Source organism: Rana temporaria, chromosome 2 (assembly GCF_905171775.1).
Source record: "Rana temporaria chromosome 2, aRanTem1.1, whole genome shotgun sequence".
Lineage (NCBI taxonomy): Eukaryota > Metazoa > Chordata > Amphibia > Anura > Ranidae > Rana > Rana temporaria.
The window spans coordinates 103,237,839-103,355,919 of NC_053490.1; the positions used below are offsets into that span (position 1 = coordinate 103,237,839).

A 118,081-nucleotide genomic window follows, 5' to 3' on the forward strand; every position below is an offset into this window, starting at 1 on the left:
AACCTTGGCACGCCTGATGTTTTGCAACTCTATTTCCCATGATGTTCATGCACTCTGCAGTGTACTGGAGCATCATGGGAAATGGAGTTCCAAAACATCTGGGGTGCCAAGGTTCGCCATCACTGGTCTAGGGTGGTGGTGGGGAAAGGGCTTCTTTTTTACTGACCATTTTAATTCTGTTTAATGGTTAATTGTATCAAAACTATTGTGTTGAGTAAATAAATGATTCAGTTATTAAAGTTCTGATAAATGTATTACAATCCAACAGGCTGCCTGGGGAGGTAGTGCCCTTTTATCCAACCGCCATAGGCAGCTCCTTAACGGAATTGAAAGGTAAGTAGAGAGATTAATATTGCAACCTTCATGCAGACTGTTACTAAAATCTTTTTATTAAACAAACGGATGGACTGTGCAAAAACTGCTTATGGCGAGTCCACAAAGGAACTCTAATAAAGAAGTATTTGTAAATAGACAACATGTGTATATACTGTAGTTAAATAAATTGGGTTTGCAAAATGTCTGGTATTTTAGGGTCACAGGCATTGGGAGGCCTGTAAGCTTGACCAGGGTGAGAAAGGCAATGTGGAGCCTTTACAAAGTGCCAATAACAGGTTTCTGATAGCATTGGTTACTAATGAGGTATGTTTGTATGTGTTTTGTCTGTGCAGAGTGCATTATTATTTTCTAATACTACTGTACAGATTATCCATTTTTATAAGTAAAAGAACTATAGTTCATGGCTACAGATTTGTTGAAGACAATGCAATCATGAAGAATACCTTCTTTGAATGGATTGTTTAATCCCCGATAACGCTTACTATATTAATGGTAATGATTTTACTTTAAATGATTTTTAATTTTGTTACAGAGCAAATTCTGTAACCTGGAATCCTCATAAACTGCTAGGTGCTGGTTTGCAGTGTTCTGCTTTTCTGCTCCGAGACACAACGGTAAGTTGTCAGAAGAGAACATTGCTTTTTTTTGGCCCCTTTATTTATATAATGGGTGTCCAACTTGCGGCCCATCGGCCGCACGCGGGACATAACAGCTATGACTGAGGTCTAATACAAAATCGTAAACTTACTTATAAATGTAATTTTTTGTTTTCAGAATTTGTTGTAAAAATTAGTTTACACTTAGTGTTAAAAATACCAAGTATGTTATACTTACCTGCTCTGTGCAGTGGTTTTACACAAAGCAGCCCATATCCTCTTCTCGGGTGCCTCTTAAGTGCACATGGCTCCTCCCTTCCTTTTAGTGCCTTCACATCAAACAGCTTGCTATGGGGGCACCCAAGCCGAGCCATGGTTCCCTTTGTCCATTCAGACATGGAGCCTCAGCCTGGCTCTGCCCACTTTTTATCCTTATTGGCTGACTGACTTTGATTGACAGCAGAAGGAGCCAATGGTGCTGCATTGCTGTCTCAGCCAATGAGGAGGGGAGTCCTGGGCAGCTAGAATGCATTAAAATAAAAAAACCTTCTGCCTTTACAACCACTTTAACGAACACATGCGACAAAAGAAAGATTTTTACTAGACTTTTCTAAGTTTCATCTTCCCAAATTTAAATATCCCACACTTCACAATCACGCCTTATTCATGTCATCACGTTTCGGCAGCACCTATATTTGTGAGCAACTGTTTTCAAGAATGAAGCACACAAAGGGAAAAATTTGAACTAAAATATCTGATCAGCATCTGGTGCTCATCTGCACAAAAGAGCGAGAGTGCTGTTTGGAGAAGTGTGCAGGTGAGCGTATTGGATTGCTGGAGACCCAGGGTGCTGTGTTGTGTGTGAGGGCAGATTTCCAACTCTCACATGTGCTGCTGGCAAATTATATTTTATATGCATTACTGCAGTACATAGCTATAAGAGCGGCACATTTACTAGGGATGAGCCGAACAACCCCCCCCCCCCCTTGTTCGGTTCGCACCAGAACCTTCGACACAGACCGAATGTTCGCGCGAACATTTAGAGCCCCACTAACGTCTATGGGACTCGAACGTTCGAATTCAAAATTGCTAATTTTAAAGCCTAATATGCAAGTTATTGTCGGAAAACGGGTTTGAGAACCCGGGTCTTGTCCCAGGGAACATGTATCAATGGAAAAAAAGTTTTAAAAACAGTCGTTTTTACTGGAGCAGTGATTTTAATGATGCTTAACCACTTAAGGACCGCCTCCTGCACATATACGTCGGCAGAATGGCACGGCTGGGCACAAGCACGTATATATACGTCCTGTACTTGTACCCAGCCGTGGGTCGCGGCTGGGTCCGGGACTGCGGGTCCCGTGGACCCGATCGCCGCTCGAGTGCGGCGATCGGTCCCCGGAGCTGAAGAACGGGGAGAGCCGTGTGTAAACACGGCTTCCCCGTGCTTCACTGTGGCGGCGTATCGATCACGTCATCCCCTTTATAGGGGAGACACGATCGATGACGTCACACCTACAGCCACACCCCCCTACAGTTGTAAACACTCACAAAGTGAAGCCTAACTCCTTCAGCGCCCCCTGTGGTTAACTCCCAAACTGCAACTGTCATTTTCACAATAAAGAATGCAATTTAAATGCATTTTTTGCTGTGAAAATGACAATGGTCCCAAAAATGTGTCAAAATTGTCCGAAGTGTCCTCCATAATGTCGCAGTCATGAAAAAAATCGCTGATCGCTGCCATTAGTAGTAAAAAAAATAAAAAAAATAAAAATGCAATAAAACTATCCCCTATTTTGTAAACGCTATAAATTTTGCGCAAACCAACCGATAAACGATTATTGCGATTTTTTTTTACCAAAAATAGGTAGAAGAATACGTATCGGCCTAAACTGAGGGGAAAAAAATTATATATGTTTTTGGGGGATATTTATTATAGCAAAAAGTAAAAAATATTGCATTTTTTTCAAAATTGTCGCTCTATTTTTGTTTATAGCGCAAAAACTAAAAACCGCAGATGTGATCAAATACCACCAAAAGAAAGCTCTATTTGTGGGGAAAAAAGGACGCCAATTTTGTTTGGGAGCCACGTCGCACGACCGCGCAATTGTCTGTTAAAGCGACGCAGTCCCGAACTGTAAAAACACCTTGGGTCTTTAGCCAGCATATTGGTCCGGGGCTTAAGTGGTTAAAGTGAAAAAAAATGACAAATTCCTTTAAATACCGTACCTGCTGGGTGTCTATAGTATGCCTGTGAAGTGGCACATGTTTTGAACTGTCCATATACAAAATTAGATTACTATAAGAAAAAAGTAATTTAAAACTGCTTGCGGCCTAAATGTAATGTCTGGTCCCTGCAATATGGATGAAAATCATTGAGAAAAATAGCATGGGTTTCCCCCAACTCCCCCCAGGTCATTACAAGCCCCTTTGGCCCTATATACTTTGAACAGCAGTATATAGGCGGTGCAAACAAGACAGGGGCTGTAGGTTTGTTGTTAAGTAGAATCTGTTTGTAATTGTGAACTAGTACTTTTTTAAAGTGTAGCTCCAGCCATAAAATCTATTTTTAAGCTTTTCTGAAAACATAGAGAAGGGTTATCACCCCTGTAACATTTGTTTTGCTGTCTGTGTGCATCTGTTCAGAAGATTGCAATTCACTTTCTGTCCCAATGACAAAAGATTTTTTGAAAATGTGGGTTTTTTAGTGAAACAAGGATTGGTAATAAAGCATCAGTGGACAGGAGACACCTCTTATAGAAGAGAATTTCCCTTCCTAGGGGTAGATTTCCTCTAACTTCCTGTTGTCTCCTTCCATTTGCAAGTAGGAGTCGTTTGTAAGTTGTATGTTTGAAAGTAGGTGCCTGCCGTATATACTCTGCATAAATTTGGGCCCTGGGTGTTGGTGTTGCCACAACACTGTAAGCCCTCACAGTTAGTCTTGGTGGGCGCTGGAACGCCCTGCTGTGTGAACTATTATATTAAGAACTGTAATTACATGCCATTGTTGAACAGTGGTAGAAAAATTGGGCCTTTGGTGCTGGTGCCACAACACTGTAAGTCCACACAGTTACTCTTGGTGGGCGCAGGAATGGGCCTGCTGTGAAATATTAGATCAAGAATTGTAATTACATGCCCCTGTTGAACAGCGGCTGAAAAATTGGGCCTTTGTTGGTGGTGGTGGTGGTGGTGCTGGTGCCACAACTCTGTAAGCCCTCACAGTTACTCTTGGTGGACACAGGAATGGGCCCTGCTTTGAAATATTAGATCAAGAATTGCAATTACATGCCCCTGTTGAACAGGGGCAAGAAAATTGGGCCTTTGTTGGTGGTTGCAACCCCTCACAGATACTCTAGTTGGAGCGCAGGAATGAGCCCGCTGCAAAGTATTGCATCAAAAATTGTAATTACACGCCCCTTTTAAACAGGGGCAGAAAAATTGTGCCTTAGGCACTGGTGCTGGTGCCCAGAACCAAAAATGTTCTTACAAGCTATCAGCATGATCATTGAGGAGGAAAAGGATAGTCACTCAGCATAACAGGATAGTCACTCAGCATCAGCATAGGCAGTATTGAAGAGATCTGACATTTCAAAAAAAATGATTCAGTTACATCAGCATCAGGTGCTTGGTGCTTTTAAGAAGGTCAGTCGATCGACCGAGTCGGTGGAGAGGCGCACCCTGTGATCAGTTACAAATCCTCCAGCAGCACTGAATGTGCGTTCTGAAAGAACGCTGGATGCAGGACAAGCCAGTAGCTCAATTGCGTACTGTGCAAGCCCTGGCCAGTGATCCATCCTCAAGACCCAGTAAGCCAGAGGATTTTCGGTGGGAAAGGTGTCCAAGTCTGATCTTGCCCCTAGGTATTCCTGCACCATATAAAACAGATGCTGGTGATGGTTGCTGGAACCGGTCATACCTTGGGGCTGCGGACTAAAAAATTGTCAGATGCCCACCTTCTCCACCGCTCCTTCTGTGACTGACCGAAGCCTCAGCAACACGTTGTCCAGGACCAGGATTTTGTAACCTCCCAGTATCTGGGAACGCGTTGCACAGACCTTTCTGCAAGGCCTCCCGAAGATGTTTCATCTTCTGCTCCCTCTGTGCCGGCAAGATAAGGTTGCCAGCCAGTAATGATCCCTCTCCTTGATAGCACGAATACGAGAATCCTACCGCAGGCTTTGCAGGATCAGGGAGGCCATACAACGTAGGTTTGCTGAGGCATTCGGTACGGAGTCCTCTGGGTCACATGATCCGCAGCCACCTTGTCCCAGCCACATACAAGTCCATGGGTTCCTTGGGACTGTAATTGATCCCTTGAAGACTGCTGCTGATGCTGAGTGCTAGGCTCCACCTCCATGCTAACACAATCCTCCTCCTCCTCCTCGTCCTCTTCCTGTGTGATAGGCGGGCAAGCAGGAACACTGTCTAGATAAAGGGGGCCTTGAGAGGTAAGGAAGTCCTCCTCTTCCTCCCTCTGTTCTGCCTCAAGGGCCCTGTCAATTATTCCATGCAGCATGTGCTCCAACAGGTGAATAAGAGAGACAGTCTCACTGATGCATGCACTGTCACTGCTCACCATCCTCGTGGCCTCCTCAAATGGTGACAAGACAGTGCATGCATCCCTGATCATGGCCCAATGGCGTGGGGGAAAAAACTAAGCTCCCCTGACCCTGTCCTGCTGCAATATTGGCACAGATACTCATTGATGGTCCTCTGCCGCATGTGCAGCCACTGCAGCATGGCCAACGTAGAGTTCCACCAGGTCATGGCATGTCACAGATTAGACGGTTCTTGGGCAGGTTGTATTCCCTTTGGAGGTCTGCCAGCCGAGCACTGGCATTATATGACCGTCGGAAATGCACACAGACTTTACTGGCCTGCTTCAGGACATCCTGTAAGCCCGGGTACCTGCCCAAGAACCGCTGAACCACCAAGTTAAGGACATGAGCAAAACAGAGCACATGGGTCAGTTGTCCCTGTCGCAGGGCAAAGAGGAGGTTGGTGCCATTGTCGCAAACCACCATTCCTGGCTTAAGCTGGCGTGGTGTCAACCACCTCTGAGCCTGCCCCTGCAGAGCTGACAGAACCTCTGCCCCAGTGTGGCTTCTGTCCCCCAAGCACAAAAGCTCAAGCACCGCATGGCATCTCTTTGCCTGCATTCCTGCGTAGCCCCTTGAACGCCTATGGAGCACCGCTGGTTCCGAGGACACATCAGCACAGGAAGAGGCCACAGAGGAAGAAGAAGAGGAGGTGGTGGAGGAGAGAGGTGTGTCACAACCAGTAGTAGCATTTTGGAGGCGTGGTGGCGGAACAACCTCCAACACTACTGTACCTTGTCCTGCGTCCTTCCCAGCTGCCAGAGTCACCCAATGCGCCGTGAAAGATAGGTAACGTCCCTGTCCATGCCTGCTGGACCATAAGTCAGCGGTAATATGCACCTTACCACTGACCGCCCTGTCCAGTGAGGCATGGACATTGCCTTCCACATGGCGGTAGAGAGCCGGAATCGCCTTCCATGAGAAAAAGTGGCGTTTGGGAACTTGCCACTGAGGTTCCGCACATTCCACAAACTCACGGAAGGAGGCAGAATCTACCAACTGAAAAGGCAGCAATTGAAGTGCTAGCAATTTAGCTAAGCTAACATTCAACCGCTGGGCATGTGGATGGCTGGGAGAGAACTTCGGCGCTGCAGAAGCTGGGGCTGGGAAATTTGCCTGGTACAATCTGCCATCGGTGTACCGATAGTAGATTGCCCGCAAGTACTTGGCTGTGACACACCTAATTCTACAACTTCAGTCCTATGAGTGCAAGCTTCAGAGAGGACTGAGGGTATAGTGGGGTTGGAGATCCCAGCTGATGACGAGCAAGGAGAGGTCCGCTTTGTTCTTTGGTGTGGGTCTTTGAGGTACGCTTGCCAACAAACTGCATGGCAGGTCGACATATATCTGGTCAAGCATGTGGTGCCCAAGCAGGTGATGTTTTGGCCACGCGAGAAAGGCTTGAGACATATGTTGCAAATAGAAGCGGTGCGATCTGATGCACTCGTCTCAAAAAAGGCCCACACCAAAGAACTTTTGGAATAACGCTGAGAGACAGCAGCGCCCTGCACATGCGTAGCTCTGCGTTGTGATGCAGTCGATGTGCTGCCCTTAAGCTGGCCCCTGGAGGGCATCCTGCCTTGTTGGAGATGTGCCTGTGCCTCCTCCTCCTCCTCTCTCCTATCAGGCACCCACGTAGAGTCAGTTACCTTATCATCCCCTCCCTCCTCATCACTGTAGAAAACCCGGCAGTATGCTGCAGCTGGGGGAACATGACTGCCAGATTGCTGTCCTTCTTGGGCACCCCCTTTCTCTGGGCTCACGTTACTGCCTTCCTCTAGCTGTGTACCATCGTCGGAGCCTTCAAAACGCTGCGCATCCTCATGCAGCATGTACCCAACACTGTGGTCAAACAGTTCGGGGGACTCCTCAGGAGGACATGGTGGGGCTAGTGAAGGAGTGACTGATGCCATAGAGCAGAGGGAAGAGGCTGCCTTGGCAGCTGCTTTGCCAGACAAAGTAGCCTGAGCCTGGGTGAGAGAGGATAAGGAGGATGAAGACGGCTTGGTCATCCACTCTACCAAGTCTTTGGCATGTTGCGGCTCAACGCGGCCAGCTGCCGAAAAAAGGACGAGTGTGTCCCACGGCCACGTGCTGATGAGGATGCACCGTGTCCATGACCAGCACTGTTGCCTCTAGACGCAGAGCCTGCTTGCCCTCTTATCGTCTCGTGACTCTCTGCCTCTCTGTGTTGTCCTTCCAGACATACTAATGGCCTGCACACTGCAGAGGACCACTTAGCTTTAGGTACACACTGCAGAGACACACAGGCAGTACACACACCTCGTAGCTTTAGGTGCAAACTGCAGAGGACACAGGCAGTACACACCATGTAGCTTTAGGTGCACACTGCAGAGAACACAGGCAGTACACACACCACGTAGCTGTAGGTGCAAACTGCAGAGGACACGGGCAGTACACACCATGTAGCTTTAGGTGCAAATTGCAGAGATCACGGGCAGTACACACCACGTAGCTTTAGGTGCAAACTGCAGAGGACACAGGCAGTACACACCACGTAGCTTTAGGTGCAAACTGCAGCGGACAGAGGCAGTACACACCACGTAGCTTTAGGTGCAAACTGCAGAGGACACGGGCAGTACACACCACGTAGCTTTAGGTGCAAACTGCAGAGGACACAGGCAGTACACACCACGTAGCTTTAGGTGCAAACTGCAGAGGACACGGGCAGTACACACCACGTAGCTTTAGGTGCAAACTGCAGAGGACACGGGCAGTACACACCAGGTAGCTTTAGGTACAAACTGCAGAGGACACGGGCAGTACACACCACGTAGCTTTAGGTACAAACTGCAGAGGACACGGGCAGTACACACCACGTAGCTTTAGGTACAAACTGCAGAGGACACGGGCAGTATACACCATGTAGCTTTAGGTGCAAACTGCAGAGGACACAGGCAGTACACACCACGTAGCTTTAGGTGCACACTGCAGAGGACACAGGCAGTACACACACCACTTAGCATTAGGTGCAAACTGCAGAGGAGACAGGCAGTACACAGCACGTAGCTTTAGGTGCAAACTGCAGAGGACATGGGCAGTACACACCACGTAGCTTTAGGTGCACACTGCAGAGGACACAGGCAGTACACACCACGTAGCTTTAAGTGCAAACTGCAGAGGACACGGGCAGTACACACACCACGTAGCTTTAGGTGCACACTGCAGAGGACACAGGCAGTACACCACGTGAGAATACTGCAGCTAGCACAATCACCTGCCTGCCAGTAAATTAGGAAGAGCGGATCTAGCTATACTACACAGTGTATAAATATATATACAACACCTGGGATGCATATATATCCTCTACACACTGTAACTTTAACTGACTAGCCTGCCTGCTCTATCTACCCACAAAAAATTACACTCTCTCTCTCTCTCTCTCTCTCTCTCTCTCTCTATCTCTCTCTTAACCTCCGCAACACACTACACAAGGCCGACCTGCCGACCTGCAGGCCTGCAGGCCTTTTATAGTGTGGGGCGTGTACTAAACCCCCTGAGCCATAATTTGCCAAAGCTTCGGCCAATTATGGCTCTCCGTTGTTTGCAAGCTGTGATTGGCCAAGCATGCGGGTCATAGTGCATGCTTGGCCAATCATCAGCCAGCAATGCACTCCAATGCCCACTCGAGTTTGGCGCGAACGGCCCATAACGTTCGTTATTCAATGAACGATCGAACATACGATGTTCGAGTCGAATACGAAGCTCATCCCTAATATTTACTACTGTTTACTTAAACACTGCAGCTTTACTGACATACAGTAATGAATTAGGAGGGTTCATTTTGACTTTAAAGTGGATTTTTGTTCTTAATTAAATGGCAGCCCAGATATTATTTAAAGAGAACCTTTGGTCATTAAAAAATAGTTAAAAGTCAGCAGCTACAAATACTCTAAAAGGAACCTTACCTGTACAGGGATCCAGCGCTGTCCTCACCCGAGCCAGATCTTAGCTGGTACTCCCTAGTGTCGCCATGTGGATTTGGGGACGCCAGCTGTATCTCATTGTGACTTCACGGACGGTTTTCCATTACGTATGCACGAACTGCGCTGCGCACTTTGAATGCTCCAGCAGCCTTCTGGGACCAGTGAAGTGTCCCAGGAGGCTGCTGGTGGGAAGGGGGGGCCTAGGCAATCCAAGTTGAAGTGGGAGCCGGTACCTGTCAAAACTAGAGGGGGTATAAAAAACGGAAAATTGTATACTCACCTTTCCGTAATTTTCCTTTCCTGACGCATCTTCATGGCAGCACACACACTGGGTTGTGACTCCGCCCCCACAACCTGACAGGATTGGTTAGCTATAAAATCCAAAGGGGAGACACCCGGCACTATTCTCCGTATATATCATCATTTGAACAATCGGGTGGGCAGCTGTGTGCTGCCATGAAGATGCGTCAGGAAAGGAAAATTACGGAAAGGTGAGTATACAATTTTCAGTTTTCCTGACGCATTCATGGCAGCACACACTGGGAAATAACTCGCCAGTCGGGAGGGTTCAATGCAAAAGAATTGGCTCTAATGATAGATCGGCCAAATTCGGCTGTAGCCAAGAGAGCGGCGTCTACCCTGTAGTGGGAGATAAAGGTATGCCTGGAAGACCAGGTTGCTGCTCTACAGATAGTCTCTGAAGAAACGCCACAATATGCTGCCCAGGAGGTTGCCACTGCCCTGGTTGAGTGTGCCCTGATGCCTTCCGGAATCTCCAGTTGCTGAGTGGAATACGCTTTTCCGATAGCCTTAACTAGCCAAGAGGCGATGGTACGGGAAGTGGCTGCCTGGCCTCGTCTGGCTCCGTGAGGTATAATTAGGAGGGCGTCTGTTGACCGAAGATGGTTAGTAGCCGACAGATATCTGGAAATTGTAGACTTAATGTCCAAGGCATGAGGCTCGCCACTCTCGTTAGAAAGGCATGGCAAGACGATGTCCTGGCCGTAGTGGAAGGCCGAAGTGACTTTTGGAAGGAAACGATCTGAAGGCCTCAGTATCACCCTGTCGGACAAAAAGACTAGGTAAGGTTCCTTATACATGAGAGCTTGTAACTCCGATACTCTCCTTGCGGAGGCAATGGCAATGAGGAAGGACAACTTTATGGTTAGGTCCCATAGGGAAATTGAGTTAAGAGGGAAGAATGGTGGTTTGGAGAGTGCTTCGAGAACCACCGAAAGATCCCAAGCCGGAAAGGATGGTTTCCTGGGAGGTCTGATTTTAATGCATGCCTTCATAAACTGGATAATTAAAGGATGCAAAGCCCATCTGGTGCCAGTCTTGGCGGACAGAGCGGAGACCTGTACCTTTAGGGTGCTCAAATTTAGGCCTTTGTCAACTCCTGTTTGAAGGAACTCCAGGATCTGGTAAGGATCAGGCGAGATGGGATCCCAACCTTTAAGTTGCGCCAACTGGGCGAATCTTTCCCAAATCCTGGCGTAGATGGTGTTTGTGGTGATCTTCCTGGCTTGCATTAAAGTTGTTATAACCGCCTGGGAACACCCCTGTTCTCTTAGTCTAGTCCTCTCAACCTCCAGGCTGTCAGATGGAGCCTGTCTGGAGCCGGATGGAGGAACCGACCTTGGTGTAGGAGGTCTGCTGATACTGATAGGTGTATAGGAGGTCGGGTATTGAGCTGTAGGAGCGTCGTAAACCACGGCCTCCTTGGCCAGAAGGGTACCACTGTGATTACTGTGGCCGATGATCTCCGGAGACGGGACAGGAACCTCGCTATTAGAGGAGTTGGGGGGAAGATGTACCCCAAATTGAAGTCCCATGGGTGCAGAAGGCAATCTGTCCCCTCTGCTGTCGGAAAGGGTACTCTGGAAAGAAATCTTGAGCATTTGGCATTTGCTGGTGTTGCTGCCAGGTCGATCTCCGGAACCCCCCATGCCTTCGTCAGAATGGAGAACTCCTGAGGGTTCAGAGACCACTCGTTGTTCGATAGAAGTTCCCTGCTCAGGAAGTCGGCTAGCGTGTTCTGTGCTGCTGGAACATAAACTGCTCTTAGGTTCAGAAGATGTACCTGAGACCACTCTATTATGGGGTGAACTTCCGCTAGAAGTGTGTGGCTTCGGGTACCGCCCTGCCTCTGGATGTAGGCCACCGCCACCTTGTTGTCCATCCGGATTAGGACGCTCCTTCCTTGAAGCAGAGGTGCAAAGGCCAAGAGGGCCTGAAATGCCGCTCGGAGTTCCAGTATGTTTGATACTGTGCCCCGAGCAGGGAAGTGCCACTGTCCCTGGGCTGTCTGATCCAGGTAGTGAGCCCCCCAACCTCTCTCGCTGGCATCCGATGTCACTATCTCCGGATCTGGAGGAACTATGGGCTTGAATCTTCTGAGGTTGGGAGGGTGAGTCCACCACCAAAGAGAGTGCCTGACTTGGCTGGAGATTCTGATGGGTTGGTGCATTGAGGCTCCGTCCCATTGTTTGAGAAAAGCGTTCTGTAAGGTTCTCATGTGCCATTGGGACCATTTTATCATGGGTATGGTTGATGACATAGAGCCCAGCATGCTGAGGCAGGTTCTGGATGACGTGCGTCTGGAGGATAGTAGATTCCGCACTTTCCGTGCTAAAGGTTCCACCTTTTCCAAGGGCAGCTGTACCATGTTCTGTTTCGTGTCTAATTCTGCCCCCAGAAATATCATAACCTGTGAGGGCTGAAGGCTGCTCTTCCGCCAGTTGATTAACCAGCCAAATTTCTGGAGGGTCGAGATTAGGATCTCCCGCTGGAGGAGTAAAGTCTCCCGATCTCCTGCTAAGAGCAGGATATCGTCCAAGTAGTGATGTACTCGCAACCCTCTCTCCCTGAGAAGTGCTATGAGAGGGAGAAGGACCTTTGTGAATGTCCTGGGAGCCGAAGAGATGCCGAATGGTAGGCATCGAAACTGGAAGTGATGTTGGCCAATGGCGAAACGTAGAAATTTCTGGAATGCGGGATGAATTGGCACATGGAGGTAGGCGTCTGATAAATCGATTGACAGCATCCAATCTCCCAGATTCACTGCCAGAAGAATGGACTGGAGACTCTCCATTTTGAAAGCTTCTATTTGAACTCTCTTGTTGAGCCGTTTGAGGTCCAGCACGGGCCGTAGATCCCCAGATTTTTTTCGCACCAAAAATAGAGGGGAATAAAATCCCCTGCCCCTTTGGTGCGAAGGAACCTCCACGACAGCTTCTTTCTGAATTAATTCTGAGACATATTGAGTGAGTAGCTTCCTCTTGTCTAGGGAAGACGGTATCTTGGTGGGTTGGAAGATAGCGTGAGGCAATGCCCCCATAAAGTTCCACTTGTGGCCATGTTTTATGGTGGAGAGAGTCCATGGGTCCTTTATGTGCTCTGACCATACTTGGGCGAAACTCCTGAGCCTGGCGCCCACCTGAGCTGGGTGGGCAGGCAAGACTTCAAAAGGATTTCTGCTGGTCCCCTGTGGTAACGGCCTTGGTCTTCTGACCCCTTGCAAAGGGAGGGCGAGTAGGTCTCCAATCCTCCTGAACTCCCTGCCGGGGCGATAGGATCTGGCATCTCTGTACCTCTCAGGCAGATTACGCCTGAAGGTTTAGGGCCCTTCTGAGGTTTGGGTCTCCTGTCGGAGGGGATAAGCCCCGACTTTCCCCCAGTGACCTCCTTGGAGATCGCCGAGTCCAGTTTCGCGCCGAACAGGTTCGTGCCATCGTACGGTATCTAGCACCAGTTAGATTTGGAAGCTGTGTCGGCGACCCAGGGCTTCAGCCATAAGGCTCTGCGGGGCCATCACTGAGGCTAACATAGACCTAGCCGAGGAGGAGAGAATGCCATCTACTGCAGCCCCTGCCACAAAGTCGCCTGCTAGCCTGATCTCTTGTAAAGTGGATAACACGTCCCCCTGGTCAGTACCTTCTAGGAGGGTCTTCTCAGCGTTGGCTGCCCATGAGGAAATGGCCTTGGCAGACAGCCGCTGTGGCAATAGCTGGTCTACATGCTCCCCCTGCCGTAGAGTATGACTTCTCTCAGCTCCAGGTCGATCTTACGGTCGAGGACATCTCGGAATGAGACTGCGTCCTCTATCGGCAAGTGACGTGCCTGCAAGCCGCATCAATTAGAGACGAATCTACAACGGGAGCGTTGATGAGGGAAGAGACCTTAGACTCCTTCAGAGGGTACAACTTAGAGAGCTTATTGGACAGACCAGGCCGCTTATCCGGCTTCTCCATTCCTCCTTAATAAGGTCCTCCAACTCTTCGATTGAAGGGAAACAATTCGGGATCCCTCCTTAACTCGGGGAAGTATTTCCCAACCTTCAGTGGTTCCGCTGCGGGTTCTTCCCAGCCTATAGCCTCCTTGACAGAGCGAGCAAAAGGTTCGATCAACCCAAAGTCAATTCCAGACACCAGCTCACGTTCCTCGTGATCGGAATGGGTCTCTGCTGGCTGGGCATACAACCCGGAAGCGGATGACGTGCCTGGGATGGGGTCATCACAGGCCAGAGGAGCCGTGGTCCAGATTGATTCCCGCACTGACTCCCTTATGAGATCTGTAGCCACTCTGGCATCCGCCTCCTTCTCTCTGGTTGCTTCATTGAAGCAGGTGCGACAAGCGAGTTTTCCTGGCAATGCAGTAGCACCGCACACCCAGCAAGCGTTTGCTGCAGGACGGGTATGGTAATGCTTGCGGTTCGGTGAGGGTGACCGTCTGCGGTGAGACCGGCTATGACGGGAGCGGCTGCGTCGTGATCGGCTATGTCTCGATCGGTGATAGCGGGAGGATGATCTTGATCGACTTCTGCGGGACCTCCTGCTTGATGCATGTCTGGATCTCTCCCTGCGCCGCGGGCTTGCGTCTTTAGGCCTGATGGGACTGCAAAAAAAGCAGTGTTTAGTGGTCGGCTCTCTTTTGTCTCTTCACTACTTACCTAATTTCTTATGTCGGCCTCCATACCTTGTCTGTTGGTAGTGGTCTGCGAGGGCAGTGGACTCCATGAAGTAGCAGAACAGCAGCAGATGGTAAAGCTGAAGGAAAGTAAAAATATAGTTTAAAAACAGAATCAGTGAAAAATTCAGGAAGGCCCTGAAGGAGGAAGAAGTTAGGTTACCTGGGAAAAAATCCCCACGAAATTGGGGCAAAGCAGCAGCCTAGAAAGGAAAAAGAAAAATTTGTCCTTTTTAAATTTGGCGCCGCCGTCGCGGCGCTGATGACGTATACGCGCATGCGCAGTAGCGCCGCGCGCCTCCCGACGCCATCTTGGAAGAGGGCGAAGGAGACCGCTGGCGTCATCACACTGCTGCGCGCATGCGCAGAACGGACAGGGGGACGCGGGGGAGCGGAGGGACATGGAACAACACTGCCCAGCAAGCCCAGAGCGTCACAAAGGTATGATAACACGGAACAAGGGACATACACTGCGATCACCTGCTAAGAGGGAAATAAAGGCATATAGGGATAGCTGTACAGTTTTGGAGAAAAATAAAAAGTGGAGCCACTGCCTAAATAAGCTCATTTAGAGCCTGTATAAAATGCCAGGTACCTGCCGGGATTTAACCCCTGAGACCACTAGAGCGGGGTTCCCCCCATAAAGCTCTATTAGAGACTGCACAGGGGGGACTTCCAAACAGGAGAGGCTGAACCTGCTGGGGCGAAAGCGGTAGGAGGCAAGCTGTACGACCAACGTCTTGTCAGGTGAGGATAAAAAAAGAGAATAGTGCCGGGTGTCTCCCCTTTGGATTTTATAGCTAACCAATCCTGTCAGGTTGTGGGGGCGGAGTCACAACCCAGTGTGTGTGCTGCCATGAATGCGTCAGGAAATGGTGGAACTTCCGTTTTTAACAGAAGTTCTACTTTAATTCGGGTGGAACTAGGAAGAATTTTGTAGAATTATATTGATTGCGTAGACAGGGCACAATATATATATCTTTTTAGAAAATATGGGATACCTATTAGTTTATATACTGTATGTTACCATTTTATTGTAATGAGTGCTTGTTTATCTATGACAAATATACAGGGAGTGCAGAATTATTAGGCAAGTTGTATTTTTGAGGATTAATTTTATTATTGAACAACAACCATGTTCTCAATGAACCCTAAAAACTCAATATCAAAGCTGAATATTTTTGGAAGTAGTTTTTAGTTTGTTTTTAGTTTTAGCTATTTTAGGGGGATATCTGTGTGTGCAGGTGACTATTACTGTGCATAATTATTAGGCAACTTAACAAAAAACAAATATATACCCATTTCAATTATTTATTTTTACCAGTGAAACCAATATAACATCTCAACATTCACAAATATACATTTCTGACATTCAAAAACAAAACAAAAACAAATCAGTGACCAATATAGCCACCTTTCTTTGCAAGGACACTCAAAAGCCTGCGATCCATGGATTCTGTCAGTGTTTTGATCTGTTCACCATCAACATTGCGTGCAGCAGCAACCGCAGCCTCCCAGACACTGTTCAGAGAGGTGTACTGTTTTCCCTCCTTGTAAATCTCACATTTGATGATGGACCACAGGTTCTCAATGGGGTTTAGATCAGATGAACAAGGAGGCCATGTCATTAGTTTTTCTTCTTTTATACCCTTTCTTGCCAGCCACGCTGTGGAGTACTTGGACGCCTGTGATGGAGCATTGTCCTGCATGATCATGTTTTTCTTGAAGGATGGTGACTTCTTCCTGTACCACTGCTTGAAGAAGGTGTCTTCCAGAAACTGGCAGTAGGACTGGGAGTTGAGCTTGACTCCATCCTCAACCCGAAAAGGCCCCACAAGCTCATCTTTGATGATACCAGCCCAAACCAGTAATCCACCTCCACCTTGCTGGCGTCTGAGTCGGACTGGAGCTCTCTGCCCTTTACCAATCCAGCCACGGGCCCATCCATCTGGCCCATCAAGACTCACTCTCATTTCATCAGTCCATAAAACCTTAGAAAAATCAGTCTTGAGATATTTATTGGCCCAGTCTTGACGTTTCAGCTTGTGTGTCTTGTTCAGTGGTGGTCGTCTTTCAGCCTTTCTTACCTTGGCCATGTCTCTGAGTATTGCACACCTTGTGCTTTTTGGCACTCCATTGATGTTGCAGCTCTGAAAATATGGCCAAACTGGTGGCAAGTGGCATCTTGGCAGCTGCACGCTTGACTTTTCTCAGTTCATGGGCAGTTATTTTGCACCTTGGTTTTTCCACACGCTTCTTGCGACCTTGTTGACTATTTTGAATGAAACGCTTGATTGTTCGATGATCACGCTTCAGAAGCTTGCAATTTTAAGAGTGCTGCATCCCTCTGCAAGATATCTCACTATTTTTGACTTTTCAGAGCCTGTCAAGTCCTTCTTTTGACCCATTTTGCCAAAGGAAAGGAAGTTGCCTAATAATTATGCACACCTGATATAGGGTGTTGATGTCATTAGACCACACCCCTTCTCATTACAGAGATGCACATCACCTAATATGCCTAATTGGTAGTAGGCTTTCGAGGCCTATACAGCTTGGAGTAAGACAACATGCATAAAGAGATGATGTGGTCAAAATACTCATTTGCCTAATAATTCTGCACTCCCTGTAGGTACAGGCACCATATGCTCAATAAGCCATACAAATTTTTAACCCTACAAATTGTACACATTACCTTTAACAAAAGAAGTCAGCCTTAAAAGGGGGTTGTAAAGGTTCGTCTTTTATTTCTAAATAGGTTCCTTTAAGCTAGTACATTGTTGGTTCACTAACCTTTTCTTTCGATTTCCCTTCTAAATGGTTTTTTTTTTTCTTTGTTTGAATTTCTCACTTCCTGTTTCTCCTCAGTAAGCTTTCCACCATCATCCGAGCGTTGGAAAGTCATTTAGAACAGCTTACTGAACACCTTACTGGAGGAGGAACAGGAAGTGAGAAATTCAGACAAAGAAAACAAAGACAAAAAACATTTAGAAGGTAAATTGAAGGAATAGGTAAGTGAACCACAATGCACAAGCTTAAAGGAACCTATTTAGAAAATAAAAACAAACCTTTACAACCCCTTTAATATAGACAGAGCTTCTTTTATTTTTTTCGCAGGGGTTGCTGGAGAGATGCCATGCAGCCAATGCCACCTATTTGTTTTCAAACTGACTAAGTTTTAACAGCCTGAAATTGACACTGAGATAAGTCAATTCAATGTGGCCGCAGAGTGGACTGCCTGAAGCTCTGGCTGATGTGGAAGGCACTTGGGACCAAGGGGCTGGAGCAACGGGTGGATACGATCCTGGAGAATGCCAGGTAAAAATGACCATAGAGAAAAGCTATAAAAAAATTATTCCAAAACGTATTATTGAAGTGACTGTAATGGTTTGCTATCTATTCTATTAAATAACAAACATGTCATACTTACCTGCTCTGTGCAATGGTTTTGCACAGAGCAGCCCCAATCCTCCTCTTCTCGGGTACCCTATCAGTGCTTCTAGCTTCTTTTCTCTCACTAAGTGCTTCCACAGCAATCTGCTTGCTACATGGGAACTCATGCATGCTCACCCCAAACCCATGCTCGGCCCTGCCCCCCCCCCCCCCCCCCCCCTTACTCCTGTCACTGGCTCTGATGACAATAGCGGGAGCCAGTGGTTTGTTCTGCTGTATCTGAGCAAATGAGGAGAAGAGAACCTAGAGAGCCTTGACTCTTGTGTACATCGCTGGATCAAGATTGAGCTCCGGTAAGTATTTTGGTGGACCTGGGGGAAAGATGCATGCAGAAGGTAAGAAAAATCCATTAACCAAGTTAAATATGGAAAAAAGCATGAACAATCTACTATAGTTAAAGATATAGTTAAAAGATATTTTTAAAGGTGTGTTTAAACATGTCAGAGGTGTTACTGTAATAGGCAGGCAGAAAAAAATAGTTAAAAGAGAAGTATGGCCAAAGCGTGTCATATTTATCTTGGGGATCACAAGAGTGCACCTATTTTTCTCTCCTGTGAACCAGATCAGCCAACTGTGGGCTTAAATCCACTGTCAGTTTACATCACATAGCCTCTCCAGGCTCTGAAAGGATTCCACAATATTGTTTGGAACCACCCAGATGTCTGATAAGCAGCTGGGGACATCCTCTAAATGTGTAGCTAAGAGCAGAAGGCCAGACACTCTTTGCCCCCTCCCCAGTCTTGTGCTGCAGTGACAGCTGTAGGGCAGAGTCAGTCACCACTCTCTGAGAGCAGACTGAGAACTGAGTGATTAGCAGTCATGTGATTGCTCAGTTCTCAGGAAACAGCTGCAGAAGCAGACCAATGCTGCAGTATGGAGGTATGGATGATTGTTTTTGCTTCTGCAGAGCCTTCTGCAACGCACAGTGTCCCCAGCCTCCAACAGGTTCCCAAAGAACCCCAACCTACAGAATCTCAAGTGGTCTTATGTGCAGAATCGGATAGCGGCAACAAAAAAAAAAATGCTCTGGAACTTTAGGGGGTTTATGGAGAAAAAGGCTCTGGGAGTCTATTGGTTAATACACACAGCCTTCTCTTACACCCAAAAGGTAAATCATACATTTTTTTGTAATAGATAAGACTGTTAAGATATAACTATATCCAGAACATTAGCCCATACCTCACATGGTCTATCTTGGGTTTCAGATACTTAGCAGAGGAAATAAAACAAAGGGAGGGATTCATTCTGCTGATGGAGGTAGGTTGGGTATAGGTTTTATTTTACATGTTACATAATGTAAAGCAGGGGTATAATAATTCATGGAGGTCTGATCAGAAAATGTTCTGCCAGCAGAGGTGCTAATCGCATTTTTGTGCGAAGACTCAGGTCCTTCACATTATAGCCCTGTTCCTCTTATATCACATTTACCTTCTTACATCAATGTCAGTCCCCCTTAACATTGGTATGCTCTGTTCCCCCATAGTAGTGTCCTTTGTTCTCCCTCACATCACCCCCCCCCATAGTGGTGTCATCTGCCCCCCCCCCATATATCATCTCCCACTGTAGTGTCCTTCGACCCCCCACAGCGGTGTCCTCTGCCCCCTCACATCACCCCCCACAGCAGTGTCCTCTGCCCCCTCACATCACCCCCACAGGTGTGTCCTCTGCCTCCCTTTATATCATCCCCCACAGTGGTGTCCTCTGGCCCCCCTTCACAGCACCCCCTCCAATAGTGGTGTCACAGGCCCCCACGGCTCTGTTTCCCATTCACACCAGAGCCCCCACAGTTATGACCCCCATTCCCATCATGGCTTCTGCAGCTCTACCCCACCCCCCCCCCCCCCCATTCACACTACAGCTCCCCACCTTCAATGGAGCAAAAACAGAAATCATTCAACTCCATGCAAACAGGAGGAAACTGGCCAGGTCTACCTGGACCCCTCCACCCATTTTAGGACAAACCATCACCCCTAGCACCAAGGTCAAAAGTCTAGGAGTCATCTTTGACTCGGACATGACAATGGATGCACAAATAGGATCAGTAATTAGCGGATCGCACCATCTTCTATGGCTCCTACGAAGAGTGGTTCCCTTCATCCCTAAAGAAGACACAGCGGTAGTGGTAGGGACAATCATTAACTCCAGATTGGATTATGCAAATGCCCTTTACCTCGGACTCCCAGAGTATCAACTCACCCGGCTCCAAATCATCCAAAACATGGCAGCTCGACTGGTAACAGGGAAAAAACCCTGGGAACCAATCACCCCGTCCCTGAGATCCCTCCCATTGGCTGCCCATAAAGGACCGAGTCACTTTCAAGGCCCTATGCATAACGCACAAATGTGTACACGGAAGCGCTCCCCTATATTTAAGTGAGAAAATAAAACAACAAAACACAAATCGAGTTCTTAGATCAACTAACCAAAATGATTACACATTCCCAAAAGCCCGATATAAGACCAAAGAAGAACGTTAGTTTTTCAGTTCAAGGACCTCGACAATGGAATGCTTTACCAACTAAAATCCGAATGGAAATTGATCACCTTGCCTTCAGAAAAAAACTAAAGACCCATCTATTCTGAGGGTTAAACTGAAGAAAATGGATGCCAAGCGCCTTGAGGCGATTCAGTCGCATTTGTAGCGCTATATAAGTATTCACTCACTCACTCATTCACTCACTCACAGCTCTGGCTCCCTATTCACATTGCAGCTCCCTGCAGTTCTGGCCACCCCATTCACATTAGAGCCCCTCGCATTTATGCCGAAAATTCACATCACAGCCCCCGCACCTCTGCTCCCTATTCACATTGCAGTCTCCCTGCAGCTCTGCCCCTTCACACTCCTACCTTACTCAAGTGTATAAAGCAGAGAGCAGGAGGCAGGGCAGCTCTAGAAGGATGGCCAAAGCGAGAGCTGCTGGAGTTAACTTTTTAAAGGAGAAGTACAGCCAAAGCTAGTTTGGCTGTACTTCTCTTGTGGATCACAGGAATGCTGTTTGTTCTGCACCCCTGTGACCCATTTTCAGCAGACAGCGGGCAGAAGTCCACTGTCTGCTGATGTCACAGAGCCGGTCCAGGTTCAGGCAAGATCGCGACAATAGAGTCGGGCTCCACCCCCATGCCTGGATCAGCACCCAGCTCAGCCTCTTAGCGAGCCGCTGAGAGGCTGAGCTGGCCGCTCCCTCCACAGCCTAGCACTCCAGTGAGCGAAGTTGGGGGGGGGGGGCAGAGAAGAAAGCTGTGAGAACCGAGCGTTCAGCGGTGTTAGATTGCTCGGTTCTCAGTCTTAGAGGCCCAGGGGACAGGTGCGGCATCAGATTGATGCTGCATCCACCTAGGTAAGTATGATTATAAAATAAAAAACATTCCCATACTTCTCCTTTAACTCTGGAAGCTCCCACTCCCACCCTCCATCCAAAGCTCCTGTGCCTCCCACGAGCTGTCTAGAACTGTTCTGCCTCCCTCTTCGCTCTGCTGTGATAATGACAGCAGGTGAAGAACTGGCTCCTAAATGGTGCGACCTTGGTGGTCCAGATGGGACAGTGACTCGGTCCTGATCCGGACCACGTTCCACCATTTAGACTCTGTTCACATCTAGGCGTTGTTATTTTACAGAAGTTTTTTCAGAAGTTTTTTCAGGCATTTTTTTCAGGCATTTTTTCAGGTATTTTTGCAGAGTTTTGCAGCGCTTTTGTATAGGCGTTTTCAAGGTCAAAATGTCACCAATGTAAAAGCAGTAAAACGAATGTAATCTGCCAAAAAAGAAGCTCATGTACTTTTGTAAGCGATAGACATTTTGCTTTAGGCGACAAAATGCTCAGATGTGAACAGGGGCCATAGAAATGAATGGGATTTGTCTTGTTGGGCGTTTTTAGAGCTGAGACTTATGCCGCATACACACACGCCGCCCGTTTTTCCTGTCCTGAAAAAAAAAAGTTTTTCTTGACGTGATCCGTCGTGATTCCTCTCAAGTCTGCCTTACATACATACGTTCATGAAAAAAAACACTTGAGCAAAGCGCGGTGACGTACAACACGTACGACGGCACTATAAAGGGGAAGTTCCATTTGAATGGCGCCACCCTTTGGGATACTTTTGCTAATTTCCGAGCATGTGCGTTTTTTCTCCCCTCGGAAAAGCATACACACGAGTGATTTTCGTGACGAGAAATAGAGCGACGAGAAAAACAACGAGAAAAAATAGAGCCGGTTTTGAGGGCAGTTTTCTCGTCGAGAAAACTGCTATGGAGCATACACAGGACCAGTTTTCACGACCAATCTAAAAAATGGCAGTTTTCTCGTCATGAAAAACAGTCGTGTGTAAGCGGCATTAGAGCAGAAAAATGACCAAAACACTAGATGTGAACCGAGCCTCATGCCGCGTACACACAATCTTTTTTCGGGTTCTAAAAAACTACGTTTTTCAGGCTTTAGAAAAACAATGTTTTTTTCAACTTGATCATTAAAACGGCCTTGCCTACACACGATCGTGAACAAAAAAATGCTCTAGCAAAGCACGGTGACGTACAACACATACGACGGAACTATAAAGGGGAAGTTCCATGCGGATAGCGCCACCCTTGGGGCTGCTTTAGCTGATTTCATGTAAGTAAAAGACGATTTGCGCTTTTCTGTCTGTTACAGCGTCATGAATGTGCTTACTCCATTATGAATGGTAGTTTTACCAGAACGAGCGCTCCTGTCTCATAACTTGCTTCTGAACATGCACGGATTTTTCACGTCGTTAAAGCCCACACACAACTATTTTTTACAACCCGAAAAATGACAACATTAAAAACATCGTTAAAAAATAGAGCATGTTCTATTTTTTTTTTGCCCATTTTTTAGAACGCGAAAAATGCTCTGAAGCCCACACACGATCGTTTTAATGACAATAATTTTTTAAAACCCGGTCGTTTTTTGTGATGAAAAAAAATGACATTTTTAAAAACGTCATTTTAAATGACATTTTTAAAAACGTCATTTAAAATGACCGTGTGTGGGGAAAACGTCGTTTTATGTCTTCTGAAAAACGACCAAAAAAAATTTGAGCATGCTTCAATTTTTTATTTCGTTTTTTTAAAACGTTGTTTTTTGTGTCATAAAAAATCACTGTGTGTAGCTAAAACGACGTTTAAAACAACGTTTTTAAACCCGCGCATGCTCAGAAGCAAGTTATGAAGCAAGCTTGAATGGGACAGACTGCCGCCGTACGTGCTGAACGTAACCGCGCTTTGCTAGAGCATTTTGAAAAAACGATGGTGTGTAGGCAACGTCGTTTTTTAAAATGAAGTTTGAAAAACGTTGTTTTTTTCATGTGAAAAAATTACGTTTTTTTTCAGTACAAAAAACGACCGTGTGTACGCGGCATTACAGGAGCATGCTTGAATTTTTTTTTTTGTCGTTTTTCAGAAGACCTAAAACGACGTTTTCCCCACACACGGTCATTTAAAATGACGTTTTTAAAAATGACGTTTTTTTTTCATCACATAAAGTGATGGTGTGTACTTGTAAACAATACTATATATTGTCTGATAATAAAATTACAATTTTTGTTTTCCATTGGCCTCTTGAAAATGCATTTTCTGATTACTTGATGTTTTTTTTATTTTTTTTATTTAGCCAGAGTTTGTAAATGTATGTTTTTGGTATGTGCCACCAAGCCTCCGAAACCAAGAAGATTCCCCAAACTTCTGGGATAAACTGGGAAAGGTATAAACATGTTCCAAAGATGTTTTTGTTAAGTTTACATTTTTTATGTAATAAATGTAACTAGCAACAGAATACAGATGAATATCCCTGTTTGTGGGCTACAACATTTTTAAGAAAGATATGAATTGGAAAAAATGTCCTAAAGTATTTCTGAAGGTTTTTTAGTTTGGATAGAGATGGGGGAGCAAAGATACTGTTGCCATTTTGTGTCTCATTAATGAGATTTTCCTTCACTTCCTTTCCTGTAGACACAATAGGAAGTTGGAGAGTATCTGAAAGGCCCCTTTCACACTGGGGCGGGAGGTGCGTCGGTGGTAAAGCGCCGCTATTTTTAGCGCCGCTTTACCGCCAATCTCGCGGCACTATTCGGCCGCTAGTGGGGCAGTTTTACCCCCGCCAGCGGCTGAGAAATTGTTAAAACCACGGTGTTCCATTGATTTCAATTGGTGGGAGCGGTGGAGGAGCGGTATACACACCGCTCCAAAGATGCGGCTAGCAGGACTTTTTTTACCGTCATGCTAGCGCAGTGCTCCAGTGTGAAAGCCCTCTGGGCATTCACACTGATTACTCAGCAGTGGCTGTTTAGGGTCGGTTTGCAGGCGCTATTTTTAGCGCAATAGCGCCTGCAAACCGCTCCAGTGTGAAAGGTGTTCTCATTGGAAGACATTGGGGATCAGGAAGATTTGATAGAGTGAATCTCCCTATTGGGGACACAGGCAGCAATAGAAACTTGAGTTGTTCTACCCCCTCGACACTCTTTCCAATTCCAACAAACATTTTTATAAAGTGGAAGAGGGTTAAAATAGGTTTTTAAAGCGGTGGTTCACCCTCCATAGCAACATTTTAGCATAAAATTAGGCATAGTAGCGCGAGTACTCACAGTGCAATCGTACATTGAAGATTCCGACTCCCCGCGGGGAATGGGCGTTCCTATCCAGACGGAGAATGATTGACGGCCAGGTCTGGCACGTCACGCTCCCCGAAGACAGCCGGAGTAGGTCTCGGCTCTTCACGGCGCTATACGGCGCCTGCGCACAGACTATGCGCAGGCGCCGTGAAGAGCCAAGCCTATTTCGGCTATTTCCGGAGAAGCGTGACGTGCCAGAGCCGGCCGTCAATCATCCTCCGTCTGGATAGGAACGCCCATTCCCCGCGGGGAGTCGGTATCTTCAATGTACGATTGCACTGTGAGTACCGGGCTAAAAAAATCAAGACAGGCATACTGTAGCTCGCGCTACTATGCCTAATTTTATGCTAGAAGAAAAAAAAACATTTTTTTTTTTGTTTATAGGGTGAACCCCCGCTTTAATTATATCTGTGCTCTGTTGCATGACACCAATAAGTGGAACATGAGTCATGGGGACAGAATAATTGCAAGAAAAGACTTTCAAAGTGTTTATATTCTGGTAAGAAACTTGTTTTTGCATTGTCTTTGTCTTCATTCAGCGATTTGCAATTACTTGCTTCTCTTCAGACTTAATTTCTACACTCTATCCAAAAGTTAGGAAAAATGTTTTGGATAAAGTTAGACTTTAACCACTTGCCTACTGGGCACATATACCCCCTTCCTAACCAGACACATTTTCAGCTTTCAGTGCTCTCACATTTTGAATGACAATTACTCATGCAACACAGTGTTGCCATATGAAATTTTTGTCCTTTTTTTCACAAAAAAATAGAGCTTTCTTTTGGTGGTATTCAATCACCACTGGGTTTTTTTATTTTTGTTAGCTATAAATGAGAAAAGACCGAAAATGTGGTAAAAATAAAGCATTTTTCGGTTATAAAATGTTGCAAACCTAGTAGTTTTTCATATGTTTTAGCAAAAATGTATATATACTGCTACATATCTTTGATAAAAAAAATAACCAAAATCTGTGTATATTATTTGGTCTTTGTGAAAGTTAGGCCCCGTACAGACGAGCGGACAGTCCGATGAAAACGGTCCGCCGGACCGTTTTCATCGGACATGTCCGCTCGGAGATTTCGGTCTGATGGTTGTACACACCATCAAACCGAAATCCGCGCGGACAGACAGCGCAGTGACGTGGCCGCGCGACCCTGGAAGGTCAATGCTTCCACGCATGCGTCGAATCACTTCGACGCATGCGAGGGATGGCGGCCCAGCGGACATGTCCGGTAAGTCGTACAAACAACCTAACATGTCCGACGGACAGGCTTCCAGCGGACATGTTTCTTAGCATGCTAAGAAACATTTGTCCGCTGGAAACCTGTCCGATCCGCCGGACATTTGTCCGGTCGTCCGTACACATGACCGAACATGTCTGTTTCAGCAGACATGTTCGGTCGTGTGTACGAGGCCTTAGAGTCTACAATCTATGGTGCCAATCACTGAAAAAAAGATCACACCTGATCTAATTTCTTGAGACGCTAACAAGTTAGGACAGTACAAATATCCCCAAAATTACCCCTTTTAGGAAAGCAGACATTGCAAGGTATTTAGTAAGAGGCATGGTGAGTTTTTTGAAGTTGTAGTTTTTTCCCACAATTCTTTGAAAAATTAAGATTTTTATTTATTTTTTAACAAAATTTCCATATTAACAAGTTTATTTCTCCCACATGTCATATGCATACTTGCAACTGCACCCCAGAACATATTCTGCTACTCCTCCTGAGTATGGCAATACCACATGTGTTGGACATTTTCACAGCCTAGCCACATGCAGAGGCCCAACATGCAGGGAGCACCATCAGGTGTTCTAGGGACAGAAATTACATTTCTTGACTTCCTCTTATGCCCTGTACACACGATTGGTTCGTCTGATGAAAACGAACCAATGAATTTTTTCATCATATCCGATGAAGCTGACATTCATCAGTCTTGCCAACACACCATTGGTTAAAAATCCGATCGTGTCCAACGCGGTGACGTAAAACACAACGACGTGCAGAGAAAAATGAAGTTCAATGCTTCCGAGCATGCGTTGACTTGATTCTGAGCATGCATGGATTTTTGACCGATGGATTTCCCCACAGACGATCGTTTTTTTCTATCGGTTTTTTAACCATACAAAAAATTTAAAACGGGTTCTATTTTTTTTCCCCGATCGGAAAAAAAACTGATGGGGCCCACACACGATCGGTTTGTGCGATGAAAACGGTCTGTATAAGATTTTTCTAACACATAGCATGTACATAGCAAAAATTACGCCCCTAAAAGCATTTTTCTACTCCTCCTGAGTATAGCAATACCACATGTGTGAGACTTTTACACAGCCTGGCCACATACCAAGGCCCAACATGCAGGGAGCACTATCGGCTGTTCTAGGGACATAAATTTCATGAATGAGGCATGGATGAGCATGAATGAACATGAATGAGGCATGGATAAGCTTGAATGAGGCAAGGATGAGCCAGAGCATCGATGAGCCGTGGATGAGCATGAATGAGGCATGTATGAGCATGAATGAGCCATGAATGGGCATTGATGAGCATAAATGAGGCATAGATAAGCATGGATGTGGCTAGAATGGACATGGTGCGCATGGATGGGCATAAATGAGGAATGGATGAGCCTGAATGGGCACAGATCAGCGCTGTGGGCACTTCAGATACAGCCCACAAGCGCTTCTGCACTGACTTCCTCCTCTCCTCACACACTGTACCGATCAGTGTGAGGAGAGAGATGAACCAGGCATGTGTCAGGATGTTGACAAATGCTTGTCATTAGACGGAGCGATCACAAGGTAAAGGGCTGCTGGCATTGGCCCTTTACCCCGATACGTGATGCAATTGGTCCAGAGGTAGTGGGAAGCACGAGTTTGGGAAGATGTCCCTGTACGGCATCCCAGAACTAGCTGACCGCGCTGTAGCCATCATTTGGCTATGGCCCGCAGGTGGTTAAAAAGCAACATCAAGAAAGACTTAAAATGTATTATATACAGCTAAGTCTAACCAGGAAACACTGCATCTTTACTAAAGTTTACTCAGTTTACTTTACTCTCAGGTCCGCATGTGTTTTTGGGTAGGTCAGTAGTCTTCCATCACATGATTCTGTGGAAATCTGCATAGCTGTTCATCCATCTAAACTGCATGTAAATCTGTTCTATGCGAATGGGGCAAAATGTTATGTTCTCAGGCTATAGTCTCTGCAGACTGAAAGTGTGAATGCAGAAAATATATCACAATGACCACTAGATGGAACAGAGAAGCATACAGTACTTATTTTCTCTGAGGCCCCATACTCACGAGCAAACATGTCTGCTGAAACTGGCCCGCAGGCCAGTTTCAGCAGACATGTTTGGTCGTGTGTGGGCGCGAGCGGGCCGAATTCCAGCAAACATTTGCCCGCCGGGCCTTTTCCCAGCAGACAAATATTCCTGGACTTGTTTTAAAACAGCCCGCTGGAATTCTGCCCGCTCGGACATGTACGGTCGTCAGTACAGACCTACCGTACATGTCCAGCCGCCCGCCGTGCCTTGCATGCGTCGAATGACTTCGACGCATGCGTGGAAGCATTTTAAAGGCGGGCCGCCCACGTCGCCGCGTCATTGTCGCGGCGACACCGCGTCATCGACGCGGCGACACCGCGGACACGCCCCGCGTATTGTTTACGCGCGGACTTCTGTACGATGGTGTGTACAACCATCGTACAGAAGCCCTCTGGCAGACATGTATGGTGAAAACGGTCCGACGGACCGCTTTCACCATACATGTTTGTCCGTGTGTACCCGGCCTGAGGGTCAGCATCATCTAGTGGCCAGAATGCAGTATTTTCCCAATTCAGGCATTCACAATCTGCAGAGAATATTGACCAAAAACATTGTATAGGACACAATTTACATGCAGCTTCAATGGACGAAAAGCTATCCATTTGTTTTGTTTTTTTAAATATGCACCTCTTAAAGGGGAGTTCCAGGCATTTTTAATGTTTATTAAAAGTCAGCAGCTACAAAAAGTGTAGCTGCTGGCTTTTAATAAACATGCACTCACCTGCTCCACGGTCCAGTGATGTGCCGGCAGGAGCTCCGCTCCTCTCCCCCCTCTCCTCTCCCCCCCTCTCTGGCCGGCGTCCTCATTGTTACTGTGGGCACCCGGCCGTGACAGCTTTCGGCTTCACGGCCGGGCACTCACTGCGCATGCGCGAGCTGCACTGCGCTATCTGATTGGACAGGCGATAGCAGTTGTAGCAGTGTCATTGATCGTCTGTTCCCTGATATATGGAAAGACGATTAATGACGTCACACGTCCAGCGCTGCCCCCCCCACCGTTAGAAACACATATGAGGTCACACTTAACCCCTACAGCGCCCCCTAGTGGTTAACTCCTAAACTGCAATTATTATTTTCACAGTAATCAGTGCATTTTTATAGCACTTTTTTCTGTGAAAATGACAATGGTCCCAAAAATGTGTCAAAATTGTCCGATGTCTCCGCCATAATGTCGCAGTCACGAAAAAAATCGCTGATCGCTGCCATTAGTAGTAAAAAAAAAAATATTAATAAAAATGCAATAAAACTATCCCCTATTTTGTAAACGCTATACATTTTTTACCAAAAATAGGTAGAAGAACACGTATCGACCTAAACTGAGGAAAAAAACGATTTTTTATATATTTTTGGGGGATGTTTATTATAGCAAAAAGTTAAAAATATTGAATTTTTTTCAAAATTGTCGCTCTATTTTTGTTTATAGCGCAAAAAATAAAAACTGCAGAGGTAATCAAATACCACCAAAAGAAAGCTCTATTTGTGGGGATAAAAAGGACGCCAATTTTGTTTGTGAGCCACGTCGCACGACCGCGCAATTGTCAGTTAAAGCGGCGGAGTGCCGAATCGTATAAAGGGGCAAGGTCCTTAACCTGCATAATGGTTCGGGTCTTAAAGCGGGAGTTCACCCATAAAACATTTTTTACCCTTAGATTGATGCTCATTTTGTCTAGGGGAATCGGCTAGTTGTTTTAAAATCAAAGCTGTACTTACCGTTTTAGAGAGCGATCTTCTCCGCCGCTTCCGGGTATGGTCTTCGGGACTGGGCGTTCCTATTTTGATTGACAGTGTTCCGACAGGATTCCGACGGTCGCATTCATCGCGTCACGAGTAGCCGAAAGAAGCCGAACGTCGGCGCGGCTCTATACGGCGCCTGCGCACCGACGTTCGGAGACTTTCGGAAAATCGTGACATGATAGATGCGACCGTCGGAAGCCTGTCAATCAAGAAGGAATGCCCAGTGCCGAAGACCATACCCGGAAGCGGCGGAGAAGATGTATCTCTAAAACGGTAAGTACTGCTTCGTTTTTTAAAAAAACACCCGATTCCCCTTCACAAAATGAGCATGAATCTAATCTTAAATTTTTTTTTGAGGGGGAACTACCGCTTTAAGTGGTTAAATTATTGTTTAGCTTATTAGTGAAGTTTCTTTTTGTTAAGTGTTACAATGTATGAAGACATTATTACAATTCCAACATATCCTTTCTCTGTAGGTATCCCCAATAGTAAAGGAAAGGATGATGAAGAAAGGATCAATGATGGTTGGATACCAGCCCCATGGAAACAGGGTTAACTTTTTCAGACAGATTGTGGTCAATCCTGAAGTGACAAAAGAAGATCTAGACTTTTTCCTGGATGAAATAGAACGATTGGCAGAAGACTTGTAATTCGTTTTTTTTTTTTAATATCAGATGTGATGTGGACATACCCAAAGTAAGCTAAACAATTTTTAGGGGCATTTTACGATCTCAGGAAATGCTATAAGCAGTCAGAACATCAGTTTTTCTTTCAAAACAATTAGTCTTTTTTTTCTTATAAAAAAAAAAAAAAAAAGTGGTTATTAAATGCCTTCAAAATAAAACTGCCTCTGTCCTATAGAAACATCAAATTCATTTGGGTACAGTGTTGTATGGCCAAGTAATTGTCAGTCAAACTATCACATCAATGAAGAATGGCTTGGTAATGAAGGGATGATATACTGTATGCAGGCTGGTAGTAAAGTGGTTAATTTTGGATAGAACAGAGAATGTTAAAACTTCTGTTTTTGTTTTCTGTGTTACTATTCAAGAGCTCAACAGGAATTGAGATTTCACCTCTACAAAGTAAGGGAACTCCCCCTCTACAAAGTAAGGGAACTCCCCCTCTACAAAGTAAGGGAACTCCACCTCTACAAAGTAAGGGAACTCCCCCTCTCAGTTGTCACCAGAGCAGATGTCCACTTTCCAACAAGCATGGATATTTTGAATTGTTCATCATTTTCAGCCCAGCTGGTGACAAATTTGAAAACGACAAATGGAGTTAATCTCCCAAATGGGATATAAACTGCAACTAAAACCGGACAAAGTTATTATTATTACTCTTCCTACTCTATTCAAAACTACAAAAAATGTGGCTAGAGATACATTTTATTGCACATTAAATCTCAGATATTGGAGATTCTTGTAGCTCTCTTTTGGAAGAGAGTTATGAAAAATGTCCCTCCTCAAACAGGATGTTGCGTTAAACCTGTAGGGAAATACATGGCGGACAGACCACCACAAAAGAAAAGAGCGCACTGTTTTATTTTGTGGCGGTCGGTCCGCCATGCGACTGTCCTTTTACTTTTATGATGCGTTCACAACAGGTTCTCAGATATTTCCTATATATTTTGGCCTTGTTTTGGTGAATCGCCTGGTATGGCCTCCAGCTGGCGGCCCGTCCCATATAAAGCTCTACTGGTGAATTTTTTGGTCCCTGGCATTTCAGGCTCCTTTTTGGTGTTTACATTTGGATGCTATTACAGTATCTCTTGAAAAAGCGAACACTGTTCACAAAACACATTGAGATCAATATTAGTATCTATTTACCTTCAAGATCAATATTAGTATCTACTTACCTGTTTGTTGTGAGAATTCTGTTTTTATGTGGAACATTTATCAGTTTTATCTTTATGTGTGATTACATGTGTTATGCACCATGCTTTTAGTTTGAATATTAAATAAAACAGGTATAATTTTAAATATTATGGAGTAATACTTTTTTGGTGCGGCTTTTAAAAAGTTCCATGGGGATTTTCTATATCTTTAGTAATTATTGGTTTTAGGGACTGAGTTCTGCCTACATCCTTGCACTCTGGCCACTTATATACATTAAAGTAAACTTTGGTCAAAGTAGAATAATGCCCCTGCTATAGGTGTAGGCTACTTACACAGCTCCTGAAGATTGAGTGGAAAAAAAAACTCCCAGAGCACTGACCTATCCGATTCCTACATTGGCCACTACACACTACCCTGCACACTGACCACTACACTACAATCTGACCACTACATTACACTCTGACCACTACACTACACACTGACCACTACACTACACTCTGACCACTACACCCTGACCACTACACTCTGACCACTACACTACACTACACACTGACCACTACACACTGACACATACACACTGACCACTACACTAAACACTGACCACTACACACTGACCACTACACTACACTACACACTGACCACTACACTGCACACTGACCACTACACTGCACACTGAGCACTAAACACTGAACACTACACTACACACTGAGTGACCACTACACTACACACTGACCACTACTTTGACCACTACAAACTGACCACTACACTGACCACTACACTACACACTGACCACTGCACAATGACCACTACACTACACACTGACCACTACACACTGACCACTACAGTACACAATACACTATCCACTGACTTTCTGGCTGCTGGTTTGTTTTTATTTGCAGATGCCACTTATCTGCATAGGCAGTTTTTGGTAAAGGTGATCTATACCTTTACAGCGGGAAAAAAAAAATTTTAGGGAAAAAAAGCCAAGACTCTCCTATGACAGACTCGGCTTTGACAACAGTGATGAAAGTTGCCAACTGTCCTGAATTGTCTGGGACACTCACTGATTTTCAAAAGCTGCCCCATTATGTCCTTGTCCCGGTCTGCTTACTGGAAATCAATGACGGTCAGGGACAGTTGTAATGCGCAGACATTGGGGCAAGCTCTGTGTGCTGCCAGGCTGGTTTATAGTACTCAGCTGAAAGTCGTCGGGATCTGGAGAAACTGGCTTTCAGCTACTGCAGAGAGCTACACAGGGCATCCTTCGGTAATTGCCCCTCTGCCTGACTGCACCAATTCCCCCTGCTGTTCAGGCCCCACTGTGTGCCCGGTCCCCCTACAGGAGGACTGGTGGTCCCCCCCTATCAGCGGCCCTGGGCACACGGGGGACAGAGATCCTGGAGGAGTAAGGGAGAACCTGCTTTGCTCTTTGCTTGCACAAGCCAGGACTGACTTTCTGCTAGGATTGTCAGAACTTCACGTCATTGATTTGCACTGGCAGGCTTTGACGAAGCAACAGAAAATGCAGACTTTAGGAGTTGGGTACTTGCCACTGTCCTTTCAATTGCCACAGAATCCTCACTATCCTTGTCTTGAGGTGAAGCTGCTATCAATACAGTGTCTAAATACCACTGAGAAATGGACAAACGTATAAAGGACTGCGCTTTCACCAATGAAATAAAAATAAGTACAAAAATAAGATTAAAGCGGAGTTCCCCCCAAAAATTAAACTTCCATTTTAAGTGACCGTGACCCCCTGACATGCCACATTTGGAATGTCTTTTTTTTGGGGGGGGAGCGGATACCCTCTTTTTAGGTCCATCCAGCTCCCACTTCCTCCCAGGGCTCTGCGGCGCCAAAAGGAAGTTCACCTCTCCCTCCGTACAATCTTCTGGGTCAGGTCACAGGTCCCAGAAGTTTGCCCAGCCAATCGCAGCGCAGTGCAGCTCACGCATGCACAGTGCGTGCCTGGCTGGACGCTGGACCGTGGGAGAGGTGAGTGTCCAATTATTAAAAGTCAGCAGCTACACTTTTTGTAGCTGCTGACTTTTATATGGGTGGAACTCTGCTTTAATTAAGTCTTCCAAAATATATGTGGTGTCAATTCATTTCCAAAACTATACCACGGTCAGTCCATCTCATATAAATTATCAATTAATACTTAATAAATATGAAGTGCCCTGTGCATAAGCTTACAAAGTCCCATAAACGTGTAGAGCTACCCCTCAGGAGCTGCTGGTTAGATTTGGGATCGGCAGGGCTTTTTTTCAGGGGGAACTTGGGGGAACTCAGTTCCACCACCTTTGGCTCAGACCCTTTGGTGCCTGCTCACCACAATCACTTGTAAACACAGAAGTCTGGTTTCTGTGTTTACAAGTGACAGCTCTGCACTCTGTGTGTAACCCCCCTGAACTTTGCACTCTGTATGTAATGCAATCCTGGTATTTAATGCCCCTTTAATACCCTTCTACTGTTTGTGAAATCTGAACGGGGCCGTGGTTGAGTTCCTGCACCTATTTTCTGAGAAAAAAAGCTCTGGGGATCGGCATAATTGTGTTACCTCTGTGATGTGTCTAGGGGTAATGACGATGACGAGGCAATGACAGAATGTCCAGATGATTGGTTGTTGTTTTCTGTGCCTTTATTTTGGGTCAAACATGACCAACAGTCTACTTGAGATAGATAGGATAGGTTGGTGAAAAGGAGAGAACTTTGCAGATTCAGGCTATGGATAAGAGAAGCAGTCCTGCCTCCAATGATTGATCTTGCTTCGTCGCCACCCCAGCCGGAGTGGGTGTAGTGCCCCTGGACTGGTCCCTCTCACAGGCCTGGCAGCCAGGGTGTCACTTGGAACTGCTGGGAAAGGAACAAGTCTCTGCCACCGACTTGGCTCTGGTTAAATTAAGATTAGTAAAGGGCCTCTGCCACAGGCCCAATACTCATGGACATGGATGTTAGAGCGAATCCTCCCAGTAAACACTCTTTTGCCTGAATCTTCCTCAGGTAGACTTGTTATATTTGGGGTCACCGACTGACAGTTTGCAGCATACAACCTGTCAGTGTCCGGTCACCCAGATCCCTGATGGTTCATCTAAGCCCTATTGGATCACCTGCCTCCGGGTTTACCTCAGACCGACTCCCCGCCGAACAGCACAACTCGCTTGGGATCTTCTTAAAGGAACACTAAAGGTACAATTTTTTTTTTTTTTAAATAACATACATGTTCTACTTACCTCCACTGTGCAGATCGTTTTGCACAGAGTGACCCGGATCCGTGTCTTCTGGGGTCCCTCGGCGGCTGTCTCGGCTCCTCCTCGCAAAAGCTTTCCACGTTCATGCGAGCTCCCTCGCATGGTGGAAAGCTTTTGCGAGCGCGCTCCCGTGATACAGCAGCGGCCATAGCCGCCGACTGTATCACTCGGCCCCGCCCCCCGGCGCGCCGCGTCATCCGCTGTGATTGACAGCAGCGCCAGCCAATGGCTGCGCTGCTATCAATCCGCCCAGCCTAGCCAATCAACGGCCAGGCTGGGAACCGAGCAGGATGACAAGCACGCGCCCGGGACTTTCGAATGGTGAGGTAAGTAAAACGGGGGCTCGGGGGGGGGGGGCGGTGCTGTCAGATGTTTTTTTACCTTAATGCATAGGATGCATTAAGGTAAAAAAACTTTTACCTTTACAAACCCTTTAATAGAGGTGGGGGACCCAGTAAGTCACTGGGGCCCCTTGGCAGCATCAGTTGCTCCGGGCCATGAGGGCCCAGAGTCAGGAACTCCGCGTAGCATGTGCGCCCCGGCCTGGTAGGCCATATCAGGAACAAAAATTGTTTCTGGACAGCCGCACTCTGAACAAGTTGTAGCCGTTATTTAAAAAAGGACAGCACTACAATTCACAGCAACATAAAATAAAACCCGACCTCTGATGCGTTTCGCACTGAAACTAGTGCTTAGTCATAGAGCTATGACTAAACACTAGTTTTAGTGCGAAACGCGTCAGCAGTCTGGTTTTATTTTATGTTGCTGTGACTTGTAGTGCTGTCCTTTTTTTAATAAAGGCTACAACTTGTTCAGAGTGCGGCTGTCCAGAAATAATTTTTGTTCCTGCTTTGCTAAGTGCATTGCCTGCACCTGAGTTGTATGCAAAGGAGGATATTCACCTGGGTTCCCACCTGGAGCGTCTACTCCCTTTTCCCCTGGTAGGCCATATCGCCGGGGCCCATGATGTGCGCACACCCTAAAGGTGGGTGCCGCACCTGGAACCAGGAACCCGCGAAGAACCCCCGAAAAATGGCGTCTGCCACAGAAATACCCTCCCCCAGCATGCCCCGCGAGGGAAACACTCCTCTAATTGGCTGCTGGAGAAAGGGTGCCTCCGCCTGGACCCCTCTGGCGCCACCTGCCATCCAGAGATGGAACTACATCTCTGGAGCACAGAATGACCCACAGGACAGTTCAGGGCTGGCAACAGCCCAATTTAAACAAGTCAACATGGATGAGAGCAAATAATTCTCTCATCCCACTAAATTTGACATTTGAAAAGTACACAGGCGCTACAAACACATGCAAAAATCTTCTGTACACCGATCCTTCTTTTCAAACACTGTCTCTTGCCTGGTGGGGGTGAGATCTGGAGGTGTGTTTAGCAGGTCTAGCACTGGGAAACACTTTTTGAAAGATAAAAAGTCATCAGACCAAAATAAGGAGAAAAGAGGGACAGAGGGACTTTGTTTGAAAACAGGGACAGTGGGGAGCTATGATATGTCTGCAACAAATAAATGAATATGTAAATGATATGCTTCCAGTAGAACCATGCCTATATTAAATGAATGCCCCGCCCCTAGTTAACCACTTTCCACCCGCCATATAGCGGACTGACGGCCGGAAAGTGGTTTCATTATCCTGCCTGGACGTCGTATAACGTCTAGCAGGATGAGCTGCAATTGAGCGCCAGTGCGGCAATCGTTGGTGTGGTGTGTCAGTCTGACACACCGCATCACCGATCTCGGTAAAGACCCTCTGACGTAGGCTCTTTACCATGTGATGAGCTGTGTCCGATCACAACTGATCACAATGTAAACAGTAAAAGCCCTTTATCGGCTTTCCTCCACTCGCACTGACAGACATGAGTAGAGGACAGCCGATCGGCTGCTCTCCTGACAGGTGGGACTGCACTCATTGATTATCAGTGCAGCCCCCCTGAGTATGCCCACCAGGGTTGCCAATCAGTGCCTATTAGAGGTGCCAATCGGTGCCCATCATTAATGCCTGCCAGTGCCTCCTCAGTAGTGCCCATCAGTGCCACCTATAAGTGCCCATGAGTGCGGCCTTTCAGTACCCATCAGAGTCACCTATCGGTGCCACCTATGAGTACCCATAAGTTCCGCCTATCAATGCCCAACAGTGCTACATATCAGTGCCCATCCGTACATACTCTGCCTACAGTGGCTTTCTGGACACAGAAAAAAAAGGTGTCCCTAAAAGTGTTGGCAACTGTGGGTGATATAATCTCACACTGCACATAGCTCCCATAGTTTGCTGATGCGAAAAATGATCCAATCCGTGACTCCTGATCCGAGGATCGATCCGATCTGTGAGTTTTTCGATCCGTTGCACCCCTAATCAAAAAGTATACCCCAGTGCTAAACCTTTCATCCCATTTCTACATTTGTACATTTTAAAAGCCAATATAAAGGAAGAGTAGCAGTAAAAAAAAATCCTTGTGGATTTATTAACCTTTTTTTTGGTTAATTCTCCTTTAAGGGGGTGTGGCAGGGGCGTGTCCTATGCCTACATACATTTGCTAGTAGGTGTCCCTCATTCCCATCTCAAAATATTGGGAGGTATGACACTGCAATATACACATACATCCCAACTTTTTGAGATAGGAATACGGTTGCCACCTGTACACGATTCACCCAGACAGTTTGGGTTTTGAATACTGTGTCCGGGTTTCAGGTGGACTGAAACCCGGACACATTATTCAGACCTGACTGTGGCTCCCCGAATATATAAGATAGTCACACGCAAATCTGTTGCCATCGGAGAGCTGCAGCAGCCATCTGGTGGCAGATTTGGCAATCCCTGGGGGGCAGGGAGATGATGTCAGGAAGAGTAATCTGGCCACACCCACCATTCGCTGCATTACTACTCTCCTTCGGGCACCCAAAAATGTAGTGTTCGGGTTTGGCTTGAAGAAAAGATGGAAATGATGGACACCTATACGCAAAAGTATGCATACCTCCCAACATTTTGAGATGGGAATGAGGGACACCTACTAGCAAACATATGTAGGCATAAGACACGCCTCTTGCCACACCCCCTTAAAGGAGAATTAACAAAAAAAAGGTTAATTAACCACTTCCATACCGGGCACTTACGCCCCTTCCTGCCCAAGCCAATTTTCAGCTTTCAGCACTGTCGCACTTTGAATGACAATTGCGCGGTCGTGCTACACTATACCCAAACAATTTTTTTATCATTTTGTTCCCACAAATAGAGCTTTCTTTTGGTGGTATTTGATCACCTCTGCGGTTTTTATTTTTTGCGCTATAAACAAAAGAAGAGTGACAATTTAAAAAAAAAACACTATTTTTTACTTTTTTATTTAATAAATATCACAATTTTTTTAAAAAAAAACTTTTTTTTTCCTCAGTTTAGGCCGATATGTATTCTTCTACATATTTTTGGTAAAAAAAATCGCAATGATCATATATTGATTGGTTTGCGCAAAAGTTATAGCGTTTACAAAATAGCTGATAGATTTATGGCATTTTTATTTTATTAATTTTTTTACTAGTATTGGCGGCGATTTGCGATTTTTTTACTGTCACCGTGACATTGCGGCGAACACATCGGACACTTTTGACACGTTTTTGGCGCCATTCACATTTATACAGCGATTAATGCGATAAATATGCACTAATTACTGTATAAATGTGACTGGCATTCAAGGGGTTAACACTAGGGGGTGAGGGAGGGGTTAATATGTATACCTGAATTGTGTTCTAACTGTGGGGGAAGGGGGGTGACTGGGGGAGGTGACCGATCTATGTCCCTATGTACAAGGGACACAGATCGGTCTCCTCTCTCCCCTGACAGGACGTGGAGCTCTGTGTTTACACACAGAGCTCCACGTCTTGTCCCTGTAGCCGCCGATTCCGAGTGCCTGGCGGACATCGCCAGGCACGCGCATCGGCATCTCGGGGACGCGTCGGCGCGCTCGCGCGCCCCCCAGTGGCCGCAAGAATACAGGATGTCAAATGACGTCCTGTTGAATATTCAGAGTCACCGTGGAGCCGTCATTTGACGATGGCCCGGTACTCTAGTGGTTAAATCCACAAGGGCTTTTTTTTTTACCACTACTATTCCTTTATATTAGCTGTTAAAATTTACAAATGCAGCAATTTAGAATTTGGATGAAAGATTTAGCACTGGGGAACACTTTTTAAAAGATAAAAAGTGCATTTTATATACAACTATACAGATCATATCAAATGAGGGACAAATGAGGAGGAAAGGAGGACGGAGTGACATTGCTCCAAATCGGGGACAGTCCCTCGAAATCAGGGACAGTTGGGAGCTTTGAGTATGTAGGCATAGGACACACTCCCCCCCCCCTTAAAGGAGAAGTATCAAAACAAATATTAGTTAAACCAGAAGTGCTTTTTTCTTTCCACCACTATTCCTTTATACTGGTTCTTGAAATTTACAAATGCAGATTTAGAAATTGGATAAAAGGTTAAGCACTTGGAAACACTTTTTGAAAGATGCATTTTATATACAACTATATAGATCTGACCAAAATAAGGGACAAATGAGGAGGAAAGAGGGACATTGTTCCAGATCAGGGACAGCCCCTCGAAATCAGGGACAGTTGGGAGCTATGATAAACATAGTGTTAATAAAGTCACATTGACTAATGAGTACACTTTAGATGTGACGTGACTTTATGTTCTGGATGTAACACACAATGTTTTATAGTCCAGCGCTCTCACACTCAAGCTGCCTCCAGTAAGATGGCGGCTGTGTGCAGACAGGTAAGGAGTGCGCATGCTCCGCCGTACCGGAAGTCCCGTGGGGAAGGTTCCGGAGCAGCGGGAGAAGTAGGATCCGAGGCAAGTCGCGGAGGGACAGAGAGCTATGGTGTAGGCCTGGAGTGTGTAGACTTCTTGTCGGAGTTGTGTGCATGCACACAGGTACCTACCGCCGCTGGTAACATACGAGGGGGGATAGAGAGGGTGGGCGCAGCCTGTGAGCTCTGCTGGGAGTACAATGGGCAACACGGTGATACCGTCCGATTCTCACCATTATAGATAAGGGGGCTATTATGTGTAGTGTGTATATGTGTAGAGTATGTCTGTGTGCGCGCCTCTTTCTTATTGTACATGTAGAGCTGTGTGTGAGATGTATAGACCTGGTGGAGACCCCCCTTCCCCCCCATAGAAAGCTGGGGGGGGGGGGGGAGGGGGTGCTGCTCCCCCCACCCCCACCTCACACTGCCCGCTCTGTCCTCCCCCATATCCCACACATCTCTCATCTTTGTTGCTGCACAGGTCCCTCTCACTCTCCACAATCCATTCTGTGTAAACAAAAAACTTCTGAATGCAATCACCCAAAAGCAAACCTTTATTATATTACAGCTTACCATATCCTAGATGTGATGGCTGCATTTGTTTTCTTTGTTTAGCCATTATTTCTTCTATTATCTGGTGATCCAGCCAGTAAGTTTATTGTTTTTTTTTCAAAAGAACAAGCTCTTTTGCAAGATGCCTCATTTACAGGGATTAGACAAACCATTTACCACCAACCCAAAGGATTGCTTACAATGATCAGTTGGCCCTGGTTCACGCTGACGGCTGGAATTAAATTGTGCGAGTAATGGTGAACTCTCACAATTTCGTTCCCGCATGTCAGTCACGATTTCGGGGGGCGGTTTCCCAGACATCTGTGTGGTTTTCTGCCTGGATGTCTATTGAAGTCGCACCCTGAAGTCGCCAAAAGTAGTACAGAAACGACTTTTGGAAATCAGTGTGGCGTTGCACCGATTCGGATGGTGCTGTTGCCGGCAATAGCCGCCGATTTGGCAAGTCAAATCGCATGCCGTATTGCTGCAATGTGAACCAGGGCTAAAGCATTTATCCCAAAAGGGGGGGAGGGACTGTTACTGCTTATAAAGTGTGACATGGAAATTTATAGATAGGAAACTCCCATCCTCATATTGATTGGTGGTTCCAAATAATAACTGCTGCAGTAGGGAACAGACACAAAAAGATACACTTAACATCTTTCTAAATAACTGTTCTGCTTTATTATGACGCAATTGAGGGTTTTTATACACGTGATTATGTAGGTATATCATTAATATTACAATTGTACATTTATGGTAACAAGGGGCGTAACATAGGCAGGCTAATTCTAATCAGGGCTCGAAAGAATGAAAATATTATTAGTGCCGTGTGCACAGTGAGGGCAGTCTGCAATACATACAAAATAGAATACAACAGGGCTTGACAAATTTGCTTTGGAATCTAGGAGCCAGCTAAAAAAGTTAGGAGCCAGGAACGCGCCCCGTCCCGCCGAGCTTGCATGCAGAAGCGAATGCATACGTCAGTAGCGCCCGCATATGAAAGCGGTGTATAAGCCACACGTTGGGTATCGCCGCAATTGGTAGAACGAGAGCAATAAATCTCCTCTGTAACTCAAAACATGCAACCTGTAGAAGTTTTTTAACGACACCTATGGAGATTTTAAAGGGTAAAAGTTTGTCGCCATTAACCTTTTTAAAGCGGGGGTTCACCCTTAGAGGGCACTTTTCCCCCTTAGATTCCTGCTCGTTATTACTAGGGGAATCGGCTATTTATTTTAAAATATGTGCAGTACTTACCCGTTTACGAGACGCATCCTCTCCGTCGCTTCCGGGTATGGGCTTCGGGAATGGGCGGTCCTTCTTGATTGACAGGTTTCCGAGAGGCTTCCGACGGTCGCATCCATCGCGTCACGATTTTCCGAAAGAAGCCGAACGTCGGTGCGCAGGCGCAGTATAGAGGCGCACCGACGTTCGGCTTCTTTCGGCTACGAGTGACGCGATGGATGCGACCGTCGGAAGCCTCTCGGAAGAATGTCAATCAAGAAGGAACGCCCGCTCCCGAAGACCCATACCCGGAAGCGACGGAAGAAGATGCAGCTCGAAAACGGGTAAGTACGGCTCATATTTTAATATAAATAGCCGATTCCCCTAGACCGAACGAGCAGGAAGCTAAGGGGAGATTTTTTTTTTTTTTAAATGGGTGAACTCCCGCTTTAATTTATCGTTTGGCAGAAAATTTCCAAACTTGTCCTTCGTTTTTTCGGCTCAAAAACGTCCCAACAATTAATGATTTTTGTGCCCATTAACTGTCCGAAAAACGAACGAACTGTCTCAGGGTTTGACAAATTTGCTTGGAATCTAGGAGCCAGCTAAAAAAGTTAGGAGCCAGAAAATGCGCCCCGTCGAGCTTGCGCGCAGGAGCGAACACATACGTGAGCAGCGCCCGCATATGTAAACGGTGTTTAAACCACACATGTGAGGTATTGCCGCGATTGGTAGAGCGAGAGCAATAATTCTAGCCCTAGACCTCCTCTGTAACTCAAGACATGCAACCTGTAGATTTTTTTAAACGTCGCCTAAGAAGATTTTAAAGGGTAAAAGTTTGTCGGCATTCCACGAGCGGACGCGATTTTAAAGCGTGACATGTTGGGTATGAATTTACTCGGCGTAACATTATCTTTCATAATATTAAAAAAAATGGGGATAACCTTACTGTTTTTTTATTTTATTCTCTAGGGTGTTAGGATAAAAAATATATATAAAAATGTTTGGGGGTTCTAATTAGAGGGAAGAAGATGGCAGTGAAAAATAGTGAAAAATTACATTAGAATTGCTGTTTAACTTGTAATGCTTAACTTGTAATACCAACGGCCACCACCAGATGGAGCCAGCTCACACTTTTTTTTTGTTGCCCCCCTTCCAAGCCAAGTCGCCAGGTCCCTATTTCTAGTCGCCATTGCGACCTGGCGCCCGGGATTTGTCGAGCCCTGGTCTAAATGACTGAATTTCGGCTTTTTTTTTTTTTTTTATACTGTATGGCCAGCAAAAGACAGGAGGTGTGTTACTGGAGAGATGACCAATTGAAATCAGAGGGGGCAAGAAAACTAATGCAGCTGCAACTGATGTGAATGTACAATATATGTATGTAAAGATTGACAATAGAAGTACATGTAATAAATAAAATTACAATTTTTGTTTTGGGTTTAATACTGGGCCAATTGCAGTTTTCTACTTCTAAATGTAAAATTCATATTTTATTTTTTGCTAGAAAATTACTCGTCACACCCAAATATATATATATTTTTAGCAGAGTCCCTAGAAAATAAAATGGCAGTAATTGCATTTTTTTTTTATTTTCAAAAATGTTTTATTGGGATTCTTAACCACCTAAGACATGGACCAATATGCAGGTTAAGGACCTTGCCCCTATTTTGCGATTCGGCACTGCTTCGCTTTAATTGACAATTGCGCAGTTGTGCGACGTGGCTCCCAAACAAAATTTGGGTCCTTTTTTCCCCCACAATAGAGCTTTCTTTTGGTGGTATTTGATCACCTCTGCGGTTATTTTTTGCGCTATAAACAAAATAAGAGCAACAATTTTGGAAAAAATTCAATATTTTTTACTTTTTGCTATAATAAATATCCCCAAAAAAGATATTAAAAAAAAAAAAAAATTTCCTCAGTTTAGGCCGATACGTATTCTTCTACTTTTTTTGATAAACAAAAATGCAATAAGCGTTTAACGATTGGTTTGCGCAACATTTATAGCGTTTACAAAATAGGGGATAGTTTTATGGCATTTTTATTGATAATTTTTTTTTTTTTACTACTAATGGCGGTGATCAGCTATTTTTTTTTTTTTTTCGTGACTGCAACATGGCGGACACATCTGACAATTTTGACACATTTTTGGGACCATTGTCATTTTCACAGCAAAAAGTGCTATAAAAATGCATTGATTACTGTGAAAATGACAATTGCAGTTTAGGAGTTAACCACTAAGGGGCGCTGTAGGGCTTAAGTGTGACCTCATATGTGTTTCTAACTGTAGGGGGCGGGGCTGGACGTGTGACGTCATTGATCGTCTTTCCCTATATCAGGGAACACACGATCAGTAACACTGCCACTGTGAAGGTGTGTTTACACACACCTCTCCCCGTTCTTCAGCTCCTGTGACTGATCGCGGGACACTGGCAGGAATCGGGTGCCGCGGTCGCGCGCCGGCGGCTGGGCTCTTAAAGGCGATGTACGTGCCTGTGCCATTCTGCCGACGTATATCGGTGTTAGGCGGTCCTTAAGTGGTTAAAAGACAAATAACCGAAGTACAAATGCAGAAACAGCATGTCCAATACAAATATGGGCTGAACATTAAACGGGAATATTTACCAGGATACATCTAGCGGGCCAAAATTCAAATATATCAATGGTAATAGCCAAAAAAATGGGATGTACCCCATCCATAATACTTAGAAACAAACTCAACTGTACGAGGGGCATTAAGCCCAATAAAAAAGAGGTGGGCATGTGAGCCTATGGCAGCAGGGAGGTCTAGATGGGCTCACCACGAGCATGCAGTTGGTAGACTTGGCTACCCTAGACCAAGCCCTCGGGTCCCCTTGAATAAAGCCAAAGTCAGGAAGAAAAACCCCCTCACTAAAATATTAAGTTCCCCCTGATTCAAAGCCAGGGTAAGAGAAATAACATTAGAAACTAGAATTGCAAGTTCAAATCCCGCCTGGGGGACAAAAATAGCTATCAGAAAATGTATGGGGGAAACCAAAACGCAGAGCCCCAAAAGGTGTCATTGCAATTTTTGTGTGTCACACGGTATTATCGCAGCAATTTTTGAAACAATATAAAAAAAAACACTTTCATGTACAACACAAAGTAGTTTCTCAATTTTTTTTGTATAATGTGAAAGATGATGTTGCGCCGAGCAAATAGATACCCAGCATGTCATGCTTTGAAATTGCGCACACTCGTGGAATGGCACCAAACTTCAGTACCTAAAATTCTAAATAGACTACGCTTTTAAATGTTTTACAGGTTACGGGTTTAGAGTTGCAGAGGCGGTCTTGTGTTAGAATTCTTGACCGAACGTTTATGGCGATACCGCACGTGTGGTTTGAACACCATTTACATATGCGGGCGCAACCTATGTATACGTACGCTTCTGCGTGCAAACAAGAGGGGGCGGGCGCTTTAATATATTCTTCTTTTTATTTTTTTTATACATTTTCCCTTTGATCACTTTTATTCCTATTACAAGGAATGTAAGCATCCCTTTTACAACTGCTGGGGACTGACATGACGTCATAGCGTGTAAACAGAAGTGATGGGGGAAAAGGAGAGGTTTGGGATCTTACAGAGGATGTTAAAAGGAGACAAACACATTATGAAAAATAGTTTACGGGTCCTTATTATTTATATAAAAAAAAGGATGTTTAGTGTCCCTGTAAGATGTGAAAGTAGTTGTACTACCCACCCAGCTGTCAGATTGGAAGCAGCAGCTGTGTCTCCGTTGACATGAAAGGGATTGCCTACAGGGGGATGTATGGAATACCTGTGCACCCCCCATGCAGGCAAACGCGGCCCTCGCTCAAATGTACGCTGTAGCTCTACAAAACTATAAAAGCACAATAAGGAATATTCTAACTCACAATAATTTAGTATAGGAACAAAACTGGGCTGCAGCACAAATTCTTCAGTCATATAGCTCTATAAATCCTGTATAATAATATAGTGGTTACCTCTATAGATGCATGTGGCTTTTACTCAATGTATAGTACAAAAATCGAATTCTTAAAGCGGAGTTCCGCCGGAAAAACAAAAAAAAAATTAAAGTCAGCAGCTATAAATACTGCAGCTGCTGACTTTTACTATATAGACACTTACCTGTCCTGGGCGCCCACGATGTCGGCACCCGAAGCCAGTCTGTCTCTCGGGTGGAGGCGCCGCCATCTTCGGTGAGGGAATCAGGAGCTGAAGCCTTGCGGCTTCACTGCTTGGGTTCCCTACTGTGCATGCGCGAGTCGCGCTGCACGATTTTACTGGTCACTGCTGTCTTCTGGGATGTGTCTCCCAGAAGACAGCAAGGGGGGGTGGAGGAGGGGCCGGACATGGTGTAGATCGCTGCAGATACTGCCTGTGTTCTATTCCCGGAAGTGGGAGCAAATTCCTGTATTACACAGTTATTTGTCCCCCCCTGAAAGGTGCCAAATGTGACACCGGAGGGGGGGGAGGGGGAAATCAAAAAAGGGAATTTCCATTTATAATAATATCAAATAATTCTCAAAATTACTGACTAATATCCTGCACCACACGCCAGTAAAAAAAATTGTCTAAAATAAACACACTAGCATTCGGACATTACACAAGTAACTCATGATCACATGCTAGCGGCTGTACTGTAGTACACCGCTGTGAATGAGGCATTGCATATGGGGGCTGCATTCAGTTTGAAAGCTTTAAGTTCTACTTCTGATCCTGCCAGTAATACACTTCCTGTGCTAGGGTGGCAATACTCGCCTACTGAACAGCATTGTCACAGTAAGTGTGTTCGCACTACAAAACACCATCCCCTCTCCTCATTTGCACAACATGGTAAGGGTTTGTTTTGTAGTCCTTACTAGGTGTAGTGTTGATGAGACCGCTTAAAGTGGTTGTAAACTTACATATACCTAGTGAAGTAACCAGCCTCAGGTGATACAGAGGTGACATAGATCCAGAAGGTGTGGGTGGGGATCTGATGTCACACACTGCCCACCAAAGAGCAGGGAGCTGAGTGTAATCTGAGACCTAAGGGAAAGCCCCCCCCCCCCTCCTTTTAAACAGTCTCATTAGGGAAACAGGCTGAGGCTTTCAATCATCTACTGTATGGTGGAGGGGGTGGGGCTTTCTCCCAGAACTGTCAGGCACAACTCATGCTGATAGGAGGTGATGGAGGTGAGTGGACAGAAGTCACACTCTGTGCTTTGGATTGAGACTAGTACACACTATAGAAGGACATGCTTATTTGTTTTTTCATTTCAGAGCTTCAACCACATTGCAAAGTGCGGACAAGAAAAACACTGGATTTCTGACAGGATCCACAGGTATTATTTCATTAAAAAAAAAAAATGTTTGCACTTATCAATTCACTGGCAAAATGTTCTCATTGGTATAACTAACAGATCAATTTGGAGAAATGTATTGTTGGGGTTTTGTTTGCTTCCTTCCTTTTTTTTTTTTTTTTTTAATAGAAAACTTAAAAAAAGTGTCTTTGTTACGCAGGTTAAGTTACAGTATAGCTGTGAAGTGCTGTTCTGTCGTTCCCCCTGCAAATAATAAATTGCTTCCTACTATCCCTGTCTGTTCTGAAACAAATACAGCCGACAGGGACGCTTGGTCTCAAACAAGTAAAAAAAGTGTTTTGATTTAACGTTGATAAGTGTGATAAAAGTATGTTGGCCTGCCGGAAATCCCTGCCCACCTTGCCTCTATAAACTACAGAACCCCTTCCACCTATATTATGAAGATGAGGAGGGGTTGTTCTGTAGTTCTTACACGCTAGGTGTAGTGTTGATGAGACCGCTTAAAGTGGTTGTAAACCCTTTCATATGCCTAGTGAAGTAACCAGCCTCAGGTGATACACAGAGGTGACGTAGATCCAGAAGGTGTGGGTGGGGATCTGATGTCACACACTGCACACCATAGAGCAGGGAGCTGAGTGTAATATGAGACCTAAGGGAAAGGCCCCCCCCCCCCTTTTTTAACCACTTCAGGCCCAGGCCAATTCTGACACTTCGCTCCTACATGTAAAAATCATGTTTTTTTTTTTTTTTTGCTAGAAAATTACATAGAACCACCAAACACTGTTTTTTTTAGCAGAGACCCTAAAGAATACAATGGCGGTCATTGCAACTTTTTATCTCGCACTGTATTTGTACAGCAATTTTTCAAACTTTTTTTTTTTTTGGGGGGGGAAACAAAACGGTAGAGTTAGCCTTTTGTTTTGCATAATGTGAAAGATGAAGTTATGCTGATTTAAATAGATACCTAACATGTCACGCTTAAATTGCACACGCTCGTGGAATGGCGCCAAACTTCGTTACTTAAAAAATCCCCCATAGGCAACACTTACATTTTTTTTACTGGTTACATGTTTTGAGTTGCAGAGGTGGTCCAGGGCTAGAATTATTGCTCTCGCTCTAATGTTCGCAGCGACACCTCACATGTGTGGTTTGAACACAGTTTTCATATGTGGGCGGGACTTATGGGGCACTTTAAAAACATATATATATATATTATTATTGTTAATTTTACTTAAAGCGGAGTTCCGGCCACAATTTCACTTTTTAAATATAAATACCCCTGTAATACACAAGCTTAATGTATTCTAGTAAAGTTAGTCTGTAAACTAAGGTCCGTTTTGTTAGGTTGTTACAGCATTTAGACACTTTATAAAATAGAAATTGACTGGGGCCATCTTAAGTGTGGGCATCATGAAGCCAGACTGTATGACTTCCTGGATTTCAGCCTTGCAGATCTCGCACATAAGCAGTGTAATAGGTTTCAGATCAGGTTTCAGCACCTGTACTGTCCAAGTGACATGATTCTTCGAGACTGGGGAGTGCACAGACTCCTGGAAAGTTACACCCACTACATTCCCAGGAGTCTGTGCGGTGTAGGTTAGGAAGCTTAAGCACCTAGGTGCAGGAAGTGGGAAGATTAACTATTCTGCCTAGCAACAACACTTTGAGGGCATCTAAAAAAAAAAAATTTTTTTCTTAAAGGACTAATGACTAATGAGATATGGTGTCAATAAGACTCCAAATCTCACCTCCTAGGCTGGGAAAGTAAAAAAAGATCACCGCTTCACAGTCAAGGCGGCGCCGTTCTTTTGAATGCATAGGCCGGGTGTGACGTCATAACATCGCGCTCGACCTCCTGCGACCATCTGGTCTGCCATAAATCTCTATGATTAGCATCTGGGGCGGCGGATCTGTTCTCTGACTCACCAATCGCATCGATGAGTCGGGAGAAGCGCCGGCGGGTGGGGGGGGGGGGGTGGTTGTCATCTACTGTATGGTGGAGGGGGTGGGGCTTTCTCCCAGAACTGTCGGGCACAACTCATGCAGATAGGTGATGGAGGTGAGCGGATAGAAGTCACACTCTGTGCTTTGAATTGAGACTAGTACACGCTATAGGACATGCTTCTTCATTTTTTCATTTCAGAGCTTTAACCACATTGCGGACAAGAAAAATACTGGATTTCTGACAGGATCCACAGGTATTTCATTTTTTTTTTTTTTTACACTTCTCCACTGGCAAAATGTTCTCATTGGGATAACTAACAGATCAATATGGAGCAATTTGGAGAAATGTATTGTTGGGGTTTTGTTTGCTTCCTTTAACTTAAAGTGTCTTTGTTACACAGGTTAAGTTACAGTATAGCTGTGAAGTGCTGTTCTGTCGTTCCCCCTGCAAATAATAAATTGCTTCCTACTATCCCTGTCTGTTCTGAAACAAATACAGCCGACAGGGACGCTTGGTCTCAAACAGGTTGAAAAAAAAAAGTGTTTTGATTTATCGTTGAGTGTCATAAAAGTATGTTGGCCTGCCGGAGATCCCTGCCCACTTTACCTCTGTAAACTACAGAATCCCTTCCACCTATATTATGAAGATGAGGAGGGGTTGTTCTTGCACGCTAGGTCTAGTGTTGATGAGACCGCTTAAAGTGGTTGTAAACCCTTTCATATGCCTAGTGAAGTAACCAGCCTCAGGTGATACACAGAGGTGACATAGATCCAGAAGGTGTGGGTGGGGATCTGATGTCACACACTGCACACCATAGAGCAGTGAGCTGAGTGTAATCTGAGACCTAAGGCCCCTTTCACATTGGACCCGTAGCTGCGTTGGCGGTATATCGCCGCTAAAAATAGCGGCGCTTTACCGCCGGGATTGCCGCGGGAATCAGCCGCTAGCGGTGCGGTATTAACCCCCGCTAGCGGCCAAAAAAAGGGTTAATACCGCCCGCAATGCGCCTCTGTAGAGGCGCATTGCGGGCGGTATTGCCGCGGTTCCCATTGTTTTCAATGGGAAGGAGCGGTGAAGGAGCAGTATACATGCCGCTCCTCTCACCGCTCCAAAGATGCTGCTGACAGGAGATTTTTTTGTCTCCCGCCAGCGCATCGCCTCAGTGTGAAAGCCCTCCGGCTTTCACATTGAGTCTGCAGCGCAGGAGTTTTTCAGGCGGGATAGCAGCGCTATTTTTAGCGCTTTACCGCCTGAAAAACTCCTCAATGTGAAAGGGGCCTAAGGGAAAGCCCCCCCCTTTAAACAGTCTCATTAGGGAAACCTAAGCTGAGGTTTTAAGTCATCTATTGTATGGTGGAGGGGGGGGGCTTTCTCCCAGAACTGTCAGGCACGAGTCATGCAGATAGGTGATGGAGGTGAGCGGACAGAAGTCACACTCTGTGCTTTGGATTGAGACTAGTAACCACTATAGAGGACATGCTTGTTCATTTTTTTATTTCAGAGCTTTAACCACATTGCAGAGTGCGGACAAGGAAAACACTGGATTTTTGACAGGATCCACAGGTATTATCTTTTTCTTTTTTGCATATATATGTTCTCATTGGTATAACTAACAGATCAATATGGAGCAATTTGGAGAAATGTATTGTTGGGGTTTTGTTTGCTTCCTTTTTTTTTTTATAGAAAACTTAAAAAAAAAAAAAGTGTCTTTGTTATGCAGGTTAAGTTACAGTATAGCTGTGAAGTGCTGTTCTGTCGTTCCCCCTGCAAATAATAAATTGCTTCCTACTATCCCTGTCTGTTCTGAAACAAATACAGCCGACAGGGACGCTTGGTCTCAAACAAGTAAAAAAAGTGTTTTGATTTATCGTTGATAAGTGTGATAAAAGTATGTTGGCTTGCCAGAAATCCCTGCCCACTTTACCTCTGTAAACTACAGAACCCCCTCCTCCTATATTATGAAGATGAGGAGGGTTTGTTCTGTAGGCCTACCACTTCCTGTCCTTAGGGGACAATGCTGCTCTTTCATAGATACAGTATCATTGCTCATGCGTAAATATAGGCACATAATGTTTCTCCAAATATAGTAATACACAAATGTCATGCCATTTGGCAATATAATGTCCGTATTGTCACCAGAATCCTCGGCCCTTTGTGTACAGGCAGATGTGAGGCTGGGAATACTCTGCCTACAGCGTATGTTCGGCCAAACCCAAGCTCACCCCAAGTGGGGAACTGTTTTTGGATGCACCTGTTCTAGAAGCTGCTGCCATCAATAAACTGACTGGCTGACAATGACCAGATTGAGATACAAAGTACAGCAACTTCTATCGCTACACGTTCCATTCATTTGTAAATCAAAGGAATGAGCTTCCCGCTGCATATGATGCTAGTTAAAGCTGAGCTCCACCCAAAAAGGGAAGCTCCGCTTGTTCGCATATCCAACCCCCCCCCCCCCCCCACTGCCACATTTGGCACTTTTTGAGGTGAAGGGGAGACCGCTCCCACTTCCTGGTAAGATCGCTGCACGACTATCTCAGTCATGTTCTGCCCCTTTCCCCTGCTACTTTCTGGGACCTGTGTGTGTGTCCCAGAAGACAGCGGGACCACTCAGAAAGCACAGCTCGACTCGCCCATGCACAGTAGGAAACAGACTGTGAAGCTTCATTGCCAGTTTCCCTTAGACCTGCTTTAGAGGCGCTATAGAGCTAAAAATAGTGCCTGTAAAGTGCCTTTCCTTTTCACTGCAGTGTGAATGCTCGAGAGCTTTCACACTGGAGCGGTGCGCTGAGGGGGACCCTCAAAGTCCTGCAAGCAGCATCTTTAATACACTGCTCCTAAAGCACCCCTGCCCATTGTAAACTATGGACAGCGCCGGCAAAGCACATCTTTGCGGGTGCTTTTTAACCCTTTTTCGGACGTTAGCGGCGTTAAAAGTGCCGCAAAAATAACGGTAAAGCTTTACCGCCGACACCCGGGCACTGCCAGTGTGAAGGTGCCCTTATTTGTAAATTCGGCACCTGCACTCGAAGCTGATGGACAGATCGGCTTGGGATGCTGACATCAAAGGATTCATGGACAGGAAAGTGTCCTTATATTAAACATCAGCAGCTACAGTATTTGTAGCTGCTGACTGTTATTACTTTTTTCCCCCACTCTGCTTTAAAACGTTGGTTCACCTTTTTAAAAAAAAACTACCTGTGCAGGTAGAGGGTTGTTTGTAGATGAAAACAAACTGTCCACCGCTGACTTAAATTGAGTAATGCCCCTGCTATAGGTGTAAGCTGTTTACATACCTTCTGGAGCCTGACTGGAATACTCCCAGGATGTTACTGAGTGAGGCCTAGTCATTACTTCTCACCACCTTCATCGCAGGAGTGAGCATTTTCTCTGATTAAAACCCTCTTTCTTTAAAGAAATCTGACAAGTGTTATTAAAATGAACCTCTTCTTAAACCTTAAAGGGGTTGTAAAGGTACTTTTTTTCCCCCTAAGGGAAAGGCCCCCCTTTTAAACAGTCTCATTAGGGAAACATAAGCTGAGGCTTTCAATCTTCTACTGTTTGCTGGAGGGGGTGGGGCCTTCTTTTAGAACTGTCAGGCATGACTTGTGCAGAAGTCACACTCTGTGCTTTGGATTGAGACTAGTACACACTATAGAAGGACATGCTTCTTCATTTTTTCATTTCAGAGCTTCAACCAAATTGCAGAGTGCAGACAAGGAAAACACTGCATTTCTGACAGGATCCACAGGTATTTCATTTTTTTATTAATATTTTTATTTATTTTTTTGCATTTATCCGCTGGAAAACATTGTATTAATAAGCGGATTAATATGGAGCAATTTGGAGAAATGTATTTTTGGGGTTTTGTTTGCTTCCTTTTAAAAAAATAAATAGAAAACTTAAAAAAGTGTCTGTTACGCAGGTTAAGTTACAGTATAGCTGTGAAGTGCTGTTCTGTCGTTCCCCCTGCAAATAATAAATTGCTTCCTACTATCCCTGTCTGTTCTGAAACAAATACAGCCGACAGGGACGCTTGGTCTCAAACAAGTAAAAAAAGTGTTTTGATTTATCGTTGATAAGTGTGATAAAAGTATGTTGGCCTGCCAGAGATCCCTGCCCACTTTACCTCTGTAAACTACAGAATCCCTTCCACCTATATTATGAAGATGAGGGGTTGTTCTGTAGTTCTTACACGCTAGGTGTAGTGTTGATGAGACCGCTTAAAGTGGTTGTAAACCCTTACATATGCCTAGTGAAGTAACCAGCCTCAGGTGATACACAGAGATGAAGTACATCCAGAAGGAGTGGGTGGGGATCTGATGTCACACACTGCACACCATAGAGCAGGGAGCTGAGTGTAATCTGAGACAAAAGGGAAAGCCCCCCCCTTTAACCACTTCAGGCCAATTCTGACACTTTGCTCCTACATGTAAAAAATCATAATTTTTTTGCTAGAAAATTACATAGAACCCCCAAACACTATATGCTTTTATTTTTTTAGCAGAGACCCTAGAGAATATAATGGCGGTCAATGCAACTTTTTATCTCGCACTGTATTTGCACAGCAATTTTTCAAACGTGTTTTTTTTTTTTTTTGGAAAAAAACAAAACGGTAAATTTGGCCTAATTCTTTTGCATAATGTGAAAGATGAAGTTATGCCGAGTAAATAGATACCTAACATGTCACGCTTAAAAATTGCACACGCTCGTGGAATGGCGCCAATCTTCGGTACTACATTTTTTTCCATAGGCGATGCTTTTAATTTTTTTACTGCTTACATGTTTTGAGTTGCAGAAAAGGTCAAGGGCTAGAATTATTGCTCTCTCTGTTTGCTGCGACATCTCACATGTGTGGTTTGAACACCGTTTTCATATGTGGGTTTGCTTCTGCGTGCGAGCACACGGGGACAGGGGCACTTTAAAAATGTTTTTTATTATTATTTTATTTAAATATTTTTATTTTGACACTTAAAAAAATTAAATTAAATTTTGATCACTTTTATTCCTATTACGAGGAATGTAAACATCCCTTGTAATCAGAATATGTCATGACAGGACCTCTTTACAGTGAGATATGGTGTCATTAAGACCCCACATCTCACCTCTAGGCTGGAAAGCCTAAAAAGAAAAAAAGCAGAGGCAGCGCCGTTCTTTTGAATGCAGAGGCTGGGAGTGACGTCATAACATCGCGCCCGACCTTCGACGATCATAGAGACTCCGGCAACCATCTAGTCTGCCGGAAATCTCTGATTAGCATCCAGGCCCGCGGATCCGTTCTCCGACTCACTGATCGCATCGATGAGTCGGGAGAAGCACCGGAGGGCAGCAGGAGGGGGGGTTGTCACTTTCCGCCACCCGTAAGGACGATCAAGCGGCGGAACAGCTGTAGGGAATCGCCGACTGAAAACAGCAATATCTGAATGATGCCTGTAGCTGCACCCATCATTCAGATATACCACCACAAAGCCCAGGACGTCATATGATGTCCTCTGGGCGCCAAGTGGTTAAACAGTCTCATTAGGGAAACATGAGCTGATGCTTTCAATCATCTACTTTATGGTGGAGGGGGTGGGGCTTTCTCCCAGAACTGTCTGGTGTTGGCAAAGACTGTCAGGCACGACTCTTGCAGATAGGTGATGGAGGTGAGCGGATAGAAGTCACACTCTGTGCTTTGGATTGAGACTAGTAACCACTATAGAGGACATGCTTGTTCATTTTTTCATTTCAGAGCTTTAACCACATTGCAGAGTGCGGACAAGAAAAATACTGGATTTCTGACAGGATCCACAGGTATTATTTAATTTTTAATTTTTTTACACTTATCCACTGGAAAAATGTTCTCATTGGTATAACTAACAGATCAATATGGAGCAATTTGCATAAATGTATTGTTGGGGTTTTGTTTTCTTCCTTTTAAAAAAATAAATGGAAAACTTAAAAGTGTCTTTGTTACGCAGGTTAAGTTACAGTATAGCTGTGAAGTGCTGTTCTGTCGTTCCCCCTGCAAATAATAAATTGCTTCCTACTATCCCTGTCTGTCCTGAAACAAATACAGCTGACAGGGACGCTTGGTCTCAAACAGGTTGAAAAAAAAAGTGTTTTGTTTTATCGTTGATAAGTGTGATAAAAGTATGTTGGCCTGCCAGAGATCCCTGCCCACTTTACCTCTGTAAACTACAGAACCCCTTCCACCTATTTATTGAAGATGAGGAGGGGTTGTTCTGTAGTTCTTACACACTACAGTGCCTTGCGAAAGTATTCGGCCCCCTTAAACTTTGCGATCTTTTGCCACATTTCAGGCTTCAAATATAATCATATAAAACTATTTTTTTTGAAGAATCAACAAGTGGGACACAATCATGAAGTGGAACGAAATTTATTGGATATTTCAAACTTTAACAAATAAAAAACTGAAAAATTGGGCGTGCAAAATTATTCAGCCCCTTTACTTTCAGTGCAGCAAACTCTCTCCAGAAGTTCAGTGAGGATCTCTGAATGATCCAATGTTGACCTAAATGACTAATGATGATAAATAGAATCCACCTGTGTGTAATCAAGTCTCCGTATAAATGCACCTGCACTGTGATAGTCTCAGAGGTCCGTTTAAAGCGCAGAGAGCATCATGAAGAACAAGGAACACACCAGGCAGGTCCGAGATACTGTTGTGGAGAAGTTTAAAGCCGGATTTGGATACAAAAAGATTTCCCAAGCTTTAAACAAGGAGCACTGTGCAAGCGATAATATTGAAATGGAAGGAGTATCAGACCACTGCAAATCTACGAAGACCTGGCCGTCCCTCTAAACTTTCAGCTCATACAAGGAGAAGACTGATCAGAGATGCAGCCAAGAGGCCCATGATCACTCTGGAGGAACTGCAGAGATCTACAGCTGAGGTGGGAGACCCATAGGACAACAATCAGTCCCTGTATACTGCACAAATCTGGCCTTTATGGAAGAGTGGCAAGAAGAAAGCCATTTCTTAAAGATATCCATAAAAAGTGTTGTTTAAAGTTTGCCACAAGCCACCTGGGAGACACACCAAACATGTGGAAGAAGGTGCTCTGGTCAGATGAAACCAAAATCGAACTTTTTGGCAACAATGCAAAACGTTATGTTTGGCGTAAAAGCAACACAGCTCATCACCCTGAACACACCATCCCCACTGTCAAACATGGTGGCAGCATCATGGTTTGGGCCTGCTTTTCTTCAGCAGGGACAGGGAAGATGGTAAAAATGTATGGGAAGATGGATGGAGCCAAATACAGGACCATTCTGGAAGAAAACCTGATGGAGTTTGCAAAAGACCTGAGACTGGGACGGAGATTTGTCTTCCAACAAGACAATGATCCAAAACATAAAGCAAAATCTACAATGGAATGGTGCACAAATAAACATATCCAGGTGTTAGAATGGCCAAGTCAAAGTCCAGACCTGAATCCAATCGAGAATCTGTGGAAAGAACTGAAAACTGCTGTTCACAAACGCTCTCCATCCAACCTCACTGAACTCAAGCTGTTTTGCAAGGAGGAATGGGCAAAAATGTCAGTCTCTCGATGTGCAAAACTGATAGAGACATACCCCAAGCGACTTACAGCTGTAATCGCAGCAAAAGGTGGCGCTACAAAGTATTAACTTAAGGGGGCTGAATAATTTTGCACGCCCAATTTTTCAGTTTTTTATTTGTTAAAGTTTGAAATATCCAATAAATTCCGTTCCACTTCATGATTGTGTACCACTTGTTGATTCTTCAAAAAAAATTACAGTTTTATATCTTTATATTTGAAGCCTGAAATGTGGCAAAAGGTCGCAAAGTTCAAGGGGGCCGAATACTTTCGCAAGGCACTGAAGGTGTAGTGTTGATGAGAGCGCTTAAAGTGGTTGTAAACTCTTACTTATGCCTAGTGAAGTAACCAGCCTCAGGTGACACAGAGGTGACATAGATCCAGAAGGTGTGGGTGGGGATCTGATGTCACAAACTGCACACCATAGAGCAGGGAGCTGAGTGTAATATGAGACCTAAGGGAAAGCCCCCCCCCCCTCCTTTTAAACCGTCTCATTAGGGAAACATAAGCTGAGGCTTACAATCTATTGTATGGTGGGGCTTTCTCCCAGAACTGTCTTGTGTTGGCAAAGACTATCAGGCACAACTCATGCAGATAGGTGATGAGAGCGGACAGAAGTCACACTCTGTGCTTTGGATTGAGACTAGTAAACGCTATAGAAGGATATGCTTCATTTTTTTCATTTCAGAGCTTCAACCACATTGCAGAGTGCGGACAAGGAAACCACTGGATTTCTGACGGGATCCACAGGTATTATCTTTTTCTTTTTTGCACTTATCAATCCACTGGCAAAATGTTCTCATTGGTATAACTAACAGATCAATATGGAGCAATTTGGACAAATGTATTGTTGGGGTTTTGTTTGCTTCTTCTTTTTTTTTTTCAAATAGAAAACTTAAAAAAAAAAAAGAAAAAAAAAGTGTCTTTGTTACGCAGGTTAAGTTACAGTATAGCTGTGAAGTGCTGTTCTGTCGTTCCCCCTGCAAATAATAAATTGCTTCCTACTATCCCTGTCTGTTCTGAAACAAATACAGCCGACAGGGACGCTTGGTCTCAAACAGGTTGAAAAAATAAAGTGTTTTGTTTTATCGTTGATAAGTGTGATAAAAGTATGTTGGCCTGCCAGAAATCTCTGCCCACTTTACCTCTGTAAACTACAGAACCCCTTCTATCTATTGTATGAAGACGAGGAGGGGTTGTTCTGTAGTTCTTACACGCTAGGTGTAGTGTTGATGAGACCGCTTAAAGTGGTTGTAAACCCTTACATATGCCTAGTGAAGTAACCAGCCTCAGGTGACACAGAGGTGACATAGATCCAGAAGGTGTGGGTGGGGATCTGATGTCACACACTGCACACCATAGAGCAGGGAGCTGAGTGTAATCTGAGACCTAAGGGAAACCCCCCCCCCCCCCCCCCCTCCTTTTAAACCGTCTCATTAGGGAAACATAAGCTGAGGCTTACAATCTGTTGTATGGTGGGGCTTTCTCCCAGAACTGTCTGGTGTTGGCAAAGACTGTCAGGCACGACTCATGCAGATAGGTGATGAGAGCGGACAGAAGTCACACTCTGTGCTTTGGATTGAGACTAGTAACCACTATAGAAGAACATGCTTGTTCATTTTTTCATTTCAGAGCTTTAACCACATTGCAGAGTGCGGACAAGACAAATACTGGATTTCTGACAGGTCCACAGGTATTATCTTTTTCTTTTTTGCACATATATGTTCTCATTGGTATAACTAACAGATCAATATGGAGCAATTTGGACAAATGTATTGTTGGGGTTTTGTTTGCTTCCTTTTTTTTTTTTTTTAAATAGAAAACTTAAAAAAAAAAAAGAAAACAAAAGTGTCTTTGTTACGCAGGTTAAGTTACAGTATAGCTGTGAAGTGCTGTTCTGTCGTTCCCCCTGCAAATAATAAATTGCTTCCTACTATCCCTGTCTGTTCTGAAACAAATACAGCCGACAGGGACGCTTGGTCTCAAACAAGTAAAAAAAAGTGTTTTGATTTCTCTTATCGTCCATGGACAGACACAGCTCCTTAAATCTTGACAAGTGGGTTATGTTCCCTGTTTACAGGAGAGGACTAGGCAGAAACATGTTAAATAGTTAAATACATGTTACATTAACAGAGTTGAACAGCCCCGCCCAGGGGGCGGTCCCTCCAGACATAACCCTCCTCACTGCAGCTTGCAGCCTCAGTTTCGTTCTGCCTAGCAAAGGAGAAGGACGTATGGCTCCCTTTGGGCCCAGCGCCCTGAGGAGAAATTTTATTTTATTTTACTTTACTTTTTCTTGAAGAATCTTCTTTCAACTGTTGGCTGAGAGACAGGCTGGATAATATAGATCCTTGTAGTCTACTCAGTCCGACCAGCGAGCGTGGGCACACCTTTGCAAAGAGGCTTGGTCTGCCACGCCATACCCCATGACTCCTGAGGTGGCCGGTGAGCTTTGCTCCGAGGTCCACATATGACTGGGCTGTGGTGTTGTCTCACTCACAGTGGACCGGGCCGACAGCTACCTCCATTTCGGTTGTAGTTCTGTCAGGAATGCGTCAGCGAGTCCTCGCTTGGACGGGTAAGTACAGTCCCTCCTGCTTCGGTGGGTTGGTACAGCTGGGCATTCCTGGGGTTTGGGGGTCCCTTCTCCCTTCCCTGCTCCTTTCCCTTGCTGCATTGCTAACATTGCTGCTGTCAGGGGGGAGGGGGCCTTCCTGAGGGGACTGTGTTATCTGGCCTGTGTTTTTTCTTTTTTGTATTGGGCTTTCCTGTGAGGTAAAAAGCCCTGTGATGAGCACAGATGTTTATGATTATAATTCAGCAGACGCTGACTGATTGGCGACACCTGTAATGGTTTTGCCTTTTATGCTGTATCTGTGACTTGTCCTTAAATAAAACAGCCCTATGAGGCTTTTCCTGTTTAAACACAGGTCCCTGCAAAAGTTACCTCACGGTTCTTTTCCTCACAGGCAGCTCTGGGCAGTCTCCTCCTGAGGGAGTCCCCTGGTTACCCCTGGTCAGCGCAGCAAGTGGGTGAGAGGCCCTGAATAGGGCTCTAGGAGCTTTTGTCTATTTCTATGGACAGGTGTGCATATTATAATACACACTATGTAAATATTGGAGTCAGTATCTGGGTCCTTCCCCACATGCTGCTGGTGGCAGCAGGTGTTAGCACCTGGGATTCCCACAGAGTTTTTATTGTTAGTCCTGGACACAGTTTGTGCCAGGGTGGGGGTGGACTGCGGGCAGGCGGTAAGAGTGCCCCCTTCCCCCGTTATCCCCTGGGGAATGCTCTGTTATGGAGCCATGGACCAGGTACCTAGTTAAAAAAAAAAGGCAGAATAAGGCATTTATGGGTGCGCTTTTTACTGCTGCAAGGGACTCTCCTAAGCTGCATAGTGCAGCTGGGTTTCCGCCGAGGGCTCGGTCTTTTTTGGATCACACAAATCAGACCGCTGTGTAGGTTTTTTCCTTCTGTGCCCTTCTTTGATAATTTCTGAGATGCGGAATGAGAAAAGCCACTGAGGGCTTTTGTAGTCCCTCACCGCCGGGCGGGAACCCCCACTTCTATGGATCTGACTGATAGAAGATCCGAAGTACTGACCCATTCCATGTTTACCATGCTGGGGTCTGGCTTGTGCCCACTACACTGGGGTCTCAGTCGACGCTGGCACCATTTTTTGGGAGGTTTTTCAATTGCATTGAAAACTCCCATTGGCGCCCATTTTGTCGTAGCCCCGCTATGGCGCAGCTTACATTGTGCCGGCCATTTTCCTGTGGCCGCGTTCTGAACGCTCGGCGGCCATCCTGGAGTAGTTCTGACCCCTAGTGCTGTATACAACTCGCAGAGTGAGCATTTTGCACCAGACAGTGGAGGAGCACCGACTCTCTCCTGAGGTTATTAGCCTAGCGGACCAGCTGGTCCAGGGCCTCATATAGGTCTGTGATGCTTCATTGAATGCTGCGCCCTTGTTATCCAGGGCGTCTGTTTCAGAATGGTTTTATGCACACGGTGGTGTAGTGCTTAACTCCATTACTTGGCAGCAAAAGAGTCATTGGTTAGAATCCGCACACTGACGCCAATCTTCCTGGAGCTTGCATTGTCGCTCCCTGTGTCTGCGTGGGTTTCCTCCGGGTACTCCGGTTTCCTCCAAAGACATGTGTGCATACACCTACATAATATACATACACACCATGTGTGTGTATTATTTAGGGGCAAACCTCCCAGGCCGTCAAAGGCCCAGCTGGGGGACTATTCTGTCCCTGGGTGCATAAGCCGATCACGCCTCACCCAAATCCTGCCAATGTATATAGCCTTCCCTCCCTGTCTCTGAACCTAGGCTCTAGGTGGGAGGGGCGGCTTGCAGGTTCACAATTCAGTGAAACCTCCCTGCTCTCCGACTAGTGGGTCTGCGAGGTGGTCTCTTCGGAGTACTAGATAGGGTTTCCTCCTATCCACAGAACAAAGTTCTGTCCTTGTGTCTTCCTCTCTCGGCCCGTCGGTCTGCCTTGGGCAGTGTGGGATTTGCTAAGCTGCGAGGTAATTTTACCTTTCCTGCAGGACGAGAGTTTTGGGGTTTTCTATGGGCCTCAGGCCCTAAATACCTTTTGAACGTCGGGTAGTTCTGCATGGAATCCATTTGTTCGGTGGTAGCTGCGCTTCATCCGGGGGATGTCCTGACGTCCTCGGACATCAGGGATGCATACATTCATGTCCCGTTTTGCACATGTCAGTGTTTTTTTCTGTGCTTCGTGATGAGAGAAGGGTCTCTGTCAGCCTGTGGCCCTCCCTTTTGATCTGGCGTCGGCACCATGGGTTTTCAGCTAGGAGCTCGCACTTATTTGAATTTTGTTGGGACAGCGAGGCTTTGCCTCATTGGCTACTTGGACGACTTTCTTCTGAGAGCAGCTTCTGTCTCCGACCTAGTGGATGGGTTATTCCCATTCAGACCCTCCGAAGATTCGGGTGGATGTTAAACGTTTAGGCCAGAAAGTGTAGCTCGGTGGCAGCAAGCCTGCCCTCCATGTGTGCGACCCAGGGTTCAAATCATGGGCATGCTAGGTTCCGACTTAGCGTTGGAGTATCTAGTGTTGATCCAGACTCCTCAGTGGCAAAGGTCCTTCTTCCCCCTGGAGAAATTGCAGACTCTTCAGTCTGCGGTGAAGGTATTGGCATCACGCAATCGGTCTTCTCTCCGGGCGCCTGCTGGTTCGGGGTCTGTGGGTAGCCTCCTTCAAGGTGGTACTGTATGCCCAGTTCCACACCCTGGTTTTCCAGGGGAACTACTGTCCAGGTGGTAAAAAATCTCTTGTCTCTGAAATCATTAGATTCCTGTGCGCCACCTAGTCAGAGTCTCTCTGAGTTGGTGACAGAGATTCCCGACTCTTCGGTCCGGGAAGTTGTTCGGTGTTCTTCCAGTGGTCGGTGTTTACGACGGATGCCAGCTCACGGGTTGTGAACCTGGAGGTTCACAAAACTGGGGGGTCCAGTCGGCCCTGAGTCGCTGGACTTGCGTGGACCTATGACCACACCTCCTTGAATGTGTCTGGTCTCGGTAGCTACCCAGGGTCAGGCCTGGCTAGTGCCTGGTGAGAGACCGCCTGGGAATACCAGGTGCTGTCTACTGTTCATTGTCCTACTATTTTAGGCGATCAGGCTATGCTTCTCCTTGTGGTCGACCGATCTGGTTTCAGCCAGACAACGCCACGGCCTTGGCTTCAGTCTACCATCAGGTATGCCGGCAGGCGGACTACTGGAGTCGCCAGATGCTGGACCAGGGTGATTGGTCTTTGTGCTTGGGTTGTTTCGGCTCCCTTGCAGGAGGTGAGCCTCACATGGCATGGATCTCCTGGCAGCTTGTCTTCGCCGCAAGGGTGTCAAAGTTAGTGGCCAGGTCTAGTGATCTTGTACAGACGCGTCAGTCGCGCTGGTGGCCCTGTGTTGTCTGTATCAGTGATTTTTTGCCATTCCTCCATGGTAGTTGCTTCCTCGGCCGCTCCACAGAGTGGATGCTGGGGAGATCCCGATGATTCTAATCGCTCCAGATTGACCTCGGTGTCCTTGGTACGCTGATATCAGGCGCCTGGTAGCGGAGGCACCCTGGCGATTGCCAGGGCAGGAGGTTCCTGTCTCAAGGTCCCATACTTCCTCCTGTTGTACAGTCACTGACTTGCTCAACATGGTTATTGGAAGCCAGACTTTAGGTGACCAGGGTCTGTCTGACTCGGTCATCTCAACAGGGCACCGTAGTCTTCTTCCGGAGGATCTACCGTCGCACCTCTCTTGGTGCGAAGGGATGGAGTGACGTCCACGGGCGTACTCTCGGTGTCAAGGGTCCTGCTGTTTTTAAAGCTTGGATTGGATCTAAAAATTGCTTAAAGCACCGTTTGGGGGCAGATTTCAGCCTTGGCTGTGTTCGTTTAGTGGCCTTTTTGCGGCCCGTTCCCTGGTGGGTCCCCTTTTTTTGTGTGCAAGGGGTTTGTCATATACTTTCCCCTCTTGGCCCATCTCTTCCCCCATGAGTTTTGACTCTGGTGCTCTCGGTTCTTCAGGAACCTTCCTTTTGGAAACATCAGAGAGATTTTCTCTTGACACTATCTCAGAAGGTGGCCCCTTTAGTGGCCTTTACCTCTGTTAGAGGGGTTTCTGAGTTGGCGGTCTTGTCTTGCAAGCCGCCATGCTTGATCCCCCATAAGGGTTAGGTGATGGTGCGCCCGCGACCTTCCCTTCTTCCGAAGGAGGTTTCGGCCTTTCATACTTTAGGCGTGGTACGCGCTTTGCGGGTATACCAGCCTACTACGGCTCCATTTCGGAGCTTCTGACTCTCTTTTGTGTCGGTGTCTGGTCCACAAAAGGGCCTGGCGGTCTCGTCGACCACCATTTCTCGGTGGATCAGGCAGGCCGTCATACAGGCCTATGCTTCTAAGGGGCGGGCCCCCCTTTCCGGTCACGGCACTTTCGACCAGGGCAATTGGTGCTTCCTGGGGGGTTTTTTCGACATCATGCGTCGGTCTCACAGGTGTGCGAGGCGGCGATTTGGTCGTCCGTTCACGCTTTTTCCAGAATTTACATGGTTGCTGTGAGTGCATCTTATGATGTTTTTTTCAGCCGCTAGTTTTTGCCGGCGGCTGTTTAAAGTTGCACCTCCTCCGTTGAGGAGCTCTGCTTGTTTTGGGGTGAAGTTAAAATTGTTTTTACTGATATATTTCCCACCCCTCGTTTTTTGACACTGCTTGGGGACGTCCCACTTGTCAAGATTTAAGGAGCTGTGTCCGTCCATGGACGATAAGAGAAAATAGGATTTTTTGTACTCACCGTAAAATCCTTTTCTCTGAAGTCCATGGACGGACACAGCTCCCACCCCTCCTTTTTAGGTTTGTACTGCTTGTTACGAACTGAGGCTGCAAGCTGCAGTGAGGAGGGTTATGTCTGGAGGGACCGCCCCCTGGGCGGGGCTGTTCAACTCTGTTAATGTAACATGTATTTAACTATTTAACATGTTTCTGCCTAGTCCTCTCCTGTAAACAGGGAACATAACCCACTTGTCAAGATTTAAGGAGCTGTGTCCGTCCATGGACTTCAGAGAAAAGGATTTTACGGTGAGTACAAAAAATCCTATTTTATCGTTAAGTGTGATAAAAGTATGTTGGCCTGCCGGAAATCCCTGCCCACTTTACCTCTGTAAACTACAGAACCCCCTCCTCCTATATTATGAAGATGAGGAGGGTTTGTTCTGTAGGCCTACCACTTCCTGTCCTTAGGGGACAATGCTGCTCTTTCATAGATACAGTATCATTGCTCATGCGTATTAAATATAGGCACATAATGTTTCTCCAAATATAGTAATACACAAATGTCATGCCATTTGGCAATATAATGTCCGTATTGTCACCAGAATCCTCGCCCCTTAGTGTACAGGCAGATGTGAGGCTGGGAATACTCTGCCTACAGCGTATGTTCAGGAATGGTAGCTGCCTTCCGTGTTCGGCCAAACCCAAGCTCATCCCAAGTGGGGAACTGTTTTTGGATGCACCTGTTCTAGAAGCTGCTGCCATCAATAAACTGACTGGCTGACAATGACCAGATTGGGATACAAAGTACAGCAACTTCTATCGCTACACGTTCCATTCATTTGTAAATCAAAGGAATGAGCTTCCCGCTGCATATGATGCTAGTTAAAGCGGGAGGTTCACCCATAGCTTACACATTTTCCCCTTAGATGGATGCTCGTTTTGTCTAGGGGAATCGGCTATTTGTTTTAAAATATGTGCAGTACTTACCCGTTTACGAGATGCATCTTCTTCCGTCGCTTCCGGGTATGGGCTGCGGGAATGGGCGTTCCTTCTTGATTGACAGTCTTCCGAGAGGCTTCCGACGGTCGCATCCATCGCGTCACGGTTTTCCGAAAGAAGCCGAACGTCGGTGCGCAGGCGCAGTATAGAGCCGCACCGACGTTCGGCTTCTTTTGGCTACGAGTGACGCGATGGATGCGACCGTCGGAAGCCTCTCGGAAGACTGTCAATCAAGAAGGAACGAAGACCCATACCCGGAAGCGACGGAGAAGATGCATCTCGAAAACGGGTAAGTACGGATCATATTTTAAAACAAATAGCCGATTCCCCTAGACAAAACGAGCAGGAATCTAAGGGGAAAATAGAAAAAGAAAACGAATTGGGTGAACTCCCGCTTTAAAGCTGAGCTCCACCCAAAAAGGGAAGCTCCCCTTGTTCGCACATCCACCCCCCCCCCCCTCTCCACTGCCACATTTGGCACTTTTTGAGGTGAAGGGGAGACCGCTCCCACTTCCTGGTAAGATCGCTGCACGACTATCTCAGTCATGTTCTGCCCCTTTTCCCTGCTACTTTCTGGGACCTGTGTGTGTGTGTGTCCCAGAGGACAGCGGGACCACTCAGAAAGCACAGCTCGACTTGCGCATGCACAGTAGGAAACAGACTGTGAAGCTTCATTGCCAGTTTCCCTTAGACCTGCTTTAGAGGCGCTATAGAGCTAAAAATAGCGCCTGTAAAGCGCCTTTCCTTTTCACTCCAGTGTGAATGCTCGAGAGCTTTCACAGTGGAGCGGTGCGCTGAGGGGGACCCTCAATGTCCTGCAAGCAGCATCTTTAAGACGCTGTAGGAGTAGTGTATACACCGCTCCTAAAGCACCCCTGCCCATTGTAAACTATGGACAGCGCCGGCAAAGCACATCTATGCGGGTGCTTTTTAACCCTTTTTCGGACGTTAGCGGGGTTAAAAGTGCCGCAAAAATAACAGTAAAGCTTTACCGCCGACACCCGGGCACTGCCAGTGTGAAGGTGCCCTTACTTGCAATGTCGGCACCTGCACTCGAAGCTGATGGACAGATCGGCTTGGGATGCTGACATCGAAGGATTCATGGACAGGAAAGTGTCCTTATATTAAACATCAGCAGCTACAGTATTTGTAGCTGCTGACTGTTATTACTTTTTCGCTTTAAAACGTTGGTTCACCTTTTTTAAAAAAACTACCTGTGCAGGTAGAGGGTTGTTTGTAGATGAAAACAAACTGTCCACCGCTGACTTAAATTGAGTAATGCCCCTGCTATAGGTGTAAGCTGTTTACATACCTTCTGGAGCCTGACTGGAATACTCCCAGGATGTTACTGAGTGAGGCCTAGTCATTACTTCTCACCACCTTCATCGCAGGAGTGAGCATTTTCTCTGATTAAAACCCTCTTTCTTTAAAGAAATCTGACAAGTGTTATTAAAATGAACCTCTTCTTAAACCTTAAAGGGGTTGTAAAGGTACTTTTTTTCCCCCTAAGGGAAAGACCCCCCCTTTTAAACAGTCTCATTAGGGAAACATAAGCTGAGGCTTTCAATCATCTACTGTTTGCTGGAGGGGGTGGGGCCTTCTTTTAGAACTGTCAGGCATGACTTGTGCAGAAGTCACACTCTGTGCTTTGGATTGAGACTAGTACACACTATAGAAGGACATGCTTCTTCATTTTTTCATTTCAGAGCTTCAACCGCAGAGTGCAGACAAGGAAAACACTGCATTTCTGACAGGATCCACAGGTATTTCATTTTTTTATTAATATTTTTATTTTTTTGCATTTATCCGCTGGAAAACATTGTATTAATAAGCGGATTAATATGGAGCAATTTGGAGAAATGTATTTTTGGGGTTTTGTTTGCTTCCTTTTAAAAAAATAAATAGAAAACTTAAAGAAAGTGTCTTTGTTACGCAGGTTAAGTTACAGTATAGCTGTGAAGTGCTGTTCTGTCGTTCCCCCTGCAAATAATAAATTGCTTCCTACTATCCCTGTCTGTTCTGAAACAAATACAGCCGACAGGGACACTTGGTCTCAAACAAGTAAAAAAAGTGTTTTGATTTATCGTTGATAAGTGTGATAAAAGTATGTTGGCCTGCCGGAGATCCCTGCCCACTTTACCTCTGTAAACTACAGAATCCCTTCCACCTATATATGAAGATGAGGAGGGGTTGTTCTGTAGTTCTTACACGCTAGGTGTAGTGTTGATGAGACCGCTTAAAGTGGTTGTAAACCCTTACATATGCCTAGTGAAGTAACCAGCCTCAGGTGATACACAGAGATGAAGTACATCCAGAAGGTGTGGGTGGGGATCTGATGTCACACACTGCACACCATAGAGCAGGGAGCCGAGTGTAATCTGAGACCAAAGGGAAAGCCCCCCCCCCCCCCCCCCCCCTTAACCACTTCAGGCCCAGGCCAATTCTGACACTTTGCTCCTACATGTAAAAAAAAATCATATCAATTTTTTTGCTAGAAAATTACATAGAACCCCCCAAACACTATATGCTTTTTTTTTTTTTTTTTTTTTTTTAGCAGAGACCCTAGAGAATATAATGGCGGTCAATGCAACTTTTTATCTCGCACTGTATTTGCACAGCAATTTTTCAAACATGTTTTTTTTTTTTTTGGAAAAAAACAAAACGGTACATTTGGCCTAATTCTTTTGCATAATGTGAAAGATGAAGTTATGCCGAGTAAATAGATACCTAACATGTCACGCTTAAAAATTGCACACGCTCATGGAATGGCGCCAATCTTCGGTACTAAAATTTTTTTCCATAGGCGATGCTTTAAATTTTTTTACTGCTTACATGTTTTGAGTTGCAGAGAAGGTCTAGAATTATTGCTCTCTCTAATGTTCGCTGCGAAATCTCACATGTGTGGTTTGAACACCGTTTTCATATGTGGGTTTGCTTCTGCGTGCGAGCACATGGGGACAGGGGCACTTTAAAAATGTTTTTTTTTTATTTTATTAAAAAAAAATTATTTTGACACTTTAATTAAATTAAATTTTGATCACTTTTATTCCTATTACGAGGAATGTAAACATCCCTTGTAATCAGAATATGTCATGACAGGACCTCTTTATAGTGAGATGGTGTCAATAAGACTCCAAATCTCACCTCTAGGCTGGAAAGCCTAAAAAAAAAAGCAGAGGCAGCGCCGTTCTTTTGAATGCAGAGGCTGGGAGTGACGTCAAAACATCGCGCCCGACCTCCGACGATCATAGAGACTCCGGCAACCATCTAGTCTGCGGGAAATCTCTATGATTAGCATCCAGGCCCGCGGATCCGTTCTCCAACTCACCGATCGCATCGATGAGTCGGGAGAAGCACCGGAGGGGGGGTTGTCACTTTCCGCCGCCCGTAAGGACGATCAAGCGGCGGAACAGCTGTAGGGAATCGCCGACTGAAAACGGCAATATCTGAATGATGCCTGTAGCTGCACCAATCATTCAGATATACCACCACAAAGCCCAGGACGTCATATGATGTCCTCTGGGCGCCAAGTGGTTAAACAGTCTCATTAGGGAAACATGAGCTGATACTTTCAATCATCTACTTTATGGTGGAGGGGGTGGGGCTTTCTCCCAGAACTGTCTGGTGTTGGCAAAGACTGTCAGGCACGACTCTTGCAGATAGGTGATGGAGGTGAGCGGATAGAAGTCACACTCTGTGCTTTGGATTGAGACTAGTACACACTATAGAAGGACATGCTTGTTCATTTTTTCATTTCAGAGCTTTAACCACATTGCAGAGTGCAGACAAGACAAATACTGGATTTCTGACAGGATCCACAGGTATTATTTATTTTTTTACACTTATTAATCCACTGGAAAAATGTTCTCATTGGTATAACGAACAGATCAATATGGAGCCATTTGCATAAATGTATTGTTGGGGTTTTGTTTTCTTCCTTTTAAAAAAATAAATGGAAAACTTAAAAGTGTCTTTGTTACGCAGGTTAAGTTACAGTATAGCTGTGAAGTGCTGTTCTGTCGTTCCCCCTGCAAATAATAAATTGCTTCCTACTATCCCTGTCTGTCCTGAAACAAATACAGCTGACAGGGACGCTTGGTCTCAAACAGGTTGAAAAAAAAAGTGTTTTGTTTTATCGTTGATTAGTTTGATAAAAGTATGTGGGCCTGCCAGAGATCCCTGCCCACTTTACCTCTGTAAACTACAGAACCCCTTCCACCTATTTATTGAAGATGAGGAGGGGTTGTTCTGTAATTCTTACACACTACAGTGCCTTGCGAAAGTATTCGGCCCCCTTAAACTTTGCGATCTTTTGCCACATTTCAGGCTTCAAACATAAAGATATAAAACTGTAATTTTTTTTTGAAGAATCAACAACAAGTGGGACACAATCGTGAAGTGGAAGGAAATTTATTGGATATTTCAAACTTTAACAAAAAACTGAAAAATTGGGCGTGCAAAATTATTCAGTCCCTTTGTCCCTTTACTTTTAGTGCACCAAACTCTCTCCAGAAGTTCAGTGAGGATCTCTGAATGATCCCATGTTGACCTAAATGACTAATGATGATAAATAGAATCCACCTGTGTGTAATCAAGTCTCCGTATAAATGCACCTGCACTGTGATAGTCTCAGAGGTCCGTTTAAAGCGCATAGAGCATCATGAAGAACAAGGAACACACCAGGCAGGTCCAAGATACTGTTGTGGAGAAGTTTAAAGCCGGATTTGGATACAAAAAGATTTCCTAAGCTTTAAACATCCCAAGGAGCACTGTGCAAGCGATAATAATGGAAGGAGTATCAGACCACTGCAAATCTACGAAGACCTGGCCGTCCCTCTAAACTTTCAGCTCAAGGAGAAGACTGATCAGAGATGCAGCCAAGAGGCCCATGATCACTCTGGATGAACTGCAGAGATCTACAGCTGAGGTGGGAGACCCATAGGACAACAATCAGTCCCTGTATACTGCACAAATCTGGCCTTTATGGAAGAGTGGCAAGAAGAAAGCCATTTCTTAAAGATATCCATAAAAAGTGTCGTTTAAAGTTTGCCACAAGCCACCTGGGAGACACACCAAACATGTGGAAGAAGGTGCTCTGGTCAGATGAAACCAAAATTGAACTTTTTGGCAACAATGCAAAACGTTATGTTTGGCGTAAAAGCAACACAGCTCATCACCCTGAACACACCATCCCCACTGTCAAACATGGTGGCAGCATCATGGTTTGGGCCTGCTTTTCTTCAGCAGGGACAGGGAAGATGGTTAAAATTGATGGGAAGATGGATGGAGCCAAATACAGGACCATTCTGGAAGAAAACCTGATGGAGTCTGCAAAAGACATGAGACTGGGACGGAGATTTGTCTTCCAACAAGACAATGATCCAAAACATAAAGCAAAATCTACAATGGAATGGTGCACAAATAAACATATCCAGGTGTTAGAATTGCCAAGTCAACGTCCAGACCTGAATCCAATCGAGAATCTGTGGAAAGAACTGAAAACTGCTGTTCACAAACGCTCTCCATCCAACCTCACTGACCTCGAGCTGTTTTGCAAGGAGGAATGGGCAAAAATTTCAGTCTCTCGATGTGCAAAACTGATAGAGACATACCCCAAGCGACTTACAGCTGTAATCGCAGCAAAAGGTGGCGCTACAAAGTATTAACTTAAGGTGGCTGAATAATTTTGCACGCCCAATTTTTCAGTTTTTTATTTGTTAAAAAAGTTTGAAATATCCAATAAATTCCGTTCCACTTCATGGTTGTGTCCCACTTGTTGATTCTTCAAAAAAAAATTGTTTTATATCTTTGAAGCCTGAAATGTGGCAAAAGGTCGCAAAGTTCAAGGGGGCCGAATACTTTCGCAAGGCACTGAAGGTGTAGTGTTGATGAGACCGCTTAAAGTGGTTGTAAACTCTTACTTATGCCTAGTGAAGTAACCAGCCTCAGGTGACACAGAGGTGACATAGATCCAGAAGGTGTGGGTGGGGATCTGATGTCACAAACTGCACACCATAGAGCAGGGAGCTGAGTGTAATATGAGACCTAAGGGACCCCCCCCCCCCCTTTTAAACCGTCTCATTAGGGAAACCTAAGCTGAGGCTTACAATCTGTTGTATGGTGGGGCTTTCTCCCAGAACTGTCTTGTGTTGGCAAAGACTATCAGGCACAACTCATGCAGATAGGTGATGAGAGCGGACAGAAGTCACACTCTGTGCTTTGGATTGAGACTAGTAACCACTATAGAAGTATATGCTTCATTTTTTTCATTTCAGAGCTTCAACCACATTGCAAAGTGCGGACAAGGAAACCACTGGATTTCTGACGGGATCCACAGGTATTATCTTTTTCTTTTTTGCACTTATCAATCCACTGGCAAAATGTTCTCATTGGTATAACTAACAGATCAATATGGAGCAATTTGGACAAATGTATTTTGGGGTTTTGTTTGCTTCTTCTTTTTTTTTTTTTTTTTTTTTAAATAGAAAACGTTAAAGAAAAAAGTGTCTGTTACGCAGGTTAAGTTACAGTATAGCTGTGAAGTGCTGTTCTGTCGTTCCCCCTGCAAATAGTAAATTGCTTCCTACTATCCCTGTCTGTTCTGAAACAAATACAGCCGACAGGGACGCTTGGTCTCAAACAAGTAAAAAAAGTGTTTTGATTTATCGTTGATAAGTGTGATAAAAGTATGTTGGCCTGCCGGAAATCCCTGCCCACTTTACCTCTGTAAACTACAGAACCCCTTCCACCTATATTATGAAGATGAGGAGGGGTTGTTCTGTAGTTCTTACATGCTAGGTGTAGTGTTGATGAGACCGCTTAAAGTGGTTGTAAACCCTTTCATATGCCTAGTGAAGTAACCAGCCTCAGGTGATACACAGAGGTGACGTAGATCCAGAAGGTGTGGGTGGGAATCTGATGTCACACACTGCACACCATAGAGCAGGGAGCTGAGTGTAATCTGAGACCTAAGGGAAAGCCCCCCCCCCTCCTTTTAACCACTTCAGGCCCAGGCCAATTCTGACACTTTGCTCCTACATGTAAAAAATTGCTTGAAAAATTACACAGAACCCCCAAACACTATATGCTTTTTGGCAGAGACCCTAGAAAATACAATGGCGGTCAATGCAACTTTTTATCTCGCACTGTATTTTCACAGCTATTTTTCAAACGTGTTTTCTCTTGTCGTCCATGGACGGACACAGCCTCTTCATTCATGACAAAGTGGGTTATGTTCCCTGTTTACAGGAGAGGACTAGGCAGAACACGTTAGATACATATACATGTCATTTTAAAAACAGAGCTGAACAGCCCCGCCCAGGGGGCGGTCCCTCCGGACATAACCCTCCTCCCAGCAGCATGCAGCCTCAGTTTCGTTCTGCCTAGCAAAGGAGAAGGACGTATGGCTCCCTTTGGGCCCAACGCCCGAAGAAGGATTTTGTTTTATTTTTCTATTTATTTTTATTTTTCTACAACCGTCAGCTGAGAGACAGGCTGGATATTATAGATCCTTGTAGTCTTCTCAGTTCGGCCAGCGAGCGTGGGCACACCCTTGCAAAGAGGCTGGGTCTGCCACGACATGCCCCATGACTCCTGGGGTGGCCAGTGAGCTTTGCTCCGAGGTCCGCACATGACTGAGCTGTAGTGTTGTCTCACTCACAGTGGACCGGGCTGACGGCTACCTCCATTGCGGTTATATGCCTGTCTGGAATGCACCAGTGAGTCGTCGCAAGGACGGGTAAGTACAGTCCCTTCCTCTGAGGTGGGGTGGTACGGCTGGGCATTCCTGGGGTTTGGGTATCCTCCCTTCCCTGCTCCCCCTTTTTTCCCTCTGCTGTGCATGCTGTCGGGATGGGGCGGGGGTGGGGACACCTGGTGGAGTGTACTGTGCGCCTGGCCTATGTGTCTTTTTTCTTTTTTTTTTACTTTGGAGTGTCACTTTTTTTTTAAGGTTTGGGGGCTGAGCAGCCTTTCCTGGCTTTCTCCCCTTTTTAAATGCTGTGTTTGCCGCGTTCTGGCGGCGCTGGAGCCATTTTTTAGTGGGTTTTCAATTAACATTGAAAATCCCATTGGCGGCCATTTTGCTGTAGCCGCACCAGGCTCCACGTGGACGCTCGGCGGCCATCTTGCTTGAGTCTATCGGCCTCTAGCGGTGGTTTTCACGGCGCGCAACGCCGTTCTCCTCACAGCATTCCACTACCTCACGACTTCTCCACACATCACACACGCTGTGTGCAGGACACGGGCAGCGGCGCGGAGCAGTTCTTCTCCGGTGGTGAGTCCCCTGTACACCTCCCCCCCCCGGTCAGCGCAGCAGGAGTGGTGGGTGGCTTTTGTGTTCATTCTGAACTGGGCCCTGGGAGCTTTTTTCCTCAGGTTTAAAGGAGTCAGTATCTAGTCCTACTTCCCCCCCAGCATGGCAGAGGCAGCTGGTACCTCTGCTTCTGCACTCACTATAGACTCCTTGTCGGCAGTCCTGGAGACATTTGTGGCCAGGGTGGAAGCGGCATGTGGCAGTAAAGGGGGTAAAAAGCGCCCCCTCCCTCCGCTATCCCCAGGGGAATGTTCAGACTCAGACCAGGACCTGGCTGCGCAGGTGCCTGGTTCTGTTGTATCTGAAGACGTGGACCAGGACCTTCCTGAGGAAGACACTGTAACTGGGTCTGGGCATGATAAGGCACTTGTCAGGGAGCTTATCAATGCTGTAAGGGACTCCCTTAAGCTAGATAGTACAGCTGAGGTATCCGCTGAGGGCTCGGTCTCTTTTGGTTCTCACAAATTAGACCGCTCTGTTAAGGTTTTTCCTTATGTGCCCTTCTTTGATAAATTCATTGATGCGGAATGGGAAAAGCCGCAGAAGGCTTTTGTAGTCCCTCACCGCCTGGCGGTTCGATACCCCTTTGAGGAGAACGTCTTAAAGAAGTGGGCTTCTCCTCCGGTGGTGGACCCTCCGGTCGCCCGGTTAAACAAAGTGACCACTCTCCCTGTAGAGGGAGTTCCTGCTTTTAAGGATCAGACTGATAGAAGATCTGAAGCACTGACCCGCTCCATGTTTACCATGCTGGGGTCTGCCTTGCGGCCTATTGTGGCCACTGCCCTGGTGTCTCAGATACTTACTGAGTGGGCAAAGATTTTGCGCCAGGCTGCGGAGGAGCACCAGCTCCCATCCGAGGTAATTAGACTGGCTGACCAACTGGTCCAGGGCCTTGTCTATGTTTGTGACGCTTCACTAGATGCAGCACCCTTGGTATCCAGGGCCTCTGTCTCGGCGGTGGTTTTACGCCGCCTCCTTTGGCTAAAATGCTGGTCTGCGGACCAGGCCTCTAAGAAGGCCCTGGCGGATTTGCCCTTCAAGGGTGAGAGGCTTTTTGGGTCTTCTCTGGACGACATTATCAAAGATGTCACAGGAGGGAAAAGCACTTTCCTCCCTCAGTCCTCCAAGGGGAAGGAACCCCGCCGCAAGCCGGGTCCTTCTTTTCCCGCACAGAAGCGCTTTTTTCGTCAGTCAGGGCCCGCGGGTAAACCCTCCCAGCCCGACAGGGGCCCAGCTGGGGGACAGAAACGTCCCTGGGTGCGTAAGCCAAACACGCCGGCACCCAAGCCCGCAACTGCATGAAGGCCTGCCCCCGCCCGACTCATGGGTGGGGGGACGGCTTCGCAGGTTCACAGCTCGGTGGACCTCTCTGCTCTCCGACCGATGGGTCTGCGAGGTGGTCTCTTCGGGGTACAAAATAGAGTTTCTTTCCTATCCCCCAAACAGATTCTTTCCCTCAAGTCTCCCTCTCCTACCAGCTCGTCGGGCTGCCCTGTTAGGGGCAGTAAGGGACCTGCTAGGTTGCGGAGTAATTTTACCTGTTCCGCAGGACGAGAGGTTTCAGGGTTTTTACTCAAATCTGTTTGTGGTCCCGAAGAAGGACGGGTTCCGCCCGATCCTGGACCTCAAGGCTTTGAACGTCTTTGTGAAGGTCAGAAAGTTCCGCATGGAATCGATTCGCTCGGTGGTAGCTGCGCTCCACTCGGGGGACTTTCTGGCGTCCTTGGACATCAAGGACGCATACTTGCATGTCCCAATCTGCGCAAGTCACCAAAGGTTTCTGCGTTTTGCTATCGGGGAGGATCACTATCAGTTTGTGGCCCTCCCTTTTGGCCTGGCGTCAGCGCCAAGAGTTTTCACCAAGGTGCTCGCGCCGATCCTAGCTTTGCTGAGACAGCGAGGCATTGCCATCGTGGGCTACTTAGACGACCTCCTTCTGAGAGCAGCTTCTGCCTCGGAATTAAGGGAGGACGTGTCTATAACCAGCCAGACCCTCCAAGAGTTCGGGTGGGTCTTGAACATTCAGAAATCGGTCCTGGTTCCGACTCAGCGCTTGGAATACCTGGGACTGATTCTGGACTCCTCGATGGCGAGAGTTTTTCTACCCCTGGAAAAATTGCAGACGCTCCAGTCTGCTGTGAGAGTTTTGACATCCCGAAAGTGGTCGTCTCTTCGGTTTTGTATGCGGGTTCTGGGCCTCATGGTAGCCTCGTTCGAGGCGGTACCGTACGCCCAGTTCCATACCCGAGTACTACAGAGGGAGATCCTGTCCAAGTGGAACAGATCCCCATTGTCTCTGGATCGTCGGATTCAGGTCAGCAATCTGGTCAGGACTTCTCTGAATTGGTGGTTGAGGTCCCCGGCTCTTCGAGCAGGGAACTCTTTTCTCCCCCTCCAGTGGACCGTGGTTACGACGGATGCCAGCCTCTCGGGCTGGGGGGGCGTCTGGGGGGTCCAGTCGGCCCAGGGTCGTTGGACCCTAGCAGAGTCCCGTCTACCGATCAATGTCTTGGAACTTCGGGCAATCAGGCTATGCCTCTCCTCGTGGTCAAGGAGGTTACAGGGCCGCCCGATCAGGATTCAGTCGGACAACGCTACGGCGGTGGCTTATATCAACCATCAGGGGGGAACCCGAAGCTCGACTGCAGCGTCCGAGGTCGCTCACATCCTAAGGTGGGCAGAAAGAAGCGTGCCGGCTCTGTCGGCGGTCTACATCCCAGGCGTGGAGAACTGGCAGGCAGACTACCTGAGTCGCCAGATGTTGGACCAGGGAGAATGGTCGTTGCATCAGGAGGTGTTTCAACTCATTTGCAGGAGATGGGGATATCCGGATGTGGATCTCCTGGCCTCTCGTCTCAACCGCAAGGTGTCGAGGTTCGTGGCCAGGTCCAGGGATCCCTGGGCAGATGCGTCAGACGCGTTGGTAGCTCCATGGGGTCAGTATCGATTGATCTATGCATTTCCCCCACTGAAGTTGCTGCCTCGACTGCTCCGCAGAGTGGAGGCCGAGGGGATCCCGATGATCCTAATCGCCCCGGATTGGCCCCGGCGTCCGTGGTACGCCGATCTCGTGCGCCTAGTGGCGGATACGCCCTGGCGGCTGCCAGTGCGGGAGGACCTACTGTCCCAAGGTCCTATACTCCATCCTGCTTTACAGACGCTGGCTTTAACGGCATGGCTATTGAAAGCCAGGTTTTAAGGGACCGAGGTCTTTCCGACTCGGTCATTCCAACTATGCTGCGGGCTAGGAAGTCTTCCTCTAGGAAGATTTACCATCGCACTTGGAAGGCCTACATCTCTATGTGCGAGGAGATGGGTTGGCGTCCACGGACGTATTTGGTATCCAGAATCCTGCTGTTTTTACAGCGTGGCGTGGATCAAAAGCTCGCCTTAAGCACCATTAAGGGTCAGATTTCAGCCCTGGCTGTGTTCTTTCAGCGGCCTTTGGCGGCCCATTCGCTGGTGGGTACTTTTGTGCAGGGGGTTCGTCATATTCTTCCCCCTTTGAGACCACCTCTTCCCCCATGGGATTTGAATCTGGTGCTCTCGGTTCTTCAGAAATCTCCCTTCGAGGACATCAGAGAGATCCCTCTCTTGACGCTTTCTCAGAAGGTGGCCTTCTTGGTGGCGATTACATCTGTCAGAAGGGTTTCTGAGCTGGCGGCCTTGTCCTGCAAGTCACCATACTTAGTTCTCCATAGGGACAAGGCGGTGTTACGTCCGCGACCTTCCTTTCTTCCGAAGGTGATTTCATCTTTTCACCTTAACGAGGACATTGTACTTCCGTCCTTGTGCCCTAAGCCGGTGCATCCTAGGGAGGTTGCACTTCATTCCTTGGATGTGGTACGCGCCCTGCGGGTGTACCTGTCAGCTACGGCTCCGTTTCGGAGGTCGGACTCACTTTTTGTGTCGGTATCTGGTCCACAAAGGGGCCTGGCGGTCTCGTCAGCCACCATTTCTCGGTGGATCAGACAGATTGTCATACAGGCTTATGCTCTTAGGGGGCGGGCGCCCCCGTTTCCGGTTACGGCACATTCCACCAGGGCAATTGGTGCTTCCTGGGCTTTCCGACATCAGGCGTCTGTCTCACAGGTGTGTAAGGCGGCGACTTGGTCGTCCGTTCACACCTTCTCAAAATTTTACAAGGTTGATGTGAGTGCGTCTTCAGCTGCTTCCTTCGGCCGCAAGATTTTACAGGCGGCTGTTTAAAGTTGCATCTCCTCCGTTGAGGAGCTCTGCCTGTTTGGGGTGAAGTTGTGTGTGTTTTTATTGACTGATACTGTTCCCACCCCTCATTTTTTTGACACTGCTTGGGGACGTCCCACTTTGTCATGAATGAAGAGGCTGTGTCCGTCCATGGACGACAAGAGAAAATAGGATTTTTTGTACTCACCGTAAAATCCTTTTCTTTGTCGTCCATGGACGGACACAGCACCCACCCCTCCTTTTTTTGGGTTTGTACTGCTTGTTACGAACTGAGGCTGCATGCTGCTGGGAGGAGGGTTATGTCCGGAGGGACCGCCCCCTGGGCGGGGCTGTTCAGCTCTGTTTTTAAAATGACATGTATATGTATCTAACATGTTCTGCCTAGTCCTCTCCTGTAAACAGGGAACATAACCCACTTTGTCATGAATGAAGAGGCTGTGTCCGTCCATGGACGACAAAGAAAAGGATTTTACGGTGAGTACAAAAAATCCTATTTTTTTTTTTATTTGGAAAAAAAACAAAACGGTAAAGTTAGCCTAATTCTTTTGCATAATGTGAAAGATGAAGTTATGCCGAGTAAATAGATACCTAACATGTCACGCCTAAAAATTGCACACGCTCGTGGAATGGCACCAAACTTCGGTACTTAAAACATTTCCATAGGCGACGCTTTAAATTTTTTTACTGCTTACATGTTTTGAGTTGCAGAGAAGGTCTAGGGCTAGAATTATTGCTCTCTCTCTCTAATGTTCGCTGCGACATCTCACATGTGTGGTTTGAACACCGTTTTCATATGTGGATTTGCTTCTGCGTGCGAGCACATGGGGACAGGGGCACTTTAAAAAAAAAAAAAAAATGTTAATTATTTTATTTAAATATTTTTATTTTGACACTTTAAAATTTTTTTTATTTTTGATCACTTTTATTCCTATTACAAGGAATGTAAACATCTCTTGTAATAGGAATATGTAATGACAGGACCTCTTTACAGTGAGATATGGTGTCAATAAGACCCCAAACCTCACCTCCTAGGCTGGAAAGCCTTAAAAAAAAAAAAAATGCAGAGGCAGCGCCGTTCTTTTGAATGCAGAGGCCGGGTGTGACGTCATAACATTGTGCCCGACCTCCAACGATCATAGAGACTCCGGCGACCATCTGGTCTGCTGGAAATCTCTGTGATTAGCATCCAGGGCCGGCGGAACCGTTCTCCAACTCACCGATCGCATCGATGGGTCGGGAGAAGCGGCGGGAGGGGGGGTTGTCCCTTTTTCGCCACCCGTAAGGACGATCAAGCGGCGGAACAGCTGTAGGGAATCGCCGACTGAAAACGGCAATATCTGAATGATGCCTGTAGCTGCACCAATCATTCAGATATACCACCACAAAGCCCAGGACGTCATATGATGTCCTCTGGGCGCCAAGTGGTTAAACAGTCTCATTAGGGAAACATAAGCTGATGCTTTCAATCATCTACTTTTATGGTGGAGGGGGTGGGGCTTTCTCCCAGAACTGTCTGGTGTTGGCAAAGACTGTCAGGCACGACTAATGCAGATAGGTGATGGAGGTGAGCGGATAGAAGTCACTCTGTTCTTTGGATTGAGACTAGTACACACTAGAAGGACATGCTTATTCATTTTTTCATTTCAGAGCTTTAACCACATTGCAGAGTGCGGACAAGAAAAATACTGGATTTCTGACAGGATCCCCAGGTATTTCATTTTTTTTTTTTTTTTTTTTTTTTTTTTTTTTACACTTATCCACTGGAAAAATGTTCTCATTGGTATAACTAACAAATCAATATGGAGCAATTTGCATAAATGTTTTGTTGGGGTTTTGTTTTCTTCCTTTTAAAAAAATAAATAGAAAACTTAAAAACAAAAAAGTGTTTTTGTTACGCAGGTTAAGTTACAGTATAGCTGTGAAGTGCTGTTCTGTCGTTCCCCCTGCAAATAATAAATTGCTTCCTACTATCCCTGTCTGTTCTGAAACAAATACAGCCGACAGGGACGCTTGGTCTCAAACAGGTTGAAAAAATAAAGTGTTTTGTTTTATCGTTGATAAGTGTGATAAAAGTATGTTGGCCTGCCAGAGATCCCTGCCCACTTTACCTCTGTAAACTACAGAACCCCTTCCACCTATATTATGAAGATGAGGAGGGGTTGTTCTGTAGTTCTTTAAACACTAGGTGTAGTGTTGACGAGACCACTTAAAGTGGTTGTAAACCCTTTCATATGCCTAGTGAAGTAACCAGCCTCAGGTGATACACAGAGGTGAACTAGATCCAGAAGGTGTGGGTGGGGATCTGATGTCACAAACTGCACACCATAGAGCAGGGAGCTGAGTGTAATCTGAGACCTAAGGGAAAGCCCCTCCTTTTAAGCAGTCTCATTAGGTAAACAAAAGCTGAGGCTTACAATCATCTACTGCGGGGATATGCAATTAGCGGACCTCCAGCTGTTGCAGAACTACAAATCCCATGAGGCATAGCAAGGCTCTGACAGCCACGAGCATGACACCGAGGCAGAGGCATGATGGGATTTGTAGTTTTGCAACATCTGGAGGTCCGCTAATTGCATATCCCTGATCTACTGTATGGTGGGGCTTTCTCCCAGAACTGTCTTGTGTTGGTAAAGACTATCAGGAACGAGTCATGCAGATAGGTGATGAGAGCGGACAGAAGTCACACTCTGTGCTTTGGATTGAGACTAGTACACTAGTACTAGTACACTATAGAGCAGCCCTCAAATTTTCCACTTGCCTGCTCGCATTTTGCAAGTGGAAAATTGTTTCGGGCGAGAAGCTGGAAGTGGGGGGGGGGGGGCGCGGGCACCGCCGGCATGCGGGGATTGATCGGGAGCTGTTCTCCCATCGATCACCCCGGAGATGCTGCGGGATTACAGAGCTGATATGCACTGTTACCGCTGACTTTGCCTTCGCTCCGTTCGTGGTTACACAGCCCCGCCTCCTGACCCCGCGTCTGTATCAGATAGACAGAACACGTCCCAGCATTGGACTGGCATTCTGTCTATCTGAAACAGGCACTGGGTCAGGAGGCGGGGCTGTGTAACCACGAATGGAGTGAAGGCAAAGTCAGCTGTAACAGCACATATTAGCTCTGTAATCCCGCAGCATCTCCGGGTTGATCGATCCATACCCGCATGTAGCTCTGTAATCCCGCGGCTTTTCTCTACTGACCAGGGCAAGTGGTGCTTTATTCCCTTCAGGTACACTTTACAGTAGAACTCCACTGAGGACTACCTACATCCAAGTCGGCAACATAAAATTACCCTCACAAGTTTAAAGCAAGTACACCTTGTTCCTTAAAAGTGCCTCAGTTTCATACATGCATATTTTTTGTGTCCTACAAATTATTTCGTGGAAACGCGGGAGAAAGTCCAGTTCCAGGTTGTAGTTGCGAATTCCACAGGTCTCGCACCTCAGCACTAGTCACTCAGTCACATCTCTACCACCCACCCTTTCCTGACCATGCACAAAGCCCCAGCCTACGTTTTGGTAATTGCCAGGAGGAGAGGGGCTAGAAAGGTGATCAGCATCCAATATTTAAATAGAAGTAAGCTCATTAACATGGACCTTCACCCTCCAGGGAATCTTCATTCCTTTTGCTCCCCACCCCCCTTTAGAAAGTTTTCAGGCTGCCCCCAGGCTGCCCCCAGGTGCACAACATTTGTCTAGGCAAATGACACGCAATGTGCTCTTTGCCACCTGGGATATGCATGTCACATACTCCATTATCTTACCTCTGCACAGGCGAGAACAGGTTGCAATGGTGGGCAGAGGCTGCAATGGTGAGGACAGGCCGCAATGGTGTGCACAGGCTGCAATGGTGGGCACAGTGAGGACAGGCTGCAATGGTGGGCACAGTGAGGACAGGCTGCAATGGTGGGCACAGTGAAGACAGGCTGCAATGGTGGGCACAGTGAAGACAGGCTGCAATGGTGGGCACAGTGAAGACAGGCTGCAATGGTGGGCACAGTGAAGACAGGCTGCAATGGTGGGCACAGTGAGGACAGGCTGCAATGGTGGGCACAGTGAGGACAGGCTGCAATGGTGGGCACAGTGAAGACAGGCTGCAATGGTGGGCACAGTGAGGACAGGCTGCAATGGTGGGCACAGTGAGGACAGGCTGCAATGGTGGGCACAGGGTGGACAGGCTGCAATGGTGGGCACAGGGTGGACAGGCTGCAATGGTGGGCACAGGGTGGACAGGCTGCAATGGTGGGCACAGGTGTGGCTGCACTGATACAGTTTGTAACTTAATTCTGCATAAAACATGTGTCATTTCATGAGATAATTTGAGGGCGTGTTTAAGGGCAGAATTAGGGGTGGTGCAGGGTAGGGATTGGTTGGGTCAACTGGTGGCGAGTAACCTTTAAGGCCTGGCTAGTCGCTCAGGACTTGAAATTTTGAGCCCTGCTATAGAGGACATGCTTGTTCATTTTTTCATTTCAGAGCTTTAACCACATTGCAGAGTGCGGACAAGGAAACCACTGGATTTCTGACAGGATCCACAGGTATTATCTTTCTCTTTTTTTGCACATATTCTGCTGGCAACATGTTCTCATTGGTATAACTAACAGATCAATATGGAGCAATTTGGAGAAATGTATTGTTGGTTTTGTTTGCTTCCTTTTTTTTTTTTTTTAAATAGAAAACGTAAAAAAAAAAAAAAAAGTGTCTTTGTTATGCAGGTTAAGTTACAGTATAGCTGTGAAGTGCTGTTCTGTCGTTCCCCCTGCAAATAATAAATTGCTTCCTACTATCCATGTCTGTTCTGAAACAAATACAGCCGACAGGGACGCTTGGTCTCAAACAGGTTGAAAAAAAAAAAGGGTCAGATTGTATATTGTTGTCTATTCTCTGACAGATCTACAGTTATCTGCTGCTTGCTATTGCAATGTTTTACAGGCACAAAAAAAATTAATGCACATATTTTTTATTTATTTTTTTGCAAAAAGTGAACTTATCCTTAGAGTATAGTTCTTGTGATTTCATATTCTTTGACCCAGCCCATTACAGCTGGAGCAAAAAAATTGTGCCTGTGGGTTCTGTGCACCTTCTGCCTGCTGATCTTTGGCTAATTGTCTTGAATAGATTTCCTCAAACTATTGCGATCACTTTTGAGATCAGGATGTGGGTTGGGTCGAATCGATGGCTCCCCATGTGCACAAGCTGCGCATAGCTATTCAGACAAAATTAAAGATGTACTAACTATGATATTTGCACAACATGGTAAGGGTTTGTTCTGTAGTCCTTACACGCTAGGTGTAGTGTTGATGCCGCTTAAAGTGGTTGTAGCTACTTTTCCTGATACTGGGGTTGATTTCACTCTACTGCAAGTGCACTTGTAAGTGCAGTCGCTGCAGATCTGAGGGGAAGCTCTGCTGTTTTTATTATCCAATGTGCAAGCTAAAATGCTGTTTATTTTTCTTTCCCCCGGTCTACAGCGACTGCACTTGTAGTGCAAAGTGGATTTGCCTTTAGTAAATAACCCCCAATGTCTCTTTTCTATGATTACAAGTTAATGCACAAGTTTTTTTTTTTTCTGCAGGGCTGTTATGAACTGATTTGTGGCAAGAGATTTCAGAACAGATTTGTGGCCCTCTCCCCTGTACTGAACATTGACAAGTGACTCAAGATGGCTCATTTAAACAGAAACGCAGTGAGTACCACCAATTATATTACCGTTTACTGTTCATGCTGAGAAGAGTCCACAGGGGGGGAACGGGGGGTAACAAGGGGAAAAATAATGAATTGGGAGAGGAGGAATGGGAGGGGAAAAAATAGGGGGTGGGGAAGAAAATTATATTTGATATTTTTTCATATTTTCTAATATTTTGTATTCTACCTTTGTTGTGTTATCAGTGCCTAGAAAAGTCCAAATCAACACCTCCATGCCTGGTGACCATTTATGGGTTAGACAGCACTAGCGGCCCTCACCCTTTGTTCAAACGGCCAATTTTGCATAATTTATTATGGATGATGGCACTTGTTTGTTGTAAGTTTGATAGGTTTTAATTGAGGCTACACTCAAAATTTTGTGACACTTCTGCTACTGTCGCACAGCATGAATGAGGCCTCTTGTGGCTCTATGGGTCTCCAAAGGTGCTCTGCCAGTGTCTGTGGTAACAAAAAAAGATGAAGAGGGTGCACCAGCCTTGTGCATTATCCCAAGATAATTTATTGATAAACGGTAAAATACTACTCCCAAACGTGATGAATAAAAGCCTCTAGAAGCCACTAAATTGTGGCAATCCGTCTCAGAACTGTCTCCAGAAAGCAGAGGGAAAGACCTCCGAACCACTGCTGGCTGACGCGTTTCAAAGGAGTACTGCTTCGAAACGCGTCGGTTACAGTGGTTCTGAGGTCAGTTCCAGGACTGATTGCCTCAATTCAGTGGCTTCTACAGGCTTTCATTCACATCTTTTTATATATATATTTTTTGTGACTACTGGGATACAACCCTATCCAGGAGGGCAGCAAGGCCAAAGACACTATCACTTGAGTCACTGATCGCCCAGTTATCGCACTTATACGCTGGAGTGTGTGTTTGCTATCACAAGTGGGTCTGTGATGGCTTTCTGTAAAGTTTAGAGCAGGAGGAGATCAGGGGACATCTATTCCCCATCTCCCCTGCAACCAATCAACCTTAAAGTATAACATCACGTCTGTGACGGTATTGGTATGATATCCCCGTCAAAGATTCCCTTCTTCCATAAGAACATCACCCAATATTCCACTAGGAGGAATATTCCTGAGATCGCCCATTAAGCCACACATGAGTCCAGGCTTACTGCTAGAACAAGACAGACTTTAATGTTATATCACACAGCTTATATGTAATTTCCAAAACTGTTACAATGACAAATCTCCGCCCCCTCACACTGGGGCTTCCATACAGATGATTAGGCAGACACGACGGAGCCGATCAGTGACGCTCGACCCCGCATATAGAGAGATAATTACCACAATGGAGCAATCAGAATAATTAACACAAGCCACTTAAACACAGATCTCCTTCACACAACACAATAGATCAATTAACCTTTAGAAATAGTGAGGGGACATTAGCACGTCAATAACCTGTTAGCCGAGGACTGAATCACACAGGGCAAGCAGGGAGAATTAAACTGAGACATATAGGCAAATGCATCACAACGTCCACATTCAGGGCTGTCATTTCCAGGTTATTGTAGCCAGAGAAGCAGCTAATCAAGCATGATCTGTTGCACACAGACCCAACGTCCGTATGCATTTTCTTTGCTGCGCTAACTTGTGGGGATGGGGGCATTTTAAATTATTTTCTTTTAACGGTAATAGGTGGTGACAGGTACTCTTTATGGAGGGATCGGGTCTAAAAGACCCCCGATCCCTCCTTTGCATTTCAAAATATTCAGATCGCCGAAAACAGCGATTCTGAATACTGTATATTAAATCCGACGCCGTTGGCAGCCGAATAAACCGGAAGTGACGTTGTGATGTCACTTCCGTGTTTACATTCAGGAGATTGGAACAAAGCTTTTTGCAGTTTGTGGCGTGGCGCTTCGTGGATCGGGTCTCCCGTTCGAGACGGGAGGCCCGGTAAGAGCGGCAGAGGCGGCGGGAGGGGGGGATGTCCCCTCCTGCACCTCCAGGATAAAAACCGAGCAGCTTTGAGGCACATCGGTTATTATCCCCGGAAAGCCGATCGTCCACTCTAAACGATGCCTGTAGCTGTGGGCATCACCCCGGTATAACCCCCGAAAGCAGAGGACGCATATGTGCGTACGCTCAGCGGCAAGGGGTTAGACACAAAATAAAAATGGCTTTTGGCAATAAACATATGGTAGTGGAAAGTCCACAATCGCATACAACTAAAGCCCAATTAAACAATCGGGTTCCTAAATATTTTAATCCGAGGGCCCAAACTTTAAAATTTTTTACTGTACTGGGACCCAGGAAGAGAATAATTAGCAATACGTCAACAAAGACAAGTAACCATGGCTGAAAAATAAAACACACACACGTAGTAAATGTATGCGTCTCCTCTCAAGTATAAGCAAGTTAGAGAAAAGCGAACATGTTGGTAATAATTATACTTTATCTGTATACATGGAACCTTGGATTACAAGCATAATCCGTTCCAGGAGAATGCTTGTAATCCAAAGCGCTTGCATATAAAAGTGTGTTTCCCCTATAGAAGTAATTTAAAACGAAGATAATTTGTTTCTCATTGATTTCTATTGTATGCAAAACCGAAAGTGGCCCGATGTGGGGGGGGGGGGGGGGCCAGAGAGACTGAGACCTCTCGGATGCTCTCGGCAACCCTTGGAAAGGTTCGGGAACCAAGTATTTCCGAGTGCTTCCGAAACAGCTCTGGTGCCCCCGCACCTGCTCGTTTTGCTAGACAACACTCGCAAACTGAGTCAGGATTTAAAAAAAAAAAAAAAAAAAGCTTGTATTGCAAAACGCTTGTTAACCGTGTAACTCGCATTCCGAGGTATTACTATTAGAGGTCGACCGATATATCGGTTGGCCGATATATCGGCCGATATTTGGCGTTTTTAAATTAATCGGCATCGGCCGATTTGTGCTTTAAAAAAGCCGATTGATAAGTTCAGCACCGCGACTTGCAAAAAGCATCTGCAATACAAGTCAATGCAAGTGCTTCCCGTAGAAGACCTTCTCTCTCTCTCCTGGGCAGACTGCCAAGTTTTTAGAAAAGATATACAATGTTGCTACTTATCAATTAACTGAACTCCGTGTAGGAGAATTCTCAGTTTAACCATTTAAAGGCTAAATCTTTTTTTACATTTGTTGCTTACAAGTAAAAATCCTCTATTTTCTGCTAGAAAATTACTTGGAACCCCCAAACATATATTTTTTTTTAGCAGAGACCCTAGGAAATAAAATAGCGATTGCTGCAATATTTAATGTTACACGGTATTTGCGCAGCGCTCTTTCAAACACATTTTTTGGGGAAAAAATATACTTTAACAAATAAAAAATAAAAAACTAAACAGTAAAGTTAGCCCATATTTATTTATTTTTCGACAAAAAGTTTTCATTACCTGTTTTTGTGTATTACATTTTATATATATATTAGGCTGGCTTCACACTGAAGCGTCAGCCGCGGTGACGGTCTAGCCGCGCTATTTGTAGCGCGGCTATACCATCGTTTTTACCGCGATATTCGGGCGCTAGCGGTGAGGTTTTAACCCCCGCTAGCGGCCGAAAAAGGGTTAATACCGCCCGCGTTGCGGCGGTATTACCGCGGTATTACATCGGTATTACCGCGCTTTCCCATTGATTTCAATGGGAAGGCGCGGTATAGGAGCGGTGAACACACCGCTCCTATACCGCGGTAAAGAAGCGGCTAGCAGGACTTTTCGAGCGTTCCTGCTAGCGCGCCGCTTCAGTTTGAAAGCCTTCGGGCTTTCACATTGAAGAGTACAGGGCATGATTTTTCATGCAGTATAGCAGCGCTATTTTTAGCGCTGTACCGCATGAAAAACGTCCCAATGTGAAAGGGGCCTTACACAAAAACAGGTAATGAAAACTTTTGGTTGAAAAAAAATAAATATGGGCTAACTTTACTGTTTAGCCCAAAAGCGCCTGAAAAATCGGCTTAACATATCGGCCCAAAAAAATCGGCATCATAAATCGGCTATCGGCCGCCGTGATTTCTAAATATCGGCATCGGTATCGGCCAGAGAAAAACCCATATCGGTCTACCTCTAATTACTATTCCTACTATGTTGCGTATAGCTGTATGCTCAACTCAAATTGGTTTTCCTGTATAATGTTAGATGTTCTGTTGTCATATCTGTAAATAATTCTGTATAATTTTTGTTGTATTCATGTAATAGTTACAGCGCCGTCTGCTGGGATGTGAAGGAATATCGGGTTTGAGTCTTCTGCACTCGGCAGCTGGTAAAAAGCTGGGGATGTTGAGTGCCAGCCTGTCACATACCATAGGAAACAATGAAGGAGCAGATGATGGCGATGATAATGTAGAAGAAATAACTGAAATCTCAGACACAGAGGAAGCGGTATGTTATGAAGTAAAACGGGTCGAAGTTGTTACATGCTGCTTGTAATCATTTCTTGTTTTAAGGTGACATTCCAGGCAAAACCTAACAGGTCTTAAAAATGCCCCTCCCTCCTCCCGCTCCAGTCTGGTCATGTGATCTTTTTCCCTAGTGTTAGTCGGGAGAGACTGGATAGACTATAGTAGCCAATGGGTAAAATTACCACTTCAAGCTTTACCAGCCATTGTCGAGCTTCTCTCCTCTCCTCTCCCTTGCAACCACCACTGGCTGCCACGAGTTCACAGGACCGAGGCAGGCTGAAAAAAGTTAGCATATACACATTTTCTACCCAGGGTAATCAGCATAGGCGTTATAAAGGGGGAGGGAGTATTTTTAAGACTTTAATTTCAGTATGATTTTATCAGTTTTTCTAAACAAAATTACAATAACACATTTAAATCTTTCAATATTGTTAGATCTTTAATATATAGTGGCAAGTACAAACATTACAACTATACAGTGTATATAATTCAGCATAAACATCACACAGCTATGCTAAAAACTGTATAACATAAGGAAGTCTATCACAAGGAATTAAAACAATGTACATAGCTTTTCCTAAATACCTTAACCACTTCAGCCCCGGAGGATTTGCCTGGCCAATGACCGGGCCATTTTTTTGCAATTCGGCACTGCGTCGCTTTAACTGACAATTGCGCTGTCGTGCGACGTGAATCCCAAACAAAATTGACAAAATTGAGCTTTTTTTTTTATGGGGCATTTTAATTTTTTGCGCTATAAAAAAAGGCATTTTTGAAAAAAAAAAGGTGGGAAATTAAAGGAATACCTTGAGTATTTCTGATTTAGAGAGATTAACTTTTAAAATTACTGAGTAGGCCAAACCTATTGATTCTTGAATAGAAGGCATTGCTATATGAGCTTTAGTAACACAGGGGATCACATCAGACTTTAAAGGGCAAGTATATACACATTTCTTACATAGATCAAGTAACATGGGTGTTTAAAAGTGGGAGGGAACATTTTTAAGACTAGTTAGGTTTATCCTGGAATTCTACTTTAAATACAAATATTAATGTTTTAGAACCTTGGTGGAACTGAAAATTGTAGGTACTTTTAAAGTGCGGTTCATGAAAGAATTATTGTTTGGTTATTGTATACTGCCCAGTTCAATAGATTTATTCCAAATCCACATGCTTTTCTTAAAGTGTTACTAAGCCCACAACAGTAAAATCGGTGTGTATATGCAGTAAAACATGCTAGTTATGCTCACTATGGAACCTAAGGGGTTAATCCTCTGCATTGTGTAAAAATGCTGTTTGGTCTTGTCTTCTCTGATCCTCCCCTTCTTCCAGAGTCCCCAAACCATCTCCGGGTAGTACAGAGGCTAGGGGACGACAAGCTGCACATGCTCAGTTTGGTGTGTGTTGCTAGAGTTTTTTTGTTATGTGTGTGTGTGTGTGTGTTTTGGGAGATTGCATGTGATCAGCACAAGGCCATTCGGCACTGTTCAGACAAAAGGTCAGGGGTCCTGCATTCTCATGGGAGAATGAAAACTCCTACAAGCTTTAACCAGAAAGTCACAAGACTGCTCTAACTGCTTGTGGGAAAAGGTATTTAACTGTTTATATTTAGTAAAACTATTGCATTTTCATGTTCTGTGTACTTTGGGAGACCGGATATAGTGCATGCAGGGTCCTGGGTTTAGTAACACTTTAAAGGGTATCTAAAAAATATATTTTTGCTTGTACAGTTTAATTGTCACTGGGACAAATAGTGATGATAAATCCACAATTTTATGATGGCACTGGAGCCAGGTGTTGGTAAATCTTCCACAGGAGGCACCTTTTCTGGTTACAGCTTAGAGCAGTGGTTCTCAACCTGTGGGTCGGGACCCCCTTGGGGGTCAAATGATGATTTGCCAGGGGTCACCAAATCCTGGGCTGTTCCTGAAGCCTGCACCACTTTCCCAGCCTTCTTGTGGCTGCCCAGCAGGGCTGTCTCTGGAGCCAGTTGCTGCCATTAAAAGTCCCCCACTACAGTTCTCAGATCAGCAGACCTTGATCAAGAGCACCTAAGTTGGCTGATCAGAACTCATTGCCACTCATCCCAACTCCTTGCCAGCACTGCCACTCATCCCAACTCCTTGCCAGCACTGCCACTCATCCCATTCCCCCCATCAAGGAATACAAATAGAGAATACATGGAAGGGAGAGAAAAAGAGGAGGAAGAAAGAAAAAAAAAAGGAGAGAAAGAATAAGAGAAAAAACAAGAGACTGCTAGAGAGAGGGGGGGGGGGGGACAAGAAATGAGGTTAGGGAGAGATAAAAGGGAAAGAAAGGAGAACAAAGAGAAAGAGTGATGCATCCTAAAATGTACCATATGAGGTTTTAATACTGTACGAGTGGAAGGAAATCAGGGAGCGCTAAATTGCCGTGGGTTGGGGCACAAATTACTTGCCTTGGGTGCTGACAACACACACTACGAAAATAATTTTACTGTTGGGGGTCCCCACAACTTGGGAAATTTTATCACGGGGTCACGGCACTAGGAAGGTTGAGAACCACTGGCTTAGAGGGAGTTTTTGTCTTTGCTTTAGATGGAGTTCAAAGGATTTCTTGTCACTTTTGGAAGAGAGTAGATCTCTTGCCATTGGAACATAAAAAAAACCTGTTTTACAGTGACTGTCAGTACAGTGTTGAAAGTAAATGTAACCCTAGTCTGTAAAATGTCTAGCGGCCATATGTTTAAACTTTGCATTGCAGATCCCTGACAGATGCAGGTATCTCACTCTACCAGGTGTGTGGATTACAATCTCCCCTACCACATGTTGTGGTTTATGCCTCTTACTAATGCAAATTCCTTTCTTCTTCTTTTTTTTTTTTTCTGTTTGTAGGAGACACATAAAGAAGCTCCAAAGCCAATCGTAAGGGACCAGCCTACTTTGGTTCCCAAAGTCAGCAAAAGCCACAAGAAGGTATGGATGTAAAAGTGATTGTAAAGACTTATTTTTTAAATAACTAACATATACTTGCCTCCACTATGCAGTTAGTTTTGCACAGAGTGGCCCCAAATATCCTCTTCTGGGGTCCCTCTGTGGCTCTCGCGGCTTCTCCCTGCATCAGATAACCCCCCTAAGAGAAGCGCTCTCCCGGGGGGGGGGGGGGGGTTTACCTTGCGCGTGCGCTCCCGAGTCCAGCATTTGCGTCCATAGACACGAATCCTGGACTCGGACCTAACTCCTCCCCCTGCGTCATTGGATTTGATTGCAGCGGGTGCCAATGGCTGCGCTGCTATTAATCTATCGGGGACAGCGCATCCCCGCCAAGGGAAATTCTGGGCTCAGGTAAGTAAAATGTGGGGAGGGGGTCCGTCGCTGCCTGGTGTTTCACCTCAATGCATAGGATGCCTTAAGGTGAAAAAACACGAGGGTTTACAACCCCTTTAACCACTTAAGCCCCGGACCAAAATGCAGCTAAAGGCCCAGGCCAGGTTTTGCGATTCGGCACTGCGTCGCTTTAACAGACAATTGCGCGGTCATGCAACGTGGCTCCCAAACAAAATTTACGTCCTTTTTTTCCCACAAATAGAGCTTTCTTTTGGTGGTATTTGATCACCTCTGCGGTTTTTATTTTTTGCGCTATAAACAAAAATAGAGCGACAATCTTGAAAAAAATTCAATATTTTTTACTTTTTGCTATAATAAATATCCCCCAAAAACATATATATATAAAAAAAAAAAAATCCTCAGTTTAGGGCGATACGTATTCTTCTACCTATTTTTGGTAAAAAAAATTGCAATAAGCGTTTATCGATTGGTTTGCGCAAAATTTATAGCGTTTACAAAATAGGGGATAGTTTTATTGCATTTTATTTTTATTTTTTTTTATTATTTTTTTTACTAATGGCGGCGATCAGCGATTTTTTTTTTTTTTTTTTTTTTTTGTGACTGCTACATTATGGCGGACAGTTTTGACACATTTTTGGGACCATTGTCATTCTCGCAGCAAAAAATGCATTTAAATTGCATTGTTTATTGTGAAAATGACAGTTGCAGTTTGGGAGTTAACCACAGGGGGCGCTGAAGGACTTATATTTCACCTAGTGTGTGTTTACAACTGTAGGGAGGTGTGGCTGTAGGTTTGGCATCATCGATCGTGTCTCCCTATAAAAGGGATGACACGATCGATGCAGCCGCCACAGTGAAGCATGGGGAAGCCATGTTTACATACAGCTCTCCCCGTTCTTCAGCTCCGGGGAGCGATCGCGAGAGGGTGGCTAGAAACGAATAGCCGCCCCCTCATCACGGATCGCTCCCAGACGATTTCCTACCGCCGGGGGGGGCTGGGTCCCAATCGGACCCGCGGAAAGGCAGGGACGTACATGTACGCCCATCTGCTTGTACGTGCTATTCTGTGGACGTATATGTACATGCGGCGGTCGTTGAGTGACAAAGAATTCTATGTTCTTTAGCTTTTTAGATTGAAGAAAACAATGGGGGCATTCTGTGAAATCCTATTTTTAAATAATTGGGTTTTCTGGAAAATAATTTGATTTGTTCCTATATTTTCTGGTTTCATATATTGTACAAACTTATAAACAGGCATTCCCCTTTGACCCTCTGCAAGACTGCTCTTTTACATTTGGCTTCTCGACTGTATGTATTAAAAACGAAGATTTTTATTACGTTTTTTTTTACTTCTGCATCATGTGTAAGATCATTTATTACCCAATCGCATCCATATATAGAAAAACTATAAAACATTTCAAAGACTAGAGAGCCATCAATTCTATGTTGCAGATTGTCTTAGCAGAGGAGAACAGTCCATACTCTCTACATATCCCCAAGAATTTCATCTGTGAGCACTGCTATGGGGCCTTCAGGAGCAGCTACCATCTTAAGAGGCATTTGTACATCCATACAGGTAAGGTAAAAATGTGCCTTTGACTTTGTCCCGTGCGTGGATTATATCCTCTGAGTGATGATGTATCATTTTGTAGGAGAGCGTCCATATGAATGTGACATGTGCGATATGAAGTTTATTCAGAAGTATCATCTGGACAGACATAAACGGGTCCACAGTGGAGAAAAACCGTACCAATGTGAGCGATGCCAGCAGGTAAATATTCTCATCTACACTATATATTTTTTTAAAATATATAAATATATATAAATATATATATATATATATATATATATATATATATATATAATGTTATAGCAACTAAATGCTAAATAGATTATGTACCTAACATTTAGACTAAGATGTTAAGGCCTGTCAGTCAAACATGTTACAATTTTCAAATGCCCAGTGAAGAAAAGGTAGTCATTCCATGTTGTGCGCTAGGACATGGTCTTCCAGGCTGCAGAACATGGGATTTATGAGCTCCTGGATAGTGCCATTTTTGTAAAATATCGAAGGTGAGATTGCCATGAGTAAATACCAAACATGTCAAGCCTTAAAATTGAGCGGTAACTAAAATTGTCCATAGTCTTTGCTTTATGGGCTGTCAGCTTAGTGTTAACTGTGAATGATGGACCTAGAAGTATTGCTATCGCTTCGATGTTCACAACAATATTTAACATGTTGTCCTATTTGTATAAAGACTCACGTGGCACGTTTGCGTGGAGGTAGGGGATTTAAATAAAAAAGAATAATTCTTTACCCTCTATTGCTATCATAGAGGGGTCCAATTGCCGGGGATGCATGGCGGTGGCAGTTGGTTAAGAAAGTCAGTACCTTCGCAGGCTGTTGACATTTGATCACTTCCTACAGAAAAGCCCAGTGATGGCTAATCCGATTTAGGCCTGGTTCACACCTATGCAGGTTGCAGTTTGTATATTCCAGGTGCGTTTTGTGTTTTTCAATGCACATTTTTTTCCTCCATTGAAGTCTATTGAACCAAAAACCAGAAAAAAGTCCCTGGCCCTTTCCAAAAAATGCACAGATGTGAACTGCATCCATAGGAAACCATGTTAAATGGACTGTAGAGTGTTTCTACAAAACGAAAATGCGCTACAAAATGCATAGGTGTAAACCGTGCCTTAACCACTTCAGCCCCGGACCATTTTGCTGGTCAATGACCGGGCCACTTTTTGCGATTCGGCACTGCGTTGCTTTAACTGACAATCGTGCGACGTGGCTCCCAAACAAAATTGTCGTCCTTTTTTTCCCACAAACAGCTTTCTTTTGGTGGCATTTGATCACCTCTGCCTTTTTTTTTTTTTTTTCGCTATAAACAAAAATAGAGCGACAATTTAAAAAAAAAATAAAATTTTTTTTGCTGTAATAAATATCTCCCCAAAAATATATAAAACATATATTTTTTCCTCAGTTTAGGCCGATACATATTCTTCTACATATTTTTCGTAAAAAAAAAAAAAACGCAATAAGCATTTGGTTTGCGTGAAAGTTATAGCATCTACAAAATAGGGGATAGATTTATGGCTTTTTTTTTTTTTTTACTGGTAATGGCGTCGATCAGCGTGTGTGTGTTTGTTTGTTTTTTTTAATCGGTACTGCGACTTTGACGGACACATTTTTGGGACATTGGCATTTTTATAGCGATCAGTGCTATAAAAATGCATTGATTACTGTAAAAATGTCACTGGCAGGGAAGGGGTTAACACTAGTAGGCGAGGAAGGGGTTAATTATGTTTCCTGTGTGTGTGCTAACTGAAGGGGGGTGGGACTGACTAGGGGAAAGGACAGATCGCTGTTCATCCATTGTATGGAAATGCGATCAGTCATTTCTCACCCTGAAAGGACCGGGAGCTGTGTGTTTACACACACAGCTCCCGGTTCTTGCTCTGTAACGAGCGATCGCGGGTGCATGGCGGTGATCGCGCCCACCAGGCACGCGCATCGGCACCAGTGGCGAGCGGGGGGGGGGTGCGCGCGCGCCCCTAGTGGCTGAAATGCAAAATCACGTTCTATTACGTGATTTTGCACAGCCGAGCAGAATTTTTATAAATGCCACTTTACCAAGTGGTAAAGAAGCCGTCCATTTATATGGAAGGGAGGATATTGTTTTAAAATGAGATTGTGATGGGAAAGCACTGTTTGCATAAAGTAAATTGAGACTCTAGTGTTTGAGCTGAAGGTTTTCTTCCCTGTTTCATGCCTTCAAAACTATGGCATAACTAAGACACTGAGGCAACAAGCAAGTTCTATTTTTAGGTATAAGAGATTATAAATGGTCTTTTAGTGATTATTTCTTTTAGAATCTGTAAATATCATTTAAACGGCCTTCCTATGGGACTGTTTGATTCAGGCGATGGTCATTTTGTGTGACGGAAAACCAGTATCCTGGTAAAAACGCAACCCATTGCCCTGTACACGCAATCGTAATTTCCGATGGTATAAAATCCGATGGAATTTTCCGTCTGAATTCCTTTCATTCCTTGCATACATACTGTCGGACCGATTTTTGACCATCCAATTTTTCTCTGTCGGAGTTCCACACAGACGATCCGAATAACCGATAGGATTTTTTTCCATCCTAAAAAAATAAAACATGTTCTATTTCTAATAGAACGGAAAAAAGTCAGATGGGGCCCACACACGGTCGGAATATCCGAAATTCTGTCAGACTTTTTTCATCAAATTTCGATTGTGTGTACAAGGCATTAGTGTATACCTAATGACATTTAAACTTTAACAATGGCTGTCATTTATATTTGCTTTTGAAGGAACAGACACAGTTTGTGTAAACTTAAAAAAAAAAGAATCATGATTTTCATAGAAGAAGCAAGAAAAACACTAGGGGAAAAATAAATGAAAGAAAGAAAGAAAAATTGCAGTACTCGCCTCCAACCTGTAGCTGTTCTCATCAGCTGCCTCCAGCCTTCCAGGTTGAATGATGTACCTCGTCATTCAACCCACTTCCTTTTGAGCGTAGTACGTCATTACGTTTAAGGATTGTCCTCCCAGTGGAGGAAAAGAGGAATGACGCATGGCTTTGCTGGCCCAGCCAAAAGGCCATTGGAAAACGTTTGTGTGAGGGAACTGTGCCAGCACCTGGAGTCCTGGTGTGCTATGCTTCTTTTAAAGCGTGCATAATTCCCATGATTTTTATTTTATTATTTTTGGCTACAAAAGTTACTTTTTATTGGCTTTTCATTTTATCCTGATGAAAAAATCAACTGCTTTGGGTTCTTGCAAGGTGTACAAATTTCCCACTTCTAAATGCTAATCAAGTTGAATTATTTGACACAAGATTTAGAGTATTGCTTGCATGTCCACTGATTGTATTTACATAATAACTTTTATTGGACTAAGCCTGTCATTTTAGATGAGAACTATTCTAAATTTACACCAGCAGTGTAAAATTCTGCTCAGACTTTTGTGCAGGTAGCTGCTACGGTTTGGTATTCTGTTTCATCAACTTGTTAATAATCTAATCTGTTTCCTTCACATAATCTGTGTTTCTTTTCCTTTTGGAAGGCCTTTTCAAGGACGGACAGACTTCTGAAACATAAGCGGATGTGTCAAGGATGCCACACCAACATTGCCGAGTCAGAGTATGTGTTGTAATGTATACATTTCTACTGGACGCCATGTTCTCTACATCAAACGTTGCTTCTCTTACTCAGGAGTCTTGTCCTGCTATTTCCAGCATCTGAAAAGGCTAACCCAAAGCAAGGGGACTTGTAATAAAGTGACAAACATACAATATGCTCCTTATCTGCATTATATCACAATAAGTAAACAATTGCCTATGGTTAGAGACCATAGATGTAGTTCTAAGAATGATTTAAAATGGAACCAGCTCCAGACCACTCTGAATGAACATCTAACGGTCACCTTCAGGAAGTGTATATTCTTGTTTATTACATACACACTTCTGATTGAAACAATGGCAGTCTAAGATTATCATAATATCCAAATATGTTTCTTTTCACTGACAGTTATAAACTCTCTTAATTTTTTTACAAATAACCACGTAGTGAGAGAGGCATTTAAAGACACTGGATGTACTCAAAATTCCGGCGATTCACGAGAAAGATTAAAAGACATTAAGAACTCTGTACTAAGCCAAATACTGTGTACGGAATATTTTTTCAGTGGAAACACTTATTTTTTTTATTTTTTTTTTATACTTGGAGACTATTGATCTTTTTTTTCCCCCAATGTCCAACAGTAGTGGGATATTGTTTTATGATGACTGTATAAAATGATTGAAGTTTTTAGTGGGAATGACTAGTGTTTCTACTTGTAAATTTTAGACTTTTCTGCACTTTTATCAGTTACTGTATATATTATGTCTTGCGCATAAGTGAGATTGTTAAAATCTGTTTTCCAAAAAGGATCTACTGTATATTTTTTAACATACTAAGCATTTGTAAATAGTATACTGCATTGCAGTCATTCATTGATAATTGCTACTATCCATTGTGTTCTCAGCAGGAACTTGGACATTGCTGAGAAAAATATGAAGACTGTTATTGCTGTTCCCTTTCTGAAAATTATTTTTACCTGGCTATAACACTGATCCTCTGTCTTTTTATATGTTCCAAGTTACTGACCCTGAACTAATATACCGATCGGTCAGGACTCCTAATCTGCTGACTTGTTCTGGATTAATGACTCAAAATACTGAAGCTTAAAGGCGATGTATAGCCAAAGCTAGTTTGGCTGTACTTCACCTGTGGATCACAGGAGTGCAATTCGTTTTGCTCTCCTGTGACGCGTTTTCAGCAGAGAGTGGGCTGAAGTCCGCTCTATGCCGATGTTAGTCCTGGCACCGCCTCAAAGTCTGGATTTGCCAGGTGCCTGGACTGACACCAGGCTCAGCCCCTCATCGAGCCGCTGAGAGCCTGAGCTAGCTGTCCCGCCCCCTCCACAGCCCAGCGCTCCAATAAGCAAGGAGAGAGCTGTGACTGACAGTTTCTGCTCACAGATCTTTGAAAACCGAGTGATCGGCGCTGTTCAATCACTCGGTTCTCAGTGTAGAGGCGCCGGTGGACAGATGCAGCATCGGCCTGATGCTGCATCCACCTAGGTAAGTATTAATACGGAAAACAAAAATCCGACTTGTTCATTCCCCGACTTAGTTGCGGTAGGTGGTACACTTTGGGGGTGGGTCAGCACGCCCTGTGTCCTTTGACCTCTGGGAACCGGCTTCCGGACCTTTGGGGGAGGTCCCTGTTCCAATTCCTGAGTCCTAGCCATATTCTTCAATGGGAAACCCTAACCCCTACACGACGGCCTGGCAATTGGCTTCTACAGACTGGGAAGTCACCAATTGCAGTCCCCATGTGAGTGAAGGTTTCTTTTAAAAATATCATACCTGTCACATTTATAAATTTCTAATCTTAAGCCCAAAATTAATGAGTTTAGATCCACCATTCTCAACCTTTTGTATGTCGGAAAAACCCTAAAATTATTTTAGGTCCGAAGTCCCTGCTAAAACCAATTTTTCAGGGACCATTGGGAAAAATTCCCATTATTTGGTGGTCAGTTTGAAGACAGCTCCCTTAAAGCAGCTGAAAAGATGATTGGTGTTATGCTGCTGGCTCTGCCAATCGATGTTCACCCTGGGACTAGGCAGGCACAATCAAATTTAAGATAATTAAAGCCATAGCTCATGGCACCCCTGGCAACCTCTGAAGGAACCCCGGTTGAGAGAGACTGGTCTAGATCACGAATGCTACACGCATACTGCCCTTATAAAATGCATAATCATTTTGTTTCTTGTGAATTCAAAGTGTTTTTCTGTACTTACTGAACTCCACATGGATGCCTAAATGTATTTGACGAGGTCGTGTCCTAGTTTCAAAAAACGGAGCACCCGCCAAAGCTCAGTGTAAGAATTAGATCTTTCTCAATTGTTCATCATTGTACATGGACTGAGCATTCATAAGGTTATGTTGCTGCCTTTGGGAGATTGGAAAAAAACCTGTAAGGAATGAATGAGTAACTTGTATAGCGCTACAAACGCTAACTAAATTGCCTCAAGGTGCTTTTGCAGCCTGTGTCTTCAGAAGAGAGGAGAGAGAGCTTCAGTGGAAAAGCACAGATCAGGTTGAACTGATCCCATAGAGTGACCAGAGCATCCACTGCTAGCACCAAGTATGTTGTTATACCTGAATGCCAGGAGGTCAATGGCTGAAGGCTAGATGGTTTTCTTCCAAGCGGATGTCCGCTGGTAGACGTTCCATAGCAAGGGTCCTTGGACTGCGAATCTTTGTTCCTTTTAATTTGTAGCGGGTCTTGGGAAACTTGGTATAACCCCTCCCACTCCCAGCATGCCCCTGTTTTTTTGCTTGTATACTAGGAGACTGGAGAACTTTTTCTTCCAAGAGGAGAAAAACGTTCTTCGTTTTTTATCAATGTTCCCCCCACATCTAGTAAGTTTCTTCAGGTGCTGCAGAGCCAGGAGGGGGTTATTTTGCAGAGAAAAAGAAAAGGCTGGGCCAGCCAATAATGTGTATTTTGGCATTGGCCTCTGTGTAAGGTGCTTGCCTACATGTTGCAGGGGAGACGAGCGGTTTGGGCCACTCTGCTTACATACGTGTGCCATTTTTTTTATTTTTTTTTTCCTGTGAGCAATGCAGGTCTCATTGCACTCCCATCATCTCCTTTGTATCTTCGTGGGTTCTCTGATCCTCTTGATGCTACCTGCTGTCTTACAAGTGACCTTATCACAGAGGGCATTACCATTCTGCTCCAGCAGAAAATGTACCCTTGTGGGCAATCTCTCGCTCTGTACTAGGCCTGACAAATGATAGTGCAAGTGCAGCAGTCCTAAGGCTTATGATCCACTAACCTTTCCAGGGAGTCTTGCAGTGTCCAACTCCAAAGGACCATACACAAATAGACTGATCCCTGCCTAAATTGCAACACTCCTCTGGGTCTTTAACCCCTTCAGGAATTAACCCTCCAATATTCTCTAATGAAGAATTCTCGGCTATTATGAGTTTATGGGTAGAATTGCAGCCATGAAAGCTGACTGAAAATGCAGAGGCTGCAGCGGTTTCCATGCCTTCTCCTCCAGAGCCCGTCTCTGAATTGAGGTTGAACAGGATTGTACAATGTCTTTCTTTTGAGGATTTTGTATGCGAGTCGTTGCAGTCTGCAGATACTACAAAACTTAAGGGATAGCAATTTGGTCCTTATTGACACTGGGATTTGAACCTACCAGCGTTGGCTACACTTGAAGCAAAACTACAGCAATCAATTCAAGTTTCAAAACCGTTACATTCCTGGCAATTGTTACATTTGTTGTGCTCTTAATCAAACTATCAAATGGCTGGTGTCACAACTGATCACATGTGCAGCGTCCTGGCAGTTGAAGGTCAAACAGAGGCCAAGATGGCAGCTTCCTTTCTCTTAAAATTATAGAATGTTTTAGTTCTGCATTAAATCGACTAGCCCAGGTTCTCTAAAATGGTCCCAACCTGTTAAGAATTTTCAGTGCATTCTCTATTGCATCCAGACTTGGGTAAAATTTCACGTTCCAGCACTAACCATCCTGCAAATCTGGCAGGCAAACCTTCTTTAGCTGCCAACATCTGGACTCCGGAGACTGTTCTCCTCACCAAGTGTTGCATGTTGGGCCGTCAGCCATTGACCTCCTGGCATCCAGGTGCAACAACATACTTGGCCCTCGCAGTGGATGCTCTGGTCACTCTGTGGGATCAGTTCAACCTGATCTGTGCTTTTCCACTGAAGCACTCTCCTCGCTTACTGTGCATGTTTTAGATGGAGGGCATTCCAATGATTCTCATTGCACTGAACTAGCCCAGGAGGATGTGGTATTCAAACTTTGTCAGACACCTGGCAGACGCGCCGTCTGCTCTCCCAGATCTCCTGGATATTCTGTCCCAAGAGCTGGTTTTCCACTCTACTTTGCTGTTGCTGGCTTTCATTGTTTGGCTGTTGAAACCAAGGTCCTCAGTAAAGAGGCTATCAAATGTGTTCATCCCCGTATTTTCCCCAGCCTAGCTTTGAGCACCATCAAGGGTCAAATCTTAGCCTTAGCAGTACTTTTGGTTATAAAGTACATGCCTCTTGGTTAAAGCCTTGGTACAGGATGTTTCTCACATTGTTCCTCCTGTGTTCTTTGGTGACTCGGTTGGATATCAACCTGGTTTTTGTCTATTCAAAGATAACCATTTGAGCCTTTTAGAGAGATTTCTCTGTCTGTCCTTTCTTGTTGCCATTGTTCTGTGAGGTGAGTTTTGAGTTGGTGGCCTTAACCTGCAAAGAAATCTTTTATGTGCTACACAAGGACAGTAGCCCAGGGCTTTTTTTTTAAGATTTCTTTCCATTGGCTGAATGTGGTACTTGTGCTGTTAGAATGTCTCTTAGCTACCTCTTCCTTTCAACAGTCGGACTCTGTCGTTCCTGAAGGTCTTCATAGGGGACAGATGTTTTCTTGTTCCATTATTGCTAGGTAGATTCTACAGCTCATCATTTTAAACTTATGACCTAAATGGCAAGGTTCCATCTTTCCTGGTCAAACACACTCCAGTAATTCAGATACTGCTTCATAGTTTTTTCAGCGTCAGGAATCTGCTTCTTAGATTTGTTCTACCAGGTGGATATTAAAGTCTCAGAAGATGCCAGCTTCAGTCGTAAAGTTCCTTAGGAGGCCACATCTCTGATCTGTTTTTTTGTTTTTGGTCTGTTCGCCTTTGTTCTGTTGCCAACCCTCAGTTGGACTGCTTTGGACATCCCCATGTACCTGAATACTCTTGCTGTGTGTCCCGTAATGTACAATTAAATTAACAGAATTTTAGGCTTACCATAAAATTGTTTATTTGGAATACATTGAGACAGTTTTCTAGCTCTGTTCCAATGATCCACTCCTACTTGCTTGGTAAACATCGATGATTACTGGGCAGAACAGGCACCCAACTGCTATTGCTGTTTATAAATGGCACTGGGTGAATGAGCCTCTGATCCATACCCCAGTAGAAAAGGGGTTAATGTACTTTTTTGCAGCAAGTCAAAAATCCTATCTTATTGAATTTCTCAGTACGCATCACCAAAGTGTTAATTCATAGCTTAATTTGCACACACAGGTGCAGATGGTTTCACAAGGATTCCTGGTGAGGAACTGCAACCAGCCTCTGTATTTTATATCTTTCTATTTATGATGACCTATTCTAGAATGTAAAGCTCTGTAATGTACTAAACTGTTTGAAATTTAGCTGGTTCATCAGGGACCAGATTAATTTTAATCAGTGTGTTGCCATATCTGACAGAAGCTGATAATTAGATCGACTTTTGTCGAAAAAACATGTTGGACTGCTTTTGTTCAGCAGCTGCAATCGGTCAACTGCTGCTGCCGATCAGTGTATTCCAGTGTTTCTCAATTCCAGTCCTCAGGCCCCCCCAACAGGTCAGGTTTTCAGGATTTCCCTCAGATGAAAAGGCTGTGGTGATTACTAAGGCAGTGAAACTGATCAAATCACCTGTGCAAAATAATGGAAATCCTGAAAACCTGACCTGTTGGGGGGGCCTGAGGACTGGAATTGAGAAACACTGGTGTATTCTGACAGCATTGTGTCCCTTTGTCAGAATGCAAAGTCCAGTCAGGGGATCTCCATCCACCTTGTTTTTGTGGGTGGGGGAATCTGTTCGCTTTTTATTTTTTGTTCACTCGCTGGGGAAATTAAATTTATATCAGTTATACAATATTGTGGTGTTTATGGAAATTAGGAGAATTGTGATTGCCAAATTGGTATTTAGTAAACTTATAGAAAATATTTTGTGTATATAATACAAATTATTAATTTGCCATAGGCTATAAAACATTTTGGTACTTATCCTACCCAACAGTGAAACTACACTGCTGGATGAAGTTGGATATAATAAACACTACAGATTCTTACCATGGGGCCTCAATGCCAAGTTGCATTGCAGATACCAATTTGGATTTTGGAGTAGGAGCAGGACTACCATTTACCATTACTTGAGAGCTACAATGTTAGAGGTGGCATATTTAACACATATAATAGCTATAGTGCCTTGAAAGTATTCATACCTCCTAGAAATTTTCCACATTGTGTCATGTTACAGCCAAAATCCTAAATGTATTTTATTGGGGTTTTATGTGATGGACCAACACAAAGTGGCACATAATTGTGAAATGAAAATGATGGCTTTAAATATTTTTTTACAAATATTTGAAAAGTGTAATGTGCATTTGTGTGCAGCCCCCTTTACTCTAATACCCCTAACTAAAATCTAGTGGAGCCAATTCACTTGAGAAGTCACCTAATAAATAGTCCACCTGTGTGTAATTTACTCTTAGTATAAATATAGCTGTTCTATGAAGCCCTCAGTGGTTTGTCAGAGAACCTTAGTGAACAAACGGCATCACGAAGGCCAAGGAACACACCAGACAGGTCAGGGAAAGTTGTGGAGAAGTTTAAAGCAGGGTTAGGTTATTAAAAAAAAAAATATCCCAAGCTTTGAACATCTCATGGCGCACTGTTCAATCCATCGTCCAAAAATGGAATGAATGTGGTGCAACTACAAACCTACCAAGACATGGCTGTCCACCTAAACTGACAGGTTGGGCAAGGAGAGCATTAATCGGAGAAGCAAACAAGGATAGCTCTGAAGGAGCTGCAGAGATCCACAGCTCAGGTGGGAGAATCTGTCCACTGGACAACCATTAGTCTATAGCTGGCCATACACCATACAATTTTCTTACTCTATATCTTTTTAGATTTACCTTCAACTATGTAGTGCAAGGACCTGTCTGATTGCATACAAATTGAAAGTGTTTAGGTTTGACCTCATGTTATATCATTTTGGTAAATCTAAAGGAAAGTTGTACAAGAAAATTGTATAATGTATGTCCAGCCTTACTCACCACAATTCTGGTGTTTATGGAAGAGTGGCAAGAAGAAAGCCATTGTAATCCATTTATCATTTTCCTTCCACTTCACAAATATGTGCCACTTTGTGTTGGTCTATCAGTGATTCTCAAACTGTGTGCTGCGTGAGATTTGCAGGTGTGCCGTGGGAGTTTTAAAAATATTTAAAATCGCTAGCAGTTTGAAACCTTGAACATATTCAAAAAATAAATGGTAAATCAATGTCGCAAAAGTTAACATATATAAAAATGCAATCTCTATATGTCTGTCATATATTGGTTCCTTTCGTAATTTAAGACTTGTGTGATATCTCGGGAGCACTCAATGGCTCTAATTTGTATTATTATAGAGACTGTTCCATTCCAACGTTGATGCTTATAAATAGTTTAATTGTTTAGCGATGGAGAAATACTTAATCAAGTCTGGAACTCAGAAAGAGGAACTGTTAAATGAAAAGCAAGGAAGCAAGCGAAAGTACAAAGAAGATTATAATCACGTCAATCTGATTTGCTCTCAAAAGCAAGCACATCCTTCACATTACCTTTTTAAAGTGAAATCTCTTTCTCTTTTTTTTTTTTTGCAAAACAAAGTTTGAGAAACACTGGATCACATAAAATCCTAAAAAATATACATTTACTTTTTTGGGTAGAACATGACAGTGTGGAAAATTGCAAGGGGTATGAATACTTTTTTAAAGGCACTGTATGTTTGTTCTAACTCTTTTCAAAAGCTCTTGATGAATGGCAACATTTTTTGTAGAAGCTTATAAATTAGGCTATCTGAGATTAAAACAAGTAAAAGTATTTAAAAAATATTTAAATGCTAAACTTTTTTTTTTTTTTTGTTTGTTTTTTTCCCTATCAAACTTCTTTGGTTTATTTTTAACACATACCGATTTACGAGTGCTAATCATAAGAAGCAGGGGTTGGTTGCAATATACCGGCAGTATTTTAATTTTGGTTTTGGGGAAATAGTTTGTCATGTATGGAAAAGCCTGGTTACGGGTCTGCATGAGTGCAAAGTAAAATGCATTACTAATTTTTTTTTTTTTTTTTTTTATGTTTCATGTACAACTGAAAACCATCTCTCTAGAAATCCATAGACTTGTGATTGTCTTTTTTTTTTTTTTTTACTTTTTTTTATTTTAGTGGTATTCATTTTTTTTTTTTTCTTCATCTGTGTAAACATTTAAAAAACCCCTTAGAAACTTTGGTTAATGCAATAAGGTCACCACAGGCATGTCCTTGCGTAAAGATTCTGTGAATTTTTGTCAGATCAATAACGCAGCACTGATGACGGGCACTACTAAATGCTTACTCCGATATACTGTATATCTATAATTTTAGTTTATTTTACAAAATTGCATTTTTTACTTTCTAAAAAAGGTTACTCTTAATGATATGTTAGAAATTGCAGTAAATGGAGAATAGTTGGTACAGTACGTAAACTAGTATTAAACCCAAAAACAAGTACAGTATTTATTTGCAGCTTACTAATTCTTAAATGTTATGGCTGCGTTCATTTTTTAGGTTTGCTTTCTTTTATTTCTAGGAAGTTGCTTTTTTAACAAAGCAAGTTCTCCTGCAAATGTATCAGTCAGAGGGTTCCTCCTTTTTTTATTTTTTTTTGTGTAAAACCTTTATCCCAAAAGAAAGTTATTGCTTGCAACTGTTTGTGTAATTTGTTTGTGTGAGCTGAAGTTTGCTTTAAAGTGGTGTAAGCCTAGGTTTACATTGGAGCGATTTGTCATGTGATTTGAGAGATCAAATTGCATGACAAGTCACAGCCTATTGGAGGCAATGGCACGGTTCCTATCGGTGCAATACCGATTTTTGCGGCGCTGCACCGATTTGCAAAAATAGTTCCTGCACTACTTTTTGCTGATTTCAGGTGCGACTTCAGTAGACATCTGTGTATGAAGCCACACAGATGTCTATCAAGTTGCACCTGAAATCTTGCTGAGCTTGTTACTTTGAAATCGCGCTACTTCAAGTGAAGTAGCGCAATTTCAAAGTAGCATCAATGTGAACCAGGGCTAAATCTGATTCATGAAATCTGACCTGGGCACGTTTTATCTGTAGTGTTTTCTTATCTCTTGCCAACGATCTGAGTGCTGTGTCTTTCTGCTGTTGGATTAGCAGAGAGCTTGTCTATTCACACTGTAGCTCTGCATGCTTATTTGTTCCTCTACCTATGTGGAGGGGGGTGGGGGGGGGTGTGCCTATCGTCCAATCAGCTGTTACACAGTGTAAGCACAGACTCCACACCCACTGCTGAATGACGAAGAAAGATTTTGTAACAAAATGTGCACTTTCTAAAGAATGTAGAAAGGGAAAGGTCACAGATATACATGTAAAACTTATGTAGGGAGATTTTTTTTTCATCTCCTGTGTATCATCTGAGGCAGTTTACTTCACTGGATATAGGAGAGGGTTTAAATCCACTTTAAATTTGTAGTCCATCTAACACTCTCCCTTCTCTAGACTGACAATGCTGCTGTCTAAAGTTGTCCCTGAGCTCATTCAGAGTGTGGGCACTTTATTGCAGGAGGTGTGTTGCTGGCCTCAACAGGTGGAAAAAAAAAATGAATGCAGCCACTACGTCTAAGGATTGGTACGCTGCAAAATATCAAAATATTTTCCGGTTTAATGCAGCTTGAAAGTGTATGTCATCTTTTCTTGCTTTCTATTTCCCTATTGAGGAGATTCATCTCTCTATTTATACTAGTGTCTTCATAAAAGTGAAAATTGGCAAGAGGGGAACTCCTCCCTTTGGGAGATTTCTTCCAATTTCCTGTAGAGTTCCTAGCATGGAAACACTAATGAGTTGTGGTGATTTTTTTTCTTGTTTTTAAGTGGGGTCTATTGTATATAATGGACGTGTTTTTTTTTTATTTTTTTATTTTTTATGGAATATAATAAAAAGTAAATCTTTAAAATGTTGTTCCTGTATGGCAAATTTATTCTAGGGGGAGGTTTATATAAAGTCCCAATCCTTGTTTGTAAACTAAATTTATGGGGATGTGGTGCTGATCTTCAACTGAGCTCGTGTTCGTGTTTTTTTTTTTTTTTTTATAGGATGAAAAGCAAAGATACATTTTTCCCAATATTACACATACTGCAAAAAAAAAAAAAAAACTGGCATGGATTTTAACTCTTCCCTGCTCCTTTCAACACTAAATATGGTTATAGATACTTTTGTTTTGGTCGTTTTTTTCTTTTCTTTTTTTATCTTCTTTTTTTCTTTTCCTGGGGCTGTCCAGCACCAGTCGTCAAGGGCCACAAACCACACAAGTTGTTGGACTGACAGTGTTGCTTGGAAATCCACATATTACTGTCAGTTACATTGTAAATGTCCTTTTCTTAAATATAACCATTACGTGGAAATGTAGTCACTGGATGTGTTTTTATATTCTACTTAAATTCGAGAGCCGTTACTGTTTTTTTTGCTCACTCCAATTTTTCCAAATTTAACTTTACTGATCCTGGCCACGCAAATTGCAATCAAAATAATGTTGTGCCCCTGCCCCAGTGATGTCACATATACCCTGAGCTGTTAGTGTGAACATTAATGTACACAGGGTGCCAGAGCTCTGAGAGCAGGTGAAGGGAGTATGGCCAGAAAACCATGACACAATTGTGTTTTAAAGGAATGGTGAACTCTGAGCAGCCTTGCTAATGTTATTTTTCTAGGAATAGAGACCCTTTCAAGTCATTATTCTCTGTTAATTACAGAAATCCTAAGGCTGTGGGAGGAACTTGGCCCTTGAAGACTGAGTTGGACAACACTAATATAAGGTATTTTTGAATGGCGATAGGTTACTTTACTACTTTAACATTCATTGAGGTCTATTTTTAGTTTTTAGGAGAGATAGGGTTGTCCTACCTGGTTGGTATTTTTTTTTTTTTTTTAATATGCATTTCTAGAGTTGTCGGGGCAATCCCAGTTTCCCTGTTAACTGTAGCTGTACATTACTTTGTATAATCTGACTCTACTTGCAGCCAGTGTGTGTAGAATATTTTAATAAACTTGTGAATTCTTTACATAATGTTTCAGATGTGTTTTTCTGTTGCAAGTTGATTCAGTTAGAAAATGCAATTTATGTGATAAAAGCTTAAAGCAAATAATGCTTGATGGTATCTATTAGGGATGTACCGATACCAATACTAGTATCGGTACCGATACCAAGCATTTCCCCGAGTACTTGTACTCGGGGGGAAATGCTCCGATGCCTCAGCCGATACCTGGGCAGGCAGGGGAGTTGCAAGTCTTTCCCCCGTGCTCCGTGCTGTCGTCTTTCCCCCGTGCTCCGTGCTGTCGTCTTTCCCCCGTGCTCCGTGCTGTCGTCTTTCCCCCGTGCTCCGTGCTGTCGTCTTTCCCCCGTGCTCCGTGCTGTCGTCTTTCCCCCGTGCTCCGTGCTGTCGTCTTTCCCCCGTGCTCCGTGCTGTCGTCTTTCCCCCGTGCTCCGTGCTGTCGTCTTTCCCCCGTGCTCCGTGCTGTCGTCTTTCCCCAGTGCTCCGTGCTGTCGTCTTTCCCCCGTGCTCCGTGCTGTCGTCTTTCCCCCGTGCTCCGTGCTGTCGTCTTTCCCCCGTGCTCCGTGCTGTCGTCTTTCCCCCCCTCTCCTCTGTGCTGTCGTCTTTCCCCCCCTCTCCTCTGTGCTGTCGTCTTTCCCCCCCTCTCCTCTGTGCTGTCGTCTTTCCCCCCTCTCCTCTGTGCTGTCGTCTTTCCCCCCCTCTCCTCTGTGCTGTCGTCTTTCCCCCCCTCTCCTCTGTGCTGTCGTCTTTCCCCCCCTCTCCTCTGTGCTGTCGTCTTTCCCCCCCTCTCCTCTGTGCTGTCGTCTTTCCCCCCCCCCTCTCCTCCGTGCTGTCGTCTTTCCCCCCCCCCTCTCCTCCGTGCTGTCGTCTTTTCCCCCCCCCCTCTCCTCCGTGCTGTCGTCTTTCCCCCCCCCCCTCTCCTCCGTGCTGTCGTCTTTCCCCCCCCCCCTCTCCTCCGTGCTGTCGTCTTTTCCCCCCCCCCTCTCCTCCGTGCTGTCGTCTTTTCCCCCCCTCTCCTCCGTGCTGTCGTCTTTTCCCCCCCTCTCCTCCGTGCTGTCGTCTTCCCCCCCCCCCTCTCCTCCGTGCTGTCGTCTTTCCCCCCCCCTCTCCTCCGTGCTGTCGTCTTTCCCCCCCCCCTCTCCTCCGTGCTGTCGTCTTTCCCCCCCCCCCCTCTCTTCCGTGCTGTCGTCTTTCCCCCCCCCCCCTCTCCTCCGTGCTGTCGTCTTCCCCCCCCCCCCTCTCCTCCGTGCTGTCGTCTTCCCCCCCCCCCCTCTCCTCCGTGCTGTCGTCTTTCCCCCCCCCCCCTCTCCTCCGTGCTGTCGTCTTTCCCCCCCCCCCCCCTCCTCCGTGCTGTCGTCTTTCCCCCCCCCCTCTCCTCCGTGCTGTCGTCTTTCCCCCCCCCCCTCTCCTCCGTGCTGTCGTCTTCCCCCCCCCCCTCTCCTCCGTGCTGTCGTCTTTCCCCCCCTCTCCTCCGTGCTGTCGTCTTTCCCCCCCCTCTCCCCCGTGCTGTCGTCTTTCCCCCCCTCCCCCCGTGCTCTGTGCTGTCTCCCCCCCCCCCCCATGCTAGAGAGCGGAGGTAGGAGCCGCTAAACCCGGCTCCTACCTTTTCAGAATGAACAGAGTCAGTGATCACTGACTCTGTCCTTTCATATAACTGAAACATCGTAACCTGTGTTTACGATGCTTCAGTTTATGAATGGAGAGGAGCTTCCCTCCATTCATTTCAGCTGACACTGCAGAGAAAGGGACTGTGTCCCTTTCTCTGTCTTAAAGGGGAGATGTCAGAGGTATGTTAAGACCCCTGATATCTCTCCAAAGACCCCCCAACAGGGCTGATTTAAAAAAAAAAAAAAAGTTGCAATAATTTTTTTTTTTAAATAAAAAAAACACACTGACAATTCACCCCCCCCCCCTAAAAACTAAAAAAATCACTAAAAAATTTTTTTTTTTAAAAAGGTGTCACGTATTAAAAAACATCTATAGTTATAGGAGCCGTAGTAAAAAAAAAAAAAAAACTACATGCAAGGTAAAGGCATAATGTACTAGTAGGCATCGCATACTAGTACGTAATAAGAGACTTTCCTTAAAAATAAGCCTTCCAGGGGCGCGCTGTCATCGCTGCAGAGGCCTTCATCTTTTCTTGGTCTTCCTTCTGGGTTGGCGGGCTGCTGCCGTTTGAATGGCTGAGCTGTGATGTCACTCCCGCATCACAGGTATGCTGTTCCTACAGAGCGCAAGTACCAGTGACGTCACCGCCTGCTCCTTTCTGAAAAATCTCATCCTAAAAGGTGCACGTTTTTAAGAGATCATCTTTTTGCCTACAGGTAAGCTTTATTATAAGCAATACCTGTAGGTATATATAAACTTTGAGATCCATCAATCTGCTTCTCTTGAACAGGGTTGTTGGAAAATATTACTTTGATTTAGGAGTCTCGCTGTGGGAATCCAATGACACAGGGGGGAGGATTCCCCCATTCACAATAAATGTGTGGATGGAGGCGTCAGTTCAGTTTTTTTTTTTCTTCTTTTTTTTTTTTTTTTCATTCAGCTAGCTGCTGAATGGAAAAAACTGAGCCATGTATGGCCAGTTTAAGTGAATGGCAAACAGAAGGCCTGGTTAGGTAGGATAGGTCTCTAGTATCTAAGGTCCATAAAGACATGGATGAGCGAGTTTGGGTGGAGGAATATGACTGGCCTGCACAGAATCCTGATTTCAACCCAATAGAACACCTTTGGGATGAATTAATGCACTTCTGGAGGAATCGTCAAACATTCCCATAGACACACTCCTAAACCCTGCAGACAGCCTTCCCAGAAGAGTTGAAGCTGTTATAGCGGCAAAGGATGGGCCAACTCAATATTGAACCCTACGGACTAAGTGCATGTAAGGGCAGGCGTCCCAATACTTTTGTCAATATAGTGTATTTGCCTAATAAACCCAAATTAAATTTGCTGCCACCAATGCCCACATTAACCTCTAATGGAGATTTTCAACACACCAACTGACACTGCTAGTTTTGCCAAGCAAAATCAGGAGAGTTCTGAAATACTTTTGTAGCATCTAATCTTTACAGGTATGATCCAGAGGATAAATACCTCCCAAAACACCATATCTTGCATTAATAATCCATAAATTTGAGTTTTTTTTCTGCTTTCTGTGGTCTTGCACTGTATGCCATGGATGTAGAACAAAATTATGCCTGTAATTAAGGGTTTTAAAACTGAATTTCACTAGTTGGTAAAATTCTTTGCTTCTCTATCCCGTGAATATTTGTGGTCTATTTATTCCTAGTATGGCATAGAAACATATCACAGTGGTCCTAGAAAGAACTGCAAGCCTAATATGGAACACTTTCAAGCAAACTTACCAGGCGTATTTGTATGTATATATTTTAGGTCTGGTGCAAGTTTACCTTCATACTCACCGGGTTACCATGTTGACAGAGACATGTTCATTAGCACAGGTAAGCCATGGTCACATAGTCCAGGATCACTGTTTTATTAGCAAAGGTATCTTCAGTATGGCTGCCTGTTATGTTGTAGGAGAGCGCCCCTTTGAGTGTGACATGTGCGACATGAAGTTTGTTCAGAAGTATCATCTGGACAGGCACAGACGGGTCCATAGCGGGGAGAAACCGTTCCAATGTGATCGATGTAAGCAGGTATGTCCATATATTTTTTTTTTATATTTTTTTTTTTCGTTCGGTCGGTCTAAGCCTGGTGTATGCGTTTTTTCAAATTGCAATTTGCGGTTTCCTGGGATTTGCACTTCTCACAGAGGATGTGCAGACCTGAAATGAATTTCCTTTTGATCTTGGTGTTAAAGCGTAACTCCACTTTTGTTAAGGAAAAAAATCCCCCTCTTGGTAATCTATGTACATTACAAGGATTTTAACAAACTTTGTTGCAGATTCCTACTTTTTTTTTGTTCTGAAGAAATGACTGTGCCCTAGAGTAAGTCTAATAGGAGTGGTTTCATACTCCAACAATCAGCTGCTTTAGAATTGGGCTCTGGGGAAAGTTTCAGGGTCTGCATCCTTTTAGGCGTTATTTCCTATTGGGAGTATCTTGCCAAAAATTAAATTTTTGCTGTAGGGGATGCCTAAAATCTGATTTGTATCTTAGTGCAGACTTCTGGGAAAATCAGTGAGCCAATCACATAAGCAGGAAATTTTTCTAAAGGGGTGTTCTGTATGCACCTGATTTTAGTAAATCAGCCCCTGTGTTCCCTTAAAGGGTCACTAAAGGAATTATATATTTTTTTTTTTTGCTGAAATGACTGTTTACAGGGTATAGAGACATAAAAGTTAACTGATTCCTTTTAAAAATGATTACAAATAGATAAAAAATCAATCATATAATGTGCCTGTAGGTTAGTTTCACTTTTAAACTGGTTTCATGTTCCTGTGAACTAGAGACACACAGAACAAAAACAAACAAATCCAGGGCAGTGTTTTGTTTTTAAAATAATCTGATTGGTTCTGTTAAGTTTTAGACACACAGTAATGACAGCTTAGACCTACAGTGAAAAGCTCCCAGTAGTACAATGGTCATAAGGAAAAAGACAACCAGGAAGTGTGGAGATCACAGAAGAATTTCAGCCACTTCAAAGCAAAAACGAACAATAAGGACATGAAACAAGCACTGCAGTAAGGTAAAGGAAGCTATTTAGCTAAAAAAAAAAAAATTCCTTTAAAGTCGAATTCCTGCTTGACACAAACAAGCCTTAAAAATGCTCCCCCCCCCCCCCTCATATTGCTTATGCTGACTAACTCATGTAGAATATAGTTTGATTACAATTGCCCTTAGGTGGTAATCGACACCATTAATAACAAGTGTGCCACGTCCTAGTAATGAGTAGATTGAAAACAAAATGTGGAAAAAATTGACTTTGTAGGCACGTATATAAAATAAACATTTTTAATGTTTCACAATTGTGATATGTAAATAGACAACTGTATCTAAAAATAGAATACAAAAAGTGAAAAATAAATACAATATACTGGTCACGTGGTAAGTCCCAGGGAGACAAATTCAATATTTGTGATCAACTTGCTGCGATGGTGTCTATAAAATAGATGCCCATGCCAAGTAGAAAAATCTCTTTGGTATACCTTCCAGGGGATTCACAGAAGGAATAAAATGAAGCTCTACATGTTTCGCGATACGTAGGATCGCTTCCTCAGGAGCTTCTGGATTGTAAAAAAGATTAAGATCAAGTCCAATGACATATTTGTTAAAAACATAATCACCAAACACGTATATGTGAAACGCTCACCAAAATATTGATGCCAGTAATAAGTGTTTACATTTGTAGTATTTGTGAACACTTATTACTGGCATCAATATTTTGGTGAGCGTTTCACATATACGTGTTTGGTGATTATGTTTTTAACAAATATATGTCGTTGGACTTGACTATTTAATTAAAATAAATATTTTTTACAATCCAGAAGCTCCTGAGGAAGTGATCCTACGTATCGTGAAACATGTAGAGCTTCATTTTATTCCTTCTGTGGATCCTGTGGAAGGTATACCAAGGAGATTTTTCTACTTGGCATGGGCATCTATTTTATAGACACCATCGCAGCAAGTTGATCACAAATATTTAATTTGTCTCCCTGGGACTTACCACGTGACCAGTATATTGTATTATATATTTTTCACTTTTTGTATTCTATTTTTAGATACAGTTGTCTATTTACATATCACAATTGTGAAACATTAAAAATGTTATATTTTATATACGTGCCTACAAAGTAAATTTTTTCCACATTTTGTTTTTGACCAACTCATATAATCTGGCTATGCTGACTAACTCGTGTAATCTGGCTTCCCTGTGTCAGCCAGTGGCGGCTGTATTGGAGAGCAGGGGACGCCAACAAGGCATGGCATAGTAGCCTATGCGTGATGTCACAACTCCAGGCTTCACAAGCTGTTGTTGGCTTTCTCTCCTCTCCAGCCGCTGCTGGGCGATGAGATCACATGACTGGAAAAAAAGCGGACTGAAAATCAGTAAGTGTATATAGAAGGATTATAGGGAGTAATCTGTATAGATAGATCTATCTATCTATCTATCTATCTATCTTTTACACAGGTTAGTCAGCATAGCTGTTAGGAGGGGACAATTTTTCAAGGCTAGTTAGGTTTTAGCTGGAATCCCACTTTAATGGGGTTGTAAAGGAATTATTTTTTTTTTTTTCATAATAAGCATCCTTTACCTGCAGACATTCCTCTTTTCACTTCCTCATTGTTCGTTTTTGCTCAGAAGTTGCTCTATTTCTTCTCTGTTCTGTTCACTTCCTGCTTGTCTGATTTTACTGACCGCCGTGAAGGGAGGCTTTACTGCGATGGTCAGTAACGTGCTCGCCCCCTCCTGGGAACTACATATGTGTGCGGCAGGACGCTCTCTACGTGTTAGACTTCAAGGAGGTGTGAATTACTGGGCGTGCCGCAATTCATACTGGGAAATGTAGTTCTTACATGAACGAACAATGCAAACCAGGAAGTGAATGAGAGAACAGAAACTAGAATGCTGGAGGTGATATAGATGAAGGAATTTAATAGGTATTTACTTGTTTTTTTTTTTTAACAGAATCATTACACTATTCTGTCTGTCTACCTTGCAGACATTAATTTTAGGCAAAACATTTTTTTTAGTGACCCTTTAAGACATGTTTTTCACCATATATCTAGTATTCTCTTGAATGTTTAGTTGTGGTTACTGTTTGATTAATCACAATTTGCTATTTTTTTTTTTTTTCCTCTCTAAGGCTTTTTCAAGGACGGACAGACTCCTGAGACACAAGAGGCTGTGCCAGGGCAACCGTCCACCGAATGCCGACATATAGCTGGTTATGTAGCTTGTGGTTTTACCTGTCCATTCAGTGTCCAGAATTTTTGTTCACTCAGGACATAATTCCACCAGTACTAAATCCCAGTTCTTGAGAGAATTATCTAAAGGGACAGATGACTGATAATTGGGGAGAGGGCATTTTATCTGTGATACAACATTCTTATTGAACGGAAGTCTAGATGACTGAATTTATACTGCAGTCTTGTCCAGCCATAAATGGAAGAGTGAAAGTGAAAAAATGAAACCAAGGACTATTTGTGCTTATTCAGGTAAGTATTTTCCGCAACACTGGCGGAAAAAAAGTTGGACATTGATGTTGAGCACAAATACATGGAGATTTCCGAGCTGAACTAATATATTATTAGTATATAACTTTACAGATAAATGATATCCCTAGGTTTTAAAGGTGGCTATACATTTAGGTCAGACCACCTACTGCACATTGGCCAGTCTGAAATCAAATCTATTTTCACAGGATATGTGTAATATCCAGGCCTCGCCCACCCAGGGTGATATTCTAGATCCGTGATGGTGAACCTTGGCACCCCAGATTTTTTGGAACTACATTTAACTACACTGAAGAGTGCATGAGCATCATGGGAAATATAGTTCCAAAACATCTGGGGTGCCAAGGTTCGCCATCACTGTTCTGGATCATCAGGGGAACAGTATGGAAATGGTTGTAAAAATCAAAGGCCGAACTGTTTTTCTATAAATGTTTACATCAATCTGTTAAATCACATATTCTTTCTTGTCGAGATGAACCAATGTCCTGTAAAGGTCATCACTTAAGAAAAAAAAAGGTGCAAGAATTACTTGCCGGCAGCAGCTTTGGTTTTACTCCCTAACCAAAATACACACTTGAATGACAGCTATTCTAAAAGTGCTCTCTGGACATTGGTGAACATTAAATGGTTAATTGGACCAAGCTGGAACCATTTCCTTTACCAAGACATGCATCAGCTCTCTGCACTGTGTGTAGCCTGAGCTATGTACAGTATACAGCTCTGGCAGCAGGACGGAGATGCTGTTTATTCAGCACACACATCCCTGCTATATCTGTAAAATGGTCAATTTGAGCCAAATAAACTAAAGTTCACTAAAACCTAGAGATCAGCCTTAAAGTGGTATTAAACCCAAAAGCAAACCTTTCTTTATTGCAGTTTACCAGTTCTTAGATGTGATGGCTGCATTTGTTTCTTTAATTTTTTAGGCTTTCTTTCTGTTATTTTTAACAGAACAAGCTCTCATGTAAATGTAGCCATTAGAGTGTGGAGACAAACCATTTACTACTGATGGGGGTGCTCACAACGATCAGCTTTTATTTGTTAATGTAAAACCTTTATCCCAAAAGTAAACAACTGTTGCAGTATCTGCTTGTGTAACTGCAGTGTGAGCTCGAGTTTGGCTTCAGTTTGTTGGGTGGGCTAGCACATTTAGATAAACTTGCACTTTCCTCCCTCCAGACTCACAGTTCAGCTGTTGAGAGGTGCCCCTTCATCCAGAATGGAGGCAATCTAATACTAAAGGTGTATTACTGGCCAAATCACCAGGTGAAAACAGGTGGAAAAAAGCCTACAGAAAATGAATGCAGCCACCACATCTAATGATTGGCAAGCTGCAATATGTTAGTTTTTGTTTTGTGCTTAAAGTGGATGTAAACCCTCCATATTAACCAGTGAAATGAACAGCCTCAGATGATAGAGATGAACCAAATTTTCCTACATAATTTTTACATGTATATCTGCTGTCTTCACATTTATATACTGTTTAGAATGTTCAGATCGTGTTAGGAGATTTTCTCTTCCTGGAATGTGATGTCTGGGCATACAGCCAAGATGGCTAAAATTGCTGATTGAGGAAAGGCACACACCCCCCTCTCATCATAGGCAGAAACTCTCAGAGGTGTTTTGTAACAGGGCCAGCTCCCTGCTAATCTATTTATAGCAACCTCCCTGACAAATGTCAGGGTAGTGTCAGAGAATTTGTCAGGAGTTATCAGGCTGATAACAGAGGAACAGGTCAGGAGTGACTGGACTTCTCTCTTTGAAGAGAGATGACAAAATACTGCAGATATGTGCACAGCTCAAATGTTATGAATTGGGTTTACATCCACTTTAATACTGCTTTAAGCTTCAGCACTTTGTAGTTATGGAGGTTGCCTGTCTTCTCCTGCTTCCACACATATTCCTATTGGCCAGTCAGGCAGTCCATTAATATGATGGACCAATAGGTACCTGCTAGAAGCTTTAACGTGCAAGTGGCATTTTAATGTGAAGTAAAGCAGTGGAAAGTCAAATGGTGGTTTCTGTAGCAACCAATCAGACGTGTCAAACAAGAAATGGAATATATTGCAACTTACCAATCCCTAGATGTGGTAGCTGCATTGGCCTTCTTTTTAATTTTTTTGGGGTCTTTTTTTATTTTTTTTTGACCTGGTGATCTGGCCAGTAACACACCTCCTGTATTAGTCCCCTCCTCATTCTGGATAAATGAGCACAGCAGAATTGTCAGTGTGGGGGGAGAGGAGTGTAAGATGTACTAGCAGATTTGAATCTGCAATGTGAGATGGAGTTTGGCCTAAATTTGTTAGTTACACAAGCAGCTACATTTTTTTTATTTAATTTTTTGTTTTGGATAAAAGTTTTTGTAAGAACCCCTGTCAGTGCTAAATTGCCTGATCACCAGATGAAATAAAGGAGAGCCTAAAAAAATAACAGTCCTCACATCTAAAGCCCCGTACACATAGGCCGAATGTTCAGGGGACGTTTACCGATACAAAAAATACCAGCCGACATTCTGCCCGCGTGTGTCGGTCTGTCTGACAGAAGCAGGCCTTTGGAAAACCAGCAGCCCAATGACTTCCGATCAGCGCTCTCAGCCAATAACAGAGATCGCTGATCGGATGGTTCTGGTGGGGGGGCCGTCCCCCTATCGGAACACAACAGCTCAGTGGGGGAGATCGCTGAACTAACCTCGCAATGGGGTTCCTGACCGGAGCTGTCAGGACTAGTGTGTGTGCCCGGCTTTAGAATTGGTGAGTTGCAGTATAATGTTTTGCTTTAAAACCACATTAACATGGCATTGTCTTCTTAATAAATCCTTTAGCCTGCTGGTACTATCAAAAAATCTTTACTTTCCCTTTCCTCTGTTGTCCCCTGCAATAATCGACTTGTTCAAAATACTTTCCTTTTTATTAATTATGCAAATACTGTACAAGGCCGAGGTGTCTATTTTGTCTATAATCATGTAACTGTTTTAATATTTTGTCACACATTTCATAGTTATTTTATGTATTTGGACCAAGAAGATTTCACACAATAGATAATTGCCTGTTTTATGTTTTTAGTGTATTATACCTTAGGTATGTTTCTGTTTTTTGTTTTTATATTTTTTTCCCCCCTAAATTTGGGGCAATACAATGTTAAAATTGTAGTTCTGGAAGGAAGAACTGTAGGCAGTTTTGAATATTTTTTTTTTTTTTTTTTTGTTCCTATGCCACCGTAGCTCAATTTCTGTCCATTTTATAGGTTCAACCGCTCTAAGATGGAGCTAGGAACAAAATAAAAAAGGACATATATGATGCTGCCTCTTATGGTTACAGTCGTTTTTGTTTTTCTGAGTCCCCTAATATAATAGTTTTGTTACCTGTTGATCCTGCTAAGTGATTCAGTCCCCCCCCCCCCCCCACACACACACTTCCTGTAACAGAGTGGGGTCCATTATGCAGTGAAATCTCACAGCAGCATTTCCACCCTGGGCTAAATGAAGCTGAACTCCAGGCAGATGTAAAATCCTCACATTAATTAATGTCTGTGTTCATTACAACCCAAGCAAATGTTTAAATGCAAGCAGTGCTTACCTAAATCTGATTTAGTATGAGCCTCTTGTTGCACCCTGTATGCAGAGCTCAGACTGGGAAAGAGAGGACCACATGTAACCAGTCCATTGTGCTGTACTGCTTATGGGTTAACAAGGTAGGGGGGGAGAGAAGCATGACAGAAAGATGAGCTCATCAGTCTTCTGCTTCTTTTTTCACTGTCCAGTCACAGGGTGGGGGAGGAACAATAAGGCGCAGTTAACATATATGTTGATTAAAATGCGTTTTGAAACGCATCGATTCGCATTACATGTGAACCGAACTGACTTTCTATGGAGCTGGTTCACATATGTCCAGGCCGGCCGCAGTCCAAGTCCTGTGCATTTTTCAGTTCAGGTGCGTGTTCAAGTGTCGCACGCTATAAAAATCTGCACCTGTATCGCACCTTAACTAGTGAACGAAACCGCACCGGACTCCTTTAAACATAAAACACAACCGTGCCCAAACTAAAGTGAACCAACCCTAATTGTAAGTGTAATTGCAGTGTCCTGAGTCTCCCTGAAAACTCATAAAAGGGGAACTCACCCAGAAACAAACGTCTCT

General features: G+C 44.6%; 2 protein-coding genes and 12 non-coding genes across 47 annotated transcripts in view; all 14 read left to right on the forward strand.

The window, feature by feature from the left end:
* Positions 1–30,368, forward strand: part of CSAD (cysteine sulfinic acid decarboxylase) — a 95,766-nt gene extending 65,398 nt beyond the window's left edge. Inside the window, 7 exon segments of the mRNA XM_040340639.1 lie at positions 269–333; positions 869–950; positions 17,557–17,637; positions 17,639–17,757; positions 19,098–19,149; positions 23,514–23,603; positions 30,046–30,368. Of these exon segments, the coding sequence (XP_040196573.1) occupies positions 269–333; positions 869–950; positions 17,557–17,637; positions 17,639–17,757; positions 19,098–19,149; positions 23,514–23,603; positions 30,046–30,219 (663 nt within the window). The 3' untranslated portion in view covers positions 30,220–30,368.
* A 9,075-nt stretch (positions 30,369–39,443) lies between these two features.
* On the forward strand, positions 39,444–115,269 carry ZNF740 (zinc finger protein 740). Of its 34 annotated transcripts, XM_040340641.1 has the most exons (23): positions 39,444–39,598; positions 46,522–46,583; positions 48,706–48,760; positions 50,009–50,070; positions 52,197–52,258; positions 54,239–54,300; positions 56,761–56,822; positions 57,705–57,765; positions 66,071–66,127; positions 68,124–68,185; positions 70,640–70,701; positions 78,532–78,593; positions 81,355–81,416; positions 82,454–82,564; positions 86,751–86,933; positions 89,827–89,907; positions 91,732–91,855; positions 91,932–92,050; positions 95,378–95,454; positions 106,503–106,565; positions 110,199–110,266; positions 110,346–110,464; positions 113,576–115,269. In XM_040340641.1, the coding sequence occupies exons 14-23, from the start codon at positions 82,541–82,543 to the stop codon at positions 113,651–113,653; spliced, it is 936 nt and encodes a 311-aa protein (XP_040196575.1). In that variant the 5' UTR covers positions 39,444–39,598; positions 46,522–46,583; positions 48,706–48,760; positions 50,009–50,070; positions 52,197–52,258; positions 54,239–54,300; positions 56,761–56,822; positions 57,705–57,765; positions 66,071–66,127; positions 68,124–68,185; positions 70,640–70,701; positions 78,532–78,593; positions 81,355–81,416; positions 82,454–82,540; the 3' UTR covers positions 113,654–115,269. The 34 variants fall into 34 exon arrangements, with proteins under 34 accessions (XP_040196575.1, XP_040196576.1, XP_040196584.1 ...); XM_040340642.1 differs by lacking the exon at positions 68,124–68,185 and having other exon boundaries at positions 39,444–39,614; XM_040340650.1 differs by lacking the exon at positions 78,532–78,593.
* On the forward strand, positions 46,756–46,886 carry LOC120929748. Its single transcript, XR_005747451.1, has one exon. It is a non-coding gene; the product is annotated as a small nucleolar RNA SNORA63 (small nucleolar RNA).
* On the forward strand, positions 48,902–49,032 carry LOC120929757. The gene has a single exon (XR_005747460.1). It is a non-coding gene; the product is annotated as a small nucleolar RNA SNORA63 (small nucleolar RNA).
* LOC120929747 lies at positions 50,222–50,352 on the forward strand. The gene has a single exon (XR_005747450.1). It is a non-coding gene; the product is annotated as a small nucleolar RNA SNORA63 (small nucleolar RNA).
* Positions 52,427–52,557, forward strand: LOC120929749. The gene has a single exon (XR_005747452.1). It is a non-coding gene; the product is annotated as a small nucleolar RNA SNORA63 (small nucleolar RNA).
* Positions 54,462–54,592, forward strand: LOC120929754. The gene has a single exon (XR_005747457.1). It is a non-coding gene; the product is annotated as a small nucleolar RNA SNORA63 (small nucleolar RNA).
* LOC120929752 lies at positions 57,003–57,133 on the forward strand. The gene has a single exon (XR_005747455.1). It is a non-coding gene; the product is annotated as a small nucleolar RNA SNORA63 (small nucleolar RNA).
* LOC120929750 lies at positions 57,932–58,062 on the forward strand. The gene has a single exon (XR_005747453.1). It is a non-coding gene; the product is annotated as a small nucleolar RNA SNORA63 (small nucleolar RNA).
* On the forward strand, positions 66,295–66,425 carry LOC120929756. The gene has a single exon (XR_005747459.1). It is a non-coding gene; the product is annotated as a small nucleolar RNA SNORA63 (small nucleolar RNA).
* LOC120929755 lies at positions 68,343–68,473 on the forward strand. Its single transcript, XR_005747458.1, has one exon. It is a non-coding gene; the product is annotated as a small nucleolar RNA SNORA63 (small nucleolar RNA).
* Positions 70,877–71,007, forward strand: LOC120929751. The gene has a single exon (XR_005747454.1). It is a non-coding gene; the product is annotated as a small nucleolar RNA SNORA63 (small nucleolar RNA).
* LOC120929753 lies at positions 78,778–78,908 on the forward strand. Its single transcript, XR_005747456.1, has one exon. It is a non-coding gene; the product is annotated as a small nucleolar RNA SNORA63 (small nucleolar RNA).
* Positions 81,588–81,718, forward strand: LOC120929758. The gene has a single exon (XR_005747461.1). It is a non-coding gene; the product is annotated as a small nucleolar RNA SNORA63 (small nucleolar RNA).
* Positions 115,270–118,081: the final 2,812 nt, after the last annotated feature.

Excerpts from the sequence above, each read along its gene's own strand:
- ZNF740 (XM_040340642.1), top strand. The coding sequence starts at position 82,541 with ATGGCTCATTTAAACAGAAACGCA. Across the intron at positions 82,565-86,750 it reads CTCATTTAAACAGAAACGCA|TTACAGCGCCGTCTGCTGGG; the intron begins GTGAGTACCACC and ends TTCATGTAATAG. Across the intron at positions 92,051-95,377 it reads AATGTGAGCGATGCCAGCAG|GCCTTTTCAAGGACGGACAG; the intron begins GTAAATATTCTC and ends TCCTTTTGGAAG.